Source organism: Poeciliopsis prolifica, unplaced genomic scaffold (genome assembly GCF_027474105.1).
Source record: "Poeciliopsis prolifica strain line A6 unplaced genomic scaffold, Auburn_PproV2 SCAFFOLD010, whole genome shotgun sequence".
NCBI classification, from domain to species: domain Eukaryota; kingdom Metazoa; phylum Chordata; class Actinopteri; order Cyprinodontiformes; family Poeciliidae; genus Poeciliopsis; species Poeciliopsis prolifica.
Genome location: NW_026562385.1, coordinates 10,910,775 through 11,022,393, shown reverse-complemented (window position 1 = coordinate 11,022,393; position 111,619 = coordinate 10,910,775). Strand labels below are relative to the sequence as shown.

Below are 111,619 nucleotides of genomic sequence, written 5' to 3'. Positions count from 1 at the left end.
TGCAGACTGAAAAGCTTGCCAACTACATATTTATAAACTAAATATTGAGCTTGTAATCTGAATATTTCGTTTTCAAGCATTTAGTTTATGAATTCAGTATTTAATTATTTAACGTGGTGAAAATATGACTGAAAAATGAACTTCCGCATTTTTTTCTCTCTGATTGTCTAAATAAACCAAAAGTATTGCTGTTCATTTTTTAACAGTGTAAGTTTGCAAACGACATCCCACAACAATTATACTGGAACATGACATTTGAAAAATGAATAAGTGTTTACACTTACATACTTTACATTTACATGGATTTACTTTTCAAAACGTCACTCTTTTCCTCTTTTCAGTCTTTTGTCAATTTCAGGACTGAACTTTGGAGCACTGTAAAACACTTAAATTAGGAGTGATAGTGATAAATATCGTGATGGAAAAACAAAAACCAACACAATTTATTGCGTCTTCTTTAGGTATTGTGTGGACGCGACTGCATGGCACAGCATTCATGGCGCCACAAACACAAATATTGTTCCTGCGAAACATTGCCATTAAACGAACAGGCCTCTGCAAGACTCCACTTACTGAAAGAAATGTGATTTATAACGCTAAACTTCACATAGTTTCTGCATTTAATTATATTTTTAATTTTACTGATACGTTTAGATGCCTTTGTGAAACGGGGGACAAAATTGTAAAAGTAACATTTCCAATAATTAAAATTTATCGAGATGATAAATCAAATTTTGCATCACACAAGGTTTTTCACAATAAACGCTACATCAAATACCGACCGCTGACTGAAATGTGCTTTGATCCAAACATTCATGAGGTTTCGAATCTTTTGACCGGCTTCCTGGACTCTTTAAGAAAAGTGTCCCCACAGCATAATGGTGCCACTACCGTATAACGGAGCTCAGGGGCTTTAAGAGCTTAGAACCAGCTCCACTCTAAGGCGTAGAGAGACGCCAAAATCCAGATCGACTCCGGCGTTATGGGATCGACAAGGCGGAGAGGAAGAAAACATCAGCATACCGTCATGTGCTGTTGACAAGGGAGATGATGATGATGATTTCACGATGATGTACCGTCTATTAATAGACCTTGCGACGAAGTGACCGCAGTCACAAAGGAGGACAGCAACGCCACGGATGAGAGGCCCCATTATGTCCAAGCCAAGGAGTCAGCCGCTTTTGTCAGGAGGGCACGTCGCAAACAAACCGCATCTGATGGAGGCGGCCGCGTGCGCCCACCAGCTCCTGCCCCCCCTCTCACCCCAACCGGTTCTGCTGAGTGGGCGTAAGATGGAGTTGTGAAGGTCAGGGGGAAAAGACTGCGAGGCTTTAGGCTTTGACCTCTGATTCGCCACACACACACGCACACACACCCTACGGTTTCCAAGCTGCTCTGAGTCACAGATGGAGCCGTCGCAGCAAGCAGAAAAGGGCAGTTAGTTGTGGAAAGGCAGACGACAAGTAGGCCGTAAGCCCCCTGCTCTGGCAAAAAGAGAGCTGAGCAGAGGTGGAGGGGAACAATGAGATGGCTTGGAGGAGGAGGAGGTGAGGAGAGAGCAGCTCTCAGCAGCTCACTGTGAAAACCAAATGGTTAAAACGGAGGAAACACAGGCAGGGGATTGCAACCAGAACATTCTGTAGGTTCATTTTTAGAGTGATAAAAATCATAAGCATATATCATCTGTACAGTTCTTTGTTTTTTTCCCCCCACACACTTATAATAAATGTCACCTGCTGTGATCCTGGAGTCCCTCCAGCAGGGCCGGCCCAAACCTTTTCAGGGCCCGAAGCAGATTTTTATACCAACAGGTCAACATCCGATTTTTTGTCACGATCAGGCTGCTCTAAACAAGCAACTACAAAAAAAAGAGAGAGAAAAAAAAAGTGTAAGGCTGTCTTATAATTGTCTCTTTCAATTTCATACTTTTGATCTTCATGGCAAAAAGGTTGTGGGCACCCTGTTTTAGAGGCGTTGTTGTGAAAGAGATGAACGTATATTCACTCCTCATTTGTCAATTTTCTTGTTTTTAAAAGTACTTGAAAACCGCGCGTGTGTATCATTTTTCTCCACTTTGCAGTTATGCAAATGATTCCCCTAAAATCCTGGTAAGACACACAAATATTTAAAGTAAAATGTAAAAAGTTTCAGGGACGGTACATGCATTAGATAAAGAAAAACGTGTAGGAGAAAATAGACAGCAGTAGTTTATCTTTCTTATCTTCTCCCTTCATGCAGATGTTCAATCTGTGGTTAAAAAAAAAAAAAGATCCATGAATATACTCCACCCTCGGTTACATATGCACTTGTGCGCGCACACACACACACACACACACACACACACACGCACACACACAGACGTTTCCTAATCTTACGGTAAACAGCTTCCTTCCAGCCTGAGGCTTTGCCTTTCACAATCTCACCCAGGGAACCAAAACAGGTAACACCTTTTGGTTTTTGGCACCGATCCATCTGATCCTGACTGTTCAAACTCTGCAAGCAGCTCCTTCCATCCTGAAACCCTCCAAAGACTACCCCCCAAAAAAACAAACAAACAAACAAACAAAAAAACATTTAAAAGGCAGGACTATGTCCTGCAGCAGGTTTTATATCTCCTCTTAAAAAAAAAAAAAGAAGCAGAAGTCAGACAAAGGAATTTCTGAACTGGAGAGAACTAAATCTAAACAGACTAAACAGAGACATGACTAACCAAGATGTGACTAAGGCGGCGGACAGTTCTGAATGTTTTTTTTTTTTATGCACATAGTATAACTTGATAAGTGGTGTGTTGAACTCGTACGTCACACATCTACCCTAACTCCATTGTATTCCTCATTTAAAAAACAAAAAGGCTGATTAATAGAGATGATTCCAGGGGAAAACACAATACCACATATTCATCAAGTCGGCCCCCTGTGCCCTATCTTTGTTTTCCATTAGCGTTGGGCCGGGGTTGGCGCGGTGCCACCTCACGAGTGTTCCCGTAAACACACTCCCCCCAGCCGGGACCGTGAGCTGCTGTTCAGAGCCAAGATGTCACTGGGACTGCGGCGAACCTCCAACCCGCAGCTCAGAGCAAACCCCCGGACCGGACCGGACTGGACCGGAGCCGCACCGCGCAGAGCATCAGCGCCGCGGCAGCTGCACACAGAATGGAGGTTTTATAGGGGAGGCGGCAGAGAGGAGGCGCAACACTGCCAGGAACTGTTGTTTTTCTCTGTTTATCTGCATTCCCTTGGATACCGACAAAAATAACAAAAAGCGTGGAATCATAATAGTTCGTCTGAGTGGCGGAGAATTCCCTGAGATAAGGGAGTTAGAAGATATGTCCAGCAAGAGAATAGTAAGAAGAAGTGGCTGACTTAAGGTACAATCCCCACTCTGATCACATCTGGTTTTGGAGTCATTTCTGATTGAAGTCAAATCATTAAATACTAACTGGTTTCTATGTTACTCCAATCAGGATCCCCACTGGTCCTTGGCCATCTGGGAATTTGAAAAACTATGTTCAATTCCCTGCAAGATTTTTGAAAGATAAAAACAAATTCTACGGCATTCAGGAGAAACGAGACAGATGTGGGGGAAGTGAGGAAGGGATGGAGGTTGAGAACGTTCCATCAAACTGTCAGTTCCCAGAACCACACGGATCATGTAACCTTGTAAAAGCGCACACAGGGTCACTGTGATCCTGCTGGACTTCGTACAGTGATGGGATCCAAATGACCCACAGGAGGCTTCGTCAAATTTGTATTGTACTAAAATTATTTATTAATAATATATTCGCCAGTAGCATTAGGTAAACGTGGCCATGGAAGTCCTTGAAAGGTCCTTGAATTTAATATGAACCAAAGGCTGGGAACTCTGTCCAATTTGAATTTGAATGTTCAAGTCCGCCCACAAATTTATTTGTGGGCTTTGACTAGGCCATTATAACACGTGTTATAGTACTATAATAAAGTTACATGTTCAGTTATAAGATGTTTTCTGTAATGGGTGAAAAGTTCTGTTTGCGTTTCATCTGACCAGAGCATCACCTTCCACACATTTCCTTTAAAAACACTGAAGCCTCCCCACATCATGATTCAGCCACCTCCGTGCTTCACCATGGCGACAGTGATATGCCATTTTACTTTTCTGCCACAAAATTACATTTTCACTGGAGATGTGCAATATAATATATTTTGGTATCCGATACCAAGTAAATACAGTATACACCAATGCCTTTGCTCAAGTTTAATAAATCACCAAACCTCTGACCTTTGAGTGTTCCCTTTGAAATATTTTGTTGAAACTTCACACAGAATTTGAATAATGTTTATAGGAATACACAGTGTTGTATCTTATTATATTGAAACAAAATCTTTGTTCGAAGTAGTAAAATTTTAAAATGGAATCGGAGTCGAAAGTATCAATCTTACCACAACAGCATCTTCCCGATACTTATTACCAACTTGGTGTCGAACTTTGGACCAATCTTCCCACCTCTGATGTTGATTTCTTTGTGACCAGATGACCTTCTTTTAGTGACATACATCTTGGTGTATGAGTCTGGACTTTTTAAGACTTTCCTTTAATAACGACTTCCTTATTGCCACACTCCCATAAAGCCCAGATTTATGAAGCACACAAGTAATAATCGACCTCCGAGCACATACCTCCACCTGAGCAGTGGATTTCTGCAGCTCCTCCATAGTTACCAGGGTAGGGGGAGTTGTCGAGAGAGATTTTAACCACCTAACCTAACCGCACTTTTATCCTCCAGTCAACTTTCTCCCTGACTCGTCTTCTGTTCCCATTAGTCTTGGAAAGAAATTGATCTTGCTGGATTTTATGTTGGGTTACCAGAATAAAAAGGAGGCTAAATGCAAATGCACAACACAGATTTTCGGATTTGAATTCGCAAGCACGTCCCAACCACGCGCGGCTTGGTGTCGGTCGGTCTCGTAGACGCGGCCTGTTCCGCCCTATGGGATACTGCTGCGGAGGCACTTGATCGTGCCTGCGTGGGCGTCGGAAAAAGTACAAACAAAAGACAAAGGTGCCCTTCTTGAAAGAAGAAGATGATGAAGAGAGAAAAAAAACCCAGACAGGTGCACAAGAGAGGAATCGTGTTTCCTTTCCCCGCGTGCCGACGAGCTCCGACCTTTATCGCCACAGAACAGCACAGCGGGGCTTTGTTGTGAGACCGGCGTTAGGGATCAAAGGGGGGAAATTAGATGAACATGAATCTTGGGTTTTTAAGATAACTGCTGGCGTTTGGCTCGAGTCGGATGAAATTTCCTGTCTTTCCTGTCCCCTCATCAAAGCGGCGTGCCCAGATTCGGCGGCACCTCACAGACCTGCCAGGACGCCAGCAGGAGGTGTCTAGTGACAAACCACAGATACTCTGTAGAACTCGAGCAGAACTTCAGAATCTGCTTCATTCAAGTTTAAATAAGTTTCAAAGTATCTCCATCTCTCATTCCAAGACACTATGTCTCCTCTATCTACTGACTCGAAGCCAATTTGCTCCCCTTTCCGGGGGAGTAAAAAAGTCCCCAGCTTCCCACCAGCACGGATTGAGTTTACACAGGAGAAGGAATGCTGCTGGCAGGACGCCTGAAGGGGGCGTGGCTTGTTGGGAGCCCTTCTGGAGGAACAACTCGTCAGCATGCCCATATAAGGGTATACCCATATTAGGCTCCACCGACTTCCTCTCTATAGCGAGCGCTCGCGACGAACAGCCAAACAGTCTCGATATTTACAGAATATTTTACGTCTAACAGACAAACAAACAAACAAAAAACGAACAACGGAGGAGCATGTTTTATGATGCCCCGACGGGGAATGGAAAGAAACGGCGACTTCCTCTGTGGAGCGACGGCAAACAGATGAATGAAAGAGCAGGACGAGGGAGAGAAATTGTGATTTAACAACCTCGCAGCCTCGGTTATCTGCCGGACATTTTATGCGGGCCGTCCGGACGCGGGAGGCGGCGTGTGGACGGGACCGCGTCCGCTTGTTGTTTCTCCGTCGCCGTGCCCTCCTCGGTGCGCCGCTCTTCTTGCCTACAGGCTTGTTTACAGGCGCCTCTTCCCGGCATTGGCGTCACCCGGCGACGCAGTGACGTGGCGACGGAGGAAGCAGCCAATGGGAGCGCTTCCGTGAAGCACGTGCCTGTGTGTGTGAATACATATATATATAAGGAGCGGCTCCGACCAGGACCGAACACACCTTCACCACAGGAACAGACAGGACTGAGGAGAACCTGACAGGATTGTGTACACAGCAGAAATTGAGAAACAGAAGAAGAACACTTTTACCTGCTGACACTGAGAGATTTGTTGGACATTCGCTTTCTCTTTTTTTTTTATCCTGTTTTCATTTTCGGACAGTTCTGGGGACATTTGAGAGAAACTGATTATTGCTCATTATTACAGAGATTGATTTATTTCTCCCCCCCTAGAAGCAGCCGGAAAGCTTCCACCTCTTATTTTTGTTTCGTTTTTCATTGTAACGACTTTATGTCAACAAAGATGGAGCAGCCTTTTTACCACGACGACTCGTTCCTGTCGCCTTACGGCCACTCCGACTCAGCCATGCACGACTACAAGGTGCTGAAGCAGAGCATGAACTTGAACCTGACGGAGCCCTACCGCAGCCTGAAGTCCCAGCTGCGGGCCGAGGCGGACCCGTACCAGGGCGGGCAGCCGGACGTCGGGTCCCTGAAGCTCGCCTCTCCGGAGCTGGAGCGGCTCATCATCCAGAACAGCAACGGGGTGATCACCAGCCCCACGCCGGGACAGTACTTCTACAACCGGGGCATCACCGACGAGCAGGAGGGCTTCGCGGAGGGCTTCGTGAAGGCGCTGGACGAGCTCCACAAGATGAACCAGATGCCCCCTCCGAACGTCTCCATCGGAGCCGGCGGGGTCGCGGCGTGTTCTGCGGCGGCCTCTAGCGTATTCGGCTCCGCGCTGCAGCCCGAGGCGCCCATCTACACGACGCTGAACGCGTACTGTCCGAACGCCAGCACGCTCTCTTCCGCCTCCAGCTACCCCACCGCCACCATCAGCTACCTGCCGCCTCACCAGCAGCAGCAACAGCAGCAGCAGCAGCAGCAGAGCCACACACACACCTCGGCGCCCGCGGGACACCTCTTCCAGCACGCGCACCTCGGCTCCGGCATGCACCCGCAGCGGCTGGTGGCCCTCAAAGAGGAGCCCCAGACCGTGCCGGACCTGCTCAGCAGCGACGGCTCGCCGCCGATGTCCCCCATCGACCTGGAGACCCAGGAGCGCATCAAGGCAGAACGCAAGCGGCTGCGGAACCGACTCGCCGCCACCAAGTGCAGGCGGCGCAAGCTGGAGCGCATCGCCCGGCTGGAGGAGAAGGTCAAGGTCCTGAAGAGCGACAACGCCGGGCTGTCCAACACGGCGTCGGTGCTGCGGGACCAGGTGGCCCAGCTCAAGCAGAAGGTCCTGACGCACGTGAGCAGCGGCTGTCAGCTGATGCTCACCAGCAAGCTCGAGGCGTTTTAGAGCCACGAACTCATACTCACGGACTTGCTAAATGACTGAAAAGTAATAAACACTGGAGGCACGTCCTGCGACGCGCGGCGCTGGACTGCGCGACGCGGCCCGCCGCACGCAGCCGACCGCGGCGCGCTCTGATCCGGACTGATCTGAAATGGTAGTGTCGGATGCTGGTCACCGCTCATAGGACCATTCAACACTGCAGCGACCAGGCTGAGCAGCACGGCGGGCGCTGGTCCACATTAAGTTGGGTTTACTAATGGTAGAAAAATGGGAATGACTATTGTACTACTTTGTATCTTGTTTTTTTTGTTTGTTTTTGTTTTTCGCAATGCTGCATTTATTTCTTTATAAGTTATTTTTTTGTTTGCCCGGTTGATCCGGGCAAACTATTGTCCAATGTTTACATTGTCTCTTTCTTTTTTTTAAATATTATTTGTGACGTGTATTTAAGTAAATTGTCCTTTGAAACGAAACAAAACGACTTGAGTGGTCTTTTACTTTTTTTATTTATTTATTTATTTTACATATTACTAAATCAATGGGAAAATGAGAGGGATTTTTGTTTTCTATTGCACTGTAACCCAAACAGTTATTCGTCCATCCCTCCCAGTGGGCGCTTATACAACCAGGCTTCTGGTTTCCGTGTTTTTTTTTTTTTTTTTTTTTTTTTCTTTACGCACAGCACGTAACCGTGCCTTTCCGAATTACGCACGGGCATGCCCAAATATGGGCACGTTGGCGTCTGTTTCGTCACCAGGGAGGATTTCTGGGAATCCCCGCCCAGGTAACTCAGACGGGTTTCACCCCGAGTCCCGTCTCGCACCGAGCAGATAAGAAGTCCAGCAGGGCAGCGGAGTTTCCTCCCGGTTGCGCAACAGTTTACAGGGAAGTGCCGCGGGCGAAGTGCAGCTTATCTAAAACAAACCGTGGAGAGTTTAGAAATAACATTTAGGGAAGAAACAACAACAAAAAAGATCTAATGCTCTTAAAAAGAGATAAATAAACATTTGATAAGAACGAAATTAAAGAAATATTATGCAGGAAAAGTCCATCTATGTTGGGTTTGTTTTCAGAATAGTGTGGCATCTGTTTTTGAGGGGGTGTGGATTTGATGACATTTTGTTACATTGCAACAGGTGTGAATTTACAGGGTTGACAGCCGGACGATGAAGAACTTTTCAAAAGTGTTAAACTGAATTAGTGACACAATGGTAGGTCATGTGGCCTGGATCATGCTGAAAGGGAGAGAAGGTTCCAATTGAGAGACCAAAAGTGAAATGGGAAGTTATGACCTCAGGGGTGTTAAATGCTTGACATTAAAATAATTTAAGTTTACATCAAGCTGCAAACAATGGTCAGTAGGCATTTAGACGTTGCTGCATTTCAGTTGGAGTTTAACTGGAGATGTTGGCTCAGTTGCGACGACGTCGCTCGTCGCCGTTGCGTCGTACAGTTCAGAACGGTGAGGCTGATCCGTTTATATTCTGTTGTATATTATGAATCAGTGTCGCAGACCGTTCTCTGGGCCTTGTCTATGGGAGAGAAGGACGTCCGGATATCCTCCCTTTGACCCCTGACCCCATGAGACCTGATCTCAGATGAGCGGAAGACAGTGGATGGACTATAGACGTGCCATAAGTGACCGGTGGTTTTTGCGTCGGAATGTAAGTTCACAGCTTTCACTAATGGTTAAAAATGAAACAACATGCTAACATGTTTGTTAGCAAACAACATGTTTGCCTTTGTTAGCAATGAGCAACACGTCCTAGCATTTGCAGTCAGGGTTGGCGTGTCCCGTCAGTTTGACGCTAGCATCAGCACTGTTGCTAAATCAGTCAAATGTGAATCCAAGGTCAAACTCTGGCTCTGGCGACAAAACGTTCCCAGGGTTTTGACGCGTCACCTCAGTTTGACGCGAGCGTCAGCGCTGTTGTGAAACGGGTAAAAGATGGATCAGAGTTTGAATTCTTGCTCCAACACAAAAAAACTTTCTCAACCTCAAGTCTTGCAGCACGGCTCCGACTCAGCTGATTCACCCATTTGTAATACGGCCCATATAAACAAATCCGCCCTGTGGCTACCTGTGGCAAATTCTTCTGCTTAATTCCCATGACATGTTTCGGCAGAAATTCCTATAAAAAAAATAAAGTGGTCAATGGTCGAATTGAACTAAAGTATGACACTGTCTTTATGAATTATAATGACTTATATTTAAAAATTCCTTCTTTGTAGTGCATCGGTGAAAAGAGTTTAATCTCAAATGTCAGACAAACCAAAACCCAACAAGGTCAACCGAAAGTCTGAAGATTTAAAGACATAGTTAACGTGTCTGTGTAATTCTGTGTGTTTTTTTGTTACTCCAGGGGAAGTGACAGGGGCCTCAGGAATGCCGGGGGCGTCTCTACGCCGCCGCACGCGCTTTGGCACGGGAGTGGGCGAGAGTGGGCGTCCGGTGCACGAGGCGAGAGAGAGAGGATTTGCGCTGCCATGCGTTTGAATTCCAGCGGGGCGCATCACTGGCCAAATATGTGCGAAACCAAAAAGGTCAAAACAGGAACAGGAAACAGTAAAAAGCCCCTTCAAATTAAGGAAGATTAACACGGAATAGTTTATTCAGGGTCACCACAAAGTCTTGGACGAACACAGTCGACAGTGAGACGCGGTTGTACACAAGAGGATGAAAGTTGTTAAATTTCATTTTTCAGCTCAGAATCCAATTTTATTTTTTTTCCTCATTGCTCATGCAGGCTTACACCCAAACTTGTCTGAAGGTACAAAGAGTGAGGTGTTACAACCAGACAATGATCCAGGAGGAACAGGAAACTGATCCCGAGGAGGAAACACACTGTAAAAACAGAAGCTACACAAGTTGCCAGAAGTCCATAAACAACCAGTTTTGTGCAGCCGTCACTGTTTTTCCTGGTATGATTCTGGGTGGAAACCGGCAGAGATGATTTAACCTCCCCTTTGAGAATAGTGTGGCTTTACACGCAAAGCCATCCTGGAAATGTTGAAAGTTTTGACGCGTTGATGATCAGTTGATGTTCGTTGACACATTTGTACCCGAGTTTTACTCACGTTCGGTGAATCGGAGGCGAAGTTAAAGCATTTAGAAGTGATCCGCTCCTATCAATGATCTGCCATGTTTAACAAACAAACCTGTGTTCATAGGTTTGAAGGCCTCACCTTGACCCCCCAAACATTCTAGTTGTGTCAGTGGCAAAAACGGGTCAGCTGTGTCTGACCGTCAACGTATGCACGCTTTAAAGATATAGGCTCAAACGCAGAACCAGAAAAAGCAAGTTAAGAAGCAGAACCTGCTGTACACTGCAAAAAAACACACAAAATCTCACCAAGTATTTAGATATATTTTCCAGTGCAAATACATTCATACGTTTGAAATTAAATCAAACCAAATTTTTCAGAAACAAACTGGTTTGTTTGAGTCAATAATTCCATTATATTGGGAGATTGTTTCACTTGCAACATGAGGAAAATCTATTTAGATAAAATACATGAATAAATACTTGGTCAGATTGTGGTTTTACAATTTGTTACTCGTTTTTTTTTTTTTTTAAGTTACTGTGTTATTGTAACTGTACGGCGCAGCACTTATAACAAATAACAAATACATATTCTGTCATTTAAAAAGGCTTCATCAAGATTCCACTTAAAAAAAAAGTGTGATAGCTTCATTTAACCACATTTTCGAATCTCCTCATTTTTGATGGAAGAAACGGTCAAGGAAACATTCTCGATTCTACTGACAGCTTTCAGCAATTAATCAGAATATTCCGATCATGAGATGTTTTTCACGATAAATGATAAATACGATAATCGGTACAATAAAAGCTGAGTCCTAAGTTCAGCCTCAGTATTAACATCGGATAAATGCGACCTGTAGGCTGTCAAAAGTTAAAGGTCAGCCGCTATGTTCGTGACCACTGACCCAGAGAAGCCACGCAGATGGCTGGAAAGGCTCAGGGGGGATTCCTGTCCTGCACCACCAGTGGGTGACGCTCAGATAAACAAGCCAACCGATCCGGGCTGCCACGACTTCAGAAACCACTTCAAAGCGCGCTGTGAGGGAAGGCTGCGGTTTGTCGCTGCGCGCTCTCACCTCAAGGTGTTTTGGAGACTCGGAGTCCTTTTCGTGCATTTAAATGTGCTAAATATAGAGCAATTTCCATCAATAACAACTCCTGTTATTTTCTGCCATTGGACGCGGAAACAGAACACGCACCCACGCAGGGTTTTCTTATTCTGCCCCCCTTTTTAGGGTTAAAAAGAAGAAGAACAAAGTTGTTGTTTTTTTAACAGATAAAGGGGATCTCCATCATCTGAGCTGATCTCTCTCTCTCTCTGTGTTCAGCAGTTTCAAAGGGCACCATTGAAAAGAAAGGCATAACTTTTAAATATCACTGCAGCACATTTACAAAAAGAAAAAAAAAGTGGAAGAAGGAGGATTTAAAAAAAACAACAACAACCCAGATCTCGGTTTACGCACAGAGCAGGCCTACATAACACAATGCGCGCAGGAAAAGCCAATACGAGCCGAGCTGGCTCTCCACACGCCTCGGCCCACGGCCCACGCTGAGTGTCTGTGGGAACATCTGTGATGTGAACGGTGACGTATGAAGAGCTCTGGGTGGGTTTGACTTCCCTTTCCTCTCCTCGAGCCCCCTCTCCCTCCCACAGCCCACTTGTTCCCGACCCTCTGTTGTCTTCTCCAGAACTATGAATATTCCTCCCACCTTGCAGCGGCCATCTGAGCTCCTTTGAATCATCACTCGGGGTGGTTAATGTCACGGCTGTCTTTTTTTTCCTTTTTTTAAAAATTATTATTATTATTTATTTATTATTACTCTGTAAGGGGGTGACAATTGGGTTTGGTGGGATCGTGGTTGGAGAGTAAATTGAAGCAATCGTGGGAAAAAAATAAATAAAATAGTGAGAATGTCAGATTGTTCACTTGAAGCTTTGAGGTCGTGTGTTTTTCCACACATGAATCTGACCTATAGAATGACCTCCATGACCTACAGTAAGATAGATAATGAAAATATGTAGGCCCTTATAGGCACAGACTGAAGCCCAACAATATATATATATAAAATTTCTCAGAGAAGTTTGAAGTGACGTTTGAAAGCTTCACTTGACGTCTGAGTGGATTTTGTGGGTAAACACCGCCATCTAGTGGAGACTTTATAGAAGCACGACTGTACAGGGTGTGAAAACATTCCTGACAGTCAATCTCAATGCAGCACAGAGACACCGTGACCTTTTTATTGTCACTCCTGTTGATTTTTTTTATTATTATTATTTTTTTTAAGATGGCGGATAATCAGATGGTTTGGCCAAAAACCGTCTGACAGGCAATTCCTGTCGTCTTTCTGTCGGATCTTGGGTGAACCGCAACGGAGAGAGACTGGTCAGTTTTCCCCAGTTCAGCCCAATTTGGTCCTTAACTGGTTTCAAGTGGTGAATTAAAATTTGTAGTCCTTCTCATCAGATCTCGGACTTTTCTTTTCGAATGTGTATTACTTCCATTGCAAATAGAAAAAAAAAAGAAGTAAATTTTCACCCAAAAAGAAAACTCAGAAACTTTCAGATTGATTTCAGAAATATATAAATGTTTTTTTTTTTTAAATTGGAAACAAAAGTTGATCTCCAAAACTCAAAAATATCCGAAAAATTATCTGTGATTTTCTAGAAGTAATTGAGAATATCCTAAATTATTTCTGAGCTTTGTACTTTTAAGCTAACGTTTGACTTTTCAAACTCCAAAATATAGATTTCTAGAAAATCTCCGAGATTTTTTTTTTTGTTTTTGGCAGAACTTTACTCCTCTCTTTTCAATCTGCAATCTAATCCTAATGTGCCGTTGTAGGAAGAGAGCCTTCTAAACTCAAACAAATACCGTCTGACGTGTCATTTCTGTTGGGACGCCTCGTCCATCCTTCCTTTATCACGTCAAAGCTCTGTGGTGGCGTCTCATTAAAGCACTCAGTTAAATAAAACAGCAGTTAAATTATGATAAAGTGACTCCTGGATTAAATATTGACGTCAATCAGACTGTGATTTTCATGCAGCGCCTTGAAAGAACATTAATTGCCAGTCTAGACTTCACACACTTTCAGCTCAAAGCACATAAACAAGCTTTTATCCGAGTCATCGCAGCTCTGGCTGTGTTTGTTGCTGGAAGGTCAATCGCTCTCTGCCAACATCTGACAGTTTTTGTTTCTTTTCTCTCTCTGGGTTTGTATTTAACTCCAACTGGCTTCCATGTCTCCTCTGAGGAAAATCTCTCCTGCAGCATGATGCTGCCACCACCATGTTTCACCCTGGGCATGGCGACGCACATAGAATGAAAGCTTTTAGCCGATTGCCCCCTCTGCTGGGAACGCTTGGTAACTGCAAGGCAAACTAAAACTGTCAGAAAGCTTTCTGAAAAATAAATAAATAAGTAAGGTAAAATGTCGCCGGTTTTTGTGTTTGAAATATTAAATTGCCACTGTACTTTAGGTTATCATTGTCACTACAATTTGTTAAATTTTTCACATTTTATATATTTCTAATGTCTATTTGTTTCTCTGCTATTAAATACATGTAGATCTCAATAGGTTTTTATATGATGATACAAAGGTTTAATAATTATTTAATAAAAAATAGTGACATTATGACATATTAGAGTTCATATAAGGCTCTTATGCTTCATATATTGTTTTTTTACGTATTCAAAAACAATAACACAATAATAATAAACAGACATTTTTCAGACTAAAGAGTGCATCTGGTCAGATTTGATAACCTAACCCTACTTTTAACTTCTCCACAACTTTCTCTCTGTGTTTTGTAGCCTTCGTTGTGCCGTTGGCTTGTTCTCTAATAAGTGAAGCTTATTTGTATTTAGCAGTTCAAAGTGCTTCACAAAATAATAATACTAAAAAAAAAATCATACACGAAATCAGTGTATGATTTCAGTCACGAAACAAGCAGTAAACATTACATTTGGTCAACTATCAAAATGTTACTGTCAAAGGCAACTCTTAACAGTTTGGTTTAAAGAAACTAGAGCAAATTATCCACTACCTTGTGTTGGTGCGTCATAAAAATCCCATGAAACATTAAACGTCAAATTCTGAAAACTTGATGAATGCCGTGCTATGCCAACTGCCTTGCTCAATGGAGATTTCCTTCCAGGCGAGAGACAAACGGAGAGTGAGAAGAGCTCTCACGAAGGTCAGCTTTGAAATTTGCAGAAGCGAATTACAAACCTTATCTCAGTTATTGAGTTTGTTGCAGAACGTTGGCCTTGCAGACCCCGGAGCGACGCTGAGAGAAAATCACAAAGATAAGCCACTCTCGTCTGTCACCATGACGCAAATTCGTCTTCTGTTGTGAGCCGTCGATACGGTCAAAGCTTTCGGCTCAAAACTGCAAGATAATATGGAGCCAACCTTAATTATGACCCGTCTGATCCAGTTTACCATGTGCATTGGTGACTTTCGTAGAGGAGATGCTAATGACTAGCATCGTCAAGATGAGAAACACACACATTTTTATTTTCACAAGGACTTTACTTTGACTTCTGTTCATTTTTCATCAATTTGTTTGGACTATTACCACAATATTACCTAACCCTAACGGTGACATCAGCTCCAGACATTTTGGGAAGAACCAACCAGAAGAAGCGGGTGTGGACTTTATGTCAGAGCTCTAACCAGGACTTGGTGCCTGGAACCTGGGTGAACGCTGTTAAAAATCCTTCTATAAACTGATTATTGATGATTATTTCAATAACCAAATCATTACGATTCATTTGACTAATCATCAGCCCTTGTGACTTCCACAGGAAATTGGTAAAACAGCACCAAATTAAAATGGCCGGTAAAAAAAAAAATGGGTAAATTTAGATTTACATGTAGAAAACATGTAAATTGTAAACGTAGTTTGTGCTCTCTCAAAAAAATGCATGAATGCTTGTGTTTCCAAAAATTTGATTTTCCAATGTGTAAAATCAAGATACTTTCAGGACAGAGCTGGGTAATGTAGGAGTAGTGAACTGTAAACATGAAAGCATTTGGATTCGTCCCCCAAAGCGGTGCGTGTGAAAGCGGAGTGAGTGGCAGCTGTCTGGGCGGGAGGGTAAACACACTTGTCACGATGTGTTTGCAAATTAGCATCTGACGGTAGTGAGAAAACACTGGGCTAAAACAAGACACTGTACAGAGAGGACATGCTGCAGGACACATCGCACATTACAGGAGTGGAGGAGGAAGCACATTTCATGGAACGAATCTTCAGCTACGTCCCAGCAACAACAAATGAATACGGCGATCCATCCATGTCACGGATGGATCTTCTAAAGATCTGAATTCTCCCCAAACGATCCCAAACAAAACCAACGGCATTGCTTGGGTGAGATAACTGAAAACTCCTTGGATAATTCAAGTGAAGCCAGATTTGCCGAGCTAATCCTCGGCTAATGACCCATTCCTCGTTCTTCCTGGAAACGTTCGGCGGTTGCAGACGTCTTGGTAGGCTTGGGTGAGACGTGCCTTACCGTTTCCCCCAGTAGCATCAATGCCAGCAGCCTTAACACGGCGCAGCGTATTTCGCTAAACTGCAATGGAAACACTTCTTTCGCATCGCACAAGTCACATGATCAACAACCGGATGTTACTGCTGATGGAAATGACAAAGAAGACAGGAAGTAGTGGGAGGATCGTGGTGCGTAAACAAACGTATTTATGCGTGACTTTAATTGAGTTCCTTTTTTTTTCTAATGGAAACACAATTTCAAAATAGATTTTTCTTCCATCTCGGGAGAATATCAACTGAGTTCTGCCCACATTTGTAACGGGGTTGACAAATGATGAGGCCGCTGTTCCTTACAATGGTCGTCTTTATTGAGGACGTAAAGAGAACAACACAAAAACACCAATTTCAACAAGCTCACCGTACGCCAGACCAACCAGATTTTCTTTTTTACAAAACATTTACAGCTAACGGTACGTTTACTCCACACAGAATTATAAAAGAAAGGACTCGCAAGAACATCAGTGGTGAAGCTACCAGCGCCGGCTCTGTGTGGCGCAAACGCCGCCAAGCGCATCCCAACTACCTGCCCACGATCAGGCCGGAAGAAAGAAGAGAAAACATTAGATTACATTCATAATAATGATCGCGCTAAGTGTTTCTACTACTGAATGACGAGGAGACTGCACAGAACAGAAGAACGGAGATTCATAGGCTGGGAAATTATGCTTTCAACACGTTTATAGGGGAAACGACCTGATGTAGAAGGACGACACGTTGGATCCCTACAGATGTTGTGATGCTGTTTCTATGCAGAACACGGCTGGTTGCCCAACAACTTGTCGACGACGCCAAAGCATTTGCAGTATTTTGACGTTCGCCTTTCATCCCTAAAGGTATCTACGGAGGCTTCTCAGGGTCATCGTAGAGACAGAAACGAGAAAAAAGAGTAAATTTGCGAGACAGAACTCACATTATTAGATTCATCTCAGAAATGTTATAGGAAGAAGCGTAAAACAATTTCTGAGCTCAAAAAGCCAAAAGATTTGCCAGAAGGAAAAAAAAAAGGAAACGTTCACATTAAACTCAGAAGTTACAGGGAAATTTTGGCGCTTGAAAAGTCAAAAATTTGTGAGGAAAAAAGAATCCATTGTTTTGGAGGAAAAACTTGGGAGTTTTCTGGGCTCGAAAGGTCAAACATTTTGGACTTGTGAAAAAACATTTCGACTTTGCTAAATCAGAGACATCGTTTTTTTTTTTCTAGAATATGTGAAAATAACCTAAATATGTCTAAAAAAGAAAAAAAAGTCTCCACACAAATGTCAAACTTCTGGAGCTCCGAAATGTCAAAGTTTTTTTTTTTTTTTTCTAGAAATTTTCTGAGCTTGATCTCAAAATTTCAGAGTTTTTTTTCTCACAAACTTAGTTCTTTTTATTCCTGGATCTCCGGCGGCCCCTGACCCGCCGCTGTCAATATGTACGCCCATGTGGTCATTTTTGTTGTTGTTTTTTTATTTTAGAGGGACAAAGTTAGGCCTTTTATTTAGCATTACGCATCGGACACTAAGTGACACGGCTTTACCGAACAGGACCTACAGACCGCTCCCGCTCCCCTCCACGTCGTCGATCTCCACCGAGCGTTTCCGCAGGACGGAGTTCGCCCTCCGGCCGCTCTTGGCCGGCGCCGGCATCTTGGCCTGGCAGGGAGCCCGGTACTGCGGCAGGCCGGCCTTGGTGGTGTCCAGCTCCTCCGGGTCGTCCTGCTGGGCCCGCAGCGCCGCGATCACGTCCTTGTCCGAGGGGCTGAGGGTGAGGCAGCCGCAGGGTCGGCCCTCCGCCCCGTTCTCTCCCGCCTCCTGCTGGTCGTCCTCCACCGTCATGAAGGCGTCGCCCCACAGGCTCTCGCAGAGATCCCTGCCGTGCTGATACATCTGCAGAGAGGCGTTTCCATCCTCAGTGAGACTGGCAAACATAAATGCTTTTGATCCATCAATCAGAAGAACTTTACTCCCTTCAGCCACCAGGTTAGCTGTTTTTTTTCTAATTCAACGTTTTTAAATGAAACAAATTCAAAATGATCACAGTTTTGCTTGAAACTCAAGTAAACTTAAATGTGTCAATTGTGAATTTGCCCGTACCTGTTTCTTTTCTTATTGCTGCTTAATTTGTTGAACCCAAATCAACGTTTGAAGCATGTGTCGGTCCAACATATATATATTTTTTGATTTCCCTGCAGACTCCAGACCACAAATTACATCAGTCAGTCGCTCCAGTGTTCCAGGAATCCACAATTTCAGAAATTAAAAATAAAATAAAATAAACAATGGCCAGCATTCGTTCAACTTTACTTATTAGCTGTCTGTTTATTACAATTTTTATTTTTTTATTTTTTTATTTTTTTGCAAAAAATGGAGACTGTTCACTCCGACCTGCAGGTGGCAGTGTTTCTTCTATCAAACTGCTGCCTCCGCCTTACTTTTGAGGTCAAGTTCTACGCAAACAGCAAAAATCAAGACGTTTAAGTTCCTTAAAGAATTAAAATGTTTGTTTAGGGTTTTTTTTCTTATTGTTTCCTGTCTCATTTTATTTTTGTTGCGTAGGTTTTGTAAGGGGTTCAATGAGGAGAAAATGTGCATATATTCCTAACGTATATGTTTTATCATTTGAAGCCCTTCTTCACTAGCTTGTCGCAGCAATGCGCTTTACAAATAAACTTGACTTTACCTGAGTCCACAAAGCGAAGGCTTTGGATCGATCTAAGTCAGCGTCTGAACTAAAATGTGATTTCTTTCAGTTGAATTTATTCTTAATTTCAATCGAGAATTTGTGCCACAATAAGTCAGAATGTTTCATTTGTTTTCTTTTTTATCAATAATGAATTCAAACAAACCTTGTTACACTTATTAAATAAATGACAGAGCGACCACTAACTTAGCATCTTCTTAGCCACTGGGTCCTACATTAGTCAGCAAGTTATTTATTTTTTTCAAATCAATTAATCTTTACGCAAGTTTGCTTCAAAATTTAGAAATTGGGTCTCTGTCACTTTAAGAAGCTCCTGCTCTTTCTGAAACTCCGCCTTCAGGAAGTCGTCGCAACATGGCTCCTGCTTTAACCCTTAAACAAACTTGTTACCCACTGAATGGTTGCCATGGAGATGAAGGGATTTCTCAAACGTGCCTGAAAGAAAACCAGTAATAACTTTCTAACACGATATAAAGCCAAATAAAAACAACATTAGGAGATCCTGCCCCGCTAAACGTGAAGTGGAGCGGGGGAGATGGATGGTTTTCAACTTTTTTAACAGCAGCCATTTTGTATTTTTAACAAAACCTCGAACGACGAATTATCGTGACCGCTCGTCCTTGTCGGAGAGGGATCAGACGATCTGAGCCGACACTCCTGCCTGAAACAAGAGCGACGGGTTGGATTTGAGCAGCAGCACCGCCGGCGCCACCGTGAGCTGTAGGAATAAAAATATTCAGAACGACTGCAATTGTTTCCTGTTGTCGTGCAACTTTCTTTCTTTCTTTTTTTTTTATCTTCTTGGCCCCATGAATAAACGGACGCCTGTTTGCTTGGCTCCTCCCTGCCAGTCCGCCCGTCCTCCCGCCAGCCCCTCGGGCATGCCTGAGCTTTACCCCGCCGCATACGACATCCAGCGAAATAATTGATTTTGCCCTTTCCGCGGCGGCTCTGGCCTTGAGAACACTTTGCCTCTGCCAGGTGTTTTCTCTCTCAGGTGGCTTTACTTGGCCCCTGCTGCTTTCCTCTCCTTGTCTGCAGCATCGACCTTCAGAGCCAATCTGAATACGGCGCTTAAAAAGAAACAAAAAAAAAAAAGAAGAAAAATCCTTCAGGTTTGGCATAGCAGCATCTCAGGGGCCCCCGGAGAGCAGATTAACAGCTCTGAGCCGGTCCAGAACGATTAAAACTCCAATTGACAAGCATTTAATGAAGCCATGTTTGCAAAATCACAATCTATGTTTGTTTGAGGTTTTTTTCGAATATATAAAAATTATCCAGAACCAAGAAACAAGAGTCGAGCTAGATTGCGTGTAGAAGCCAGTGGCGAGGCTAGCAGCTCACAACAGAGAGCACTAACCTTCACTTCCTTCTCCCTCTCTGGTCACTTCCTGTTTCCTTCAGAACACCTTGTGTACGAATGGAGCTGTAGAAATGAACTTGCCTTCTCTACAACCAGTCATTAGGATGCTAAGTCATCCCCCAGATAAGCATTTCCTGCTTCTTCCAGTTATTTTATAGCATTTCCTCGCAAAGATTTGATTGAAAAAAAGAAAAAAGAAAAAGAAGTGATGTGTTTACTGAGTTTGAAGGACAAAAAGGACGATGGGTGTGTCTCTTAACTACATATGCTCTCTGTGTGACGCTTTGGTCTTATCACATCGACCCAATAATACCCACAGGAGCATAGACACTAGCACACACACACACACACACACACATTTCAGTCCTCCCCCGGGCGGCCATGATTTGCTGCCAAACTTAATTCGGTACAAGCCCAAGAAGCTCTAGACGACATGCTGGGATTGAATAAGCCAGATAGAGATTTTTCCTGCGGCGCCATGCGCTGTCCTTCCCTTCCTTATCTTGCTTAATTCTAGCCTTTCCATCCTGAAACCACAAACACTACGCTGAGACAGGAACCGTGGAAGCCTTAGACTTTCTTGAGTTAAAATTATATATATATATATATATATATATATATATATATATATATATATATATATATATATATATATATATATATATATATATATATTTGGAAAATCACTTTTTATATGTACAGTACCTGAGATATGAGAGATTTAGCACAGATCTAACAAAACCTGTTAATGTGGCACACAGGCCTGTCACAGCAACAAACTTAGCTTTTATGATAAATTGTCGCAGACGTCATTGCGGTAAACACAAGTAACAAAGTGCACAGCTTAAGTATCCAACAAAGATGATTAAACTTTCAATTGTAATGAACATTTAACACTGGGAACTGGGACACATTTTAAATATCCAAAATAAATAAACAAAACAACCAATAAAATGAATTATGACACTCTGCAGTGCTAAGCTAGCTGTTAGTGACATGTTAGCAACATGAGCTAATAATGGTGTATTTCTGTGTTGTATGTGTTTCAAAACTGCAGTGACTTGAACCCTGACATGATTTCCACCACGCAAGTGCGACTAATTTAGGCGCAAGCAAAATGATTCACTGTTGCAGCCATCCATACGTTCCCGACGGCGGCCATATTGAATTTTGATATTGCCGTTGGCGACACATTCTAACTTGGTATTTTGCCATCAGAAAGTGTTCCTGGTTACTTCCTTTCCAAGTTCAAACTAAATAATTCTTCTTGCCACTTCTCCATGAAGCTCAGATTAATGAAGCACAAAGCCAACAGTTGATCCATCCATAGATTCTCCTCACCTGAGTTTCATTTGTCTCTGTTTCTTTCTGAGGTTATTTCCCTCCCTGCCTAACCTGTGGGTTCAGGCAGGTGGCTCAGTAGAGCTGCATTTGTGCAAAAAATTCAAGGAGAATGAATAAATTGTTTTGTATTCAACAGAAATATGCCTCTCTCTTGCATAACCAGAAGCACTCAATCTAAGCGAAGACCTTGGCGGGCGAATGATGTAACCAAAAACTACAAAAACAGGAGCGAGACCGAGAGCGCCGGAGCTGATTTGATTTTTCTGCTGAAGGTGCATTAACACACAAACTGACACCTTCCACAGTCCGAGCTCTCACAAGCCGCTTTTTACCTACGCACACCTGGCGTTCAGTCATGCATTCACCGACACTCTCGTTTTTACCGTTACCTCCCAAAATAAGATGCTGAACAAAAAAAATAGTGGATCTGTCAAATTCGCTCTCACATTTTTCTAATTGCGTTCGTCTGTTTCAGAGCGGCTTAAGTTTCCTGCAGCCTAATTGCGGCGTTAAGCGTTGCCCTACATGAAGACGGGCCAAGGCGGAGCGCACAAAGCCCCGGAATTATGCAGGCGGTTCGCCCACAGGAAACACACACACAAACACACAGAGATCCTCACATCCACACATTCTCCCTCTTAATACACTCTGCAATTTCTGCTTATCATCTAATAACCAGCGAGCTGCCTTATTAGATCTGCGGTCTGTGGGTGTGTGGAAGAGGATGGAGGCGGTAGGGAGGGGAGACGGAGAGACAGACAGGTCGTCGCTGGGCTGCGGTGACGTGTGAGAGTTCAGTTTGCCGCAGGCCTCTACCGGCCCGCCGCTTGTTTTTCAATCACCCAGCTGGCCCCTGCCCAGCGGAGCGGGGCCAGGCTCTTTCACGCTCCAAAGCCAGCCCGGCTCTCACACCGTCCACCCTGTGCCAAAAGTTCAAGGAGAATAAATAAATTGTTCTCCATAAACTTTCAGCGAGACAAACGTTGGTGCAAAAATAAAATAATAAATAAATAAATAAATAAAAGCTGGAAAGACTCGATTTTTTTTTTTTTTATTTTACAGTGCTTTTTTCTTTTTGTTTTTCTTTTTTGATTTCTCTGAACCACAAGCTTAACATTTTGTGCCAGAAGAAAGCCGCTGCTTCCATTTGCTTTCTGGTCAGGATAAAGCAAAACAGAGCTTTACCACCACAAACACACTAAATCTTACCAAGTATTTGTTTCTTGTCTATTTTCCAATGTAAATATTTAATAAGACTTATAGACCTAAACTAACTTACAAATATATTTCCAGCTAAATATAGGTGTTTGTTTTAAATATATTGTATGAAACTTTGATAGTGCTAAAAAAGTGCATATTTTGGTGGTTTAATTTATTTTTTTATTGAAATGTGTATATATTTGTTGTATTTTTATGTTTTTTTACACCAGATTTGCACCCAAAAAACTACAAAAGGGTACCATTTCCAATGGCAGATTTTTTTCACTTATAGCAATACATTTTTTCCATGTCATAAGTGAAAGATATTTGCACTAGAAACTAGTAAAAAAAAAATACTGGGTAAAATTTTGTGTTTTCTATAGTGCATGAGGATGAACATGCTATTCATACTGTGAAGCTCGGTGGTGGCATCATTATGCTGTGGAGACGGAAAGATCTATGGAGCTCCATGCAAGGCAAACACATAGCCTAATAATAATAGGAACAGGTAACAGAGCAAATATCTTTTAAGAATATTAATTAAATAAATATTAGTCTTTGTTTTTGTGGAAAATAAGAATGAAGAAAACAGAAATGATGACAACTGTGATTGTGTTTACCTGCTGATACTGAACGCAGGTCCCGGTGCAGTTCTGGCCCCGGGGGTCTCTGGCCCAGTTGCGAGCACACGTCATGTCCGTCCTGCAGGCATCGAACCTGGAGACGCACAAAAGACACATGAGAATCGGCAAAAATCTATCTGCTCATTATTTATAAAACAGCCCCGTTTTTAAAACTAAAAGGTCTATTTTTTAATATTTTTACATGAGACGAGTTAGCATCAGGGCTCAAGATGTAGCTCACGGCTTCCCTTAAGTGCACAATTTGGCATGGTGTTTTGTTTTTGTAGCACTTATGGAAATATGTAAAGAAACACTGGTAGATGAGAATCCTTTTTCTGTGGCAGTATAACAACAACATATTTTCTTTTTTCTTTTAATGGCCATCATCCACAAAACTTTAATATTATTCCCAGTCAGGAGAAACATGTTAATAGACGACTTTTATCTTAAGTCGAGGCATAACTCAGCTGGTATTTCCCATATAGGAATGTTGATGCGGTTAAAAACTGTCTTTAAACGTTTTACTGTTTAAAAGTGTAAAGCAGTTTGGTTCATTTCCCTCAGAACCAGATTAGCCAGTTCTACTTTTTGTGCCATCAGGCTTCTGTTGGTCAATTTCAGCACATGTCATGATCATTTGTTTCTTTACAGCAGGGGTCCCCAAAGTGGGTCCTCGGGGGCCGGCATCCTGCACGTTTTACTTCTCTCCTTTGTGGGAGTGACAACCTTTTCAGAATGTCATTGTTCTTCTTAGGCCTCTAACGGGCCATCATTTGATCCAGGCCCGTTAAATCAGGGAGAGAACTACAACATGCAGGGTGCCGGCCCTCGAGGGCCCACTTTGGGGACCCTCGCTCTACAGAAACACATATTTGTGACATCCAAGTTTTTTTCTTTATATTAATTTCACCACTACTATCTACATTAGAGGTCGGGAGTGCCTAGCTTAAACACTGCTAGTTAGCAAAATATAAGCTAACTTGTGTGCCAGTTGGAAAAATTTGACCAGCTAATACCGCAAGCTATTGCTAGCTTGGCTCCACTTTCAGATTCTAACAAAATTAGTAAAAGTCAACACATACAAGCTATGTTTACCGTGTGTTTTAAACTGAACATAGAGTTTGCTATTTAGAGCCAATTACTGGTGAATCAGACACTTTTAACAAATTATAAGGGTGTTTATATTTGTCATCTGGTAATTAATAATACAGAATTAAGCCAAAAATCAAAATGATTCATTTAAACCCAAATTCTTTGTATTTAGAAGTAAAAAATGTTTTCGGTCCTACTTGATATTAGCCTTAATGTATTTCATGAGCCACTTTAACCTGTTTTAGGGGTTTAAATGCCAAGCCATTACCCCTTATCTAACCTTGTTTAATTAACCAACCAAAACCTTGATGGCTCTCTATGTGACACAGTACCAAATTAGCAAATTGCTTTGTCTTTAGCATCACAGTTTTTAAGAATGCAGAGAATGGATTTGGTGCACAATTTTGTTGCTCGATCCGCCGTCGGACTGTAGATTTGTCCCTTCAAATAATCTGCACAAACAGGGTATTGTTCCCTCTCATCTCGGTCCTGGCAGCAGAAGCGACCGTATTTTCCATAATCTCAGACTGTTTGTTCAGATGCCGTCTGTCGGACTGAATTCCCAAAACATGAAAGCAGATTACACTTTTAAATTCAGCGGGGAAGTTCGGAAATGTATTCTATCTTTACAAACTCTCAAATGCCTCTTCAAATCATCTTTCTGTGTTTGCATTAGTTGTTTTCCGACATTTAGAGGATTATCTCAGGGTTTTTTTTTTTATTATTCCACGAACCTTCAGATTTGTTCATGTCCTCTGAACCCAGAAATTTTGAGAAAAAAAAAGCAGTTTTATTTATAGGGCACTTTGTCTTGGGGGTTGTTTTACAAAACTGTATCCTCTCTCCCCCGGAGTCTGACATGCTCAGCAGGAGCAGCTACCGCGTCGTGTTCAGGCGGCCTCACCAGTCACGGCAGAAGCTGTGGCAGAGCGGCACCGCCTGGATGTACGAGCGGCGGTGAGGATGAGGCCAGCGGGAGGCGTCAGGGGAGCAGCGGTAAAAGCACGACACGCGCTTCAGATAGCCCTCGCACCTGCAGAGACAGAAGGAAACAGTTTTCTACCAGCGTGACGAAAGGCCACAAAGGGTTACTGACCCGCAATGTCACTGGGAAGGGAACAACAGCGAGGGTAAATGTGAGCATGTGACTCGTACTGTGCAGGAGTGAAAAATAATGATATTCCTAATAAACAAAAGACTTTCAAAAGTGTTCGTCATCTCGAAGATTTTCCCACAATCAGGAATTTCAACTGGGATCGATGTGCAGGACTTTGTCTTGACCTGCCACTGGCTGCGTTTTCATGACTAATGTGTGAAAAATGTTGTGAAATAAACACATTTTAATATGGCCAAAAAACAAAAACAAAAAACCCACCACATCCAATTAGCTTTTTAATCAATTTTTAAAAATTGCTCCATTTACATTAAGCTAATTTTTTTTTCGAAATGTCAAATTACAATGGCCGACGAAAATGCACCTGCACAAAGTTGAAGTTGGTATGTTGTCATCTGACCTGATGTAGAAATGGTCACGGGCTTTGAATACTTTTGTGAATCAACTCTATTTCGTGCAGCAAATTTCCGCAACAATTCAGTTTAAAGCAAACTGCATCACAAGATGTGAAGGAGCGGCCTCAAGAGGCTAATTTCCATCAGTTTTTGCAATATGTAGTCTTATAATTGCTAATCATAATAATAATTTCTCTTTAATAAGTCGATTAGTTGAACAGAATCAGCGTAGCGGTGCTAAAAATAGAGTGATATGCAGTGAAGCTGAGCTAAACAGTCTAATGTGTGACTAGATCCATGTGGTTTTGTTCGGTTAAAACTTTGGTTTACTGTAATCTAAGACTGCGGTCCGTTTAGTCGGAATTACAATTTACCGTTTGTATCTCCACCTGGAAACAACCTGCGTCTGTGACGCACGATTCCAATACGAGAAGGAGGAACAATTAAAACGGGACGTTATTAGAAAGCAAGAACAGATGGGACTTACTCTGAGCTCAGAGGGCCACATTTGTCCCAGGGTTCGTTCTTATTGCTGTCAGATGGAACATAGGCAATATCCTGGATGTCTCCCTCAGTGCAGCAGCTGTCTGCAGCAGCAAGGATGAAAATAAACACCAAACCACTGTCGTCACCTCTGCCTGCTCACAGAAGCGATTGTGGACCTTACGGAGGGCGTGCACTCACTGTCGCGGTAAAGCCCGCACTCGGACAGGCGTGGCTCCGCGCTGGGCGCGGCCTTGTGCTTGCCATCCTGGAGGCAGACGCCCTCGGAGCGCGCCCGGCCGACCGCCGTCAGGTATACGCATATCAGCAGCAGCGGGGGAGAAGTCACGCCCATCTCTGCCGATCCGGAGGAGGAGTAGGAAGGAAGTGCGGCAGACGACGCGCCCTACCGTCAAATCACAGCAGGGGCACAGAGTCAAGATCGCTGCCTAAAACAGAGAAGCACACAGAAGTCAATGAAGATCACTTTAGAATTTTTTTTACATTTTTGGTTTGCAACCCAGGGCGCATTTCAGTGATGGAGCACAAGTTGTGCACAGTTTTTATTGAACACACTTTTTGATTTTTTTGTTTTCTTTCTGCATTTTGTTCATGAAAACAAAAAAATATCAACATTTTCATGCTGCTTTGGAGTCAAGGCAACCTCAGGATATATAAGCTGGAACAGAAAGTGAAAAGCTGAGTAGAGATTATTCAAAACAGTTTTTTCTTCTTAAAAAAAACTAAACAAAAAAAAAAAAATGAAAATTATATATTTATTCACAAGATCAAACAAGGAATAAATCAGTTTGAATTGCTATGTCATGCAGATATGGGATTCGTTTAAATTGATGACATATTTTTGACCAATTCTCTTTCAGGAGTTTCAACATTTATTTTGTGATTAAAAGTAACATGAAAACTGTAAAATAATTTCAGTTGTTACACCGGTTCATTAATCTGCACGGCGACTCAACTTCTTATCAACAGAACTGATTTATGCAGAGAGAAATCGCCCTGCAGACTAACGTCGATACTTAAGAATTAAATTGAAGAAAATTCGTTCCTGCAGCCTGTACCTACTGCAATAATGACAACATGTGCCCTTCGTACCAAATTTTATTACCAACCTGTTTAACTAATTGTAGACATTAATCATACCTCTTACAGTTTTAATTTAACAACTGCCATCTTTATTGAATTGTGGCACGTCTGGACTTCCATAGGCAGGGACAAGCAGATGACCCAGACGTGGTGGACCTGATTAGGTGGCACTGGGGCACAGTGGTTTAATCTGACCAGGTGCTGACCGGTGTGCAGACTAACCTAAATAGCAGCGACTTAAACAAATCTGTTTGACAGAAATAAACTCTTGTCGTTGCACCTATAGCATGTCTGAATCAGTATTTCTGCCTGGAAAACAGCTGAAACACCTAAAATGTTATAGGTTGGGCATTACTGAACAGCATAATTAAATGTTTTCAATAGCAAAAAATGTCCAATGTTGCAAAATTCGTTTTTAGGGTGTAGTGATGCTGATCCGAAGAATGATGGGATTTGCCAGAAACTGAACTGCAGCCTAAGAAGTGAGTCTCCAAAAAGGGGAGATTTTCAAGTTAAGGCGATTTCTAAAAAACAGAAAAAAAGAAAAAAAAAGCTCCAACTTAAAAGTGCTTTTAATTTGCGAGTTTGTGACCCGATGACCTTTAAACGGGCATTTCTCTCCTTTAAGAGAAATGCCCGTTATCTTTTTTTTCCGAATGCATTTTTAGTCGATTGTCCGTGCCGCCCTTCGGCGTCACTCCTCACCGAAAACCAACCGAATCGCGTGGAGATGACCGATCCCGCGCTTCTATACTCACCCGTTCACCGGGTTTAAAAAGGGAGGGGGTTGAAAAAAAAGAAGAAGAAAACGTCGCTCCCTCCGACGTGGCCCGGTTCTGATCCCCGCCCCGATGCTGTGGCTCTGGCGGCTGCAGGCTGCGCGGCGCTCGGCTCTCCTCCCGCTCCACGTCCGTCTCCGTGCGGCGGCTGTGATCTCCTCTGCTCCGGGGAGACGCTGCTCGCCACTTTGTCACCGGTTTAGATGGGAAAACATGCCAGCCTCCTACCAGGCTCCTCACCCCCACCTCCCTCCTCCATCTGTCACACGCTGGGATGTCCTGTCTGTCTGTCCCTCCCTCTCTCTCTCTCTTTCTTTCCTTTTTTCTTTCTCTCCTGCACGCAAAAGCACTCACACATGCACAGAGAAGGACCGGGGCTCTGTCCTTGTTAATCTCCCAATAGGATGTTTTTCCAAATCCTCCTTGTTGACAGCTTTCCTTCCACCGGTCCAAGCACTGCTGGAAAAAAAAACACACACACACCCAGAAGATTTGATTAAAAATCTGATGCTTTGCCCTTCAGACCCAGAGGGTGACAAACAGGTGCTGAGTCACACCTGTCCATTGCCGACGCGCTCTGAGGTCAGGACAACCCCCCCCCCCCCAAATGACAGGGTCAGAGGAGGTCGCGGATGAGATTTAATACTGGATGATATGCTGAGGGCGGAGAACGAAGCTCTCTGCGGGACAAAGCTCGAGAATCTGCTGCACTTTGCAAAAAAAACAAACACAAAAACAGTCCCCTTCACCCGACTCAAAGGTCATTTTTCCGTGCACTTCCCCACCCCCAAAAAAGCAGATAAAGTTCTTACAGGACATTAATATGTTGTTTTGCAGATATGCTGAGGAGCTGAACTGTTACGTAAACATGTGAGCAGGTTTACCCCGTGTTTGTTGTTGTTGTTGTTGCTCCTCTCGTGTAATCTCACATCCTCTTGGACCTGTTGTGTCAGCCTAATCCCTGTCTGGGTCCATCTCTCTCTCTCTGGCTCCAGAACGCTCCTAAGGCTTTTGGCCCTAATGGCAGATGGGGACTATCTTGTGGCCCAGATACGACGCCTCGCGCTCCTTAAACTTTTTTAACAGCACAACGAAGAAGGTTCAGCGCTTTACATTCTGCTCCCATAACCCTGTTTATAGAATTTTTTTATAGGAGAGGTGCAAGGGAAGAAAGCTGATGAAAAGACCAACTGATGGTTCTGTTTTTCGTTTCTTGCAACACAAAGCAAGAAGTGTTGTATCGGAAAAAAAAACACTAACATATGCATGCATATCTCCCTTAGCATAACCAGATACTTTCTATGAGGCTCATGGAGACAGGACGGGCTCACATGGCCCCTGTGAGCCGCCAGACTGTTTTGTAACTGTCCAGGGTCATCACCACTGAGCACTTTATTTCTGGGGCTGAGAGCGGTGGAGCGAGAGGCATACAGACAAACAGCTCTTCATCTGGTAATTAGAGACAAAATAACGGTATCTTTGTGCGGGAGCTATTCAGAGAAGTGAGAGGAAGAGGAAGAGAGAAAGAAAGAGGACAAAGCAGGCCAACAGAGATCTCTGTGTGTACCCTCTCTCTCATTTAGCCTGATTGGGGCTCTGCCTGTCTTTAGACCCTGCATCGGCCCTCAGTTGCCATGTGGCCTCTCTCGTCCTTTTTGAGTGACTGATTCCCCTGTTTGGTATTTTCTTTGATTTGATCCACTGACCCATTTCTCCAAAATGGCAAACTCTTTAGTGGAAACCAAAGTCAAAGAAAGAAGGAATTCTTTCTTTGACTTTGATTCTTGTTTTGTTTTTTGGGTTTTTTGTTGTAGTGAGTCAATGACTGAACGTTTGGCATTCATATTTGATCCTCCTGGAAACATTTAGTTGATTCTTCTTGGAAAAACTTCAGTTGGCGAGTGCAAGTGAGGCTTTTCTCGTTGGGTGTCACCGGATTTACACACTTCTCAAGAGTCCCACTCCTGTGTACCAAACACTTCTAAACTCTTTAGGTTTCTTAGCTGCCACTTAAGTTCACCTTTCTACGCTGATTTCTGTAGGATTGAGATCTGGAGACTGACCGGGATGTTCCTTGATCTTGGGGTATCCTCTTCTCAAGCCCCTCCTTGGATGCTTCCTGTAATTGGGGTATTGGAAGACCTGATGACAATCCAGCTGTTGTCCTCTGGAAGAAAGAAGAAGGTTCTAATCACTAATTTCTACAATACATCACCACATTAATGAGCCCCTTACTGTACTGAAGTCCGACTGTATCCTTAGGAGAATAGTGGCCCCCAAACCATGTTTGTTTGTTGAAACTGTCAAGACTTTTAACCAAGTAGAAAGTCGCGCAAATGTCAGAATTCAAAGCATTTCAAATGTCTGAGCAGTAAAACTGTAATCTCTGTATAGTTAGAAGGGACCTGACATTCTTTGATGGAGGATAAGGGTGAAGAAAGTTACACAGTCACTGTTTTGGTCACATGTTTGTACTCCTGTCACAAATTGTAAAATGACCATTCTTATCGCCGTAGAGGAGTTACCCTGTTAGTTAACTGTTGGTCTGCTTTGCTGTGTTGAACTCTCTATGTAATGCTGCTCCCATGAGGTGACTGTATATTTAGGACTGGTCAGATGTGGCGCTGCTCAACACACCTCAGTTTGGGTGGGACATCTTTACCAAAATCTCACCCATTATGCATTTAGTTTATCTCCTGGGATTTTCGGATTAGCCACGGTGCCAAGCGTTGAACATAACATCCGAAGGTCGAGGAGGCTTGAGAACATGCTTCCTTGACGCTACACATGCTTAACACCGGATGCTCCTTAAGCTGTTTAAAAGCTTCCCGCTCATTTGGAAAATTACGCTGAGCTTTACTCTCCGTCGGGGAGCAGCTTCATATGCCTTGAAAGACCTGAACCGCTAGCGATCTCAGGCCACAAGCAGCTTCAGTCAGGACAAACGTCACATTTGCGATTTGTCAGAATATAAGGAATTCATGACTAAAGTGTGTGTCATATGTTTTTGAAATTTATTACATCACACTCAGAGAGAAATAGCAACGAAAGCTGCTGCATATATGTGTCGAGAGTCTGTTTTCTGGCAAAAACCTAACTTCTGTGACCTGTGTCAGATTTCTTGCAAAGCAAGTCACTATAAATCAAACGCAGTGCTTCATTCCACGGTTAATGTTTTCTTTATTATTATCTGCACATCATTCTTTATCTACATCAAGGAAAATCAGACAAACACATTCACCCAAAAAAATTTTCAAGGCAATGTAAAACAGATGGGTAATTAGTTTGGATGGTTATTTTGGTCATAGGACTTGTTGCATCTTCTCATGGGTTTTTTTGCTGGATGATGTTCATCTTGCCAAAGCAGAAGCTGAACCAATGTAGGTACAGCCTCCTTGGGGGCAGCGGCCTGACCTGGCGGCAGCAGATTGAGACAGGAAGAAGTCCAACATCGCCACCGCATGGCCTTATGGCGGAACTGTTTCCATTTTACTGCCCATCCATGAACTTCCATTGTGGAGTGTAAAGTCAACTGAAACTGTCTCCTCTTCTTGGCAGTGTGGAGGTGAAGTTTGATGGGTTGAGTCGGTGGAAGTGGGGTGAACCATTTCGGCAGTAAAGGCAGTGTCCAGGTCCTTTAGTCTCTAGCTGCCGTTTGGTCTCATTCTTCTGTCCTGGACGTTTTTCCCCAAATTCATGGTCATGGTGGCGACGGCGTAAGTGGATAAAATCATGATGGTGCTCCCCACAAAATGAGACGAGGCTCCCCGCTTCGGCACGAACCTCCAGTGAGTGGACGCTTGTGGCCTCTGGGCGTCCGTCGCCTCCACCGTCTGAGAGACCGACTCCATGGCTGCTGCTCCGACAGGCTGCCACTGCAAACAGCAACTCCAAGATGGATCCAAATGTATTTGCTTCTGTCTCTTTTGTCAGGAAGACAGACAGTGTTCTTCTCGCTGCAGCTCGATGCACCTGCTTTTCTCCCCCCCCTACAAAAACGCGCCTCTTTATCTAGTCGGCCTTGTTTGCACACGTCAAATCCTCAGACTCGGCTTGATGCCGGAGTGCGTCAGCGGCAGCTGTGGGAGGTCGACAGGACAAACTAGGTCTCCTGTCCCCGGTGCAAGCTGTAGACAGGACTCGTTAATAGAACAAACCAAAGCCATTGAGTCTCCTTAATTGTGCTTGGGGATCGATGTCGACTCAGGCAGATCATTTAACCTGTGAGGAGCAGGATTAAGTCTCTAGTTCCAGTCAGACGTTTACATGCACTCTTATCACGGGCATGATGATAATTAGAGGCTTTTATCCATTTGTTTGAACTAATTTGTTTTTCTCTCAAGGTGAAATAACTTCACATACAATGATTTTGAATATCTGTGTGCACAACTCCTTTGCTGGTATTTAGTTAAAAGCTCCTTTTAAAGTCGTTTGCTCCTGGTATAATTCTACCCGAATATTTGGTAGCTGATTAATTTTTTTTAAAGGATTGAGGTTCTCCAGAAGCCTCCTCAAACCTCCAACCCCGACATACCTGCACCCCCAAACTCCTATAAGAGTGGTGGTGTGACGGAGCGAGTGAAGCCTGGGGAAAGGAGGACTGTAGGGGGGTAAAATGCTCTCCTCCCTGTGGGGAAGATAGGTAACTCAGGCTACCCCACAAAGGGGAGAAGGTCCTGGCACAGCCACCCTGGGGCCAATGGCACCTGCATCACCAAGTTCCATAGAACCCAGAGACAATCACCAAGCCCCAAAAACTGAACAGAACTGGGACCAACACCTGAAACACCTCAACCCTAACACCCAGCATCTGGTCAAAGATGACCTTTCATTATGTCAAACAAAAGGTCAACAATGAATCAAACCTTACAAATAGTCTGCTCCAAATATATAACAGCCTAAAAACTTTGTGCACATTTAAAACCATCTCATTTTGATGTCAGGAGATCTGGGCCTGTTCCCAAAGCAAATCCTTTCGGGTCAACATGTTTTATCTTGATAGTCATCACTTTTATATCCAAGTTAGTATCCTATTAGCTGACCTCATTTTCGCTTCTAACATCAGCAGGCAGAAAACGAGACACAGAACCACGATCAATCTATTTTCTGACAATGAGGAACAAGAAACAGATCTCACCGCTCGAGCATGTGTCGGTGCACCTTTTGGGGAGATGTACGACTTGACAGACGCCCAGACAGATTCATTTCGGCGTGGCGGCGGCAGACGGATGGCTGAGGAGGATCCCGTCAGACAGCTCTGTTTGTTCCATAACTCTGCTGCAGAGATGACACCTGCAGAGGGGAAGCAGATCAATAGGCGAGACAAATCATGCTGCTCCTTTCACTTTGTCAGCAGCGGTTCTGTCCTCAGGTGTGCCTGAAGCATCAAATCGCGTCATATTTTATCCTCCATTTTAGCCCAGTCATGCAAACAGTATTATATGAACAAATGTCGCTTCTGCACGCACCCCTCAAGTCAGTCTCCTTCATACAAATAACTGGATTTTTCTGCAAGGGAAGCAAAACACAGCGGTGGCTGCGTCATGCTGTGGGGGCATTTTTCCTCAGCAGAGACGTGGACTCTGGTCAGAGTTGATGAGAAAACTGAGGAATACCAATAAAATAAATTGAGGCTCGTGGTGCAAACGGAAAAAAGAAAAGAGGGGGACAAAAAAAAAAGAATCAAATATCTTTGCGAGCGAGAACATCAGATCACATCTGTAACTTTTCACATCAGGCTGAGCAGAAAGCAGCAGATTTGTGGCTCCTGCTTTCTGGATTCAGCCAGGTTCTGTTTTGGGACCGTTTGCGTCACCGCAGTTGGATTACCTGGGCAGACTGACAGGTGCGTCTTTATCTCCTCATGCCTAAAGGGGGAAACGCTAATGTTAGCATCGTCTGCCTTAAAGCTGCACCCAATTACAAGCTGACCTAAGATTTGGAAACTGCACATACTTAAATAAATAAATAAATAAAATAACAGATATTTACTCAGTTCTGTTCTCATTCGTGTTATTAAACTTTTTATTTTTTGTGCTTCAGTTCAGAGTATTGATCGATATTAAAACGGAGTGAAGACATCATGAGAGGGAAGCACATAATGTGGAAATATTGACGACATTAGCCAGGAAGACGTGTCATGATAAATTGTTCCAGTGATTTAAATAGCATTTAAATGAAATTATTATCAAATGAGTCTTTTGAGACAATTTTCAAGTAAAGTAATGACAGGAGAACGGAAGTTCGCCCTCTCAAACGCCAATAAATACTCATTTTGTACGGAACACTTTGCATGGAAACTGGAAGACTTCTTGAATATCCAAAATAAACAATAAGTGGAAAAAAAAACCCCGGAAACCATAAACAAAATGGTTTATGATGAGCAAGTAAAAAAAATATTTGACCACAAGAAAATCTGAAACATCAGAAGAGAAACCATTGGGCTCATGTGCATTTGTCCTGCAATTCATTGATAAACTGCTTGTTGTGACAGGCTTAGCAGGAAGCTACAGCTCAGGTGCAAATTATTCTTGCAAACAGACAATAACCCGAAACTTACAGCCAAATGCATTAAGATCGACATATTTTTAAGGAAACAGCTGAACAGGTGTATGTGTGTGGCTCAGTTATACACCTGTTCTGTCTGGAGGAATGGGCCAAAATTACAGTGAAAACAAAACTCAAAGTGATGAACCAAAGCCACACAGTTTCAAAAGGCAATTCTCCAAAATACTGAGGGGAAAAAAAAAAACATGTCAATGTCTGAAATGAAGAGATTATAAACAGATCCAAAAAGATGGGCCTGACCTGGCCTGTGGAGGTTTCCGTGACGTCACTCAACTCTGTTGCTTTGAGGTGTTATCTTGAAAAAAAAAAAAAAAAAGCCACAGCTGTGCCTCAGATTAACTTAATTGACCTAATTCACAAATCTGTTAAAGGCACAGTGGCCTTAGTGCACTTAAAGTTTTTCCATTTGAAAGAAGTAGTAAAAATCTAGTTTCATTTAGATAAAAAATAAATAAATACGTTTATAAAACTTATGCCTTTGATGTGAAGATAAAGCCAAAAATATACAAAATATACAAATGTAATGATGTATTACATTTTCTAATCTCACGTGAAAATGAATGCAAGTCATCTTTTTTATTTTCTGTTTCCATCATCGACTATACTATAAAAACAACTTAAGTGATAATTAATAATATGGCGTGAGTTGCTTCTGTGCTGCATTACCTGATCTAACCACCAGAGGGCAGATGGAATACAATGCGGAAAACATGGAGTGGGACGTTGCTGATGTGCACTTAAGTAACAGCAGGTGGGGGAAAAAAAACGAGCAAACAAGACTAATGAGGTATAAACTAAACCCAAACACACACACACATTGGTTCAGTGTGTTCTTACTGCAAAACATCAGTCAAGCTGTTTGCTCCTGCACTGAGTCATCCACTTAGTGCAAGAAGTCTTTAGGCCTAGATGTCCTAGATGTCTGTGTGCAACGACTGAGGATGTACATTTTGTCGACTTAGCGCATCTTTAGAGATGAAAAACCTACATAAAGCACAAACGTGCATTTATGGCTGGAATGACAGCACAGAACATCAAATGAAGGAATACATAAAATGACAGATGGGTTCATCAAAAATAGCCCATGTGTCATTTCAAGTAATTTTTCTCCAAAAGATTCAACGGCGTTGCATGTAAATAAATGCACCACAAAAAAACGTGTTTGCCCTCTTACAGATTTTTTGGACTATTTGGACACACTTTTTTATTTATTGTTGATTACTGAATTTCTTGCACCCTGTCAAGCAGGTCACAAGATTATGCTTTATCGCAACAAAGAGCGTCTTCCTTTTGAAAATATCTGAGGACATATTTTAGTTTTTGCGACAAAATCTGCAAATCAAAACCGCAGCGTTACAAATGACTCATTTATATTTGACTTTATTCGCTTTCGATTCTCTCTCTCTCGTAGTTTACATGTAAAATTACAAACGTTTCCATCCTCTGTAAAGAAACTTGAAAAATCTGTTTCGAATACTTTTTTCCCCCACTGAACAGTCATTCATTTGGCTCAGACACAGAGGAAAAAAAAAGTCGCTGCTGTGACTCCTTCGCTGCACCTCCAGTTTTTGTCTTTTCCTGAACTAAAACACTTGAGGAAACGGTGGAGCTGCATGAGAGACGCAGGACACAATCTACCTGCTCCCATCTTCTCCTTTCGGGACCAAGTGGGTCATTTTCTTTTCTTTTCTTTTTTTTTTTTGAGGATGTTTCTGCATAGTTAGAAACCTTTATTTTTCCACTAATGCGGGAAGTAAGACCGAAGTAAGACTGCAGGACATGAGCTCTTGTCCTGAACCAAGCCGAGCAGCTGCTGGCCTCCCAACGTCAAAGGGATTACAGTTTGATTACGCAAGAGGATATGAAAGCAGCGTGATGTTTTGTGTTGAGACGCAGAGATTCATTCTGCAGCAAATACCGTAACAGGACAAACTGCTGCGTTTCCCCACCCGACCCCCGCCGGGGACAAGCAGAGCGGCAGACAGGAAGAGTTCGTTTATATTTCTACTATATTCTATACTTTCACGGCGACCATCTTCATATTTAGCATGTTTGATTAATCCCTACTACACTAAATCTGTTGTCAATTTTTAAAAAATTAAAAGCATTTGTTCCAAATTCCGGGTTTTTAAATACAGAAAAATATGAAATGCGAAACAACGACAATAGAAAAATAGAAAAAAACCTGCATCTTCTTTTCTATTTACAAAAAACTTTACCAGTTGTAGTGAAAGATGGTCAGAACCGTGTCCGGCTCTGGAGCCGGCAGCTCACAGAATACTGATCTAGAGAGTGGAATAGGGGAGTGTTTTCCAAACTGAGGGCCGTGGCCCTCAGGGGTGGCGCCAGGGGCGATGGAAGGGCCTCAGGAAGTTGGAGGGCAGATGAGAAAAAAAGCAAATGAAGCTAATAAATGTTTTAATCCAATTTTTTCAATCACAAAATATTCAATTCAATCATTATGGCAAAATATGGGATGTTATTTGCTCATCAAGTTAGCATCGCTAGCAAGAAACCGAAAGGTTTTTGTCAAGAGAAACGCGGAAGAAAGCAACCAGTAGCTCCGCTGAGAGGGAAACTAATGCATAATGAATCCCTAAGAATTCATGGGACGCCACATTTACATTAAACAAATGTAATAGTTCAAGAATAATGAACAAAAGCAAGGAAGAAACTCAAGAAGCTGATTTTTCTTCACATATCTTGTCTGTGAGTTTGTCGAGAAACCAACCCCGATTGGGAATAAAGTGTAGAAACACAAATATTATCCGCTGCGTTATCTTCTCATCCCCTTCTTACCCAGGTCTTAAAACAATCGACATAAAACTACAAACTTTTCCGGACGGTGCAGGAAACCTGGAATTCGGCAGGCCCCGTTCTCCTGTCTGGCGTCCAGCGGCTCAGAGAGCGTTCGCAGGAGCGACAGGATCACAAAGACGGCGAGGCTTTGTGTGGACGAGAGGGGCCCGACGGGGCGGGCGGATAGTTTTGTCTGCCGGTCAGGGTTTACATAGCGAGCAAGCAGCAGAACAAACCACTGCCATCAGCAGCGAGACGGCCAAACGGCTCCACACATTTAATCTGGCTAAAACACAGCCTGCTTACTGGGGCTGTTTTTCCCCCCCGGCTCAGACTGGACAACTTACTGACGCAGCAGCTCAGGGGTCTGGATTTAAAAATGATTACTTTTCTCTTGTTTTTTTGCTGTTTTTTTTTTCTTTATACAACAATTCTGGATTTTTTTTTACTATAAAAGTACAAAAGTGTACAGAAGCCAAGAGTGGGATTTTTTTCCGATCTCTTTCTGGAGATAATGAGTCAGTTTCTCAGGTTTTCTTGAGATGGCGAGGTGGTTTCCATCTGCTTTTCTCGAGATAGGTTCAAGTTTGTTTTCTGGAGATCACCAGAATAGCTGGTGCGAGTTGAACATGATTGTGACACGTCATCGCAAGGAAATTGTCGGGAAAAGCACATGTGGAAAACTGGAACTTAACTCGTTACCTCGAGGAAACTGGCGTGAAAAAAGTAAAAAGCAGAAACTGTCCGTTCTCGGCTTCCATAAAAGATCGACTATAATCGAAGGAAGTGAACTCCCTCTGATTATGAAATATGATCTAACTATTAGACTGAAATTCATCAATAACAGAACCAAAGTTCAAAAGTTGTTGGTGAAAAATCAATACACCCTGTGATTTAACATCTGTATCTGTCTTCATAGACAGACAGATAGCTAGTCAGCTGGTCGGCTTCAAAGCTAGCTAGAGTCAGACAAATAGCTAGTTGGTTAGCTAGTCAGCTCCCTATCCAGCTAGAGTCAGACAGATAAATAGCTAGTTAGCTAGTCGCCTTCTCAGCTAGCTAGAGTCAGACAGATAGCTAGTTCTGTCTATCAGACAGATAGATAGCTGGTTAGCTAGTCAGCTCCCTAGCTAGCTCGAGTAAGACAGAGAAATAGCTGGTTAGCGAGTCGGCTCCCCAGCTAGCTAGAGTCAGACAGATAGCTAGTTAGTTAGCTTCCTAGCTAGAGTCAGACAGATAGATAGCTGGTTAGCTAGTCGTCTCCTTAATTAGCTAGAGTCAGACAGATAGCTAGTTCTGTCTATCAGACAGATAAATAGCTGGTTAGCTAGTTGGCTCCCTAGCTAGCTCGAGTAACACAGAGAAATAGCTGGTTAGCGAGTCGGCTGCCCAGCTAGCTAGAATCAGACAGATAGCTAGTTAGTTAGTTAGTTGGCTTTCTAGCTAGAGTCAGACAGACAGCCAGTTAGCTAGTCGGCATCCTATCTAGCTGAATAGCCAGTCAGATAGCTAGCGGTCTGTTCCTTCTACTTCCTATAGTTTACATTGTCTTATTGTCAATAGTATATTTTTATCAGAAAAGCAGACACTGCCATAAAAAACAAAAAAACAAAAACAAAGCATAAATCATCTTGCTGTTTGCTCGCAGCTCAACAACAACAGCTTTTCCTGCCTCTTCCCCTCAGGTGGGTCAGCGTGGGCTGGTTCCACATTCTTGGACGCTCCCCTGCAGATCTCCTTCTGCGTCTGGCACTGATGAGGTCATCGCGGCCTGAGCCATATGCTGCCTTAAAACCGTGTGAAAACCGTGATCTCCAGCAAGGCGTTGAGCGATGCGTTCGCCAAAAGAACCGCCCGTCTGCCTGATGAGGGGATAACATCACAACATGATGTGAAGCTCAAAACAAAGCAAACAAACAACAAGAAAAAAACAGTATGATTTTACATCATGCTGCCCCTTTAAGTAGAAATTCACCAGACATACAAGTTTCATGCGGCTTATTGCACTTTTGACTTGGACATTTTTTTTTCTGTTGTCTGATTTTGTCACCACATCATTTACATAAATTATTGACACATGACTTCATACTTTGGTCTGACTGATGATGTCATTTTAAAACCTTAAATGACTGATGTTCTGAGTCATGTCTTAACTGTGTTCTGCTTTGTTCTCGAGTAAACATGAAGCAGTGCTACTCTTACATGAGTGCAGGTTTGTAGGCCTACTTGTGACCGGTTAGTTTGGTATATTTTTTTCCACTGCATATATCGGGTAAAAACTTTGCTAAAAAACAAAACAAAAACATAAAGTTCCAGGTTGCAACAAAATGTGAATGTGTAAAGAAGATGATTATTTTTGCAAAGTTTGATTGTTTAGCTCTTCATTTTTTTTTTTTTTTTGACAAATGTAGGAGCTGGTGACCTTTGCTGCCTTGCCATGGTAACTGTCTGTGGTGCTGAAGTCGAGACCAGATCGTTTCATCCACATTTTTCTCCCCCCTCATGTCTCTCTGTTGATTTTTTTTTTTTTTTTTTTTTTTAAGAAATCAGCAGATTCAGCATCCCTGATCTCTGATCTGGCATCTGCATGAACCCTGCAGAAAGTTGTGACAGTTGCGTGGGATCTGGGCTGGGTGTTCACCACAGTCACAGAAGTGGAACCCCACCAACACACGCACACACACACACACACAGACGCACACACACACACAAAGGAGGAGGGGCGAGAGGGGAGTCCCAGTAAACATTAGAAATTGCTTCTCGCTTCTGTCACTCCATCCGCTTCCCTGGAAGTTAACATTTAAAAAAAAAAAACAACACAATGAATGACTGAACGAAAAAGAGCAGAGAGGGACGTGGGCGCGTGTTTTTTGCGGGAGGAGGCGCTAAATGTTTGCGGCAGAGGAAGACGCGGACCCGCGGCGGAGGATCTGAGTGAGGACGAGCAGCGCGGCTCCACGCCTCCCCGGTGAGGGACGGCGGCGATCGCGGACGCGTCGTCCTTTGTGTGCAGACGCGGAAACGCGCCGGCACGTTTTTTTTTTTTTGTGACTCTGACAAAAGAGGACAGAAGACAGAGACGGACGGGACGAACTTTGGTTCGCACCGACCCCGCGTTGAGGCCCCGCTGGACGGCGCCGAAGCCCCGCGGATCCATCGGCGCGTGGTTGGGCAAGCCATGTCCGGCCGCGGAGAGGCGCAGACCGCCGGCGAGCTGAGAGGAGCCGCAGCGTTTGGTGCCTGGAGAGATTATAACTGTTCTCCGTTTCGTTTTCTATGAGTGCGAGAGGAAAGACGGCGCGGGCGAATGGCAACGCCTGACAAGCGGATTTCCTCGACGTGACCCCGGTCTCATTCAGAGTGTGCGTGTGTGTGTTTTTGGGCTGGACGGTTCGGATGCACGTCGGTTCAGGGTCAAAGGATTGATTCAGCGAGGCGAGGGAAAGCCCTGCATGCCCGCCTCATTACGCCATGGATGACTCGGGGATAATCAGGCGCCGCAGGCTGCAGGTGAGCCGCCGACCGCCGCAGGCTGCAGGTCTGCTGCATGGAGTCAACATGCAGCAGACCTCTCTCTCCTCCAAGTCTTAAGTTTTGGTTGGTTAAATTTAACTGTACAATTTTCAGTCGTTTACCCTTAAAAACATGACAAACATTGTTTATTTATTTATATTTTTGTGCTTGAAATGTCCATTTATTAAGTTGTGTTCACACCCCCGATAGACTGTTTGATTTGGGGACCAAAATTTTCTTGTAAAAAAAAAAAAAAAAAAAAAAAAAAAAAACAACAAAAAAGCTGTTCCCCTCCACGCCTGCGGTGGCGCTGCGCTTCACAAACCGCTTAAGGAGACTACGTGGGGAAAAGAACCTCAGAAGAAGAGCATGACTTCCTTCTTCTCAAATCATAAACGAAAATGAAGCGGCGTCAGGTTTTAGAGGCCGTTCCTCTAGTGCCAGGGCTAGCACGTTTGTTTTGGTTGTATTCACCCAGAATGCCTTGCACCGCAGTCCGTTTCCTGCTGGTGGGTGGCTCCATTTTCACTGTAGAGCAAATGCGGACAGTGGCTATTTTTTTATTTTTTTAGGCCCTTGCAAAAGGAGATAGGATCGATTTCGCATGCAAAACCGACCAGCTGAAGATTAAGGAAACTATCAGATTTAACTGCATGTTTTAGAACTCCTTTAATCTCCGTGGCAACTATTCAGTTATGCTAAACGCCTGGTTGGACTTGGCCCCGCCTTCAAAGACAAAGCTCCTCCTCAGAGCTGAAGTTTCCAAGGTTCCGTCTCACAGAGCAGCCCTCCCCCCCCGAAACTCCCCTGACTCAGCTCCTTCAGACTAGCCAGCAACAATTGGCAAACACCCGATGGAACTGCGCATCTGCTGAGCTCATTATAGGAGCTGCTTCTCAGTGAAACGCTGGTAAAACTGGTTACTAAAGGAGCCATGTTGTGATGACTTCCTGAAGGTGGAGATTCGGAAGTAGGAGGACGTTTTAAAGAGACAGTGGCCCCATTTCAAAGCGCTGAACTACAAAGTAAATTTTTCTTTTAACGCATATATGATGTATAAGCACTTTTATAACAAGTGAAGTCAACATAGTTACTTGATTATGCTATAAAATGATGATAGTATCTGGCTGGAAATCATATAATAAAGCCCCTTTAACAATCAAAAAAAATTTAGCGATCTACTAGTAAACTAAAATAGGTTCTATATGTTTTTTTAACAGGATAACAAAAAAAGAAACACAGTCATGTTAATGTTAGGCTCAAATCCAAACTTCTTTCATGGCTATTTGACCTAAACTAAATCCAGCTGAAATCCTTGGGGTCAGTTTGCAAACTGACTTATGACTGAGTTTGCATCAAGTTTTTTTTTCTCTCTCTCCAGATTAAAAACAAGCTGATTATAAAACCACAAAGAAAACAAAGCTCTTCAAAAGAAGACTTTCTTATACCTTTCTCCCCGAACCCCCGCCTCCCCGTTGGGTTTCAGACTCTCTGCTGAGCCTGTTACCACAACGTGAGCCGATTCCACTCCAAGGCAGGAAGTTTCTGTGTGCCGTAATCCAGGTCACACACATTTTAATGTTCTGATGCGTTCGGCTTTGCTCTCGCTCACCTAACGTCGGGGTTTAGCCTCCCACCCCACACCAACCCCCACTCTGCACCGTCTGCTGCAATGGATGGACGGATGGGCACCGATGCGTGTCAATATGATGCGTCCAAACGACTGCGCTCATCTACTCTGAGGCAACCAGGGGTCACGACCCCACCCTCGCCTCCTCCCTCAGCCCCTCCCTCCGCCACTTTGCTGTTCAGTCAAGTGAACTGAGCGGAGATGAGCGTGGGGCCTGCAGGCCACGCAGACCGCAGCTTCATATGTGTTTGCGATCAGCAGCTTCCTTCCCGCTGCGACGCATTTCATTTCCAAAACTGCGCGTCGCCGTTTTGTTTTGCTGAAACGGAGAATTGTGACTCCGCCGTCAGCCGTTAGCTCACCAGTGCAAACACATACTCTCCATTACAACCGTGGCGGCCATTTTGAAAAACGTCCACCGTCAAAAGGAAACACAAGCTCAAAGAATCGTGATGCGCTACGACTCGACACCGAACATATGCACCTAAATTGCCGGTTTCAGCGAGAAAATTTGCTCGCCGTGACAGCAAACATGGTGGCCATTTTGAAAAGCATCTTTAGCTGAAATATTCAATTCTCTGCGTTCACTACATACTTTGCTACAACCTCAATTGAAACTGGATCTTCTCAGGACATCATGCGACAAACATGAAGAGGCTACACTGTTTTTTTGTTTTGTTTGTTTTTTTGCAAAACAATTGACGCTCAGATTGGTTAGCTGTTAAAAAAAACCAAGTCTTTTCAAAGATTTGCGATGTAACTTGGGTCTGAACTTGAACTGTTTCATTCTGACACATGAATATTCCCTCTATGGAAACATTTACCCGTATGTAAGTTTAAATAGTTTGGATGCTTTCTGTGTAAGAATTGGTGTCATGGTATAAAGCATGCAGGCATTTAACATCTGCACACACATTTCATGTTCACATGTTGACTTTATGGCTGTGTGTGTATGAAACGGTTTGATGACAACTGATTGACTTTGCAGGCTCTGTTAAGCTGCCATGTCAGCCCCTTGGGACTCACTCTCTCTCACACACACACACACACACACACACACACACACATACGCAGCCCTTCTTTCAGCACCATATGGTGACACACCCCTCTTCTCTGTGGCTGAGGTCAGGGGTCACAACCACCAGGCTTTTTCTAACATGACTTACATAACAAGAGCGTGGTCTTTGTGCCACCTAATAACACAGAGACAAGACCGCATGCTTGTTTATTTTCAAGGAAGTGGTCCAATTGATTATCAGATCTTTAAAGAAAACATTAAAGCTTGGATTATAATTGCATAAAATATATTAATCGTATTTCAGAAAGTTACTTGCTAAAAACGGTCGACTGTTTTGCGTGGAGCACTGTCTGCAGCTTGTGAACGTGCAGCTCGTTAAGCTTTTCCATCAGTCTGACTCATTTTTTTTTTTTTTTGTCAGCGGTCAGTAAGTCGCGGCCGTAGGTGATTCCTGGTCCGGCCGCTTTCTCTTGGCATGCTAACACTCTCCGATTGATTGTCGTTTGTCTCCCGGCCAGCTCTCCACTGTCCCGCTGAGCGCAAAGTCTGACAAAATGAACGGCCTCGCCGTCCTGACTGAGCAGAGTACTTTATATTCATACTGCTTAGCTAATCTTGTTTTCTCATAACCGGGGTTCTCTTTCCTTTCCTTTTCTCATCTCATTTCTTCAGTGCAGCCTCCTCTGTGTCCTTCAGTCGTCAGAGGCCTTTTTGGCTGTAGCTTACGAATGACTTTTCTAGTGTTTGTCCCTGACTGGCCATACCTCATGTCGTAGCACACCTTAAATCTCGTCACGTTCTCACTTGCTAGTAAATTGGCACAAACCGTCCATGAGGAATGTGCTCAAACTTACAGTTTAACCCTTTGAAACTGTTCCCATTTTGCCGTAACAACAAAATGTCAGTGTTTTACTTGGATTTTATGTCATGAAGTGGAAAGAGACAAACCTCCCTGAGTTAATACTTTTACAGAACTGCCTCGATTTGATCATGTGCTATTACTTACAGTTCCAGCCAGCACCGTTAATAAGAAAGTTAGCTGCGCTAAAGCAACAGAGCTAATACAAAGCTATACAAACAAGGTATTTAGCTGAAGCTAATGCTAACATGCTAAATTCAACCATATTGGTAATCACCAAAACTCTAACACAGATGTAGAACTTGACGAAAGCAAAATTTTAGAAAACAGCCAAGTAAATTAGAACTTTTGAATTTATCTGGAAGCTAAGTGAGCTAAATGTTTTCAAAGTTAGGCTAAACGCTAACACCCTAAATGAGAAAGTTGCTCCGCTATTAGCAGAAGTGTTTCCAACACTACAACCGAAGAATTGATGCTCGCTGTGGTCCAATTACCAATGTTGTCAACATTGCGGCAACGTAAAAAAAAGACATACAATGATGAAATTGTGAAATAAGAGACACAATTTAAATCATTCATGAATTAGTTTGTTCATGTGACAAGTCATTAAAAAAAAAAACATACTACGCCATCTTCCTCCAACCACTTCCTGTCTTCTTCTTCGTAGATTTCGCCAGCGGTAACGTCCGATTGCTGGTCTTGTGATGCCAAAAAAAAAGAGTTTCCATCACAGTTTTGATACATCCAAAACAGCCAACTAATCCTAGCACAACGTTGTTGTTTTTTTTAATCAAAAAAGCAGAGCTTACTTTGACATTTCTGTGCTTCCTGATTTACTTTCGAAACGTCAGATTGCACATTGCTAAGGTGGATGGAAACGCAGCTGCATGGCAATACCGTTAGCTAAAATGCAGTGACGCTAAAAACACCAAAACCAAAAACTCTGAGTGGGGTCACTACTGTTTCGCGACTTCATATGTTAGCATTTCTGCGAGTAGTGTGTCAAATAAGTGTAGCGTCGTTAGTAATTATGAAATTCCTGCCCTAATATTGGTTTGCACATGGAAATATTTTTGCATCAGGCCCAGATACCCTAAGACAGCTCTACTTAAGAGCGTCTTAGAGTATTTGATGTTTTCACTCCCTCCCTTTATTCGTTCAATCGCGGGAACACATGCTCACATGCTAACCCAGTCGGACCGACAGCCTGGAGCTAAAAGGATCAGACCATCACTTATTAGCTCAAATCTCAGCTTTCTGGTCTGCCGAGGATCCAGAACGACCCTGGATCAACCGCGAGCTGATGCTCAACTCGGAAAACGTGGTCGGGAATCGCGAGAGATCAGAAGGTGCTTTGTGAAAACAGTCGACCTACATCAACGGAGAGATTCATTGGCGTTTTAGTCTCAGCTGCGCAGATCCCTCGGCGTCCCACATCTGCTTTTGGTCTGACGTTTTTCTGAGCTGCATCTGTGAGCAATGAGCACGCTATTCTGTCAAGATAATTAAACCACAGGAGAATATGCTTTGAGCCACGGCCTTCAGAATATTTGGTCAGACCCACATATGAGAAAAGAAGCTTTTTTTTTTTTTTTTTGGTTCCAATCTTAATATATTGAATTTTTATCCTCCCTTTATTAAAATAGTGAGTCTTTGAGCAGCAGCAGCTGTGGGAATATTACAAAATGTGATTTTTTTTAATTTATTTATGTTTCATTCTGGATGAAATCACTGTGTGAGAGGTTATCTAAACCAACCTGGCCCTCTGTCGAAAAGTTACTAACAAGCCCAACCTAACAACTTGGTTGTGAGCAACAACTTCTGCCACAAGCATTTGAAATCAGTGACAAAATAAATTTTTTCCACTTTTTTTTTTTCGTAAATCAACCCCAATGTCACAGAATCTCAATTGTGAAATGATCACTCAATACTCGCTTATTCGAGGAGCTAATTCTGAGTGAAACATTACCTGTTGCAATGACTTTCTGAAGTTTCAGAAAGAGCGGGATCTTAAAGAGACAAAGGCCCAATTTCAATACATCAAATTTCTTTTCAGTCAGATTTTGATACATGTAGCATTTTTTTTTATAGCAACTGGAGATAACAGTAGTGCTATAAAATGGAAAATACATAACACTCCCCTTTAAACAAACCAAGCACATGTTTGATTCAAACAAATTCAGGTCATTGTTGGTTGTGTTTGATATTGAAATTTAATGATATGAAACATTTCAGTTTGAAAAAAAACAAACAAAACAAAGCAAAAACAGAGGAGATCTGTAAAGGAAAAAAAAATTTTTCCCTATGCTCTGAACTGGTAAATGATGTCAACATGGAAGCTGGGACGACTAAAGGACGGCTTCGGTTTGTTTTAGCAAATTAATTACGTCCATGTAAACTGAGCAGGTCTGCTTCATGTGCTCCACCAGGGTTAATGTATTAACACACTCAAAGCTCATTTCCTAGCTGTAAAAAAATTTTGACACGGTTACCTGGATGTGAGATGACAATCATTTGGTTACTGCTTATTCAACATGTATAAAATAAATTAATTAATAATAAAAAAAAAATATTCGATCAGGGCAAAAATATTATTAGATCTCAACAATATTTTGCATTGAAACAATTTGTTTTTGTTACACATTTAGTATCTTTTTTGATGACTTCCTGCAGCTCTTGACCTTTTTACCTGATATTTGCGTCGCTGGTTGAAGGTCGTTGCTCCGGGACATCGACACTTTGAATTTTAATGCTGAATTTTAAGACACATTTTTTCCCCCCAAACTGTCACCTTCCTAAAATGATAAGTCACTTTTCTTTTTTTTCTTAAGTGACTACTTTAGGAGGATGACGAAATATCAGTGGGGATGTGTGAGCATATTTGAGCGTTTAAACCTCAAACCTCCATAACTAAATCTATTCTCTTTTTTTTTAAAATAATAATAATGTGGATGTAATAAGAATCACAGTAAAATCTAACCAGCACTGCGTGTAACGCCAGTTCTGCTTTGACACAGTTTTCACTCCAGTTGAGGCGTTAAAACTGATATGCATGTTAGCATGTCCTGCTAACGCGGGCTTCTCTTAATGCGTCTCGCTCTTGTAAGTTGTTTTCTTCTTGGCTTTGACAGCCCAGGGCCAATTAGCCAGATCAATGAAGGACAAAGTGAAGAGGGATCGATGAGTTGAATATTCACTCAACCTTGTGAGGAGAGCGCTGTGTTAGTTAACCCAGGAGGCACGCAGCTGAACGTCCGGGTTGATTTGGACTCCTGACCCGGAGGCGAGGAGTGGGAAAGGTCGCGCTGGAGCAAAGTGTTTTGAGTTCTTCCTCATCTCGTCTTGCTAAAAAACCAAAAACTTCTATGTATTTTTATTTGAATTTTCGGTGACATATTTTACAAATTCAAAGATCTGTGTCGAGCCACATTTTCCCTGATACCCATAAATAAAATCCGGTACGAAACATTACAGTGGCAGCAGCAGAGGCAAGGGAGCAGCGTTCAGACTGGGCCTCTTTCTATCCATTGCGCGTCCTCATGCAGTTTTCGCTATGCTATATGTACTGTAGGCTTACCGAAAGGAAAAGCAAACGACTTAAGACTGGGGTGGAGGTTCAATCTCCAGCAGAATAACGGCCCTTTACATCGATCCAGAGCTACAGAGGGATTGTTCACGTCAAATACGCTCTGCGTTAGAATGAAGTCAAAGTTTGAAAGAATCTGCGTGGAAAAACCTGGATGCGGATTTTCACGTCTCGCTCTCCACAAAATTCGACTGAGGTTTCAACTACACTTTCCTCCAAGTGGCTGATGAAAATGCAAACCACACTTTTCAGATTTACATATTTTATTCGTCTTTTTTTAACGTTGGTAATGGTGTATCCTTCACCTTCCACTTCACCGTCTGACGTCAACGACGGCGCAGCAGGTTTTTAATTTCTGAGGCGGAGGAACCCGAGGGGACCGGAAATAGAGTTACACACCAGAAGGGCTCCATTTGAATGTGTTATTTATTTATCTATTTTATTTTATTTTACTGTATTTCATTTATGTGTTCAACCACAATTAAAGGAGGCTGTTGAGAAGCATAATTTCCATTAGAGCAGATTTATGGTTAATGTGAGGAAAGCAGCTGTAGTTATGTGCGTTACAATAATTAAAAAAAAAGAAGAAGAAGATAAAGAAATAAATTCCATCTAATGATATAGACAGTATCAAAGTTGCATAATACATTCCTACAGGCTCTAAGTGATTTACAGGAGTGGCAAATGCAAATGAGGCGGATCAGCGGAGCTTGCCAACAACCGATGACGTCATCTGGGAAATGCTGCATCTGTCTTTAAATGTTCACATGAATTCAGCTTTGGGGTTGTTGTTCTTTTTTTTTTGTTTTGTGTTTTCGCACCTGATCTCTCTCTCTTTATTCTCCTCCTCCTCCATGTTGCTGCCAGCAGGATTTGCCGCTGCCGCGCAAGAACAGCAGGTGAGTGTTTTCCCTTCGTTTACTTCCTGTCCCGCTCGCCACTGTTTCCCCTCCTTTCCTCTCTTAAACGAACAGTAGAGCTTCACCAGGTTTCTGGTGGTTGTGTGTGTGTGAGGGTTGGAGTGTGTGAGGCTCTGATTAAGACCGGCTGACGTCTGTGGATTCTGTCCATGGTGCTGAAAAATAATTCATATCCACTGCTTATTGGTCAATCAGCCATCACTTTCATTTTTTTTCCCCTCCATCTACTTTTCTGCTTGTTTGGAAGGTGGCAGAAGACTGTTCTGCCATCTTCCAACAGTAATTTTTTTATAAAATATAAAATTTTACAGATTTGTTAAAACTGTCGCTATGTCGTGACACTATAAGATGAGTGAGATAATCTGCTAAAAGATCGATCTCCTCCACCTCCTCCATGAGCTACTGTGGCTGTCTGAAAGAAAAAAAAACGTACCGCTCCAAAAACAACCAATCAGAGCCAGGAGGAGGAGGGTCTTAGCTCTGTCAATCAATCTTCTGAATATGCTGCTAAATGTGCTCAGAGAAACAACTTACTGTTCCACAAAAAACATTTGTCCGCCGTCATGGGTGGCCACACTAACTAGCTTTAGTATTGGAGCACAGAGTAAGGCGGGAGGGATGAGAGGGCGTGATTGACAGCGCCAAGACCCGCCTCCTGGCTCTTATTGGTTGTTTGTAGTTAGCACTGAGAGAAAGCAGAGGAGCTTGATTGTTTTTTTGATAGATTATCTGTGTCAAACTGTAGCGTTGTGACATAGTGGCAGATTCAACAAATATATGTAAAAAAAATATAGTTACAAACTGCTGCTTTAAGGCTTTCTCATACTTTATACTAAGTGTCAAACTCGGCTCTTGTTGTCCTAGCCACTTGACAAAATTGTATCGTCTTGTTCACAAGGAGGATTTCTCCCATTGACTTGGTTTGTCTCCAGTAGATTCTCCACCGGACCAATCAGCAAACAGCAGGACAAGTCATGAACGACAATTTCAATTTTCTGCTTTGTTTTAGAATTGTAGTCTGCCTGTAGTTTTAGCAATGACAACAGCAGGAAGTGAACGGAGAAGTTCAGTCCGAATTGGCAAAGTTTCCAGACATTGAATCAACATTAACAGCCACCTCATTCGGTTCTGCACGTCTCTCTTAGCATTGGAGGATGGTTGTTTAGATCTCAGACAATTTCCAGCTTCTTGGCATCGAGCTAGTAATGCATTTCATGGGTCACGGGCAGATGTTAGCAGGTTGGTACAATTTAAAACCTCAACAGAGTCCACGCCTCCAGGAAGCAATCGCTTCTTGGAGACCCTCAAACCCTCTGGGCGAAGCAAACGGTGTAGGAAAAGGCCTCGTTTTTACAAGCCGACAAAATACCTCATGGACGGAAATTGCAAAGTCATTGTCCATGAAGGAATCTCCCACTCAAACAAAAACCTGCCAGAACAAATATGGGATTTTTTCTTTCTCCTCTTTCTAAAGTGCTTAAATATAAAATGCAAGAAAATGGACAAAAACAATATGAACAAAATTTGAACCAAGTGATCTTTAAATTTGGGATGCTTGCGCTCATCACATGCCGTCTCCCTCAGTCGGAAGCCATTAGTCCGCCCTCTATTATGGATGAGCTGAGTGGAGTTGGCTCCTCGCTCGGTTTGCCTGCTGCATCCATTCGAGGGTAAACCCAGCCGTTCACAGCTTGTCTGCGTACGCAGCCTACCTCCCAATTAGCTGTGCTCTCTTAATCTCCCATCACTTCAAGCCCTTTCTCGTTGTTGCGTCACACTCCACACTACGGTCGCCCTTCAGTCATTGTGAAAAGCTAGCATCTCTTTCCTCTGCTTCCTTCATTCGCAGTGCCTTGCAGTGAGAGCTTTTAACAGAGTCGAAAGCAGAAATGGCCAAAGTGCATCATAACCTGGATAAGAGGGCCCATAATCCCCTGCTGTCTTTTGTTATTCCTTTCTATAAGAGCGACCCACCCTTCCTCCCTTCAGCACTCCCTCTTTCTCTCTCTTGTTCTCTCTTCCCTCCCTCACCTTTTGCTTCTTGGACTCACTTGCTCAGACACGCAGTCGCCAAAGGATGTGGGACCCACCGTATGTGTCACAGCGGGCTGAAATTATAGTCTCTGTTTTGTGCCTTGATACATTCACAGCAGAAATCCAACCGGCAGCATGTTCCGACGCACTAAAAGGTACCGCAAAGGGCTGGCATATCGAATGGGGAGGATTTTTGTCTTGTTTTCGTGGTTGTGAATGTGTTAGCAGTATGTTTTTTTTTTTTTTTGTGAAGTCTAAAGGTGTGACGTAATAACCTTGTGAGTTTGAGTTGCTACTATCTTGCCGAAGGTCTGAAAGTGTTGATGTGGGATGAATTGTTTATTTTACATTTCCTAAAGCTGAGTGGACGTCTCTTGTTTTTCTGGACTGGCTGTTTTTGTGGTATCCATCCAGGCCAGTTTGATGATGAACCAGAGGAAGTGGTTTGCAAAGACTCCCACTCATGACATCACTTTTTTAGCATTACTGTTGTCACTGACTGCGAAGGAATTGGCGACGGCTGTGCATTGTCGCCAGAGTTTTCGCTGGTCAACATTAAGCAAATGTGTTTTTTGCTCAAGAGGTTAAGTTTAAGGAAATTCAATGACATTGGGTAAGCTCTAGGGCCGTGGATGCAATTGTCCTTCATGGCTCCCTGATTAAAGACACCCAATTTAAATTAATGGCCATAAAAACATACCTGCTGAGGAGGAAATCTAACTGTGTGAATAAATAAAAACAGATTTTTATGCTTGTCTGATTGTAAAGTTGTTCGTGGAAGAGGAAAATAGCAAAAAAAATGTTTATGTTTTTAATTTTATATAGGCTAATCTCTGCTAGCCTGTGTTAAAAAATATCCTATGTTATGGTGGAATTATCTAATTGTAGTTTGCAATAACTACAATTAGATTTTGAACTAGAGGTGAACAAATATAGACTCATAACCTGTGAAATAGGCCTCAGTTTACACCATATAGGAAGCTCCAAAGCAGTCGCTAACCCTAGCATCTCTAGCTAATGGTTAGCTGGTATTATATCTCTGCTGCCTTTTCTTTTTTTTTTTTTTTTTTTTTCTATCGTTTGAAGAAATAACTTCTGAACTAGTTAACAATGTAGAAGCTTCTCAAGGTTTTCCAAATGGTTTTAGCCTGCCTGTTGGTTGAATGACTTTTTTATGCAACAGCAGGGCTGAATGCGTTCCTAATCATATTGTCAAAAACTGAGAAATTAAATGTTAAAAAACAAATTTGGATAAGGACGAAAATACTTCCTTTTTCCTTTTTTTTATAATCGTTTCAAGTTCTGTTTTCCAGCAGTCCCTCCCCACCACCACCTTTTTCCTCTTAGCAGGCTAAGCTAGGGATCCATTTTGACAAACGTTAACTCAAGGGGGATAGCTTCACTTAAATGGTGACTGTCTGGGAGTTTTGTCCGGACGAGTGCTGGAGTGAATTTGAAGACACTTCTGAATGTGTTAGCATGTTGACTTTGTTTACAAGTTAGCTAGCTTAGCTGGAACCAGTAAAACTAGAGTTTCTGCAGGTTGGTGACAGGCTGTCGGTACTGAAGGGATCTGCAAATGTACACAGGGATTTGGCTGAGACATAGAAGCATGTAACAGAGGAATAGCAAGATCCTTAAGTCTTTTTCATATAGGCTAAAATGATAGGTCATCACGAACGTTTGGCCCTGGTTCTGACATTTTGTCTGGTTTGACTCTGGCTGATGTAGCAGAGTATTTTATTGAAACGTGGCTTTGGTGACTCATATATAGAAATTTATGGCCCGGCTTCAGGTTGACCGATTAAAAGTCAGCGAATGCTTACATGAGTCAGACGGATCAAGTGAGAGACGGATTTTTCTGATGCACTTATTCAATGGCACGCGGTAAAAAAAACAAAAAGTAGTGACCATAATTTAAATTACAATATGAAACGCATTAATTCTGTTAACAATGCGTGCAGCTTCGCTTTAATTAAATTTTAGTGGAACTAAAGCTGACATTCAAGCTCCAGGGGTTTCCTCTTTGGCTCCGTCACCAGTGGATGTCCTGCTGAGCTTCTGAGTGACATCATTGTTCCCGGTTTGTGAGACATTGCCAATGTCCACCTGTGGCCTGACACGTGATCAGAAATGTGGACGTCTGAGCTGCTTTGCTGTCCGAAATGATGTTCAAATCCAGCGTGATTTGTAACAAAAGTTACTATCACCTGTGGGAGTCCATTTTCATTTGCACGGCCCAATTACTTTTGTTCCATTTGCAATGTTTGTCCTTAATTGGGCTTTATCTATGTGCAACACTGACATGAAACGGAAATGCACACAGTTTAACGTATAAATACAAAAGTTTGTAATAAGTAAGGAATAAGAAATGTCATCATTCATTATCACACAGTTGTTACTTTATGCTTCTGTTGAGTTTGAATTAGTCTATGCCTGTGCAAGTTAGCTTCTGCACCTCTGCGGTACGTCTTGACAAAATTCTCAACTTTTTAATGTTATTAAAATGATTAAACTTCTTCAATAATTAGCAGATTCCCAAATACAAGAGTGGACACTGAATGGAAAATAAAGGTTTTTTTGTTTGTTTTGTTTTCTTTCACACATCTGGAAACCTGCACCAAGTAAATATTTTACAAAGTAAAAGTGGACCAAGAATTGAGCCCTGTGGCACACCTACAGAAATTGTCTGTAACCATAATCCAAAACCTTGTCACAACCCAATGTTGTGATTTAAAATAAATGATTTAAACCACTCTGAGGTTATTGAAGAAGAAGCCTTGTCTTATCATTTCAAAATGAGAATATCATAATTTAATGTGTCAGAAAATGTTCACAGCTCCTAAACCTGACAATGTAGAGGCGTAAGGAGTTTAGAGAAACGATGAGTGACAGTGAAGGAAACTGTAAGGGAAATGGGTGGAGGTGTTGGGAATGTCGTGTCTTCTGCTCTTCCATTAGGGAGCCGTTTACTGAGAAACGAGAGCGTGGAAGACACATTTCTAGCTGTGACTCCGTTGTTTTTGTTTTGTTTACCTGGAGACTAGATCCAGTGATTGACAGCATTTGGCTTGTGTGCAGGTTCCTTTTACAGGAAGTTTCAAGAACTTGGTTGAACCTAAACTACAGTTTAGTGTTGTTTTCAAGTTCATTTTCTCTAAGGCATTTATGCACATAAATTTGTTTTAACATTTTAAGTGTTAACATTTTTAACACTTAAATTTGAATTAAGTTCTTTGTTAGGACAAGAGGCTCCTCGGATTTTGTATTATTAAAAACTGTTTTAAGGCTGTTCTACAGTAGTGGAGGGTTTTTATTAGATTTTATTTTATATATATATATATATATATATATATATATATATATATATATATATATATATATATATATATATATATATATATATATATCATATGATATACTTTTGCTTCCAACCAGCTTTTTGCATATTTTTATTTTGTTTGGTGACATTATTTTAAACCTAAATCTATCTTGGTTGAGAGCCAATCTAAACGATTGTAAAATAGTAAAATGGTAATAAAGAATAAAAAAAACAACAACAACAACAAAAAAAAACAGATGTTGTAATAGGAAATAAAAATATGCATATGTGTGTGTTTGTCTCTCGGGTGCTGAGGCTCAGGTGTCTGTGGAAACGGCACAATCACAAAGACATCACCTTCCTGCAGTTTTGTGTGTTTGCGTGTGTGTGGGTGTGTGTGTGCGTGTGCGTGCGTGTGTGTGTGTGTGTGTGTGTGTGTGTGTGTGTATGTGTGTGTGTGTGTGTGCTACAAATCTTTCACACACCTGAAAGCTAAATGTTCACATTCTCTACTCATAAACACTCCTGGACTTTAACTAAACAAGCCGAGCAGTTAGCTGTAAACCAAGCAAGGTCGAAGCGAGGCCGCTGCAGCTTTTCCCCGGCGCTTCATGGCGGATCGCGCGGGATCTTCCATTGCTTAATGTTTCCAGTAAAGCTCTCTGCCTTCTTCTCTCCAGCAAGATTCTGTTTGCATCTGAGTTTTTATTTTTCTGCACCGAAAAAAAAGAAAAAATTATTTTGACAAACTTGTAATTATCGTTTTAATTAGAAGAACTGTATTATTTCATCGAACATTTCCAAACAACACTTGACAAGCTGTGGTTATAACCCTAGAAATATATTCTGGAACGTTCCGATCCAGAACTGCACAGGATTCTGGGAGATGTAGGCACAGCCAGCTGTGCAAGATCGGTCTGTCCCATCAACTAGCTCAGTTGCTAGTTGAGAATCTTGCGCAACAGCAGTTTCATGTTTTCCCACCGTTTATGTTAACAGCTTAAAAACACAAAATAACACCAGTTTAGTAGTATTTAAGATATTTAAAAAATAAAACTAATCAATAATTATTGATAACGACCAATATGAAACTCTTAAGTCATATATGGGGATAAGAGTCATTTTCCTCTCGCAATTCTGTTTGTTTGCGTATTCATAATTTTTACATTTTTACATGCGGTAATAATTTGTTCTTTACCGACCCACTCTGAGTTCTCATCCTTGCGTCTTTTCTTTTCTTGTTGTTTGGCTTTGCTTATTTCTGTTGCTGCCAATCTTTTCGCAATCAGAACAAACCAGTTCATTCCTCCAAACTGTCATGTCAGGAAACCCATTTCAACCCCTTTTTCCAAACTCGTCTCCTAACGCAACAGTTTGCTCCCAGCTTCCTCTTCCTGACGCAGGCGACCTCATTGCCGTTTCACATTGTCTCACCATTAGATCATTTCTTGTGTTTGCCCTGCTCCTCTTCCTCCCCCCCCTCCATCCCCGCGCTCTCTGGTTGGCATTCTCGGCGGTCTTCCCCGATGCTCTCTGCGTAGCAACAACCCGTCACGTGAACTCTCCTCCTTTTCTCCGCCACGTCCCCTCCGAGCTTTTAGAGGGTGGCAAATTTCTTTTCTCCCCCCACCTCCCCTCCGCTTATTCTCAGAGAGGTCTCAGAAGAGACCTCTCTGTCTCTTCTGAGCTAAATGACCTAAATTTTAAATTTCAACCCAAACCTTTTTTTTTTTTTTTAAGCTTCTCCTTCTTTAGGGTCGTTTGTTCCTACAGCTGGCGCTTTATGGGCCCGTTTGGGTCCGGAGAAGGACATCTGGGCCATGTTTCCTCGGTTTTGGTCGAACGAGCAGCAACTTTTAACCTTTTCTGACACAACTTTTTTTTTGTTTTCTTCTACTGACTCTCCACTACCATTTTGGTTTGTTTAGCTGTAATTTCCTGTTTGTTCCAGACAAGACTTTCTCCATTATTTTATTAAATTATTTTTTTTTGCTTCATCATTCAAACATCAGTCCAGATCCCTGGGCTACAAATCATTCCTAAGTACGTCGGAGTGCTTTTCTTGCCGTTTTCATTTATTTTTTTCTATCTCAACCGACCGTCCGGTGGAAAGCAGGCCTCGGGCGTCACGCTTAGATTTTGAAGCTTGCATTTGCAGCGCTCTGTCTGAATATGTGCTGCTGTGCTGAGAGCATTTCGGTATTCGGCTCAAGGTCGTCACTGTGGGTTTTCAGCCGGTTTCTGCCGGCAATCCATTAAACAAGAGTAACATTCTGCATTACTCTGTTTTTGTTTTTATTTGTTCCGTGGAAAAGCTTTATGAAGTTTAAAGAAGCTGGGTTGAATATACTCTAAAAAGTCTTTAAAAAAAAAGTGAGCTTTTTTTGTAAGAAATTTTCATTCTGGATCCAAAGATTGAAAAATAATTTTGTGTGTTGGCTTTTTTCTTAATGTTTATTTATTTATTTATTTTTTTAGCTCCATTAAACCAGTATATTCTCAGTTCATGAACAACTATTATTGATTTATTTTTCTTTTATTAATAGTTTCATTTTTCATATTGCATATTTATTTAATACAATTTTCTTTCCACTTACCGACATGTTTTTTTAGAATTTTTCTCTCCTATTGAAAATTTTTTCTAATATTTCTCTCTATTCACTATAATTTTGTAATCATAGATTTATTTATTTATTTGCTCCTCTTCGGATCCTGCTTAAAAATTTTAATAAATGCAGAACATATTATATGTATATATATATATATATATATATATATATATATATATATATATATATATATATATATATATATATATAAAAGAAAATATGACATTGAGGTTTTTTTTTTAAGTTGTCAAAATAAGTAATTACACAATGTGAAAGTAAGAGACAAATATTCAATATAATAAAAAGATTGGAACTAAAATTAATAAATAACTATGATGCTATATTAATACTATATAAAAAAATAAATTGTAATTATTTGTTAATATTTTTCATTATTTATAATGAAATAAGTTGGGAAAGTTCTTATTTTTTCCTTTGTGGGATGTGATATTTGATAGATGAATTACCTTATGGAGTCATTCACGTTTTTCTATGTGTGAGAGTTGGATTATTGTAGATCTGACGTGACGATTGGTTGAATATGTTCAGCTGAAGTCGCAGAAGAGCGGCTCCGTCCTGCACTTTTCTCCTCCTCCCGTTGCTCCTGTGTTGTAATGTCAGCTCCGAGGCGACCGGCTGGAATGAGCGAGGAAATTAAATTCTCCTCATTTCTGCCGTCGCGGTGCGAGGTATCCCAACTAAACTCTGCTGGTAGAAAGTCACACACGTTATCCTTCTCCTGTTGTCTTTATGTTGTTGTTTTTTTCTTTCTTTCTTTGCAGTTGCCGCACGAGCAACAGGAAGAGTCTGATCCTGACGACCACGTCTCCCACGCTGCCTCGCCCGCACTCCCCTCTCCCGGGTCACCTCGGTACGCTCGCCACCTTCAAGCTGCAGGATGTGACTTTTGTTGAAAAAAATTTACATATTTGTTAAAACCGTCACTATGTAGTGACAACATGAGACGGATAATGTGTGAAAATATTCAGCTCCCCTTCTTGACGCTCTTGGTCAAGACCCGACCAATCAGAGTCAGGAGGCGGGTCTTAGCGCTCTCAATCAAGCTTTGGTGTTTCTTCCTAAATGTGCACATACTCTTTTAGCAGGGGGCTAAATTTGTTTTTGCAGGATAAACTGTTTATCCACCATCATCAGTAGCTATGATAACTATCATTAGCATTCCTTGTAGACTGTTATTGGGAAGAATCTGTAGCGTAGAAGGTTGTGACCAGCGTGTACACAAGCATCATTGACAGCGCTAAGCAACTCCTCCTGGCTCTGATTGGTTGTTTCTAGATTGCACTTGGAGAAGGCAGAGGAGCCTTTCAAAGATTATCTGTGTCATGTTATATTTTTGTGACCCAGAGACAGTTTGTTAGTTTCTTCAACACGTTCTTCCACAACAGGGCCTTTGAGGACATTCATGAACATGGTCAATCTATCGACCAAATTGCTATAATTTCCTTTTGTGTTGTATTTATATTCTTTGTTTTGTATTTAATTTGTATTTTTTTGTATTTTGTGTATGCTTACTGTGTGCCACATTTTTGCCTGTGAGCTGCTGGTAACTATAATTTCCTGAGGGAGTCTTCCCAAGGGATCAATAAAGTCAAGTCTAAGTCTAAGTCTAAGTCTCTGGTCTGAAATGAAAACGAGCGTGACCCCTCTGGCTTAGTGAAATCAATCTGCGACGGCGTCCTTCAGCGGATCAATAACACATGTTTCGGCAAATCCAGTTAGTTTGCGAAAAAGGACACTTTCTGTGGCTCTTACTGTTACTATTCCTACCACACCACAGACTCTTACGGCTTTTGAACATACGCTGGTTTATTGAAACAACATTCGTCTACTGCCTGTTACATACCTGATACTGTGGGATTTGTGATATAACCCAACTCTGATTTACCCCCTTTGCAGCGAAGCACTGGTCACTGCAAAGGGTGATGTTTTTCAGAACATCAGCCTAATTTCTTTAAGCGAAAATGTCACCAAGTATGGAAAGATAAGAAACATTGTGACAACAGCTAAAAGAGAGAGAAGAAAAGTAGTTATGGCTGTCTAGTCCAGGAATTTGAGCTGTAAAAATCAACAATCTGCGCCTTCAACTCCGTCAGCTTCCCAATCATTTGTCCCATGCAGTTTTCTGTACCAACTATGACACATAGCCATCTAGATCCACAGGTTTAGCGTGCGTTACAGGATAAAACGTCCCCCCGTTGCTCTGTCCTCTGTGACCTTCTCTGACTCTTGTTTGCTTTCTTCTTGCTGTCCCCTCAGGAAGCAGCCCCCTGGACAGCCCCAGAAACTTCTCCCCCAGCAACCCCGCACACTTCTCATTCGCCTCCTCCAGAAGGTCTGACATTTCTGTGCCCTTCATTTTTTAATGTCATCAAAATCTTGATTTCACTGGCGCAAAAATATCTTGTTGTTTTATTATCGTTTTTTCCTGAATGCAATGATACACAATGAAATGAAACAATGAAAATGATCAAACATGATGCTTTTGCCATTAAGATATCACAAGAATATGATTATTTGGGTTCCCATTAAAAATGATTACAAACTGGATTTATGATTCACTTGAACAGAAATAAACGCCAGCAATGCATCGTCCTCAGAAAAATGAATCTGTATGGCATATAGAGGTCACAAAGTACTGCGTTTTAAATTATATTCTCATTCATTGAGAAGCAGATGTATATCATGTATGTAAAAAATAAAAAATAAAAAAATAAAAAAGGCAGACGGAAGTCAGTTTAGCTTAGAGAGAAAATAGCCGGGGATCAGATAAGCCTCGGAGGACCAGAGGTGTTGATCTGTTGTTGCTACCGGCTTTGGTGTGTTGTTGTTAGCGGTTTCACGCGTCCTGCGGGACGTCGCAGGTGATCACAGCACGACAAGCTGAGTCATGTGTGACCGGACCGCCCAATTACAATCACAGCGCCTCTGTGTTTACTCAGTCTGCTGCCGTGTTGAGACAAGGAGGCTTCATGTGAACACTACTGTCAGTATGTTTATATTACGGTTTGTTTAAACCGCAGCTCCTGTTAAATTAGTAAAAATGTAATTCATGTGACGGTCATTGTGCTTGTACTAAAAGCACAAATATTTTACTAAATATTTTAAAGCAGATACTTATACACCACCTGCATGCCAGATTTGGGTCATTTGAATCAAAGTGCGCATCATATGAGTCTATATATCAAAATGAAAATGTTATAACTGAAAATATAGCTGTAATCATTAGTGGGTTCCATTACTGTCACTGGAGAAACATAACATCTTCTCTCATGTTTTTGATGACACCAGTTAATCAGTTTTCAGCCGGGACGATTATAATTTATGCTCCGACTTTGTCGCTCCAGCCTTCAAATTTTCTGAAGGCAGGAAATTGTCGTTTTTGGCGTGTCGGGTTGTTGGAGGGTCCTTACTGTAAATATTAACCAGAGCTGAAATGCATACCGACTGTGAACCACCGGCTGGAGAACGTCTGGCAAACAGAGGCAAAAGTGAACTAATCCACTTCTGGGCTCCTGTAAATGATTCAATTTGAACACAGATCGCCAAAAACTGCATATTTGTTCACTGGCATTGGGAACACAACTCGATTTTATTTGGTGGTTTCAGCATAAATTCATTAAAATATATATATTTTTAATTCAATACTTTCTTGAATTTAGCCAGTTTACTTTGCAAAATGATCTTCCTTATTTGATTGTTGTGTTGCCGTAGCTCCAATCTGATGCTACCAGTTCAATATTGTCTTTGCGTTTGAGCTCGGCTCAGGCAGCTTTCTAATGGAGGTTGAGTGACTATAACGGATGAGCAAAAGAAACTTTTTAATGAGAGCACGCAGAGATGCTTTCTGAAGTCAGAGAAGTGTATAAGGAAGTCCGCTTACGCTGACTTCGTCCTCGTTTATCAAATCTTCCCGCCTGCCTGTCACTGTTTGACTGCAAGCTCACTAAATGAGAGGTCGGTCCTCATTTCATTTGGAATGAGTCGTTTGTTTGCTGCGTAATTTTGTATCAGAGGTTGTTGAAGATTTTTTTGTTTTGTTTTGTTGGGGTTTTTTTACACTTGAGGTGTTAAAATCAAATGATTTCAAATAACGGGTTTTAGAGCAAAATATAAACGTATTGCTAGAATAATGTATTTATTTTTTTCTGTGATAAAGCAACGCAAAAAAGAGCATGACTATGGATAAAAATGTACAGCGTCCCTAAAGGGACAATGCAAGAAAAAACCCCAAAAAACTTTTAGTTCACCAGATGCTTTCTGGTTTGCAATATATACTGTCTTTGCGTACAAGAAAGTTTATTTTTCCCTTCAATTTCCTCTTTCGAGTAAAAATGATACAATATTTGTTTTTTAAAAATCCCTGTTAATTCAATGCTGCAAATTGCCTTTAGATTTAATCTGGTGAGCAAATAGGCGCACAGTGACCTGAAAATGAATAATCTACATCCAATCCGATTGAGTTGTATTTTCAAAAGACAAATTAGTCAAAAATGTCCATCTCTGTGTCTGACGTTTACAAGTGTGACAACGTGGGTGAATCGAAAATATGAAAGCAAACCTTTTGGTTTTTTATTTCCAAAACATTTCAGGACGGTTATCTGAACTCAGTGTGCACCCTAACGTTTAATTAAGGTTGGGGTGCACAACCTTAATTAAACGTTAGGGTTAATTAATGTTTAATTAATGTTAATTAACATTTAATTAACGTTAAATGACCCTAACATTAATTAAGTAATTGGCTGTAGTTTTGACGGCGCTGATATTTGTGTTCCCCTGCAGAGCGGATGGGAGGAGATGGTCTTTGGCGTCTTTACCCTCCTCTGGATATGGCACCAACACTCCCAGCTCAACGGTAGTAACTTTTTCTCCTACCTAATCCGTCACATTGCAGTTGTTCAAGTTGAAATGCCAGCTCAGACTCCAATATGAAAATTCAAAATGGCTGTCGGGACTAGAAAACCCAGTGATCTTTGGCTAAAATGGCTCATCGGTTGTTTTGATTCTTTTCCCACAAAGAATGTGACATTTATCCTCTTCGATTCCTTCATGTGCTCTTTCGCCTTGATGCTGGAAAATGTTTTTGTTTTCCTTATCTGAAATGCGTAACGTTAGCAGAATTAAACATTTCTGGCAACTATTGGAAGAAGTGCAACAGATTGGGCAAAGTTGCATTTTTTATATATTTTTTTGTCTAATATTATTTTTGAGACAACCAAGCATCTTTGACCAACTCATTTCTCAAGTTTTGATTGAATTGAAGTCTTGATTATTTTTATGATTCTAGACTGAAGACTAAACTTTGGGAGGGCCAACTTGGGTGGGCATCGGTGTGGTATTTCCGTTAGGGCTGAAACAATTAATTGCGATTAATCGATTGCTGTCAACTAATTCAATAATTGGTACTCAAAAATAGATCCCTAAATATGGAGACACTGTACGAGGGACAAACATTTTACATTTAAGTTTTTTCTGTAATTCTATTTGACCAAAAACTCCTACATGACTGGCTTGTTCTCCTCTTACTATGAGATGGTAGCTGGCATAACTAGATTTATAATAACTCATTTGTTTGCTCTGTCATTTTGTATTGCAGTTTAGGGTGTTTTTTTTTTGTTTTGTTTTTTTGCATTAATATGATTGGATGTTTTAGCTTCACTCCGGCTAGGCGCATTTTACGATTCAGATGGTTCATTTAAAAATGAATCAACTGCTTTTTATGTGTCTAAAGCTGCAACGCTAGTGTCCGAAGCGTTCACTAAAAAAAAACAATGCTCTCATTGCATTTTACCCAATAAAACGTTTATGTTTTACATTTGAGAGAGGATTGGAATAATTTATCTACTCACATTTTCATGTCAACAATGAAGATTTTAGTGGTGGAATGAAAAATGTGCAGAATACGGCAAATCTTTTTGTCCGATTAATCGGCAGACTAATCACTTGCCAAGATAACGATTGAAACAAAGCGGGGAGAATCCCGCTTCTGTGTTCAAAGACAACAGACCATGAATTTACACCGACTCATAAAACTGCTGGGTGTCTTCACAGTCAAATCGAAGCTGCAGTCACTTTAGCGCCCAGGATTGGTGCGACCTTTGCCCGTTGGAGGTAGAACTCCAACGTGTTTCTCACAAAAGAGTTGCCTGTCACTGTTGATGAATTGGCGATAGATCTCGTGGCGAAACGAATAATTGGACGAGGTCGGGCGTCTCTGCTCTGACGAGGCCGAACAAATCATATATGAATATGAAAAAGGCTGGTGATGGACAGATATGTGAGGGCGGCTCTGAGGCTCACAGGAAGACTTCATTAGTTTGATCTGCAGTGGGGGCCACAGACGCCGTAATTACATACCTTTCAAAGTCTCGTCTATTTGGCCTCCTTCCAAGAACACGAGCTGCCGCTCATATTCTGGCCCGTCATTTCTCTCATCTCTCCAATTCGGGCTGCGTCGTGTTCTGCCAATTCTTACCCTCCATTTTCATCTCCTTCTTCTCTGTCCATCCAGTCGTCCAGCTCCTCTCAGGAGCGGCTGCACCAGCTGCCCTCCCAGCCCACCATGGACGAGCTCCACTTCTTATCCAAGCACTTTGGCAGCACCGAGAGCATCACGGACGACGACGGGGGCCGCTGCTCCCCGCACATGCGCCCGCGCTCCCGCAGCCTCAGGTCAGCTGGAGACAGCCGTCCGCTGCCAGAAACACCCCCGTCCGCTTTGTTTCTCTCTTTCTCTGTGACGTTCCGGAGCGAACAGAATGCTAAGTTGCCTCGCTGTTAAGAGACGGAGAGCAGTGCTTGTTTACACAGACATGAATACGCTTGTTTACTTCTGTCAAGGCCAGCGGAACGAGGCAAAACCCTGCTGCTGATCTTCACAAATCCGTCCTACCTTCCTTCCTCCTTTCCTTCCTTGCTTCCTTCTCTGGACTCTGATGCTGACAGTGAATCACGAGCTTCCGTGGGTTTTATTGGGATTTTATGTGCCAGACCAACAGGCTATTTCATCCCTTTATAGTGAAAGGAAAATTATGGATTTTTTAATTTTATTTTTGTATTTTCTTTACAAATAAAAGTATATAAAGTGTGGCATTCATTTATATTCAGTCCCCCAAAGTCAGTACTTTGGAAAACTGAGATGTTTAGTTTGAGACAAAGAGAACATATTCTTAAACTTTTGTTTTTGGGTTTTTTTTAAAACGTGCATTACAAGCAAAGTTAAGCATCGCGATAAATTGTGATGAATCGCAGCGGCAGTGTGGTTAATCTGATTCCTTTTTTAATGGATGAATACAGATTCCTCCCTCCATTTTACATGACACACCTTTTTTTGTAGTTTGGTCAATCACCACAAAATCACAGTCAAATTAATTGATTTTACACTTGTATCGGCAACTATTTGGCTTGGCAATGAAGACCAGCGCTGCTTTAATCATGACCTTGATTTGTTTCTAACCTTAATCAAACATATTTTCAGAATTAAAGATCATAAATGACCAGATGAACCAATCAGAACCATGTAGGGGATTTCAGATCTGGGCTTTTTGTTTGCCTTTGTGCGAATGGCAGCTGATTACGGTTTCTCTCCAATATAAGATTGGAGGACTTGAATCCGTAGTTGTGTTCGGATTGAGAATTTCTATCTCAGCAGACTTGAAGTCAGACAGTGAGAGTTTGTGTGTGGAATAGATAATGACTGTATCTCAAACAACATTATCCAATATCCAAAATGGATATTCTAACCCTAACAACTTAGAGTAGCCAGTTCCTTTCTCGTTCTAAAAAAACAAACAAAAAAAACACAGTTTTTTTCTCTTCCAGCCCGGGACGCTCCTCCTCCTGCTATGACAATGAGATCGTCATGATGAACCATGTGTACAAAGAGCGGTTTCCAAAGGTAACTCTCACATATTCCACAACACGTTTCTTTCTCACTGAGAATAAAATTGGTTCTGTTCCAAAGTAATTGCTTTATCTTAAAGCAATAAAGCAGAATTACAGTAGGACAAATCCTATCAAACACATATCCTTCCTGCTTGAAAATCATATTAAGTGATGCTACAAATGCTACTTATTCAGGGAGAATATTAAGTTTGCTCCCTCCTATGGATTGGCAGTGGCGCGCCCTGAACAGGGTCTGTGGGGCCCACGGCCCGCATCTAAAAAACGTCAGCCCCCTCAGAGAATAATGTTAAAGGCATACAGAGTCATCTTATTTAATCAAGACATACTGTAAACGTAAAACCCAATAAAGATTTAAAAATATCTTAAAAATAAAATGTAGAAAATTCAATAACATGAAGAAATATTATTCATTTTATTGCTTTTTTGTAAACCACATCCTGGCTCATTAATCTTTCCTCTTGTCATTGTCCATGTTTCTCTGTGTTCATCGCCACCAGGCCACGGCGCAGATGGAGGAGAGGCTAGCCGAGTTCACCCAGGCCTTCTCGCCCGAGAGCGTTCTTCCTCTGGCCGACGGGGTCCTCAGCTTCATCCATCACCAGATCGCGGAGCTGGCCAGAGACTGCCTGGCCAAATCACGCGAGGGTCTCATCACTTCGGTCTACTTCTTTGAACTGCAGGAGAACCTGGAGAAGCTGCTTCATGATGTGAGTTCAACGTAATCCACTGGCATGCAGCGAGTGAAAACAGATCGTGTTGGGGATTTTGTAGAAGCGCTCTTTACTCCGTTTCATTTTGTGATGTTCCAAACATAAGCTTTCATACACATACAGGGATCTTATGTTGCAGAGCAACACAAAGTAGTCCATGACTATGAAGTGGAAAAGTGCAGTGGTGTATTAGGGTCGTTGCAAATTGCCGTAGAAGAAATTTGAACGTTTTGAGATTAATTTCAGACGTTTTCTAGGAAAAAATGTGGACATTTCTGAGTTTGAGAAAATTTGCCAGAGAAAACTCTGAACTGTTTAGATTAACTTCAGGAATTTTCCAGAAACAACAAACAAATGTGTGAGTTTGAAAAGTTGAAAATTTTCCACAGAAAACTCAGAAATTTTGAGAAGGTTTTTGACTTTTGGAAATTTCCAAGATTTCTGAGATGTACCTCTCTTTTAAGCATTTATCACGGCCCTAATATGGCGTAGTAGAAAATAAATGATTCATGTATTCTTTTTCACTTGCAAATAAAAATAAGGAAAACAAGGACGGTCATGCAGTTAGAGCGGCGCAAAAAAGTTCCTGATTTTTTATTTTCTTTTTGCATGTTTTCCACACGTTTTATTTGGGGTATGCCAACTTTTGCTCTCAGCTGCGCATATTTGAAACTGTGATGCACAATTTGAAGATGCCACTGTTCCACAAAATCTACACATGGTAATTCTTTCTCTTTTGCTGGTATTTTGCGTTTCTTCTCTTCCTTCATGTTGGATCTTGCCTTTCTTTGCTTCCCTTTGCACAGTCTGCTGTTTTTAACTCTATATCAGCGTGTTTGTGCCTCTTTCTCTGTCTCTGGGCGCCAGGCCTTCAAGCGCTCTGAAAGCTCTGAGGTAGCCTTTGTGACGGAGCTGGTGAAGAAGCTTCTGATCATCATTTCCCGACCTGCGAGGCTCCTGGAATGTCTAGTGAGTTTGATTTAACCTGAGACTTGAGGTGGAAATTGATTTTTCTTTAAATAAACACGAGCAAGTGTGTTTATTTCTAAGCCCATTACGCGTTTTTAAGTACCCTAATCTATTATGAGAGGAGAGGCTTTGGAAAATCAAAAACGGGGGAAACACCGTAGTCTTCCCTGGCTGTTTGAGCAGCCAGGGAAGACATTTGCATTTAGATTAAAATTCGTCTTGCTGCCGTGTAGCTAATTCCAGCAGACCTGCTGATTGGCTGCTTTCCAGTCTGAGTCGGTCGGGCCGTGACTGTGGCGTCGTTAGAGGCGTGCGTTTATCCGTGGAGCGCGGTTGGACTGTGTCTGGACGCTGCAGCCCTGCAGGATGCGCTCCGTGCCGGATTGGTTTCGGATTAGCAGTCAAAAAAGAGCGACATGCTCGCGACTTATTAGCGTTGGCGCATTTGTGTGGGAATCATTTGTGTTGTCGAGGCATTTCAAATCTCAGTGAACTTAAAATGTAAATTAGAAAAAGCCCTTACATTTCATGAAGTTATCCCTCATCATTTGAGCTCTGGCCTAAATTCACAGGGGATTTAAATACATTTAAGGAAAACTGTATGACTTCGGAGGAAGCTCAACCCCTAAATTGATTTCAGAAAGCTTTGAATTTGTTGCACCTTTGTGTTAAAGAATGTCTGCTAGTTTACAGCAGCTTATTGAACGGCTCTGGTCCCCAGGAGTTCAACCCAGAAGAGTTTTACCATCTCCTGGAGGCAGCAGAGGACCACGCCAAGGAGGGTCATCTGATGAAAACTGACATTCCCCGTTACATCATCAGCCAGCTGGGACTGACCAGGGACCCGATAGAAGGTTGGGCCAAAAGATTGTGAAAAAAAATAAATAAATAATTCCCAGCTTGGAAAGGGAATGACTGACCACTGACTTGTCCTCTATCAGACATGGTGAGCCTGGAAAGTTACGACAGCGAGGGACCAGTGACGCCTGAAACAGACGACTCCACAGAGGTGAGACCAAAATGTTTCACAGAACTGCTGAAGATCTGGAGGAGGGAGGTGGAGTTAGTGATGGAAGGAAGGAAGGAAAGAAGAAAACCACTTTTGCATTCACAAAACATTTTGCACAAAGAGGCTAATAGATCAAAAAGGAGGCATCTGTTTCCTCTGAATTTCCTCTCTTTTTATTTCCCTCAGACCTGTTTGATTAACTTTAGTGCCCCGTTGCCCCATTTCCTAATGACTCTGCATGGAAGCAACCAATTAAGCTAATTCCTGCTAACATTCAGAAACCTGGATCACTCTGGGTTTTCCTTTCAGCATTAGGCAAGCTTCCAACCAATGTTTTTTTTTTTTTTTTTTACATTCCGAATCAACATTTTTTAGCATTTATACAAATAATTTCTGCTCAGCCTGAATCCCATCCATCACAGCAGCTGCTCCTCTGTGATCCACAGGGAAAGATCAGAGCAATAAAGCCTCCAGGAGAAGCAGACTTCCAGACCATCAAGCTGATCAGTAACGGAGCGTACGGGTAAGCAGCTCAACGCAGCATCCTCTGGAGTCTATCTGTCTTAAACAGAAGTGAATCAAGAGTGTGTGTGTGTGTGTACATGTGAACCAGCGCCGTGTACTTGGTGCGTCATTTGGAGACACGCCAGCGGTTTGCCATGAAGAAGATCAACAAGCAGAACCTGATCCTGAGGAACCAAATCCAGCAGGCGTTTGTGGAAAGGGACATACTGACGTTTGCAGAGAACCCCTTCGTCGTCTCCATGTTCTGTTCCTTCGAAACGCGCCGCCATCTCTGCATGGTCATGGAGTACGTGGAAGGTGAGCGCTTTGAGACGGAGATTTGGAGGCGCCTGAGAAAGAAATGTAGATTGTAATTGGTTTATAAACCATTTGTAAGCTTTTCAGAATTTGTCTCTAAAATTTCAACCTATAGGAGCATCATTTTTAGGGAGGAACCAAACCAAATGAATCAATATCAGTTAGATTTTATACAATAGCTCAACAGACAAATACTTAGGTTAAAAGTAAATACTCAGTTAGCAAGCTAAGTATTTTATTAACAAATCAAATATTTAGTCAAAAAACTAAATATTTAAATATCAAACTAAATGCTTAGTTTTAAAACTAAATATTTAAATATCATTTAGTTTTTAAACTAAATATTTAGCTCTAGACTATTTATTTAGTTATCAAGCTAAGTAATTGGTTTACATAGTAAATATTTAGCTTTAGGTTTAATAAAGGTTTGGAACTAAATATTCCGCTCCACATATTTAGTTCTAAACTAAATAGAGCTAAATATTTAAATAGCTTGATAGCTGGCGTTCTAAACACACTGAAATATGACTGAAAAATAAACCCTAGTTTTTTTTCTCTCTTTTGAGGCTAAATAACCCAAATTATTCATGTTAAGTTTTGATTTTGTAACTTTACAAATTACAAGCCCATGTTTCTTCTCAGCAGTCGCTGTTATACACTGTTTTTGCCAGTGAAGGACGGAAAAACAACAAATACGTTAAGGCTTATGTTTATGACGTGGCAAAATGCGGAAGAGCTGAAACGGCGTACTCACTTTTTGGAGGCGTTTTATTTTAGCGTGAAGCGTTGTCGGGCAGATTAAGTCCTCCAGATAAATCCTCGTCAGGCTTTTACAGATCTGCTTTTTTATTGCTGCCTGCAAATGAGCCAACGGTGATTCCAACTTCTTCACACAAAAGTGAGCAGTTTTTCCATTGCATTCACAGGTGATGGTCTGGGTTATTAACGTCTGAACACCAGATAATGTACCGGACATCCTTGAGTCACTCCATGCCGGCTGACTCAGAGCAGCCGGCATCACTCATAGAATAATAATAACTCACTTTTCTGTCCTGCATTCAGACTGTTGCACTTTTTCTTAGGTGGGAGGCGTGAAGGTTTGGGTAAGGAGGTATCTGTCTCTCGTCTGTTTGCCTAGAAAGTCCGGTTCGTTTTAAGAGGTGTGAATGCGAATTCTAACTCTGAACAAAACAAACTCTGGTCCGCCTGCAAACCAAGGTCTTGATTCTTTTGAAGTAAACTATGAAGTGGTACAAGTTAATATGTCGATGCAATCGCACTGGACATGTCTTCAACAGCAGGAAGGGGACAATAGCACATGGCATTCTGGGTAAAAACAAAAACAAACGTGTGAGTCTAGGAGAAATGGATTGCGGTCTTCGACCAAAGACAAAAGAGAAATCCTACAATCCATAAAATCTGAAGGTATTCCTTTCTTCTTTTGTTTTTCATTTAATGAAGAAGGAAGTTTCAATCACGCCTTCTTCGTGGTGCAGCGCCACCACAGGCGAGGAGGGGAACAGATTTGTCAAAGGGTTTGCTTTGTTTGACACAGTGCAGAGTGAAAGTGAACCCCAGCAACTGAAAGTGTAGCAAGTGTTGCAACTTTAGTCTCCAATCGAACCGAGTTGACAGGAGTATGAGGTGTGAGAGAGACAGAAGACACTCCGGATTCTCTGTTTGCAGGAGGGGATTGTGCCACTTTGCTGAAGAACATCGGGGCTCTGCCTGTGGAAATGGCGCGCATGTACTTCGCAGAGACTGTCCTCGCGCTGGAGTACCTACACAACTACGGCATCGTCCACCGAGACCTCAAGCCTGACAAGTGAGGTGGCGTTGCTGCACCTCGAAACGTTGCTGAAGAGTTTTAAGACGCTTGATTGTGTGTTTTCTATTCACAGCCTCCTAATAACGTCAATGGGACACATCAAGCTGACTGACTTCGGTCTGTCTAAGATCGGCCTGATGAGTCTGACCACCAACCTGTATGAAGGGCACATAGAGAAGGACACGCGGGAGTTTTTGGATAAACAGGTATGTGTAGCGAAATGGAGAGGGGAGTAATCTGTCTCGCATGATGCAGCACCAGTAGGTAAAGCAAATCATACCATCTCACTGACAAATGTTTTAATTTGACCATCTCAAATGTGTGAAATCCATGTTTTTGAAGGCGGAAAGGGAACTGCAACCAGCTGCCTCGGAAGTCACATAACTGATCCACTTGTTCGTAATTTTATCAAAGCTAAAGAAGTTGATTTGTAAAAACAAATATATATATGTATTTTAAAGAGAAAGAAAAAAGAAGAAAATCCTTCCAATGTTTCACTGGTGCACAATAAAATCCAATAAAACCTATAAACTTTTAAGGTTTGACATAAAAAAAGAAAAATCTAGAAGAAATCTGAGTAATTTCTTCTCTCTTTATGTGTTTTTCTGGCACATAATGACATTTCAAATCACAATTAAGTAACTCTGTTACCTTTAGTCGTTATAAAAATGCTGTATATATCATAAATAACTTAAGACAAATCCTGACTTAACACCTTGAAACAGGGCTTCTGGCTCTTTAAAAACTGCTTTCTGAAACTCCGCCTCAAGAAATTTATGACATCGCCCCTCTATTAACCCTTCCAGACGTCTGCTAATTGCTCTTAGCTAGTCTGTAGGAGCTGAGTGGGGGAGTCAAACGGGAGGGCTGCTCTGTGAGGTGGAAGCTTGGGAACCGTTAGCTACGCCTCAAAAAGAGGAGGAGCTGCACCTTGAAGGTGGAGCTAAGTCCAATCAGGCGCTTTGCACAGCTGAATGGTTGCCATGGGAGATCAAAGGATTTCTCAAAATAATCCAGGCAACAATCCAGGTACGGTTCTGATGAGAGAATAACATTATAACATGATAGCAAACTCAAAAAACTGTCTGCTCCTTTAAAAATATAACTCAAATTCACAGTGTCACTGCCATTTCTGTTATTTTGCCAACAACACAGCAGTAGACGGATTCGATACGGCGCAGTCAAACTTTACACACAAGGGGATGCTTTGATGTCTTCCTTTTTCTGTGAAAAGCTATTCCTCTCTCATTGTGCGCCAGGCATATCTGAAGCCTGATGAAATGAGACCTTTAGCGGCTGGCGGAACAATAGAGCAGTATTTCCGCCAGCCGTCACAATCGCACGCCGTCTCTTTTAAACGCGGCTTTATGTTCTTTTATTCTCTGTTCCTGCTTTGAACACCTCATTATTTCCCATGCTGCAGCCAAAAAAAATCTGTTAGCGTTCAACACGCGGCCATCTGCACATGAAAACGCACACCGGGTTTGGCTTTCATCTCTTCTTGGCGTCTGCGAGGGGATTTTACTTGACCAGACGTTACGCTTCTGTAGGTGCTGCACCTCGAACGCAACACATTAGTCAGAGACAGGTTGTAGGAAATGCACACACCTCTAACAGGAAAGCAGGAAGAAGAGGAAGTGTCACAAAATAAGGCAATAACTGATTCAGTCGAGTCTTGCTCGTCTTTTAGGTGTGTGGAACCCCGGAGTACATCGCTCCGGAGGTGATTCTGCGTCAGGGTTATGGGAAACCAGTGGACTGGTGGGCAATGGGCATCATCCTGTATGAGTTCCTGGTGGGCTGCGTGCCTTTCTTTGGAGACACGCCAGAGGAATTGTTTGGACAAGTCATCACAGGTGAGGGGTTCCCACGTCTCCTTGGCGGCGCTGCCATCAAAAATGCGTTATCGATCTTCCGCTGATGTCGGGAAAACACAATCTGGCAATTGCGGCGCTTCCATTCACTGAGAAGCTGGATCAGAATGACATGCGACTAAGAGGATTCACGCAACACATCATTAGAAAACATTGTTCTCCAATTACTTCCTGTCCTCGTCTTCTTTGTGGTTTGCGCATTCAGTTGTGAGAAGTGTTTCCATTAAAGTTTTGCAAAAAAATCCAGTTTTAATGCGTCCTAAAACAAAAACCTCATCCCATTTCAAACCATTTATCCAAAAACAAGAGTTCAAAACATCAAATTGCGTAATTATACAGTGAATGGAAACGCAGCTGTTGACGTTAACATGTGTCCTCCATGTGGATACGTGCTCTGAATGTATATTGTCCTCATCTCATAATTGCTTCTTCGCTGCAGATGACATAGTGTGGCCAGACGGAGACGAGGCTCTTCCTGTGGACGCCCAGCACCTGATCTCCTCTCTGCTGCAGACCAATCCTCTGGTGCGACTGGGCACAGGTCAGGCACCTGTCAGCTGAGTTTAGTCCGTTTCTGTTGGGGTCAGAGTCCGCCTGCAGGCTTTAGGGCCGCAGTCATCGCCCACCTGACTGTCCGTCTTGTCCTGCGTTTCCGTCCCCACGCCCTGCAGGTGGTGCTTTTGAAGTCAAGCAGCACTCGTTCTTCGCAGAGGTGGACTGGAACAGCCTGCTGAGACAGAAAGCGGAGTTCATCCCCCACCTGGAGTCAGAAGAAGACACCAGTTATTTTGACAGTAAGTTCCCCCCGTAGCATTCCTGGAAAAGCGGGGTTCAAGTCAAAAGTCTGCTGAAACGGATCAGCGGACCGTGCCGGTGAGTCTCGTGAAAAGAATTCCTTCTCGTCCCTCAGCCCGGTCGGAACGCTACCATCACGTCCAGTCCTACGACGAAGATGACACCAACGACGATGAGCCAGTGGAGATCCATCGCTTCTCGTCCTGCTCGCCTCGCTTCAGCAAGGTCTGAACCCGTCAGAATCAGACGGTTGCATCCACTCGTTATGTGCATCTCAGAATTCTGACTTCTGAAGTCAGAAAAAAAAAAAAGTTTGAATTTAACTTTAAAGTTGGAATTCCTTTTCGGTGTTCCTAATCCTCTTCTATGGGCGAATACAGTCGGGTGTGATGGTGTCGTGTCAAGCAAAATTAGAACTACATGGCACTCTTTTTATAGAGACTATCAAATTCACCAGAAAAAAAAAAAAGAATAATTTCAGAAGGGCACTTTTTGTGTCCAGAGGAATAAGGGCAGGTGCTCTAGCGCCTCCTAATGTCTAACTGTGCACATTCCTAAAATATAAATCAAAACTGCTTTTGAAGAGGTTAAAACAGGTTGAGAGGCTTCTGGAATGACTCAATTCACAATTCTATGAAATGCTTGTGGCAGAAAAATTGCTAAGGTATCCCAGAACACACACGGTTGTGCATTTCTCAGATAACATAAATGCTTTATTTTTAGGTGTATATGTATTTGAGTCTGTGTGCAGAAGTTTGAGGAAAACATTAAAAAGGCCAAAAATAAGATGAGTAAATTCTGACCAGATGTTCTGTTCATTTCTAATCCGCTGACCGGATTGTTGCACCAACCTGCAGGTGTACAGCAGCATGGAGCATCTGTCCCAGCTGGAGCACAAACCCCACACTGTGACTCTACGGGAGCACAAGGTTCCCAGGGAGGACCGGGTCGCCAAGCGAGAAAGCTTGGGAAGCGTCACCCTACGAGACAAGAGCTGGAGGACAAGTTCACCGGAAATGTACAAAAAAAAAACCCGGTCAAATTATGTTTTTATTTTTTCATTTATATTTTGCCTTCTGCTGCTGATGCTCTTAAGTGTGGTTGCCTTGCTTTTCTAGGAAGCGCCTGTCCTGTTCAGAGTCCTTCTTCACTGAAAGTGACTCCAGCCCGCCGTCCGGGGCTCGCAGGCGTTTCTCCGCCCTGATGGATATGAGCCGCTTCGCCTCACCTCAGGAGCTGGACGCCGAGCCGCCGGGTCCGGGGAAGCAGCCTCCCGTCAAGACCAGGGGCGCTTCCCTGGAAGGGGCCATCCCCTCCCACGGAGACCTGAGGACGCTCCTTAAAGATGGTAGGGGCCACACGGCATCGGGTAAGGCCCCGGAGCGTCTATGTGCCGTTGGGTTTCATGGTTCTGCTTTGTCCTAGACAAACTTTTGAGGCCTGCCGACACGTCGCTGCCAGGCAGCGCAAGCAGTCTGGGCCTTCCTGATCTCCAGGGGCCCCGTGGGGCCACCACGGACCTGGTGTTGCGGAGAGTCCGACACCAGCAGCTCTCGTCCGAAGGAGACAAGCGAAGCTCGCGACCGGGATCTAAAGTCATCAAGTCTGCGTCGGCCACTGCTCTGTCTGTCATCATTCCAGCAGGTGAAGCTTCGCATCACTTTAGCTGCTGAATGTAACTTTTACAAAACAATATTAATTCACGTTTGTTAAACTATCTCTATGTTGTGACAACGTGGCATGAGACAGATAATCTGTGAAAAAAAATGTAGTTTCTTTGCCTTCTTCCAGTGCTTCCAGTGCTACCTAGAAACAACCAATCAGAACAAGGAGGCAGGTCTTACTGCTGTTAATCAAGCTTATGTACGTGCTGGCCAGAACTTCCCTCCCCATTGCTATTTGCTACGCTACAGCTTCTTCCCGATAGCAGTGTTTACCCGGAATAGACCTATTAAACAAAAAAAACAACCAAAACAACAAATGACATAGATATTGAAGTCTCTATAAACAAAATTGCTCTTCAGAACAGGGGACGGTGGAGCCCAAAGCATCAGACTGAAGCCTTTCTTCATACAGAAACAAAGACACAAGAAAAACAAAATGAAAATGATCCAGCTTGCTTTAATTTATCATGTTATTAATTGATTTATTGCGCACTGCGACTGTTTTACCAACAAACAGTTTTTCTGGAACAGTAAGTTATTTCTCCATGCATGTACACTAGCATGATTAACAGTATTAAGACCCTCCTCTGTGCTCTGATTGGTTGTTTCTGATCTGGAGGTGGAGGAGCTCAATCAAATCACAGATTATTTGCTTCAGACCATACTGTCACAGCATGGTCACAGTTTCAACAAATATGTAAAAAAGACATTTTTTACACATTTTTTACTCTGAACTGTCGTGTTTCTGCGCAGTGGAGCAGCACAGTGCGTCCCCACTGCCCAGCCCCATGTCGCCTCGCTCCCTGTCGTCCAACCCGTCCTCCCGCGACTCGTCTCCAAGCAGAGACTTCTGTCCCATGGTGAACGTCCTGCACTCTCCCATCACCATCCACCGCTCCGGGAAGAAGTACGGCTTCACCCTCCGGGCGATCCGGGTCTACATAGGAGACAGTGATGTTTACAGCGTGCATCACATGGTTTGGGTAAGAGTGGGTAGCATGAAACCCACATAAAATCCCTTGAGTTTGTGGCTGTACTGTAACAAATTACAAAAGAGTTTAAAGCATTGAAAAGGTATTTACATTTATGTTATACTGCCCACTTCTTTGCAGCATGTTGAAGATGGAGGTCCTGCGCAGGAAGCTGGCCTTAAAGCTGGAGACCTAATAACTCACGTAAACGGGGAGTCGGTCCATGGCCTAGTCCATACAGAAGTAGTGGAGCTCATCCTGAAGGTAAAAAAAAAACACATTTGGGAGGAAAACCCTGCTATTACACTGCTTGTATATTAAACTGATTAGAAATGCGTAAATATGTGCAATCCACAGAGTGGAAACAAAGTTACAGTCGCGACTACTCCCTTTGAGAACACCTCCATAAAGGTGGGGCCTGCCCGCAAGATCAGCTACAAATGTAAAATGGCGCGTCGCAGCAAAAGGACCGGCGTCAAGGAGGGCCAAGAGTACGCCCCAAAAAACAGATTTGTTTCCTCTAACTCTACGAGGAGCCTTTATTCACCTTATCGCTCTTTTTCTTTGTGTTTGTTTGTTTATTTTTCAGTAAAAGACGAAGCTCACTCTTCAGGAAAATCGCAAAGCAGTCCAACCTGCTCCACACCAGCCGGAGCCTCTCGTCCTTAAATCGCTCTCTTTCGTCTGGAGACAGCCTGCCGGGGTCCCCCACCCACAGCTTTTCTGCCCGCTCCCCCACACAGAGCTACCGCTCCACTCTGGAATCCCCTTATCTGGGTTAGTAAGACAGCTGTCTGTAAAATAAAGCCACCGACAAAGTCCAGTTGTGTATCATATAACTAGTTTGATGTGGGGGAAAAAAGCATTTATGTGAAAGTTCCGCGAAATAAATACATTTTGATACGACCAAGAAAGCTCACCTCATCCTATCGCCAAGATAGGATGAGGTGGGCTTTTTTTTTTTTTTTAGGATGAGAGGGTTTTTTTCAAAATTAAGCAAATTTATTTACAAAATGTCCAATTGCACAAATATGTGGTCAATGGAAACACAGCTAGAGGCTGCAAACTCCCACCTGGAGATGGCAGTATTTCTTCCTTTAGTAAACTGCTGCCTCAGCTTTCCTTAATGTCAAGTCCGAGATCAAAATGTTTGCATTGCAAAATTTCTTGCAAATATCCCTAAAGAGGTGCTACAAAGTCAGTGAAATTGATTCCAAAAACTCAAAAAGGCAGTCGTAAAATCATAGAGGTACTACACAATGTTTAACGATATTGTTTATTAAGATGCACATACTGTCTTAGTATCAAAGACAGTGATAACATGACTGTGTCCTCAGGTACGTCGTCCCAGAGCAGCTCCCCGGCATCAAGCACTCCCAACTCCCCAGCGACTTCCCACCACATGAGGCCCAGCTCCCTACACGGCCTGTCCCCCAAACTTCACCGCCAGTACCGCTCGGCACGCTGCAAATCCGCTGGTAACATCCCGCTATCCCCCCTGGCTCACACCCCGTCCCCTACCACCTCCTCCCCTCCGCCTCTCACGGGCCACACGGTGGGGAGCTCCAACACCACCCAAATGTTCCCCGCCAAGCTGCACTCCTCGCCTCCAGTCGCCCGCCCTCGTCCCAAGAGCGCCGAGCCACCCAGGTCTCCCCTGCTGCAGCGGGTCCAGTCCGCAGAAAAGCTCGGGGCACCCATCCTGCCTTCCTCCTCTTCGTCGTCGCCGTCACCTTCCCCTTTGACCGGAGGAGTGTTGTTGCGCAAGCATAGCTTAGAGGTGTCTCACGGGGACTACAGGAGAGAGTCCTTCCACTGCGAACACAGTCTGCAGAGTTTGCTGGAGATAGAAGGAGAGAATGGACCTGCTCCACCCTCTCCGTCCTCGTCTTCCTCCCCTTCTCCTCCTATGGGAGCAGAGATTGGATCGCTGAACCATGTGAGGAAGCTGGGGAGGCAGGAATCTCTGCTCAGCAGAGACACACTTGTGACAGTAAAGGAGAAAGATGTTGTTCCGTCAGCGTCTGAGCTGTCCGGGTTGCCATACGTAAGGTCAGTTCCTCCAACAGAGTCGAAGACCAACGGTGATACAAGCAGGGCAACACTCAAGGAGGTTGCAAGGAGTAGTGGAAGTACGAAGGCAGCTGAAACAAAGACTAGCACCTCATCTGCAGACGTCAGAACAGGCACTGGGGTCAAGCATTTAGGTACAAAAGTGTCAACTGTGGAGGCGACAGACTTTCCGACCAAAGCTAGCGAGAAAACTCCAGACATATCCAAGAGTCCACAACAAGACACAAAGCAGCAGAGTGTGCAGACAGATGCGTTACATGTTACCAAAACTCAGGAGAAGACAGAAGAGAAAGAAAAAAGCGCTGTAGGTGTAGAGAAAGCAAACCTCCAGAAAACATTGACCACTGAGCAGTTCAAGCAGCATATGGGCTCAGAGACTGGAGACAAAGGAAGTATCAGTGGAGGCAACAGGGCAACTGATATGACGAAGACCAAAGTACCTGCACCGCCAGTTCCACCCCCGGCTAAAACGCTCGCCGCGCCCAGGCACAGAGCGGAGAAGTCGGCAAGCGGCAGCCGTCTCGTCAAAGAGGAGAAGGCTCAACTGGAAGTCCTGGAGGAAAACCCAGCGTCCCCTTCCTCAAACGCTGCCTCGCCATGCTCAAGCAAACTGCGGGCCGTGTCCCTGGGGGACAAGACCAGCTTCGTCACCCAGCTCACAAGTGTGGCTAAGACGGTCCTGGGTCCCATGAAAGGAGGGTCTCAAGAGGGCAGCAAAACGAAAGACGCCTCAAAGTCAAGTGAGGAGAAGAAGGGAAGCGCAGCGGGGAAAGCGGAGGGCTCGTCCGCAGGGGTCCGCCGAGGGGCCCAGGGCTTCACCACAGCCACTGCTCACTCTGATAAAGGTAACAGTCGGAGCGCTAAGCATCACTCGTGATGTGAAAGCTTCAGAAACACTGAGACTGCCCCCATGTAATGCCTTTAACTGTAGCATCAGACTGACATAACATACAAATTAGTATGAGGCAGAGAAAACAATGCCTGAACAAAAATATTTTTAAAAAATACACCAAATAGAAAAGACGTAGAAAAGATGTCAATGATCAAGTACTGATGTGAAAATGTGCACATGGTGTTTTGATGTAGACCTGCATACGTACTGTATGCTCATCTCACGTTGTGTATATTGTAAACAAAAAAGAAATGCATATGTCTTCATGCATGTCTGATTAGGGAGAATGACAGACTATTTAAGCAGAAGATGAATACTATACTGCGGACCTTGAGATAGAAAACACTGTGAACAACCTTTCAACTTGACAAGCAGACTTTTGACTGTGTGGAAGTGCGATTCTGGCAGAAAAGGGCATTACTCACATTTCAGCTATCGGTTCCAGGGATGTCATTTAGTTCTATGCTGTATTTATTTGAAGTTCGGGTACTAAAACGTGTCACCAATAGAGTGAATTTTCACGCCTTCAATGCCTTGCAAAGAAAAAACAAAACAAAAAAAATGCCCCTTGAACTTTTTCAAAGCTTTCGCCACAAATTCTAAATTGGATTTAGGTTTGTACTTTGACTGGGCCATGTCCTTTCAGCTAAACCATTCCACACTTCCAGTATTTTTTCTGTACTTCAAATTATGTCTGTCCTCAAAAGACTACGACCCTCAAGCACCAATTTAATTTTGATGTTAAAATTTGCATGTTCTATGATCCACCCACAGATTGCGTTTATGCTTCTCTCTTCATAAATGCACAAATACAACAGGTTTTTTATTTTGTTCATGGTGAATATGGTAAATGTCAGTAATGTAGTAAATATAAATGTCTAATTACTTGAAGGATTCTTAAGTCAACAACCAAAACTTCAACTCAGACATCAAACTTTATTCAACTGAACGTTTTACAAAACAGCCAGGTAAATTATTGCTTAAGAGTTTATCTGCAAAATTTGACTTGAGGGAAGCTAAATGTGCTTAACGTTTTCAAAGTTAGCAAAAAATAAAATAAAATAAAATTAGCTTCACAGTTAGCGTGTTAGCGAATTAGAGTGCCCACCTCTGACTGGAATATTATAATTTTGGACCAAAGTTAAGCTTTTTTCAGGGAGTTTACAAAACAGCCACGTAAATTAGCTTCAGAGTTTGTCTGGAAATTTTAATTTAAGGGGAGCTAAATGGGCCTAACTTTTAACGTCGGCAAATGCACGAAACAAAAAACTCCTGTAACACTGAGCATTTTGGGCCTGACCTTTGTCACCAACAGCGAAACCATCAAAACACCAACTGTCACATAACATTTCAATAAAAGACGCTGCGGTTGTAACATTACAGAAGGTCGAAGGGGTATAAATACTTTTGTGTGGCATTTTGTACTTTGTTTTGGTGATTGAAGGCGTCGCAAACAGAATGGTTTTTCATGTATGGTGGGCTGAGGATTCGCTGTACACAGCAGAAAGTGAACCAAGAAACCAAAATGCGTGCAGTGACAGAGTTGAAGGATGGATCAGATAGTTTCCCTCAGATCTGTAAAGGGCTGATTGAGAGGAAGAAATCCGATGAACTTGCACAGGGACACTATGCAATGTGCTGCCAAATGCCACTATTGTCCCGTCTTTGTGTCTCCCGGGTGTCTACGTTTACATTGTGCTCCAGACAACTATAGAAAACAGCATGAAGCGTACAATAAGTCAATCAGAGACATACTGTTTCATTTTGAAAACTTGCGTCTGCTAATTACAGTGATATGTGCAATTCTACATTTTAGAGTAAAATGTGTAAAATATGTCCGTTCAGAGCGTGGCAGCGGTTAATGACACACGTGGAAAGTAGCACTTAGAGGAGAGAGCGGTTTTCAGTCACGCTTTTTCACTCGCGCTCAGCTACAGTTTGTGGTGTCGTACCAGGCGAAACGGGAAGTGCCAGTGTTTTTACTTAAAGGTTATGTGGTCATCTTTGTTGTTGTTGTGGAGTTTGTTTGTTTTTTTTCTTACTTAAAATGTTAAATAATATGCAATCCCATCAGTGCCCAGTCCTGTAACACTGAGCATCACTGTCTGTGAGAAGAGCATAGATTTGTTGTTGTGTGTTAACATGTAGTGTCAGGGCAATAGGTATCAGACTTGTCTTAGACTGCCACCTTGTGGGCAACATGACGTAGAGCCAGAAGGGAACCTTAGTGTCCGATATCCTCACTCTGTGGAACTTGTGTTGTGCATAGTTTGTAGTTCTTATGCATAGGCAGACATGTTTACGTTGATCTCAATTGCAATCTTCATCTTATCTCTGATGATGTAGTTTTAACAATAAACACCAGTGTTTCATGTGTAACCGAATTGCACTTTATGTTGCGTTTCACCGATATATTTATAGCCAGGACTTTACATTCACTGTATGAAAAGACAGTTGTTTGTTTTGTTTTTTGGTCTGGTTTTCGCTAAGTTTCCTTTTGTCAAGATTACCAAAATGATCTCTATTAACTATATGTTGCAATTATGAGAGTAACGTAGATTTAGATTTGTCTCCAACAACAGTTTTCTGGAGTTTTGGTCCATTACGTCTGACAGAACTGATACAACAGAGTCAGGATTTTCAGTTTTTAATTTAACCAGGGAAAAAAGATTAAAAATATTTTTTTCCCCCAACAGTGTCCTGCCCTGGATTTGTAGGTCACCTTTTTAGCTCAGCCTAAAACTACTATTATGTTTCAAAACATTGATCTTATGGTTTTTAAGCCGTTTTTTGTAACCAGGGTCCGATTGTCCATTTTGTTTTCTTTGTGGTTCGTGCCAGTGGCGACACCCAGTCGTTGATGCTGGAAAAGGGCTTTTCATTGCAATTAAACTACTTTCAATGTGGACAAAAACCGCCTCATATCCTAGTGGCAAAATGTTTTATTAATCAAAAGAAGAAGTTTTTTCAAAGTGTCCCATTAAATGTGCACAAAACTTTGTATGATTCTTTTCCTAATTTATTATGATCTTCTTGTGATTTCATGTAACGAAGCAATATATTGCCTTAAAAGTCACTGGTCCTCTTAACTTAAATTCAGCATGAATTAATCTATCAGAAGCTTAAAAAGACCAAGTCAATACTTTATATGGCATATTTTCATGTCTTATAAAGCAAAGTTTTAAAAATCCTCTCTCTAACTTTTAGCGAACACAAATGATTTCTGTAATCATAACTGACCAAAAGGAGGAAACGTAGTTTGAGGTAATGTCGAACAGTTTCAAAAAACTGGTTCGTTTTCTCTTTTTTCATACAGTGAACATAAACATCTGGCTTCGAGCGTTTATGTGGGCAGAGTTCCAGCCTTTTTACATTTTTTTTTAATTCTATTTATTGAATTTTGTATTTATTTATTTAAGATTCCGATGTACTGTTGGAAATATTCAGCGCAATATTGAAATAGATCATTAAGTACCCCCACCAGATATGCGTGGTTGCTCTCCCTTCGGTTCTGACCCCTCACTCTGTAAGTTCCGAAGTTGCTAACATTACTGTCATGTCCATGTTTGTCCAAGTGTTTGACCTTTTTTTTTCTTTCTTCTTTTTTTTTTTTTACAGCAGCTCTTGTGAATAACTAATGTCAAATGAAATGTCAACTAGAAAGTAAATAAATTGTGTCAGAAACCCTTGGTATCATCTGAGATTTTTTTGTGTGTGTGTGTTCTTCAGTGGTGTATTTTGTGTTAGTTTTCTGCGCATCTAGGTGAAAAAGTTCTGTTTAAAGTTCTGTTTAGAACCCTAACCCAGTAGATCCTGTCTAGAGCGAAGAACCTACATGTTTGCTGTCATCTCTGTGCATACTGTTTTCTATTTCACTTATGCAATCATGTTGGTCCAAATTGTTGTAGTGTTACAACCAGTGGAACATTTTTCAAAAATCTTGCATCGCCCTGGGAACGCAAGTTTAAATTTGGCCCTCCAGCCATCTGAGCTGATCTTTAAGAAGATCTTCCAGTCTTCTTGAATGGAAAGATGCAAAAGTACTTTCTTTCGTGAGTCAAGTTCATTTCCTCTTACTTAGGGCCACAATTGTCCAGCGACTCTACTTCGAAACAGACTTGGGCCCGCATAAAGTCTGGCTCAAATTAGCCAGTGATTTCACAGAAGGATCTCACTGACCTTTAATGTAGCCTTAAAAACTATTTCTATGCCAACTAAACTTGTTTTTGCACAGTTTTCTTTGGTAGGAAAAATACATAATAGGCTATCTTATATGGACCGACTATAATATGCTCTTTCTCTTCCTCTTTGCTTCATTAAAAATATTGCATATGTGTAATTACTCGCAGGGTAGATCAAAAGAAAAACAATCCCTATCAAATGATTCAGCTTCTATAAAATACGACAGGTACTTTCCAATTCAAAAATGCCTACAATTAAGATAGTCAGGACGACATCGAATTTATGTTGAAACGGCTTGCCATAGCCTCCCCCCGCTGTTTGACCAATCACAGAAGGGCGAGAACGTGACCACCGCAAACAGGAAGTGACGACGCTGCCTGTCCTCTGTTGCTATTTCAACGCTCGACAGTTCGTGGGACCGGAGTCGAGGGGGCAACAGCAGCGCAGCGAGAACCCAGCGCGGCAGAGCTTCGTAAATGGAGTCCGAAAGTGTCGCAGTTTGACGGAGGAGGAACGACGCCGCCGCAGAGAACAGGTCAGCGCCGTTTCGCCGACGTTGAACGTGTTCTGTAACGGCCGTCGGTCGCCAGAAGGGTCCGGTGGTGATTTATAGTCGTTGCGAATCCCCGTAGAAATTCTTGGCCCTGATAAGAGTCACCTGCATTTAAGAGCACGAAGTGCAATGACTACATGCTGTTCAGAATAGAAACCGGGATCAGGTCTAACAAAGGGATGTTTCCTCAGGATTTTTACGTGCTCGACCCCAGAACGATGAAATATCAATGTTTTGAAGCCACCACGTCTGAAATGTAACTTCGCTTCCACGTTTTATTCGCTTTCAATCTGCTTATTTAGATCCTTGAACTAATTATGTTGATAAGAAGTAGATTGTGTTTCCTCTCACCCACTTTTTCACGTTTCCACCCTGAAAATGAAAATGTTCATAATGCTTAAGAAGAAAAAAAGCAAATTAATTCATTAAAAATAAGAACATTTTGCGAGTAGATCTTGATCTTACCTGCTGAATATAACTTTATTCAGTTTTTTTTCTGTAATGACTGTAACTTGGCGCATTCCAATAATTGACCAGAGAGTCATATATATTTATTTTTATTTTTCTTGATTAGTCATAATTGTTGATCTGCAGGTGAAATACTGAAACAAATTCTAACAAAAAGACTTCAGCAGTGTCCAAAATGTGACCCGGCCGCATCAACAAGTGAAGAATTGTAGAGATGCGTTATGCCAGCACAGTTGGTCATGCAGATTAAGACTTTGACAACTTGGCTACTGTCAATTATGAAAAGTAAATTTAGAATCAGCTGAAGTTGGCAGGCCAGGCTTTCTAAAGATCGGTGATCGGCCAGAGGGCTGCGATCGCTGCGCCCCAAAGCTCTTTGAAAACCGAGCGCGGAGTCTGAGCTCCACCACTTCAGAGTCGGTCACATGCCTGTCATGGACTGGCTGGAGGTGGAGCTTCGTGTGCTCATCCAGCCAGCAGCCGATTCTCCATCGTGAGATAGTGAAGTGAGGGTTGAACAGGAACAAACCTTGTTTTTCTGCATCATTTAGATTTTCTCTGCTTTGGTCATTTTTATGTGGCTCCAGACTGCAACATGTGACGCTTGTAATTTTTTTTTTCATCAGGATAAGATTTTTCCATGCAAAGTTCATAACTTTTTAAGCTGAAAATTACACCAATCATTTTTCTTTACTTTGATTTTCTTTTTTTCTTCTTTTTTTTGCTTTTATTTTTATCTCACAATATGCTGTGTCACAAACATCTATCATGTTTTTTATTCAAATTATCTAGTGAAACTCCTGACCCTTACCTGAAAAATCAGCAGACTGGAAGCATCTGTAACGAAGCAGTACAATAATGCCAATCTATGCATCTTTGTTATAACCAACCATTACAAACAAGTTAATTTATTTTTGGTGTGGTTTAGTTTGTTTGTTTGTTTTGTGTTTTTTCATGCATTTTGGCCCGTTTCCTCCATTTTGCACTGCAGCTGGCTGGCCCGGCCCGTAGCGTTCTCCGAGAGTGTGTGAAGTCTTTCGCATCAACCACAGTGTGGTGACAACCATGACTGTGCAAGTGTCGCTGGGAACCAGCAGCAGCTGCAGCAGCAGTTAAAGTGACATACCTGAAACTCCATTAGTAGTCGCAGGGTGCGGTCACACGTCTCTGTTTATTATCTCACTTTGATTTATATTGGCTGATCCGACGTGGTGGGAAAGGAGATCGTTTGTGCCAGTGGGATTCGTTGCGGACGGCAACTAGTGTCACATGTGGATGGTAGGAAACGGTTAACGTTTTATGTCACGTGTTTTATGGCGCACAGAGCTCTGTGGTGATCAGGAGAAATGGGAGCAGCACCACACACCCGGATATGGTGATCGGCTGCCTTCATGGACCCCACCACGTCCTCCACCTATGTTTACGGCAGGTCCGCCGCTGTCGACCAGTTGGATGACTGGGATCTCCTCCCCTCTGTGTCCGCTGGTTCTTTGGGCCAGGAGATGTTCTACGAGGACCGGGTGGCGGAAGACAAAAGCAAATTTAAATCCAAACTGGTCTCAGCATGGAACAGCGTCAAATATGGTCAGTTGTTTTATTTATTATTATCATTGTTCCCTACATGTTAGAGACGCAAACAATTAATCTACTTACAGTTAATTATTGATTAAGTAAAATTCCCACCAATTAACTCAAAAATTTTGAGATTCTACAGGGAAGAAAAAAAAACATGCTTTTTCTAGAAAAAAAATCTTGTGATACAACTGACACAAGATAATGTTCAAATGTAATGATTTTTTAAATTCAGCATATTATGAAATGCTGAATGTCATAACATGACAAAGTACATGTTATGAAAAAGTTCAGATTAATTTACCAATCAATACTTTGCATTCCTACAACACATATTTAGTAGTTCTTGTTTTTTTTTTAAATGAACCCCTCTCTTTACTTCACCAGGCTGGTCCTTGAAGCAGAAGTCCAAATTTAACAAGAGCTCGCCACTCATCATGCTGGGGAAAACGTATGATCTCAAAGACAGCGGTGAGTCCAACCAAACCAAACGCTCGGACCGCGCGGCTTGTCGTAGCAGTTCAAGAAAAAAGTTCTGTGAACCGTCTCTGAACCCTTTCAGGGGACAGGGAGCGTTTCCGCCGCTCCTTCACGTCCTTCCTGTGGCTGACGTACAGACGGGGCTTCCCTCAGCTGCCGGGCTCCTCTCTCACCACAGACGGCGGTTGGGGGTGTGTTCTGCGGACGGGCCAAATGCTGCTGGCGCAGGGCCTGCTCCTACACCTGATGCCTGCAGGTGACAGCACGCAAATATAATCTAATGGGAGAGTTGAAGGAAAATGAAAAGCATGCTCTTTTAATTAGCTGTTTTGATAAAACTGTTGCTGTGACACTTTTTTGAGGGGGTATTTTAGGTCAGGCGTGGTATTTTGTTAACTATTAGTTTTACATAACAATCTAAATGTTTTTCACAGTTGAAATGACTTTCATTTAAACTGCACTCAAGTATCCACAAATGGTACAGTTGTTGTTAGGCCTGAAACGATCAATTCGATTCATCGTGGCAAATCAATGATTGAAGTAATTGTCAATTAATTTAATAATCATCTGTTGATTCGAGTGTACAGACGCGATACGACATTTGCTGAAAACACATTTAGAGCAGTAAGTCAGCCAAATATATATATATGCATATATATTTGCATTCAAGATTAAGAAGCCTTCTTTGTTGTTTTAAAAATGGAATTAAATTATTTGCTTTTTTTTATGTATTTCTAATATTTCATAAAATAAGCTTAAATGGCAAATCTGCAGAATGTGCCGGTTTTCAAAAATCGAATTAATCAGAGTAATCAAAGGATTAATCGATAACTAAAATAGTTATTAGTTGCAGCCCTTAAATAAAGTATTTTTGAATTTGATTGAAATTGCTGTTGATGAAGGAAGGAGGCGCACAGAAAGCAGCTGAAACACTGTCCACTCATATGTTATGATGTTCAAATGAAACCCTTTTAACTCATGAAGAGAACCTCACTGAAACTGTCATTGCAACACTATCACAGTGTCACATGTAGCAGTGAGTAAGCATGACGGTGCTGCTGTCACACTGACGACTTGCAGGTGTCAGTGTGCCTTTCACAATCTAATAACGTGTGAAAATGGTCGCAGCAAAAACTGAAGCTACAAAGCTTGGAAAACTGCTAAAAGCTTTTTACTTCCACGACGGTGCACAAGTAACATTTTGGAGGGGGAAAAAAAAGTCTCTGAACTTCTTCTAGACTGGACTTGGCCTGTACGGTACTCCGCCGTCAAGGACGACCTGGACCTGCTCCACCCGGCCGGCCGGACGGCAGGGGAAGTCGGGAGCAAGAGGGGGCGGAAGCTGAGCGTCGGCTCCCTCCTGGACAGACCCATGGAAGCCACGCACAGGAGGGTGGTGGGCTGGTTCGCGGACCACCCCACAGCACCGTTCGGCATACACAAGCTGGTGGAGCTGGGGCAAAGCTCGGGGAAGAAGGCCGGCGACTGGTACGGCCCGTCCATCGTGGCTCACATCCTGAAGTAAGAAGTGAATGAATCCCTCGCAGGCGTTGGAGCGTCAGAGTGGGAGGTTCTTCGTACTCTGACGGTGAATGTGATCCTGTTTTCAGGAAAGCTGTGGCGGCTTCGGTGGATCTGCCCAATCTGGTCATTTATGTTGCACAAGACTGCACCAGTAAGTGGTCAGGTTTTCTTTGTCTAAACTGATTTCCATTTTTTTTTCTTATGCCGATTCCCGTTTTTTTTTAATCTATATTGATGCCATGTCATGTAAAGTCAACTATGTTTCGGTTTGCATTGTTATTCCCTCATAAAAAACATACCAGAAGTGTTGCCTTAATTTGTTCATGCATGTTTGAGAAGTCCTTCCCGTGGCAACCTTTCAAACCATGCAATCGCCTTTGAGCTCCTTCAGACTAGCCAACAGCAATTAGCAAACACCAGTTAGCGTCATATGTTCTTTATAGGAGTTACTTCTCCATAAAATGCTGATTTAAACACGTTGTAAAGGGTTAACAACATGATGACTTCCTGAAGGCGGCGTCTCAGAAAAAGCAGGAGCTTCTGAACGCTTCTTAAAGAGACAGAGACCCACTTTCAAGGCATTGAATTATAATGTGAAATTTCTTTAAAGTCTTATTTGGTATATGAAGCATTTTTATAACAACTGAAGGTTACATATTTACTTTTTTGTGCCATAAAATGGCACTACATGCCTGGAAAATATGTAATACCGGCCCTTTAAGGGATTGCAGAAGTTTTGAATCCGACAGGATTACAAGATCATCCCATCAATCAATATACAGCTAAAATAAAAAAATGTGTTTTCTATTAAACTCAAAAAAAGTGAATCAGGGCTAAAAATGATGAGATTTCTTTGGTTTTAATGGATGAGCAAAAGACTCGATCAACAGAAAACGGTCAGTTTTCAATTTAAGTCCAATTGGTGCATTTCTAAGAGTAAATATTAACCTGAATTACCCTTTTAGCTCAGCGTACTGTGGTTTAATAATTTTTATTACTTTTCTTTTTTTTTAGTCTACCTCCAGGATGTCAGAGGGCTGTGTGAACGGCCCCTCCATCAAAGCTGGAAGTCTGTCATTGTCCTGGTTCCTGTCCGGCTCGGAGGACAGGAGCTCAATCCTTCGTACATCACCTGCATCAAAGTACTTAAACCATTGCTCTGTTGTTAATGACGAGAGAATGAGCGTCCTATGACCAGAGATGTGCTAATCAGTTAGCGAGAGTCTGGAATGAGCCAATTTCTGCTTAATGAAATGGGCAAAAATATCCAGAAATTGCATTGCAAACAGGTATGTTCTATTCATGCATTTTCTTTCTAGAAACTTCTAATGCTGCAGTGCTGCATCGGGATCATTGGTGGCAAACCAAAGCACTCTTTGTTCTTCGTTGGCTTCCAGGGTACGCTTGGTGACGTCACGACACCATCTCATCCATCTAATCACTTTTTAAATAAAAAAAAATATGTACATATATATATTTTTTTCATTTTGCCTTCTCTCCTCCCCTGCTTCGATGAAGACGACCATCTGCTGTACTTAGACCCTCACTACTGCCAGCCTGCAGTGAACATGAAAAAGGACAACTTTCCCTTAGAGGTATAAGTTAGCATTTCACTTCCTTCCCTTTTTATCACTTTCTGTCTCGTTTTGCCTGGTGACACCTGCTCAGTTTAGCAACCGTTAAAACATAGTAAAAAAAAAAATTAGCTTGTCATTCTTCTGTCAGTTTAGATTTCTGTCTGAACTGACAGAAATGAGTGCTGCACTTTTTTTTTTTTTTTTAAGTGTAGAATGAAAATTATCATTGCTGGTTGTCTCATGTTAAAAGGCCAAACTTTATGTATTTTGGGGGGGGGTATTTTATGTAACGAACCAAATCAGTGGTGCATGATTGTGACGTCTGTTGTCCCTGAACAATGATAGACATATCTAGCTAAAAATAAACAAAGGGTATGCAGGACAAGGTTAACATTACTTAAGTACACAAATCCTGTCAGTGCAAACAGTAAACAAAATTTTGAAAACCATGTTTTCAAACTTAATTTCTTTTACTTTAAAATTAGTCCATGACACACAAAAATCTCAATAAGATCTTGGTTGTAATATGACAAAAAGAGGAAAAGTTGATGTTAGTATTTGCATATCAATGTGAATGTTGACTGTTTTTTTTTTTTCTTCTGGTCTCATCTCTCGTCTCTGTTTGCAGTCGTTTCACTGTAAGAATCCCAGGAAAATGGCCTTTTCCCGCATGGATCCCAGCTGTACCATAGGATTTTATGCAAAAGGTCAAAATGAGTTTGAGCTCATGTGCGCAGCAGTGAACGAGGTACAATTTTCTTCTTGCTATTCATCAAAGGCAGCATTTTTTATTAAAGGGGCAGCGTTATGTGAAATTGGCTTTGATGTCACATTATAGTGTCACGCCCTCAACAAAAACACACCTGGACCGTTGCTTTAATTCTCTCATGCATGTTTGAGGAAATCTCTAATCTCCCGTGGCAACCACTCAGCTGTGCCAAACGCCTGGGTGGACCTAGCTCCGCCTTCGAGACAAACTCCTCCCCTGACAGAGCAGCAATCCCCACGACTCAGCTCCTTCAGACTCGCCATCAAGATAGCAAAAACCAACAAAATGAGAAAAATTAAATTCAGAAAACATCATTGTTGCATGAAATAAATAAAAACATTGATTAATGGGGGGGGACTCTAAATCAATGTATACATAATGACAGTAGAATGGTTTGACCTTTCTGCATTCTGCATCCAAGAAAAACAGCCCAAGTGTGAAACTACTGTAAAATTGTACAACTTCTAAAAACTAAACAATGTTTACCAACTAATAAAAACTCACTCTAAAACCCAGCTCAAACTTACTCGAGTCACAACAAAATTCAATTAAGCTACAATAAAGAAACCCCAAGCCTATTCTAACCCTGCCAGCAAGCAGAAATTAGCCAACATCTGGTGGGACTGCACATCTGCTGAGCTCATTATGCGAGCTACTTCTCAGTCAAAACGTTAAAGGGTCAATGGAGGAGCCATGTGATGATTTCCTGAACGCGAAGTTTCGGAAAGAATAGGTGCTTCTTAAAGAGACAGAGGGCCAATTTCGAGGCATTAAATGACACAAATTTCTTCTAAGTCATATTTGATATGTAAAGCATTTTGTAACTGGAGGTAACATAATTACTTGATTTTTCTATGAAATTATACAATGTGGCTGGAGAACACATAATACCGCCCCTTTCAGTTCAGAGAGGCTCAAACAGATATTTTGATGTGCTTTGATCTTGAAATTCAGCTTTGATGGTCGCGTTCTGCTCCGCAGGCCGTCTCCACGTCGGCAGAGACGTACCCCATGTTTATATTCTCCGAGGAGACGCGTCGGGACATGGAGGAGGAAAGCATCCACTGCATCACTTGCATCCAGAAAGACAACAAACTGAATGACGAGGACGGCAACAGCATGGACGAGTTTGTTCTGATATGAGCAAGACGCGGAGGAGACGGGCTTTATGCCTGTTTTCCGTCTGTGCGGAAACCGTAAGAGGATTCGCAGTCTTCTCTCTTTGACCAGCTTGCAGGACTCAGTCGGGAACGCGCAGGTTCAGCGAATATGAACTGACCGGGTGTGAGTCGCCTCTGCTCTATATCGTTGTTTTGTGCGTCTTCGAAATTGTATTTATTCCAAATAAAGAACATTTTGCATTCGTTCCTTTTAGCGGAAGAACTCAGAGGAACAAAAGTGTCACTTGTTTGGCGTTAGCATTGTAACGCGAACTTACAAAAGGGAAGCATCACGGTGCAATGTGTGTTTCATGCTCATGTGGCCAGATGAGCTGCTCTTTACGTGGACTGGAAAAGCAGATTTCTAAGCTTAGATTTATGACCCTGTTTGAATTTCAACAAAAATAATAAAACATGTTCTCTAAATGTATGTCTTCCTATGAAGCATTTGTTCATGGCAGCTTGTCAATGGTGTCTTTTTATGGTAATTTGCCCATTTAGCCGTTTTGTGAACAAACGCCTTTGAAGACATTCCACATCAGTTTATTTTTCTATAAGTATTCTTGGCAAATATTGAGGTAAATGACCATACAAAGTTCCAAAACTCCTCTCTAATTCAATGTAATTATAGATTATTGTCCCTATTGGCATTCGCCCAAGTTCTTCAAACATATTGTAGTCGACTAAAACGACTTGCTATGATTAAAAGAATCATTTTTAGCCTTTAGGTATTTCACTTCTTCCTTTGTGGCCTTCAACTAAGCGGTGACATGAGACTCGCTGAACTCTCAGTTCCATCTTTGTCCAGTCTCAAGCGCCATAAAAGCAGCTTTCATGTCTTGTGTCCCTTGTTGAAATAATTTCGTTTGCCTCCCTGTGCTCGGTTTGAGCAACCAAGACAGAGTCATAACCAAGACTGGGGTACAAATTCTTAATTCAGCAAGGTGAGAATCATCTTGCACCTTGCTCATCACAGAGAGGCAACTCCTGTGATGACCACGACACCTGCAGTTCCTGCTGGTCCAAGTCCAACACGCCAGGCATAAGCCGGTCTTCTCCCTGTTACAGAATCCTTTCAATGGTCAGCAAGGCGGTGTAAGTCCGACTCTGGCTTGACCTCAACATCTTTAGCCTTCCCGGTCACGTGTACATAATTGTGTTTACCGAGCCTCAGAAAATGACTTTCGCTTCCACAACAGCAATTCTGATTGTTAAACAGAACATGCATGCAGTGCCTTGGAAAAATAGTACTGACACATTTCCATTCCATTACAATAAAATTTATTAGGAAAAACTGTTATTTTCAGCCTTTTATTTTATTTTATTTTTTTACTCCGATATACATCTAATTAAATCCAGTATAACCATTTGTCAAGAAAAGATGCATAAATTCTACTTTTAGCGTTCATAGGTTACATATTACCTCTTGTCTTTAACGCTGTGTTTATACACTGATCTGCTTTGGTGTAAATATAACGTTCTCCAAGCCTTAAAAAAGAAAAATTATTATTTGAAGACTGATTTAGCCAAATGAAGAAAAGCTATTAGAATTTTTATTATCATCAACCGAGTAATGGTGAGAGATTTCGTTTTGCTGTTGCAAACTAAAGGGCCCTTTGTTTTAATTTCCTGCTCGAATTAGTTCATTACACAATAAACTAGTGTTTTATAGAAATGTGTGAGATTAAATCCTATTGGTGTGTAATCGGGTTCCCTTCCCCCCGGTCCCCCTCGCACGGGCTTCTCGTTCTTTCGTGCACGTAAACGCAGGGCATGGCGATGCGCGGCAGGGGGCGCTGTTGAGTCGCACTGCGAAGCTCAGAGAGACCGAGACCGGAGGGGGGGAGGAAGGTTGTAGGAAAAAAACCAACCGGGTAGGTCGCTCTTTGTTTCTGGTTAGGGGGAAAAACCAGAAGACACTGCCACCGGTCAGAGCCCAAACATCAACATTCAAACTCTCGAGTAAGTGCTTTAAGTCTTTCTCTCTGTACGAGGACACTTTTAGCTCTGTTTCAGTGCTTTTGTGTGGATTCACTTTAGCTTTAGTGAGGGGGGTTTTCTAGAGAGAAAAAGCCCGACCGACATTACAGTGGCGCGGCAGAAGCGCAATGAATGAAAACTGGTTGAGAAGAACGGAGCCAAGAGTACGGGAGGCGCGTTGGATCAATCAGCTCCCAAAATGAGTGATGCTCCAACTTTTCACGTGTCGCCGCATCGCATCAAATATATCACCAAAAAATAAAAAAACGTCGTTTTTCTTACTTTTTTTTCCACCTGGTACAGCATGGCCGGGGAAGGCTAGCCGAACTAGCTCGTTAGCATGTTAGCAGTCGATGTTGTTGCTTCAGAGTTTTTTTTTTTTGGTGAATAGCTCTGAGTCGGGCGGCATTTTTGTAGCTTCTGTGCTATTTAAAGGCTTATTTTGACTGAAGTAGGTGTACCGTCGGTATAAATAAGCCGGTTGAACATTTAGTCGGTGCTGAGGTTCAGACAAAGGGTTTAAATAGTGTCATTGTAACCTTATCGGGTAAAGCCGGCTAGGCCTAGCTAACATTAGCAACGTCTGAAACAGTTTAAATGGGTGAAAACAGGCACCGACTCGTCCCTGTAAACACAGAAACAGCAGTACGGAGGGGGATTTTCTCGACTTTATTTATTAAACTCGTCGGTTTGTAGCTTATTTGAGTAAAATAATGACCCCTTAGTTTGTTCGCCTATTGTTGTGTTGCACAAAGGGACGTCTAAAAAAACTTCTGCCACATTCTCCTTCAAACCCTGAAAACTTGTAGCTTCAGCTACGTTGCCCGGGCAACCGTCCACCTGTCAAGTTCACAGATATGGAGAAGTTTAGAAACTATGAAACATAAACCATCTCCATTTATGTTAGCAATAAATCTAGTGCTAAGTGTTACAGATGTGTGCATCATTCTTGAGGAGTGTGCTGAAAAAAATACTTATTTGGCACAAAGTGCTCTAAGATCGATGTCTGGAGAAACTTTTGAGTAGGAAAGAATCAGCCTGTTGGTAACAGGGATCCTGAGAAGATGGATGTGTTTTTGACAGCTTTTTCCAGGTGTGGAGAAGTGTGGGGGGAAATAGAGCCGTCTGCAGATTTCATTCCCTCTTTGTATGATTTAAAAATCCATCTTTAGACCTGCCTGTTTCCATCCCAACAATCTTTGTATTCAGAACCTGCAGAAATACCGACCATAGATTCAGAGAGAAAATTTCTGTTTATTCTTCAAGAATTGCTGAACCGCAACAGAGATTGTTAGAATTTTGAAGAAACGTCTTGTATCTTAAAGGGGTTAGTGTCATGTGAAATTGACCTTTTTTAGCTTTACAACATGCTATGTTGTTATTCCCTTGTCAAAAACATACCTGAAGTGTTTCCTTAAGTCTTTCATGCATGTTTGAGAAATTCTTGAATCTCCCCATCACCTAATACCAGAGTGGATTGAGCTCCTTCAGACTAGCCAGCTGCAATTAGCAAACACCGGAAGGAACTGCACATCTGCTGAACTCATTATAGGAGACACTCCTCGGTGAAATGCTATTAAAAACATTGTTAAAGGGTGAATAGAGGTTTGATGCTGAGATGACTTTCTGAATATGAAGTTTCATAAAGAATAGGAGCTTCTTAAAAAGACAGCGGCCCAATTTAAAGTGTCAAATTACAAAGTAAAATTTATTTCAAGTCCTATTTGATATAGCATTTTTACACTAACTGCTACTTGATCATCCTTGTAAACTGGCAGCATGTGCCCAGAAAATACGTGATAAGAAACAAGATGGATGCCTTACTGGTGTTATTTTTACACTCCACTATATTAATAATCTCGATAAACTGTCTTTGTTTTCACTTGCTCTAATCTTATCTTCCTTTTTAGGGGTGCAAATTTCCGCTGCGCGTTTCCAGCTCCTCTTGAGAGATGTCGACCCCCGACCCACCGATGGGAGGGACGCCGCGGCCCGGTCCCTCCCCGGGCCCGGGACCATCTCCAGGAGGCATGATGGGCCCCAGCCCCGGGCCCTCGCCAGGCTCGGCCCACAACATGATGGGGCCCAGCCCGGGGCCGCCCGGCTCTGGCCACCCTCATCCCCCACAGGGACCCTCAGGATATCCTCAGGACAACATGCACCAGATGCACAAAGTACAAAGATTTATTTATTTTTGTTTGTTTTTAACAGTTTTTTTCTTTTCCTTGTTTTTTTTTTAAAACACACTTCTATGTCATCAATAATGTTCATGTGATAGATATTCAAATTCTCAGTTGATAATTTCCATCTTTATGTCTGAATATCTGGAACAGCCATTGGACCCCATGCACGATAAGGTCATGCCTGATGACCCTCGCTATGGTCAGATGAAGGGTATGGGCATGAGGCCTGGCGGACACAGCGGCATGGGACCGCCCCCCAGCCCAATGGACCAACATTCCCAGGGTAACTCCTGTCCCTTTCTTTTGAACTTCCACACTGAAGAGGAAAGAAACAAAATTTAACAGTTTCAAGTTTTAGATGTTTTAAAGTTCGGACCTGATTACTTACCTTGTTCTTTTAAAATATAAAATTCAACTCAAAAATATTTTATTTGTCCCAAAGGGGAAACTAAATGTTTTTGTAACTCAAATAAATTCAAAAGCGAAAGTTCCTCCTTTTTTCTTCTGTGACATCTCATTCAAGCCTCTCCCCTGCCTTGTCGCTGTTGCTAGGATACCCCTCTCCATTGGGCGGCTCGGAGCACGCGCCCAGTCCCGTCCCGGCCAACGGCCCCCCCTCCGGCCCCGGGGCCGGTCCCATGGAGGGCAGCGGGGACCCAGCTCAGAGCATGGGCCAACCCAACCGGGCCGGGCCCCCGGGTCCCGGTGGGCCGCCGGGTCCGGGGGTCGGTCCGGGCGCAGCGGGCGGACCCACTCCTTTCAACCAGAACCAGCTGCACCAACTCAGGGCCCAGATCATGGCTTACAAGATGCTGGCGCGCAATCACCCGATCCCAGAGCACCTGCAGCTGGCTGTGCAGGGCAAGAGGCCCATGCCTGGGATGCAGCAGCAGCCGCCCCCCATGCCTAACATGCCGCCCTCCGCCGGGCCTGGGGGCGGCCCACCTGCAGGGCCGGGACCGGGACCAGCTCAGACCAACTACAACAGACCTCATGGTGAGTGAAGGAAGACCAACACAAGGTATGGTATTTATTTTGTAACAAGTAAGCTTTGAACCCAAATATGTCTGAAATTACTTTTAGATATATTATTGGAGGCGCACCGATCCGATATCAGAATCTGTATTGGTCCTGATATTGAAAATAATATAATGTTATTTTCACAGATACCTGGTGATACAAAGTGTCAAATCCAAAAGGGCAGATCTAGTTCGTCTAATTCTATGCTTTGTGGTCTGATTGACATTATGCTTTCTTCCCGCATGAATAAATTCTCCATTGCATTCTGTGAACCATTTGAAAAAAAGTTTGTTGCGGTTGTTTTTGTAAAAGTAAATATTTACTTTACACTGGTTGTTTTACTCCTAACTGCACTGACCGAACAAATGAAAGTTGTTTTTACTTGTTTGACCTTCAAGCTTTTGAAGGTTTTATTTAAATGTGACGTACTGGTGCAGAGTTAGCAAATACATTTGTAACTCTGTACCTTTAAGTGAATTCAGATCATTTTCTGTATCAAGTTGGTATCGTCCAAAGCTAAAGCGCAGTCATTGCTATCGAAAGTGAAAAAAGTGGATCGGTGCATCCTTACTGATCGCCTATAAAAATGAAGGTAAATATTGTAATTTTTCTTTTTCTTATTTTAGGGATGGTAGGTCCCAACATGGCGCCACCCGGACCCGCAGGAGTTCCTCCTGCTATGCAAGGCCAGCCTGCCAACGGACCACCCAAATCATGGCCTGAAGGTAAACCCGCTCATAGCCCCAAATGCTTGAATATTTCTATTATTTATTTATTCCTCTCCATTTCTGTGACAAAGCAGGACGATGCTTCTCAGGGATCTACGTTCAGTTAGAAAAAAATAGTCAAAAGTGAAGATTTAAAAAAAGAAACTGGACACAAAAACGTGAAAAATAACTACAATAATGTCCCGTTTACAATCTAAAACGGATCACGATTCATTTCATGCGCTTAAATAAAAATGAATTCTTCCTTTCCAGGACCAATGGTGAACGCCGCCGCCCCATCCAATCCTCCCCAGAAGTTGATTTCCCCCCAGCCCACCGGCAGACCCTCCCCCGCCCCGCCGTCCGTGCCTCCAGCTGCCTCCCCTGTGATGCCCCCGCAGACGCAGTCGCCGGGGCAACCTGCGCAGCTCCCTCCCATGATGCTGCACCAGAAGCAGAACCGCATCACCCCTATCCAGAAGCCCCACGGGCTGGACCCGGTGGAGATCCTCCAGGAGAGAGAGTACAGGTGAGGAGGGCGGAGGGGCCGATACGGAGCGGCACAACTCCATATCGTCCTCATGGCTGTGGCTCCCAGCTTTGGCTTGTTGATTCCAATTTTAGCTATGTTTTCTGTAAGAACTGCAGCGTAAAGACACAAGAATGAACGGCAGCGAAAATATTAAATGAATAAACAAAATTAAGGAGGAAAAAATTTATAGAATGGAAAGAAAACACCAGTGAAAATAAGAAATGAATGAAAAAAAATATATAAAATGATTACAATTATTTGTTAAAATGAAATCTAGATAAAACGTAATGGAAAATTTAATTTAAAAAAATGTATACAAAAAAATAAATGGAATAGATTTATGGATAGATGGAATTATTTACTTTCTGCCGAAAGTAAATAAAACTAAGTAGAAGAACCCGAACAAATACAAGAATGCAAATGGAAAAAAAATATTTGTTTAAAAATAAGAAAAAAGAACAGGTGAAAAAAATAATAAAAACAAAAAATATATAAAAACAAATGAAGAGGAAAAAAGAACTGCAGTGAAAATAAATACATATTTAAAATGTAAAAAATGCATAAAAGTTGTTTGAAAAAATAATGGGGAAAAAAGCATTTCTTTTATCGTTGGATATTTATATTAGAAGCGAACTGGATCATCTAAGCAAACAGATTACACTTCTGCATCGGCATGCTAGTAATGTTGTATGACTGCTTGTCATGGAGGTTGTTGTCATGTTTGAGGCGTTCTAAGAACGACGCACAGCAACAGAATTCACCACAGAACAAAGCAGAGAAACACTTTGCTTGTATTGAAAATGTAATTTTGTTTGAACAGATTTGGGCAAAAGTTTATGAATAAAGTTGTTCTCGAGTCTTTGAACAAAAAGTAAGGAGCTAAAGACACCTGCAACTCACACTGAACACAAGGTGTCGCTGTAGAGAAGGTGACAACATCTGCACAGCAGGAATATGCAGAACAAGAAAGAACAGGAAGTACACTTCTAAGAGACAAAATAAAGTTTAGTAAATCTAGGATTGTCCAGGATTATTGTCCAAATCATGGAGGGTTCTAAACATCTTAAGTTTAGATTCTTTTATAGAAAGTTTGGGCCTTCATTGTTGGACAGAAAATGAAAGAAATTAACCGGTGCTTCTTTATTTCAGGCTACAAGCTCGTATTGTTCACCGCATCCAGGAGCTGGAGCATCTGCCTGGCTCACTTGCTGGTGATCTGAGGACAAAGGCCACCATCGAGCTCAAGGCTCTGAGGCTGCTGACATTCCAGAGACAGGTACACCCTCACCATACTGGCTTTATCGTCATGATTAGTTTCTAGCAAGTTACTTAGTTTTTATATTTTTTTGCCTACAGCTGCGTCAAGAGGTGGTGGCTTGCATGCGTCGGGACACAGCTTTGGAAACTGCCCTGAACGCCAAAGCGTACAAGCGGAGCAAGCGTCAGTCTCTACGAGAAGCCCGGATCACAGAGAAGCTGGAGAAACAGCAGAAGATCGAACAAGAGCGAAAACGTCGCCAGAAACACCAGGTAGAGAAGCTTTCATTAATTAATGCTGGAGCTGGTGGATGTTTATATGCACAGCGACAAAGAAGGTGGATGAGAGGGTGATTAAAGAATGACAAACGGAAAACAATTTAAAAAGGTTTAGGCTTTATATAAAGTCTGAACAAATGACAGAATTTAAAGTCAAGTTCTAGACAGCTATCCATTCATCTGATCTATCAGCTGGCTAGCTTGTCATATATATTGATCTAGCTGGCTAGCTATTTACTTGCCTAGCTAGCAGTCTATCTGGTTAGCCATTTGTCCAGATATCATGGTTGCTACTTATCTGCATACCTTGTGACTACGTATTTATCTATCTGGTTAAGTAGCTGGCATCTGGCTAGCATATTAGCCATCTATGTATCTGGTCAGCATACTAGCTAACTATTTGGGTAGCATACTAACTGTCCAACGGGTTAGCATACAAACTAACTATGTATCTGGATGAGCATACAAGCTAACTATCTTGTTAGCATACTAGCTAAATATATGGCTAGAATACTAGCTATGTTTATGGCTAGTGGATGTGGCTAGCTAGCTATCAAAAACATCTGAAAACGCTGGGATTTTAAGTCTGACGGCGACTATGATGAGTCTTTATGAACCATAGAATTGGTTTCTCCTGACAGGAATACCTCAACAGCATCCTGCAGCATGCCAAGGACTTTAAAGAATACCACCGCTCCATCACAGCCAAGATCCAGAAGGCCACCAAGGCTGTGGCCACCTATCACGCCAACACCGAGCGTGAGCAGAAGAAAGAGAACGAGCGCATCGAAAAGGAGCGAATGCGGCGGCTGATGGTGAGACTTTCTTTCTTTATCCAAACACAAAATGGTCCAGTAAGTCCAAGTTGAGCTCACTCTGAACATTCCCCAAGGCTGAGGATGAGGAGGGCTACCGGAAGCTCATCGACCAGAAGAAAGATAAACGCCTGGCCTATCTGCTGCAGCAGACCGATGAATACGTGGCCAACCTCACAGAGTTGGTGCGCGCCCACAAGGCAGCACAAGCTCTCAAGGAGAAGAAGAAGAAGAAGAAAAAGAAGGTTTACCTCGCCTCAGACAATGTCTGAACTTTGAGGTTGTGATGGTGTTTCTCACAATGATTCTGTGTTTGTTTTAAGAAGCCAGATGCCGTTGAAGGCGGTGCGCCTGCTATGGGACCTGATGGAGAGGTGAGCTTAGAGGAAAATCTTTGTTTGCTCCCACTGGGCCACCGTCTCCAGTACCAGCTCAGCGTTTTGATTGTTCTTCTCTCTTCTACCAGCCTCTAGACGAAACCAGTCAGATGAGCGACCTGCCGGTGAAGGTCATCCATGTGGACAGTGGAAAGATCCTGACAGGCGTCGACGCACCCAAGGCTGGCCAATTGGAAGCCTGGTTGGAAATGAACCCTGGGTAATTATCATGACGCACTTGCTTTAAAAAAAAAAAACAATAACAAACTTTTTGATTATATCTCATTTCAGTTTTATGTCCTCACATGTAAAAACACCAGTAGATAAAATAAGTGCAGGATTATGATCTGTGCTTACTAAGCACAAGTCCTATTGAGGCTTGTTTTAGTGACCAGCTGAGAAAATATTAGCTGATTGATCGGCTCATCGGTTCTTATCACATCGGTTTGCTTTTGCGTTCGCTTTAATAACGGAACGTTGCGCGTTCCCTGCAGCTACGAAGTGGCACCGCGTTCTGACAGCGAGGACAGCGGTTCAGAAGACGAAGAGGAGGAAGATGAGGTACGTACCGTTTCCCTCCAAATATAACGCAGTGAAAGGCGTTCGCTTCTGGCGCTCACTTTGAAAACAAACAAAAAAAAAACTTGTTGCCAGGACGACGCAGAGGACCAGCCTCAGCCCACGACAGCTCCAACCGAGGAGAAGAAGAAGATTCCAGACCCCGACAGCGAAGACGTTTCGGAAGTTGACGTCCAGCACATCATCGAGTAACTGCCAACTCTTAGCTCCGCCTCCTCCGGCGCATTTTCAGGCGTCGGCGACTCGCTTTTCACCCGAGTTGCTGTTTTCTCTCCCAGGCACGCCAAGCAGGACGTCGACGATGAATACGGCAGCGCCAGCTTCAACCGAGGCCTGCAGTCGTACTACGCCGTGGCGCACGCCGTCACCGAGAAAGTGGATAAGCAGTCCTCTCTGATGGTCAACGGGACGCTCAAGCAGTACCAGGTAAAGCGTCTGCTGCCGACCGCGACGCGGCTGATTTAAGAAGGTTGGGCGGGGCTAACTGTGCCGACCGTCAGATTAAAGGTCTGGAGTGGCTGGTGTCGCTTTACAACAACAACCTGAACGGCATCCTGGCCGACGAGATGGGCCTGGGCAAGACCATCCAGACCATCGCCCTCATCACGTACCTCATGGAGCTCAAGCGCATCAACGGGCCCTTCCTCATCATCGTACCGCTCTCGTGAGTCTCGGCGTGACCAGATTCACGTTTCACCGGCGACGACTGTCCAGGTGACTCTTCCCAACAGAAAGCAATCTCCTCTGTTTCAGGACTTTATCGAACTGGGTGTACGAGTTTGACAAATGGGCTCCGTCAGTGGTGAAAGTCTCCTACAAGGTACATTGTTGCTCGGTTACCGTTTCCTCCGCCTCGCCAACGGTTCTGGTTCTGTTTCCTGATCGCGTTCCGGTCTCCTCCAGGGCTCCCCACAGGCTCGCCGCTCGTTTGTTCCCATCCTGCGGAGCGGGAAGTTCAACGTGCTGCTCACCACGTATGAGTACATCATCAAGGACAAGCAGGTCTTAGCCAAGGTAACGGCAATCTGTTTCTTTACACCATCCTGCAAAGTTGTTCAGTAGGATAACGCAAGGCAGTATTTGGGTTTCTAGTTTGTTTTTGGGTTTTTTTTTCTACCGACAAGCATTTAAAAAGTGTGGATTGTGTTTGTATCCAGTTTCTAATAGCATGGAGAAGCAGCACTGGCTGAAAGTCTGTTAGTTTGTTTCTCTACTAGTTTGTCCGCAAGCTGATGGTTTTGTCCATTTTACTAGGTAAAGTAGCCGGAGCTCAATCTGATTGGTTGGAGACCGCCTGTAAACATAAATTAATAATACAGACCTCAATTAAACTTAGGTCTGTACTTTGATTAGGTCACATGAACATGACCTAAATCACTGTTGTAGCTCTGGTTGTATGTTCGATGGTCGTCAGGTTCTGTGAAGTAGTTGGAGAAAACAAACCCAACTGTGATTAGCTAACCTGTCCCTCCTAAAGCCATTAGAGCATGTCGCGTCCTCAAAGAGCCTTCAAAAGTCTTAAATTCATGTATCAAAAATAAAATCCTTAAAATGCTGGTTTCTCCCAGAAAACTTGCTAAGCTCATTTTTCTGGGAGCGCCAGGCCCGCCATCCAACGGCTCGCTGTTATTGAATTAAAAAATGTTTAAAGTTGACAGGAAAACTGAAAATAATTGAAAAACAGAAAATAATAACTGATAATTGTGTTATTGGAAGACTGGATGATTAATACCTAAACTCCAACTGTGAAGTCCTGAAAAAAAAGAGGAAAAAAAGTAAATTGTACCCTTTAAACTGATTTTTTTTTTTTAATTTTTATAACAATGACTTTGAGTCCAGAGTCAATAAATGTGGATCTTCACACTTGCAGCACTTTGTACAGATTCATAACGTTGAAATCTAAAAGTCGCAAATCATCGTTCCCCCGCAGATCCGCTGGAAGTACATGATCGTGGACGAAGGCCACCGCATGAAGAACCACCACTGCAAGCTCACGCAGGTCCTGAACACGCACTACCTGGCGCCACGGCGCCTCCTGCTGACGGGGACGCCGCTGCAGAACAAGCTGCCCGAGCTCTGGGCCCTGCTCAACTTCCTGCTGCCCACCATCTTCAAGAGCTGCAGCACCTTCGAGCAGTGGTTCAACGCTCCGTTCGCCATGACCGGGGAAAAGGTCGGTCAGGCTTATCGACTTTTAACACGCCGTGCCCCCCCGACGGCATTAGCCTCAGTTAGGGGGCCCCTTTGAAAACCTACTGACTATTCTAGAAAATACGTGAAGAAACATCAAATTTGAATGTTTTTTAGTCTCTATGCAATAGTTATTACATTCATTTAGCATAAATGCTAACCCATTCAGGATGAGGATCAATTAATCACCCAGCTTGAAACTGACCTCGCATTAACACAACATCTTAAGATACACAACCTCAACACATGCAACACATTTTCTGAATAAACTACTTTAACTTAAGAGGAGATCTGTGTGTTGGTGAAATCTTATCGTAACAAAAACCAAAAGTTCTGTAATTCATCCTACCAAAAAAATCAAATGTACAAGGGTGGACCTAAGACGAGAACCAAGCAAACACACATATCAAATTTGTTGATCAATGTTCCATTCAGGAAACTTTAAGCTTTCGGTTTTTAGCTTTGATTTAAAGGAACTCTGCGTTTTGGACGTTTGTTCCAGATTAGCAGAGCGTCATAAAGCTAATCCAGCACCAATAAATGTCATTTGACCACAAAGGTGGACCTGAACGAAGAGGAGACCATCCTGATCATCCGACGTCTGCACAAGGTGCTCCGCCCGTTCCTGCTGCGCCGGCTTAAGAAAGAGGTGGAGGCCCAGCTGCCAGAGAAGGTGACCATAGAAACATGAAAACGCATAGAAAACTTATTTGTTTAATGTTGTAACATGTGTTTTGTTTTTTTTAATCTCCCCTCATCGGTCGCCGCAGGTGGAGTACGTGATCAAGTGCGACATGTCGGCTCTGCAGAGAGTTCTGTACCGCCACATGCAGGCCAAAGGCGTTCTGCTGACCGATGGCTCGGAAAAAGACAAGAAGGTAACGCCATCGTTTTGTAAAAAAAAATAATAATAATCCAAGGTTTGAACATGAAATCCTTAAAAATGCTACAATTCTAGTTGGTTCTGCATAAAGTTCTTGGAAGTGCTTCATATTCAAACTGCACAATTTTGTAATAAAGTCCAATTTAAAGCCTAAATTTGTAAAAGTGTTACAGTGGAAAGCAGATCTTTTCATACACCTGATAATTTTTTTTCTCATTGTTAAATCAGACTAAAATCTAAAATGTTCTTAAGATTATTTCCATTTTCTAAATGTCAGAAAACATGGTGAGAATTTTTTATTTTATGTTTGAATTTTTCTTAATTGCTCAATCAGATACTGATCTGTTCACTTGAAATAAAGGTTATTTTTGCGTTACACAACATTTCATTATTTTGCTCTCAGACAAGTCAGGTGTGAGAGCATTTTCAAAACATAACATTTTTCTATTTTAGTTTATTTTGCTGAAGTCTACCACAAGACGTAATCAATAACAGTAATAACTAATATCAAACAATAGTGAATTGACACTTTTTAAAACATTATTAGATCATTTATTGTTTTAAGTGTTGGAACTAGAAAATGTTTGAAATAGAATAAAAATTATTCTTTTTTTTTTTTTTTTTTTTTGTCTTTAAGAAGATATTTAGCAAACTACAGGTTTCATTTCTGTTTTTTTTTTAATGTTTTTAGGGTAAAGGCGGGACAAAGACCCTGATGAACACCATCATGCAGCTGAGGAAGATTTGCAACCACCCCTACATGTTCCAGCACATTGAGGCACGAAGCTGCACAAACAAACGCAAACGCTCTGCAAACGTATCTGGAAAACTAAAGTTTACATTTTTTTCGTAGGAGTCCTTTTCCGAGCATCTTGGCTTTTCCGGAGGAATCGTGACTGGGTATTTTACAACGAAACTCTGATTCCTCGTGCATGAATGTGTTTGTATACATGACGACTGACTGTTTTTTTTAAATTTATTTCTTTGTCAGCCCTGATCTGTACCGCGCCTCAGGAAAGTTCGAGCTGCTGGATCGCATCCTGCCCAAGCTGAGAGCCACCAAACACAAAGTGCTGCTTTTCTGCCAGATGACGTCGCTCATGACCATCATGGAGGACTACTTCGCCTACCGCAATTTCAAATACCTGCGTTTGGATGGTAAACAAAAAAAAAATACAAAATAGAAGACGAAAAGAGTAACTTTATGTGCAAAAATAAACCTGTAACATCAAAAGGTTTGTATTTGTTTCTAGGAATTCGATCAACAACAAAAATATCATAATACAAAGATTTATTAAATACAGATAAATACAGTTTGAACACTAATTTGAGTGAACAGACTTTACAGGCATTGAAAACCAAAATTCAGTTCCTAAGACACCTATTCACTAACTATTAATTTGAATTAAGGTCATTGTTATTTTAAAACTAAATGTAGGTTATGTCATGAAATACATGATAATTGGGAAACGGAAAGGTCATTGCTGGTTAAAGTTCTGCATCCAGTGAAATGATAGAAAGTTGAGTGGAAGGAAAAAAATATGTGGCAGAAAACTAAGGTGAGAATTCATAACATCCAAGAAGTGCTACACCACATTAATGCAATGTTTTTTATTTTTGTTCTGCGCTATGCTTGAACAAAGTAAAGCATTATTATTAATCATTTTATTTTCATTATTATTAATTCATTCAAACGGAGCCCTGACCTAGTATTGGTTGGATATGCTGTATAGCAAATACTTTTCAGTAAGCCAAAATTTCTGGATTAAAGTTCTTTAAAATAAAATGAAAATCTGAACTAAATATGTCACTTTTTAATGGTGTGCATGTGGGATTATCTTTAGCTTTAATTACTCTAGTAAATTAACCGTATTATCTTTAGATTTACTCGAATAAAATGTAATAAATAAAACAAATATAATGTGGAGTGAAACCACTTTTCTCTGCGATCTTGACCTGGATTAGTGTGAAAATTATTAGATGAAACAAAATTGGGGGAAAAAAAGAATAAAGTGATAAAACAATATGAGAAATAGCTGAAATGTTCAGAACGATGTTCCCTCATCAGCCCCTTGTTGGAATTCGGATGTATTTTTTTCTTCTCCAACATGGTTTTGTTTCCGACCCCTAAGGAACCACCAAAGCAGAAGACCGCGGCATGCTGCTGAAAACCTTCAACGACCCGGCCTCAGAGTACTTTGTGTTCTTGCTGAGCACCAGGGCAGGAGGCCTGGGGCTGAACCTGCAGTCTGCCGACACCGTCATCATCTTCGACAGCGACTGGAACCCTCACCAGGTGAAGCACAGGAAGCGCTCTGAACCAGTCATTCTGCTCTAACCGTAATAACCGCTGGACTACATGGTATAATATTCTGCTCACAATACAATTTATATCACGGGATTCAGCAAATGATATGAGATTTTAGAGGGACAGAGGGATTTCGGTGACATTTTGTGACTGATCCATAGACTTTTATTGAATTAATTGAACTGATGGCGTAATACTGGTGTAATAAATGTTATACATTTGCTTTGTTTAAATGTTAGTTGTTTGGCTTTGTGTATATGGCTATGCAGAAAATGATACTTTTTTGTCTTATTCACTTATATTAGATAATGTAATTTAACCATTTCATTATATAATTAACTGTAACTGATTGTTTCATGTTATTTTTAACGCACACGTGCAACTGGGTAAAAATGTCATGTGTGAAGGCTGTCATTTAATTCATGTGGATTTGACATAAAACTCAAAGTAGGATTCAATATATTGATACTCACAGATGAAAAATGTACACTTTGAAGAAAAAAAACTAAAACTATTGTGGAATTGATCAAGTTACACAGGTCTAGTGTAATGATAATAATAATAATAATAAGGCCTCTTGTTAACAATCTCATGACATGCTAACAGCTCAATATTCAGGCAGCAGAGACCAGGACGACACAATCGGTTGTTAGCTAACAATGCTAATCCAAGGCTCCATTTTAAATCTCTCTTGTTTCGACTTGAAGTTTTTTTTCTCGTATCTGAACCGATGTTGTTCTTTGCACTTTCGTCACAGGATCTTCAGGCTCAAGACAGAGCGCACCGCATCGGGCAGCAAAACGAGGTGCGCGTGCTCCGCCTCTGCACCGTCAACAGCGTGGAGGAGAAGATCCTGGCGGCGGCCAAGTACAAGCTGAACGTGGACCAGAAGGTCATCCAAGCCGGCATGTTCGACCAGAAGTCCTCCGGCTACGAGCGGCGGGCCTTCCTGCAGGCCATCCTGGAGCACGAGGAGCAGGACGAGGTCAGGGACCGGTCTTACTGTGAGGTCTTACAGGTCATCTTTAAAAAGGCTTAAAAAATCTGAAATTCACGTATCTACCCAAAGCAAGCCTGACGCAATAACAAATTTTGCCAGAGGACAAATTGTCCCAGCAGTTATTGCGATAAACAATAATATTGTGGCTATGGCTTAATCATGAATGTTTGCACTCAAAAAGGTTTAACTTTGTGAACAACACTTAATTCTTAAATTGTAAGATATTTTAGAAATCTAAAATCAATAAATAAAATGAAAATACGAACCAAATGGATCTGAAATCATAAATAAAATGGATTATAACGTCTCTGTAAGCAACATTTTAATTGAAAATGTATTATGATGTGAGCTTACATTTAATTTATCAAGCAATTAATGGATACATTGCTTATTGCGACAGGCTTCATCTGAAGTTGAAGCTTTAAAAAGCCTTACATTTATGGAGTGAAAATTAAGGCCTTAAAATCTCTTAAATCCATTTCAAAATATATAAGTTGGCCTTAAATTTGCTACTTTGTTTTTTTTCTATGTCAATCATGTGTGTTGGATTTGACACACAGGGAGTAACAACTGAGTCATCATCACTCACGGTGAACCTAAACACAGCGAGCTAGCTGCTAATATACCCATGCTAACTTTTTTTTTTTGTTGCAAGAAATGAAAGCAAAATCCTTTTCCTTGCAGGAGGAGGACGAGGTGCCAGACGATGAGACCGTCAATCAAATGATTGCAAGAAGTGAAGAAGAGTTTGAGCTTTTTATGGTAAGTTTAGTTTCTATTTTTCGTTTCCGTTTCCCGAATTCGTTCGCTGGTATTTGCGGAGTTGGATTCTCATCTGTTCCGTTTGGCTTGCAGCGAATGGACCTGGACAGGCGCCGCGAGGACGCCCGCAACCCCAAGAGGAAGCCGCGCCTGATGGAGGAGGACGACATGCCGGGCTGGATCTTGAAGGACGACGCCGAGGTGGAGAGGCTGACCTGCGAGGAGGAGGAGGAGAAGATGTTCGGCCGCGGCTCCCGTCAGCGCAAGGAAGTGGACTACAGCGACTCGCTGACCGAGAAGCAGTGGCTCAAGGTGGGACAGAGCGGGGGGAAACCTGCGAGGGTTTAAACCGGCTTTGGAGACGACCTTCTGACTCGCCGCTCTCCTCCTCCTTTAGGCCATAGAAGAAGGAAACCTGGAGGACATAGAGGAGGAGGTGCGGCACAAAAAGACCACCAGGAAACGCAAGAGGGAGCGCGACCACGACGGCAGCCCGGCCATGCCCAGCTCCAGCCACCGCGGCCGGGACAGGGACGACAACGGGAAGAAGGCCAAGAAACGCGGTCGGCCGCCGGCGGAGAAGCTCTCCCCCAACCCGCCGTCGCTCACCAAAAAGATGAAGAAGATCGTCGACGCCGTCGTCAAGTACAAGGACGGGTAAGACGGGCGGAACGCTACCAAGTCAGAGGAAGCCTCATGGTTGTTAGCGCCGCTCACGTGCAAGTGTTTGGAGCTCAGAACTAGAACTGCTGAAAAAGTGACATGAACAGTTAAAACAAGCACGATAATTTCCATTTGCTTGATTTCTGCTTTCTTTTTCTTCTTTTCTGTCTCTTTCCACTAAAAATTATCTGGTGCTTTGGTCTCAGCTAGACTAGTTTTGTTTACAAAGACTTTATGATTCATTTTATTTGTTGTTTTGTTTATTTCTATTGAAAATGGCTTCCAGTTCCAGCATTAAATATTCAATTTAAAGTTTATTGATCTGTTCTTGTTAGTGTGCGATATATTAGCCGAAAATGGTCTCAAATCAACAATATTATCGTTTATCGCGATATCGTCCAGGACAGTTTATTGCGACGCAAAACCAAGGTTTTTGTGACGGTTTCCAATCTGCAGCTATTCAGGTTTCAGGTCTTCAGATTTCTCTAGAAGAACAATCATTAATGTTAGCTCCTCTGTTTTGGACCCGACCGACGCAGATCGGTCGTTTTCCACTCTTTAGGCTGAAGCTCTGGTTTTCTCCCTGCAGTAATGGCCGCCAGCTGAGCGAGGTCTTCATCCAGCTGCCGTCTCGTAAGGAGCTGCCGGAGTACTACGAGCTGATCCGCAAGCGGTGGACTTCAAGAAGATCAAGGTGGGCAAGAAACGGCTTCGCGTTTCCCTCCTCTCCGCTCCGCTTCCCATTCACCGCTCTCTCCGCTCCTCCCTGCTGCTCTCAGGAGCGGATCCGCAGTCACAAGTACCGCAACCTCAACGACCTGGAGAAGGACGTGATGCTGCTGTGTCAGAACGCCCAGACCTTCAACCTGGAGGGCTCTCTGGTGAGATCCGTCGCAAAGCCGTCCGACTCGTTTCCCCGCCCCGACTTAAACGCGTCAACGGCGACTCTTCCAGATCTACGAGGACTCCATCGTGCTCCAGTCCGTCTTCACCAGCGTGAGGCAGAAGATCGAGAAAGACGACGAGAGCGAGGGAGAGGAGAGCGAGGAGGAGGAGGAGGAGATGGACGAAGGCTCCGAGTCTGAATGTGAGAATGAGAGAGAGAGAGAGAGAGGCGTAAAGCACCGATTAGTGTTTTCTTCACGTCTTCGTGTTTTCTCCCCCTCAGCTCGATCGGTGAAGGTGAAGATCAAGCTGAGCCGGAAGGAAAAGGGCGACCGAGGGGGCAAAGGTCAGAGGCGGAGAGGCCGCGGCTCCCGGGCCAAACCTGTTGTCAGCGACGACGACAGCGAGGACGAGCAGGAGGAGGTGAGGGGGGCGCTGGAGACCGGGTTAACCCGTTCTGGATAAGAGAGGGAAAAGAAAATGGAGGACAGGAAACTATTCCCAGAGTTAATGTCCTTCTCTTCCTTCCTCTGTGTTTTTTCTTTCCTCCTTCCGTTTTTGCTTCTTTTCTCCCATTTTTCGTTAATTTTTCTGCACTTTTTTCTCTTATCCTTCAATCCTTCTTATCATCTGTCCTTCATTCATTCTGATCGTTTCTTTCTTTTTTCTTCTTCCCTTTTCTTTCTTTGTGTATCAGCCTTTCCTTCTTATTCCTTTCTTTTTCCTCTGTTCTCTCTTTCCTTATGTCTTTTTTCTCTTGCGTTCTTTTTCTTTCTTCCTTTTGTTCTGAAAGTCTTGCCTTTTAATTTTTTCTTCCTTTCTGTCCTTCAATCTTTGACATTCTTCCTTCCTTTCCTTCCCTCCTTCCTTCCTTCCTTCCTTCCTTCCTTCCTTCCAGGACGTCGTCATATTTCCATCTTAAAAGGGACTGAAAACTGTAGGAATGTGAGGAAAAGTCAGGAGCCTTGTTCATAGTTTGACATGAATCTCTGTGTTTAGTTTGTTTTGTACGGAAAGCAGTAAACGTCTCGTTTCCCTCTGCAGGAGCGTTCGGCCAGTGGCAGTGAGGATGATTGAAGCGAACCCCGTCGCTTCGCTCGACTTTATATTCCCCTAGACGCAGCAGGGAGGCGCCCAGAGGAGAGGATTAGTTTTACCTAGACGAGCTGATTTTTAGTGTCACAGTCAGCATTTAAGTATACTATTAATTAAAAAAAAATATGAACGCTATGAACCATCTATTTCATATTTAAACCATGTCCCAGAATGAATGGTAGTGTCTTCTCTTTTTTTTTTTTTTTTTTTTTGTTTTGTTTTGTTTTCCTGTAAGTGGCACCCTGACAGAGCCTGAGTCATCATGGACAGGTTGTGGTTTTGTTGTTGATTCTTTTTTTTTTTTTTTTTTTTTTTGTCATTCTTCTTTTTTTTAATTACAACTCAAAGTGACATACATCTTTCTTTTTTGCCGTCTTCGTCAAGACGGAGTGTACTGCATTCCTCAAAGTCCCTTTTGGATGCGTGTTTGTGGAAATGCTGGATGTGTCTTCACTGTGTTTAATTTAATGACGAGGACGGGAACGCGGTACGTCCCACCGCCGCCTCCTCCCTCTCAGGTCACATTTGGTAATAGGGGGGAGGGGGAGACAGGACCTTTTTCTCGTGTCACTGTCACTGGATTCCATAAAGTACAATAAACACGTCTCAGTTCAGTCGTTGTTCTGCGTCACTCTGTCGTCTCCGGACGTAGCACCTTTAAGCGCCAGCATTTTGTGTTTTCCAGTCTCTTGCTCCCATCTTGGAGCACATCAAAGCCACTGTTTACCTTCAACATTGTAAAAATGCTGTGTCACATATCAAATATGTGCAAAAGCCTTTTTGTGCGGTGAAAAAAGGTAGAAAAAAAAAAGTCCCACAAAAAAACTTGAATTTTTTCTGGAAAAAAGGTTGAAATTTCTGAGTTTGAAAAGTGGAACGTTTTGCTCTATAGTTCTGGAGCAACGACTGAAAAGGCCTGAACTCTGAGCTTCGCCCTGGTTTCTGATGCATACAGCACGACTTCTGCATTGACTCCATCTGTCCACCAGGGGGCCCCACGAGAGCATGCAATAGCGTCCTCCTCTTTTTCTCAGTCGTTGTTCACTTTTCACAGCAGGCTCAGATACTTTGTGTTGACAGAGGACTCCTGTCTTGCAACCCCAGCTCTCAGCGGTTGAAATTGGCTTATTGGAAG

The 111,619-nt window shown here is 42.5% G+C and overlaps 5 protein-coding genes across 6 annotated transcripts; 4 read left to right on the top strand and 1 right to left on the bottom strand.

Annotated features, from left to right (window-relative positions):
* Positions 1–6,184: 6,184 nt before the first annotated feature.
* On the top strand, positions 6,185–8,016 carry junbb (JunB proto-oncogene, AP-1 transcription factor subunit b). Its single transcript, XM_055035573.1, has one exon. It carries the CDS (start codon positions 6,504–6,506, stop codon positions 7,518–7,520), a length of 1,017 nt encoding a protein of 338 aa, XP_054891548.1. The 5' UTR covers positions 6,185–6,503; the 3' UTR covers positions 7,521–8,016.
* Positions 8,017–16,404: 8,388 nt separating this feature from the next.
* rtbdn (retbindin) lies at positions 16,405–28,728 on the bottom strand. The gene is made up of 6 exons (XM_055035579.1): positions 28,277–28,728; positions 26,616–26,863; positions 26,419–26,518; positions 25,327–25,455; positions 23,328–23,424; positions 16,405–17,986 (listed from the first exon to the last, which is right to left on the bottom strand). The coding sequence occupies exons 2-6, from the start codon at positions 26,767–26,769 to the stop codon at positions 17,648–17,650; spliced, it is 819 nt and encodes a 272-aa protein (XP_054891554.1). The 5' UTR covers positions 26,770–26,863; positions 28,277–28,728; the 3' UTR covers positions 16,405–17,647.
* Positions 28,729–40,471: 11,743 nt separating this feature from the next.
* LOC129363432 (microtubule-associated serine/threonine-protein kinase 1-like) lies at positions 40,472–82,385 on the top strand. 2 transcript variants are annotated; one of them, XM_055035559.1, is made up of 27 exons: positions 40,472–41,173; positions 49,140–49,168; positions 57,937–58,025; positions 59,432–59,507; positions 61,955–62,027; positions 63,684–63,844; positions 64,994–65,069; positions 65,575–65,784; positions 66,655–66,756; positions 67,478–67,610; positions 67,698–67,765; positions 68,212–68,288; positions 68,379–68,587; positions 70,274–70,412; positions 70,489–70,621; positions 72,106–72,271; positions 72,729–72,830; positions 72,961–73,083; positions 73,200–73,309; positions 73,942–74,102; positions 74,203–74,432; positions 74,510–74,728; positions 75,502–75,731; positions 75,861–75,983; positions 76,077–76,210; positions 76,309–76,496; positions 77,057–82,385. In XM_055035559.1, exons 1-27 carry the CDS (start codon positions 41,135–41,137, stop codon positions 78,667–78,669), a joined length of 5,013 nt encoding a protein of 1,670 aa, XP_054891534.1. In that variant the 5' UTR covers positions 40,472–41,134; the 3' UTR covers positions 78,670–82,385. The 2 variants fall into 2 exon arrangements, with proteins under 2 accessions (XP_054891534.1, XP_054891535.1); XM_055035560.1 differs by lacking the exons at positions 40,472–41,173; positions 49,140–49,168 and adding an exon at positions 51,075–51,378.
* Positions 82,386–83,200: 815 nt separating this feature from the next.
* LOC129363440 (cysteine protease atg4da-like) lies at positions 83,201–91,399 on the top strand. The gene is made up of 11 exons (XM_055035571.1): positions 83,201–83,401; positions 85,212–85,471; positions 85,847–85,930; positions 86,022–86,195; positions 87,178–87,460; positions 87,550–87,614; positions 88,478–88,605; positions 88,783–88,861; positions 88,982–89,058; positions 89,669–89,788; positions 90,791–91,399. Exons 2-11 carry the CDS (start codon positions 85,279–85,281, stop codon positions 90,950–90,952), a joined length of 1,365 nt encoding a protein of 454 aa, XP_054891546.1. The 5' UTR covers positions 83,201–83,401; positions 85,212–85,278; the 3' UTR covers positions 90,953–91,399.
* A 1,422-nt stretch (positions 91,400–92,821) lies between these two features.
* Positions 92,822–111,098, top strand: smarca4a (SWI/SNF related, matrix associated, actin dependent regulator of chromatin, subfamily a, member 4a). Its single transcript, XM_055035561.1, is given in 36 exon segments — positions 92,822–92,931; positions 94,860–95,123; positions 95,283–95,415; positions 95,685–96,128; positions 96,779–96,877; positions 97,133–97,388; positions 98,541–98,667; positions 98,748–98,921; positions 99,569–99,742; positions 99,820–99,987; positions 100,066–100,116; positions 100,209–100,339; positions 100,614–100,680; positions 100,774–100,886; positions 100,977–101,124; positions 101,199–101,362; positions 101,452–101,518; positions 101,602–101,712; positions 102,629–102,871; positions 103,448–103,561; positions 103,659–103,766; positions 104,463–104,549; positions 104,625–104,671; positions 104,763–104,929; positions 105,904–106,067; positions 106,837–107,064; positions 107,640–107,669; positions 107,764–107,841; positions 107,935–108,153; positions 108,239–108,498; positions 109,094–109,173; positions 109,176–109,198; positions 109,284–109,385; positions 109,459–109,591; positions 109,673–109,812; positions 110,434–111,098. Coding segments are annotated over 35 exon segments (4,905 nt in total). The 5' UTR covers positions 92,822–92,931; positions 94,860–94,901; the 3' UTR covers positions 110,467–111,098.
* Positions 111,099–111,619: the final 521 nt, after the last annotated feature.

Excerpts from the sequence above, each read along its gene's own strand:
- LOC129363440 (XM_055035571.1), top strand. The coding sequence starts at position 85,279 with ATGGACCCCACCACGTCCTCCACCTATGTTTACGGCAGGTCCGCCGCT. Across the intron at positions 85,931-86,021 it reads GTATGATCTCAAAGACAGCG|GGGACAGGGAGCGTTTCCGC; the intron begins GTGAGTCCAACC and ends GAACCCTTTCAG. Across the intron at positions 89,059-89,668 it reads AGGACAACTTTCCCTTAGAG|TCGTTTCACTGTAAGAATCC; the intron begins GTATAAGTTAGC and ends CTCTGTTTGCAG.
- junbb (XM_055035573.1), top strand. The coding sequence starts at position 6,504 with ATGTCAACAAAGATGGAGCAGCCTTTTTACCACGACGACTCGTTCCTG.
- rtbdn (XM_055035579.1), bottom strand. The coding sequence starts at position 26,769 with ATGGGCGTGACTTCTCCCCCGCTGCTGCTGATATGCGTATACCTGACG. Across the intron at positions 26,519-26,615 it reads GTGCGGGCTTTACCGCGACA|ACAGCTGCTGCACTGAGGGA; the intron begins GTGAGTGCACGC and ends TTGCTGCTGCAG. Across the intron at positions 17,987-23,327 it reads CCTGCGTTCAGTATCAGCAG|ATGTATCAGCACGGCAGGGA; the intron begins GTAAACACAATC and ends GCCTCTCTGCAG.
- LOC129363432 (XM_055035559.1), top strand. The coding sequence starts at position 41,135 with ATGGATGACTCGGGGATAATCAGGCGCCGCAGGCTGCAG. Across the intron at positions 74,433-74,509 it reads GAGGACGCTCCTTAAAGATG|ACAAACTTTTGAGGCCTGCC; the intron begins GTAGGGGCCACA and ends GCTTTGTCCTAG. Across the intron at positions 76,497-77,056 it reads TCTGGAATCCCCTTATCTGG|GTACGTCGTCCCAGAGCAGC; the intron begins GTTAGTAAGACA and ends CTGTGTCCTCAG.